The following is a 119,981-nucleotide window of genomic DNA, read 5'->3' on the forward strand; positions in this document are numbered from 1 at the left end:
TGACACCTTTATGAAATGGTTATTCTTTAGATTCTCCTTTGTTATTCAGTATCCTTTTTATTCCATCATAGTCATTACGAAAGGTCTCAATTTTTGCTCCCTTGATATTTCAGAGTCTTCATAATTTTCTTTCTATTGATGGAGTAAAATGCTTTTGGCAAGCTATAAACACCATTTTTATATCTATCTGTTATTTATGCATATTTCCACTATTCAATTATGTGAATTGCATTGTGAATTTATTTTGCATGAAGTCAAATTGGTATTCTCCTTCAATAAGGTTTGCTGTCTTAACCATGAGTATCTGTATTTTAGTTGTCATTATTTTGACAACTACATTTAGAAGCGTAATTCATTTGTAGTTTTAGCACTGTAATTGATCTCTTTCATTGTATATTGTAACAATTTGTTCATTTTCCCTTTCTTCCGCCGTATTCTCCTCTTTCCATATTTTTCTTCTTAGAAATTCATATAAATATTCATGCAGTTCATCCCTACTATACTTTATCAGTTAAATATGTATTCAATCTTTTCCTGATGTTGACCTTTCATTATCCTTTCTAATTACCAGCTTTTTGTTGGTTTCTCTGTTAATTCCAACTCATTTTGTTTTCCTTATCTGTTTTTCTTCAAAATGATTTAGTGTTATTGTCCCTATTTCACATTGTTTCTTCGCTGCTTTCAGTAGACATTTTCTCATATTCCTATTCTCCAACCACGTTCTAATTTTCTACTTGTTGCTTTAAATTCATATCCTGTACTTGCTCCGCGTAATCTTGTCTTTTGTTTTCAATTCATAACGTTTCCGTATTTCATTTTGTTCGTCCTCTTATTTTTACACACATTATTTTATTTATTTAGTTTAATCGTTGCCATTACCATAAAGAAATAGGAACTAGCATTATACGTTCACACATCTCTTATGGCTGATTGTTTTCGCTTCTTTATTTGTGTAGTCGACTTAAGTAGAACTTTTATGATTCGGTTAAGTCCAAAATAACTTGTTAACTTTCGGGTTTGGAAATTTCGTGCTACTTATGATTATGTTCATTATTGCTGCGATGCTGCATAAACGTTGTAATTCTTATCATGGATTGTGTGTCCACCTGCTACTTGTCTTATGTAATCTTTTCTCCAAATTTGTACATTAAAATATCCCACCAACAGTATTATATCAACTATTGTGTCGATTTCATTTATATCTTCCTTTTATGCTCCTTCGGTTGCTACTTACACGTTCACTACTGTTCAGTTCATTTGTTATGGCTAAATGGTTAATTATAATATTCACTCATTTATTGATTTCAATTGTGTAGTTTGTACTTTAATTAACTTCTTACCATAATTCCTTCTCCAAACAATCCTTGTTTTTTTAGTTTCAAAGTAGTAGAAACTCAATTCTTTCTTTTCAATTGTACCTTGTTGTTTCCAATATATTTCTTGCAGTCCCACTACGTCTACATTATATTTTTCAATTTATTCTATTTTTATAAACTTTTCATTTTTCCTCTTTCATTCAAGTTTTTAATGTTGTTTCTCTATATATTGTATATTATATAATTTATATTATAATTGTTATTTTTTGGATCACTATAGGTATTTATTCTGCTTTATTTCCAGTCCTTTTCTGCCTCAGGAGATCAGGATTTCTTGTTCAAAATGGTATTATATATGTTACCGTCTATAATTATCTTGTTTTACTCGAGAACAGCTCTATTTATCTGTGTCATTAGTCCTCTGTTCATCTTCATGCAACATGACGTCTGTATCTTTTAAATTCTTCGCCATTTTCTATGGTCCATCATTTTTTCTGCTGGTATAATTTGCTGGGTATTAGGCTTGTTATATTGCTATTGATTGAGGACCAGCAGAGACTAGAGATCCATGAATTTTATTGCCATCGCTCTTGTGTGTTGACATACATATACAAGACCCATATTGCCAGATTGTTCAAAAAAAGTAGGAAACAGGAAGAATCCAAACCAACAAAAGTGCGTAATCTGCGATCATTTACTGCGTGCGATTTTAGAGAAGACTACTTCTTGCGCACCGAAAAATGTCGTAATTTAAGAGATTTATTTAAAGAGTGTACCGACTTTATTGCAGCCTGCTATAACGTCAAATCCGTAGACAATATGTTGGCTGCAAGACTGTCTGTTTGGGCTAAAAAAGTTGGACATGCCCCACTAAAAGCACCCTCATTTGCTTCTTTGCAGCCGACGACCAAATCTTTTTGCGAAAATGTGAAAAGGGTGCATCTTCAGGTGTACTTCTGGATGTCTGTCCAAAACCTTGTCCTTCCTAAAATTGACGTTACGCAATATGGATGGAAGAAAGATGACGAAAACAAAATTTTAAATCCAATTTCTGTTCCCAAAAATACTAAATTGGCACCAGATTTTATTCTAGAGCTTGCAAAATACTCTTGCAAAGCTAATGATCCCTGCGGCTCAAACAAATGTTGTTGTCTATCAAATGAGTTGTCATGTAGCCTGATGTGCAAATGCATGATGGATAAAATGGACGAAATAAAATGTAAAAATCCACTAATAAAATTTATGGAAATTGCGCAAAATGAATCAGAAAGCGAAGAATCGGACGACGAGTAAATTTATGTTTATCTGCAATATTTTTTTTGTTTGCTTGTTATTTTTTTGTTTGAAAATGTATTATATATGTAAGTAAAGTATTTGAGTTTGAGTGAATATTTTTATTTTTTATTCGTTTTTTATTTTATTCAGTAGCTCCAGGTTCCCCCCCTCAAGCAGCTCCCCCCCCCCAAAAAATAATTAAGAAAATAGGAATTTCGGTTTTAGCACCTATTTTGATCTGAAATTCGAGATTCTTATTCATAAAAATATATAAATCGATATACGACTCGTTATTATTGAAAAAATATAAAAACCAGACCCCTAAAACACTCCCCACTCAACCAAAACGCTAATAAAAATATTTTTAACTGCAAATTTAACTGCTATATGTCCATATCTTTTAAAACTATTATTTTTGTATTTTTTGTTGACTTTTTTGGCTGCCATCTCGGATTTCTCAAAATGCTCAAGGGTGTCAAGGAGGCATCAAGCGGATTTTCAATGTAGACATCCCTACGAACTAAAAACCGTCAAAAAACTTTCGCCGTACTTCACTTCCAGGTTAAGCTAAAAATCCCAGTTTGACATCCAGACTACCATTATCCCGCTTATGTTTATAGTTATTCACACTCCTTTTAGTAAAGGCACAACATTTTCTCTTCTCTATCTCTTTCCTCTTCTTTATCTTTAACTCCATGTATTATGAAGTTATTTTTTATTAATTCCCGTTCTAGTGCTTCAATTCTTCAATTTTCTTGCTCGTTTATCTTATGTACCATTAGTTTTCTTTTTATATTTTTTAATTCTATCCTATATGCATCTAACTTTCTATTGATGCTAATTTCACTTTTATAAATTGTAACATTTCTCTAATTTTTTTTATATCTTCTATTTTTTCACTATGATCATTTCAAGTAGGTTACTTGCGTACTCTTCTCTTATAATTCTTCTATTTTATTTTATCCGTGTTTTCCTAGGCCTGTCCTTAATTTGTATGTTGATTATTCAATGGTGTGCTATTTTTTTCAATTATTGTCTCCATTTTTAACTTTTAAGTATTTTTCCAATGATTTTCCAATATTACTTGATGTAATAATGAATTGCTATTGAATTTATAATTTAACGTGATATTAGTCAATTTCCACTTTTTTCACAGTACGTGCGGACGTCAAGAAGACGCAAAATCCACAGAAAATTAGTATGAATTTTAATAAGCCTTGTCTTTTCCGTTTCCTTTCCATTATTCAAGTTTATATGTAAGCACAAAATCATTTTTGATAAATTTTTTTCATACCTCATACGAGTATTTGAGTAATTTTATACTCATATGAAATTCGGAATTTCTCATTTTATGTCAACATATAGAAAAGTTTGCATGAGAAACCAAATATTTCATGATTCTAAATTTACTTAACATTTTAATTAAGAAAATATTAGTTTGCAATCCGGTATATCGAAATACATACATGAATTCTGAGAACATCCCATACTCTTCTCACTACCTCCCACCATATGAATGTGGAAAAAGAAGATTCCCGGATACAATTCAAGCCACCTGGTTATAAGTATGACGAAGATTTAGTGACGTCACGGTTACTACTCTCACCAACGCGGGATTACCTCTTTCGAAAGTCGGTCACTATGCTCACAACAAATTCGATGTCAGTGATTATTAGTTGACTAGTAACTACCTAACAGTCGAATACCGCGCGCGGTAATTTTGCTTGACGGTTTTATTTTATTTTTTTTTATATACAAGCTAGTGTTCCAAGTGATAATCCGGATTATTGTTTTGACAATTTTCAAGGAATTCTGTAAGTTATTCATTTACCTTTTGGACGCATTTTCAAAAATGAAAATTCGAGCAAACAAAATTTACTATAAGTTTTAATAGCATAGGTTTTTTTACTTAATATATGTGAAGTGGATTCAGCAGGAATATGTATAATCAAATTGCCGAATTAAATAAAATAGGAAAGAAGTAGAATAATAACAATCAATTTTACTCATATCTACTTACCTCAATAGAATTGAAAATAGCATTTTACACAGCGGATATTTGAGGTATATTCAATAATTTAATACATCTACCGGGTTATAATTCATAAATATAAAACAAATGATCTCAAAAACTTGAAACAGGACATTTAGATATTACAGAAGATACTGTAATGGAATCAAATTAAATATTAATTCAAGGATATGGAAGTTTCTTATTATCATGTTTCTATATTAGTGTTGATGGTACTTCAAAGAAAATTGTTCGAATAATGGTATTTTAAATATATTGCTTATAAAATTCTGAACCATTAGTTTGGACAGTTAGAGACTAATTAATCATAAATCCCCATCAATTAGACTTTCTACCATAATAATAATAATTACTTTATTTCATGAAACCAAATAATTTTTATTATTAGGTTGTCTCATACCTTGAAGATGGTTTTGGGATCATGATTTATTTTTTGATTCCTATCTACTTCTATCTCATGATTTTCTCTTTTCTATTGTTAATATTCCAAATTGCCATGTTGGAATACATGTTAGATGTTGGAATCTTCTCTGTTTTTTTTTAATTGTAATTATTCCATAAACATCTAATTATTTCAGCAATAATCTGTGACGAAAATCCAATTTAGTCTATTTTTCTCTTCGATCCTGGTTGCAGTTAATATATCATTTTATGTAATGTTATTATGTATTAAAATCGTTATTTTTATTTTGAATTCTGTCCCGTAGGAAAATTTTTATTTCATTCTTACAAAAAATCTGCTATAAACTAAAAATTTCTTCTTTGATTTATGATGACAAAATTATATTTTGCCTGGCGAGTAGCTATTTAATATAAATTGTTTATATCATTTCAAATTAACGTTAAATTTCAAAGAGATGTAGGAGCCATGTTACGTGTTCACTTATCCGTTACTTGTCACGGTCCATGAAATGTTAACTACAAAATATGCGGATATTATAGATCACTCAACCGATTGAATCTAAATCTCATTAGTTCATTTCGTGGATTATCTTTTATTTGTTGGAAATGGTGATTCAAAGAGTAGTTGTGCTGTTATATTGATCTGTTTTTTCAAATATTTATTTTGAAGATCAATTCACATTGTTAGTTATGCGTTTGTATTCAATACTCAATATTCCAACCACTTGATGTATTGATTTCAGTGACGTTTATTTTCTATCGAACCAAATTTCTACCATATGTTTAGTAATTGTCTACTATTGAGAATACACAAATGTACACTCATACCGACTTTATTTCTTAAAGCAGGGTCCACACTATGCCGCGGTAGGCCGGGCGGGTACGTTCGGGCCGGCACGACGTCCACACCGAAAACGAAGCCGACCGGGTTATTTCTACCTACATTATAGTTTCAACACCAAGACTGGTGACTTCGTTAAAGAGTACTTTTTAGAAGTTTTTTTAAAGTGTCCTTAAAGTGTTAGTGTTTTCAAAATGATTACCGACTATGACGTCGCTATGTCAGCCATGGCTGTGGTGATACTCGCTTTAAATCAGCCCCAAAAAAGACGTCAAAGAAGATTTTGGATTCGCCCGAGCCTTAGGAGAGGACGGCAGCTGTACAGGGCTATCAAATTAATGAAAGATTTAATTTTGGATGAAGAAGACTTCGTCATTCCACTCCATCTCTTAAAATGAACAATAAAAAACCCTACTTAAACAAACTGAGTCGAAAATAAAATAATTCGTCTAGTTCGGTTGGATGTTTAATTGTAACTGAAGCCACTCGGGACCGCTCGGCACGTCTCCACTCTATATTTTTGTTCGGCTCGGCTTCCTTTGATCTGTAGGTACCTACTTTATGAGGGTTGGGATCGACACGGCCCGGGCAGGCATTTTCTAACTCGGCAAAGTCGCTTGGGGTGTCTACATCAACGCGGTTTAGGCCGCCCGGGTCAGCCCGCCCGGGCTACCCCGGCATGGTGTGGACCCTGCTTTATATTCAATAAATTTTTCTATTACTTTTTATAAATTTCTAATTTTTGGATCAGTAAGCCGTTCTGCACTAATTAGATAACATTTCCGGGAGATAGATTTCTAGCTCAAGAAGGGATAGTTCCAAACAGTAACTATCCTTAAAGTTGTGAGCTGTAAACAGAACGTCATTTCATGCGATGTTTTCATGAATGACAAATATAGATTCATGTAATACTAACGAGAATATTACGATCATTAATAGTAGTATTACTGCAATAGTTACAATAAAAAATCTTGATTAGGTCACTTGATATTCCAAACTCCAATTCAAAGTGATGAGATCTAATCCAGTCTAGTTCAAATAAAAAGATATATCTGGCTTGACCTACAGTCTTCATTGAATTGCAGTATAACCGTTATTAAACTGAAAGTAACGACTAAATGAGGTCGTATAAAGGCGTCTTAAATTATTTGTGTCAATATGGAACTTTGATTTCAACTTAATATCAAACTGTCGGTTATATCATGGTAACTTTGCACTAAAAATTTTTCTTTAAAAAAATTTCTTTTTCATAATATAACGTAAATTTGTGATACTGAAGAAAGTATTGTCCAAGTTTGTGAAATAGCTGAAATAAAAGTATGCACATAAATAAAAAATATTATCCTTACTTATATCACAAGGAGGAAACCGCCCTCTTTTCAAATTATAAACAGTTATATTGGAATCTATGAAATAGGATTATTAATTTTACTCAAATTGTTTGAGTCTTTTTAAGCATTGATATGTTTCTCGTTTCTATGTATGTAAACCTCATATAAAAATTCTCTTTCAATTTTGTTGGAGATTATTAAATTACAACCTGTACTTCTGCTCATAGTGAAGAGAAGTGCCTAGTTTCATAGATCTTTCACATACCTGGAAGTATATCAACAGATGTATAACATATACATTACTTCTACATAGATTACATGTTTGATAATAACACTTGTTTGTACAATTTGTTCCCTTCTTTATACCGAAACACTAAAAAAATAATTCATACTAACCACCTAAATTTAGTGACTAAATGAACGTCTTTTAGGTATATTGTAGTTTCATAGCTCGTCGCAATTTCTGATGAAACAGGTACAAACCGAGTGAATGAAGATTAATTATATACTAAAAGCTACAGTCAAGTTTACATAATTGCGAAATAATAACGTTTCAATAGAAATTATCAAAATTAATTCATATTTCTTGACAATAGTAGGAATAAGCTTCCTTCGAACAACAAACTAGAATTCTTCCAAAATATCCACTTGATATAAAATTGATTTTAATTTGAACAGGCTTATAGTTGATTGATTAGTGTGCGAGAATAATTGATGATCGACCATACACTACAAAGTACGAAAGCGATGCGATGAGAAAAATGCGATTATTCAACGTTGGTATATTTATAATTTGTTATTTCATCGATCTATAATGGTAAACAGTGTATAATCATGAGAAATATAAAACATTATTTCTGTTTATATATAAAAATGTGTGAACAATGTTGCATTCAATAAATAAGATATTATCTCATAGCATTATTGAAGAATTGAAAACATGTAATGCCATTATTCTATTTTTATCACACCGAGTCCAATCAATTTTATAAAAACAAATTAAAAATATAGAAATATACTGAATAACTTTTTATATTCAAAATACATACGCGCTTCTGCATACATAGGGTATTTCCAATATTCCAGTTTAAAACTGAATTTTTTCCTGCCTTTTTATATTTTCTATTCTTCAATGTAACAATTGTTACTTTGTTCCCTTAATGATTTGGACAGGGATTTAAGAGCAATTTGTGTTAGCTATCTCACCTTTCAGTCTTGTGGAAACCTACCATTTTTCAATACATTAGAGTATGTGAGTTATGAATTTTATTTAAAAAAACACACTTGACGTTTTAAGATTATGCTATTTATGATGTTACCAAATTTAATTGGATTTATTTCATACATTGGTTGAGATCTATTATATCTATTGTCCTACGAGTAACATTATCGTGAAAATATAATCAAGAGTGTGTATTTAGATGTAATAAAAAAAACTCATGAATTGTCAAAATAAGCTCTTGTCCAGTGGAGAGTAATATTAATTCCAAGCATGCGACAATTCTATATTGGAAACTGGTGGATAATGAGCTAGATTCTAACTAAAGCTTTTTTCATCTGACGAAAAAGGGTCAACTCCCCCTAAAGCTATTAATTTTTCTTTATACTTTTCAACTGTCACTGGGTTATCACTTAGCAACCTTAAAATTATAATAATCCCATAGTTTAGCACAGAACAAACAGAACAAACGTTTTAAATTTTGTGTTATAATGTTTTTCTTATTTATCTATACTGTTTTAATCGGTGTGGTGAAATTATAAACACTATCTCTTACTTATTTAATGTATTTAAACACTTAAAACTTAACTAACTTATATAATTTATTAAAATTCTTCGGTTACTTTCCTATTTCTCTACGTTCAAGAAGACTATTCATTATGAATAAAACGAACGCTGCTAAACATACTCGTTTATATATCCAAAACAAATTTCCCAATAAAATCCGGAATATACACAAAACAAATAAATAAAAAGATCTTCCTATGAACTTTTCCATAAAAAACAATGAAAACAAATGATGAAGACATAACCGAATTGTTACTATGGATGAGACTTGTTTAAATTTCTACAATCCAGAAACAAAGCAACAATCGATGGAATGGCAACACTCTGGTTCTCCAAGACCTAGGAAGTTTCGTGTCCAAAAATCTGCTGGAAAAGTTCTTGCTGGAAATTACTATTCGACATTACTGACCACTCTACGGGAAAAAATTGAAGAAAAACGACGCGGAAAGCTATCCAAAGGTGTTTTGTTTTTGCAGGATAACGCCCCTACATACATCCCTTTATTCACCAGATTTAGCTGCATCCGACTATCATCTCTTTCCTCAACTGAAAAAAAGTTCGTAAAAGGTAGTAAATTTTCTTCCAACGAGGAGGTAATAGAAGCTATGAAGGTCTGGTTTGCAGAGCAAGAAGAAACATTTTTTTGCAAGGTTTAGAGACGTTGCAGGTTCGCTGTAATAAATGTATCCAATTAAGAGGAGAGTATGTTGAGTAATAAAATATTTTGACATTGAAATTTTGTTTGGTTCTATAGCCCGCTAAGATTTTTTCAAGATATCCTCGTATATTTCTTACAACTCTACAACATAAATGGATTGATATAAATAGAAATTGCAAATTTAATAAAGAAATTCCATCAAAATCAACAACATTCATTCTTAAAAATATATATATTTTTTCAACTAAAAATTACTAATAAATCTTTGGAACACTAATGAGCTCTTCAACATCCCCTATATAAACAGATTACATGATGGATTATATTTTAGACTAACCTATGAAATTTGATGTCATTCATAATCGAACCAATAAAAATGATTAATTCCTATAGTAACAAGAATAAATACGCATTATATTTATATCAAGTGTCAATTAGATTATTGGATTTTGAAATTGATTAATCGAATACTTTTAAACATATATTACCAAATTCTATTCACCACAATTCTCAACTAATTGATGTAATTAATTTTTATTACTGTTATACATGTTTTTATATTGTACTCGTACATAATTTCACTCCCAGACGATAATTATATTGAAGTTAGTACCCTTTAGTGTTTTTTTTGCCAAAATCCCACCACCAAAACGCTTTTATATACATATAATTTTGTTGATAAATTATCTTGATTTTCGGTGAAAATTTGATTTTGATAAAGACTGAAAGTAGTCGAAACGTCAATATTATATGCTTTTAAACGGAAGTTTGATTAGTAGAGACCTATAATCAACATAATTTATTAGAAAATCTTTTAAAAAGAGGTCGAATTTTTAAAGGTTAGGTAAAGTTATTTGGTTACGAATGACATTGAATTTTTCATAGAATTCAAAATATAAAAGATATGCATAGATATCACAATAATGTTATTTAAATCAGTTTTTTAATTCATACAATGATAATTTTGAGCAATATATGTCGTTTCTAAAACAGGTGCGTTTTTTTGGAGTTACTTTTTCTTGACACCAAATTTATTAGAAACGAAGACATTGAAATTTCAATTGATTGGTATAAGAAACCAATAAGTTCTAAAAAATGTCAATTATCATGTCTATCATCCCAGTAACTAAGAACAATATAGTCTTTGAAATATTTAAACCATTATGTCTTAAAAAGAATCTACAAATAATGTACAAACTATTTATATAATATTTATATAATATATAATATTTCTTCAATCGAGTTCTACATGATATATCTGACAGTGAAGTGACTCCCACCTCAACTAGTCTTACCATCTAACACTAATTATAATAATACTATAAAATATTAGTCAATTTTAATTACATATTTTTACGTATTGGGTACTGAGCAGAAAGCGCGAATGGGAGGAACACATAAGTAGAATGAGCGAGGAAAGAGTAAGAATAGCACGAGACAACTCAACACTGGGGAGAAGAAGTATGGGAAGGCCACGAAAAAGATTGAGTGATAATCTTGCCATCAATTGAGGCAATAGGCATGCTGCGAAGAATGACCAGGCAATGTGCCTAAAATGGAGTAGGAAGAGGAAGAAGAAGATGGTTTGATTTTTTTCACTTATCTCTGCACTTATATTGTAGTTTCCTGACCGCGGAATCCTTTCCGAACGCATATATATATATATATATATATATATATATATATATATATATATATATATATATATAATGAGCTTTTTCTTATTGTGAATGTGGCAATGAAACACCAAAGTAAACTAACTTCAATATATATTCCGAACTTTCGAATATTTCGAGTATTCATGGTCTGAGGAATAATTAATGAAGAGCTGTGGCGATTTTTGTTCATTCTTATAAAAACATTAAATTCATGGGTTTGAAAATTCATCATTTAAAATGACTTTGATACTATGATGTCTCAAGTTTTATTAATATACATTAAACCACGGCAATTCAACAGGAAATGGTGAATAATTCGTATACTGACTTACTACTATATCCAGCGGAGTGAAAGCAGTGGCTAATGACTTCTAACATCTTGGAAACAGATTGATTGCTGTTTAATATTGAAACATCATTCTCCAAACAAATTTTTATAAGTATTATTCGAGAATAGAATTTAGAAACTTCGAAAGTTCATTGGTCGATAATGGATTTATTATGTTTAGTAATTATAATTATTTAAAGAACAATTTACAGTACAGATAACTAGTATCAATTAGAATTATTGATAAATATTGATCAATATATGAAAATTATTTCATTGATAGCCTGAGAGAACAGTTAACTCGAAATTGTTAAAGTTATAGATAGAATATGATGGATCGATAATCACACACTAAGAATACTCACAGGAAACTTGAGATATAGGTAATTTTGTTGTCTATATAATATCGTAACATTTATTGTTAGGAATTCGCAAAATTATTGTAAACAGCAATATCATACGAGAACTATTCAGAAATTATGAAACGTTTTGGAATTAGAAAGAGAACATGTCCAAAAACTGATTTATTATTTATAACTTTAAGAGCGACAGAAATTGTACTTTTCTTTATCTATCGAAAATATTGAGGCATTTATATTGTCGTCCCCGGAATTCCTGGTTAGTTTTGTTGGTTCCGATTGTGGTTCGGAAACTAAACGAGTTAATCCTATCGAAGTCATATGATAGCATCCTTTCTACCCTGAAAGATCAGTGGCTGAATGCGATCAGCTGAGAGGTTTTTTAATTTGTCTATTGTTTTTTGGGAACTTTAAAAATTATTAATTTCCCTTAACTGGCTACCTATTATCCATTCTTATGAGCAGTGTAATTGATAGGCTTCTAAGGTTCGCGGTTTTTATACCTTTCGGCATTTCAACCGAAAAATAGTTTATTGGTATCAAACTTTGGTGCAAAATTCTTGTGAGTGGGCAAGTTGTTAAGAACTGGTCAGTAACAATTATTAAACATCTAGAATCTACTATAAATCAAAATAAATAGCATGGAAAAATTAACGCACAAAAAGTAATAAAAATCAAAACTTCTCTAGATTGTAAATTTCCACCAAAAATGGAATGCGAAGTTCCGAAACTATGATCAAAATGTGGTTCTGGATTGAAAACAAGTGGAAATCTCTTATTTGATTGAATTAAGGAGGTGTAAATGTGAGAGAAGTGATAGTTTTTTCTGTAGCCAACTTACTTTTAACGTGATGCTAAAGGGAGACTTGAAAGGGAAGGTCACGATACAATGGACTTCAGCAGCGACGAAGGTATTCGAAATGATAAAACAGGACCTAGCGAAAGCCACGTTACTCGTACACCCGAAATCCGGAGCGGAACTTGCACTCGTCTGCGACTCCTCGAACTTTTCAGTATGCGCAACTTCACAATAACAAATTGACGACACCTGGCCTTTTTCTTGAAGAAGTTCAGCCCAGCCGAGTGCATTTGTAAGATGCAGTTTACCTCGTCACTAAACATTTTCGATACATGCTGGAAGCTTGAACATTTACGATCTATATGGATCACAAACCTTCAAATTTCGCTTTCCAACAGATAATAAAAAAAGCTTCTCCTTGGCTTCGTACCCAGGTGTAAAAGCCACTGCGAAGCTCGCTTCTAAGAGGTTTGTCTGACCATAGATCAAGCTTGAAGTATTCCGATCTCTTAACTGTTTGACGGGAGCTAACCATCTGCTCACGCCAGCATATCATCCATTAGCCAACGGGATGGTTGGGAGTTTCCACAAAAGGTTCAAAGCAGTGATACAATACCACCAAAATGAACTATGGACAAAGTTTGTGCTGTCGGTTGTCAGGGGCATTCGTGCAACGGAATGCGATGATATAGGCGTTTCACCGTACGAAATTATATTCGGGCATCCCACGTGGAAAAGAAAAAAACTGTAACGATCAACCGAATGGAACTGGCGCGACTATACATCTACGAAGTCAGCAGGTACCAGCAGCAGCTCAAAATCCTGCACCTGCATCAGACTTACGATAACCCTCTGCAAAATACGACGTACGTTTATCGTTATCAAACTGGGTTTTCATGAACAAACATACTCATTCGCACGTACACATATATACACACAAACGCACATATATACAAACACAATTTCGTGTCTTCATCAATGGAAGAGGGTAATGTGGCGACCATGCGATGTACTCTCGAATTTAAAAATACATAATATAAGTATACAATTCCCGAAACATCTTTCTCAATAAATCAATCATCTTTCCACCTCTAACTGGCCAGGGAATTGCAAGTTACCTTCTCTTGGAAATTTCAAGCCTCCTTTATTCACATTGTTCTTGATGTTCTAATAGCACAAGTAAATCAATCCTCTCCGACATACCAGGTACTCGTTTTAGGAAACACCAACACATTTACACGAACCCAAGAGAGACGTTTTCAATCGAAGAGAAGCTTACTCTGTCTCGGGTAGCGAGACGATCAGAATGCGAATGGAGATACGTAGCTCCTAGCGATTCGGCACGCTGTACTTAGTTTACTTTTTTGTTTTGTATATAATTTTGTGGTTATTGTTTTGTTTGGTGGTATTGTATACATTTTAAATTTAAGTAGTTATCCAACTATAATTATTGTGATACCTCTTCACAATCCTCGATCCTAAGACTAACACCCATAACCTTATTAGCCAATAATACGATTTTTATTCTTGACAGAGATGGTTATTTTGATTCCCTACTTACAATAGTGGAGTTGAAAAAGGTATAATTGCACCGAGGAACATTTAAAATACACTTATGGGTCATGACAATTTCCATTATTTCATTTAATGTTAAAAAAAGTGGACCCTAACAACATAAAAACAGAAGAATTAATTCTAAATCCAATCTTAGAAACTACGGTTAACTAAGTATTAAGTCGTTATATCATTTTACAGTTGTTTCCCATAATTTTTCGTTTCATCATCAAAGAATAATTTTGTCTTGCATGTAGTGTTTAAGGCAAATTCTCATTGGTCAGAATTATTAGACCGTTAGGTTCCGCGTTAGGAACAACCAATATTAAGTTAATAAGTATATTTACCGGTATATTTTATAAGTTATTAAAAGTAAACTTGCAATCATAAAAATTGGGTACCAAATGGACTTTTCCTCCAAATCAAAGTGTCTCAAACCAAAAAGTTGAATGTAATATGGAAATAAATAAATCGATATTCTTCAACAAAATATAAAAAGCATGGAGAGATTTCTATATTTATATCTATCTCTTATTTTGGTGATTCTACTTACTTTTTCATAAATAATTTTTCTACGAAGAAACTGTTTCCACTAATCGCACTTCATTTTAATGGGGAATATATACCAGATGCGTGTATGCGATATTTTTTGTTGTGTGTTTGTGATTTTCCACTTTATTCATTTCTCATTTTATCAAGTTTTGATTAAGATTTTCGTAATGTGTGGAACAAATAATGTAAATTCAATTTATATAGCATGAAAATTATTATGCAATAATACGAAATAAAATAGTTCATGTTAAGTATAATCAATCAGATGAAAGAAATTATTACATTAACGATTTTCGATTTTCATTACTTCTATATATTGCTCTGTCATTGAATTAAGTTCAATAAGCAATTCTTAAAGGGGGTTGTTTCTGTGTATAATTCTATTTTTGATGCTTTATGTGCAATATATTCAATCAATATTAACGACTTTTATATGTTTTATGTATTTTTACAGATGACTTCATGATGATTATTAGGTGGAAGCTCATATTTGGCTTTATTTTGGCATTAGGAGGAGGATGGAATGCCGAAGCCAAGAAAGGTAATGTATCCAAAAATATTCTTAATTATTTTTTAATTACAGGAATGACCTTTGTTAACACTCAAAGTTACTGAAATCAATATTTATTCGATTAAGAACATTTTCCTATTTCATTTAATGATTCTGTATTATTCGAGATACTTTGGTTTTGCTTCTTAATCTCTATTTTTTGTCTAGGAATCTGTATGAATATGAAAAACTTGTCAGAAACTGAGAGTGAAATGAGTATCGAAAAACGTAGATTATCTTTTTCCCACGCCACTTCTTGCTTATACATCAGATTTCAACTTAACTTGTATTTCCGGAACAATAATTACGATATTTTTTAAATCAGTTCAAATGGTATCAAAGATTATAATAAAATAAAACTCAATACTTTTGATATTTAGATACGTTAAATTACTGAACTTTCTTCTTCAAAACTTTGAGGGATATTTGGTAATAAGTTGAATATATTACAAATGTATTTTTTTAAAAGCACTGAAAAATTATATTACTTGAAAGATTTCTCCGAATAATGCAAAAAAATTTAATATATGTACATTTACTCATCCGCAAGACTTAATATCCTTTTCGTTCATACGTCTCGATACAAATTCAACTTACTATGTGTTTTTTCTTTCTTACATAACATACTCTTCAAATTGAATAATTGATATGAAACTTAGAAAGCGTAACGGAGTGCAAGGAAACATATTCATCAATTTTTCTTTAAGTCTTCTAATTATAATTGAAGCCTGCAATCATTATTTATTATTTGGTACCGATCTCTTGAAATCATATAGGTTATTCTCGTAATTCAGCTCTGTTTATGTACAAAATATGATTAAGTATCCTAAGAGTATATGCAATAGAATATTGATGATATTGAATACTATACCTAATTTAAGCGAATAGATACTTTGTTATACACCTATCCCCCGATTTACACGGTACTTGTTTTACACGTTTTCGCTTTTAAACGGTTTTCCAAATAAGTTTTTTTTTGTTTTTATCGCACTCTACTAAATGCTACTGTGATTGAACATGTGCGCTGTGTACACATCTCATGGGGAATCCCGAGCTTATGTGCTGACTTGCTGCACACAAAATAAAGTTTTATCTACGGAAAATTGTATTTGAGTGAAATTTTTCCAGTTTCAGAAAGATTTAATTTTTCATATTCGTAAATTACAAGTGAGTGCATAATTTAGATTATTATAAATTAACGGCTGTGATTAAAGTAAAATTCAGAAGGAAAAATGCGGGAAATTTTGGAGAGAAATGATGGCAATTTATAGGTTTAATTAAAATAAAAAAATTTTAATTTGAATAAAAGTTCTAGTTATGGTGAATTAAAACAACTGGTTCTTTTATTAAAGGTATAATTTTGTTCTTATTTGGCACTTAGTACTTGTAAATTAATGAAAAAAACAATTATTATAATATATAATTTATTGATTTTCTTTAGTTAACCAATAAACATTAGGTAGAATTCTCTTACGCTTTGATAAAGTTTTAATGAAAATATAATAAAGAATTAAATATTAATAAAAAATAAAAGTTTTTAATTTTCCCTCCAAAATTTCCCGCATTTTTTCTCTCTGAATTTTACTTTAAACATGGCCAAATTAACATAAATTAAAACAAATTATAGGCTTATAATGAAAAAAGAAGTTAAAAGAAAAGTTATGTCTTTAGAAACCAAAATCGAAATATTGGATCGCTTACAAAAGGGAGATGTTGCAAAATCATATAGCATGAACGAGGCTACAATAAAAACTATTAGAACAAATGAAAAAACAATTAGAGAGAGTGTTGCAGCTGGCAATACCACGAGTATGAGCACAACATATACACCAGAAATATCGCAATGGAAAAAGCGTTGAAAGCGTTAATGCTTTGGATAGAAGATCAAACACAAAAAAGAGTACTCATTGATACAAGCGCAATAACAAATAAAGCATTACGAATTTACCAAAAAATTGTAGAGCAATTACCATCTTTTTCTTTAACTGAAAAGAAGCCAAATTTTTTGACAAGTCATGGCTGGTTTGAAAAATTTAAAATAAGAAATTCTTTACACAGCTTAAAATTAAAAGGTGAACTTGCTTCTGGCGACGTAAATGCAGCCTAAGAATATTCAGCAAATTTTGCAGAAATTATTAACGACAATTCATACACCCCTGATCAGGTTTTCAATGCTGATGAGTCAGGGTTATTCTGTAACATTCTCTGCTAAAGTCATCCGCGAAGGTCTCCCATTAGGAGGAAAGCTGGGTAATCATTTTATACAAAATGACACAAACGTTGAAAGGGCTATACGATTCCAACGTGACATAAATCGCTGCTTGGCTCAATATGAAGAAGTTTACAAAGATCTTACAAAAAATTCGAAGCAATTGTTAATAACTGATTTTATTAATGAATGAGTAATTTCTGACAGTGATGAAGGATAATAAAACACCTTTAGTTTTATTTTTTGTTTTTCTGATAATGTATTGTAATTAAATAAAAAAAACAGTGTTTCCGTAATATATTACATATTTTAACTTGTCAATGCATTTTATTTTTATTTCCGTGTACATCTAAAAATATTGAAAAAAATCACTGTTAAATAGCAAAATTATGCATTTTCTGCAAGCTTGTCGATTTACAAGGTTTTGACTTGAAAATTTTTATTTAACTTAGTCGGGCTCATAAAGACTTGTTTTTGATAAGCAAATTCGTTTATTTCTTAAGTTTGGACTAAATACCATAACAATTTATTTTTACATATATTATTTTGATTAAGTTTAAGTTGATAATTTAGAAAAAATAATAATATTTTCTCTCAGTTCATATTATGTTTTTGTGTCAGTATTTGTCAATGGACTGAATCGCAAATTTAATCAGCCATTGAACTAAGCCTCTTTTGACCCTAAATATTTATCTGACGGTTAATCACTCATATTTTTCAATTGAAATGGTATATTAGATATAGAAACTTCCTGCCAATCCGACTATAATTAAAAAATGTATATACTAGAGATAACATTCATCATGCGAGAATGATATAATTATTCTCATATCCATTATGTGGTATTGATTCGAATTAATTGATTTGGACTGACGATCAAAATTTACGACCTGAAAAGATTTATTGTTCTCCCCCTTTGTTAGAGCTGGGGATACATGCTACAGGTCAAGACAGGCACAGAATGTAAATGTATGTTTTTGTTAGAGATGACTTCTTATGGGAGAACAATTATTATCTATTTTCGATGTCAGTTGACTGGAATACTCGAAAACGGATGCCAGCTGTCACATTTAGAAATTATGTACACATTCAGATGTTTTACCCGTTTCTCCATAAAATCAGCACCTACATTATTCATTTTTATTGCAATAATGTATAAGTTATTTCTAATTAGATTGATATATTTATTGTATCTCTTGCTATTATAGTCTCCAAGGAATAGTCTCGGATGTCTAATACCGGATATAGATTCCCATTCGACTGGTTTGCTGAAATTTTATATTTTCTTCACTTTTGCTTTCCCATAATTATTTTGTTTTGTTCGCTTACGTAATTAAATGTCTCTTTACATTCCATAACCAACTTTCAGTTTATTTCTACATTGATCGCTCTTAGGTTTGCTTGAGGTCAGATAAAATTGCTGTATATATTTTTCGATGAATCTTATCGAAATTGGAGGGTGGGTATACTTTAAAATTGCTTGGAGGTACTGGAATTGGTTCCTATTGATTCAATGTATGTCTTTCTGGGCCTATATAAACATATCCTTCTTCCTAGTGAGTTTTTGGCAGCAACAGTATACCATGTCGTAGTATGTCTTCTGTTCGAATGTATTGTTCCTCCAATTGTTTTTGTCACATAGCAACACAAAAATTTTTTCAAAGTTACCTGTTTACCTTCGTAAATTTCACTCTTCAAAATCGACATTAGAGACTCCTGCATAATAAAATCAATTTCAAAAACAGCAAGTATACTAACGCTTCTTTTCAACTGTAGAAGTTATCGAAATCACAATATTAATTACATGAACCAATGGAAATGAAATTAGTTCGAGCATATCTTTCATCCCAATCAAAGTTTAATGAATTGTGAATTTTGTAATAGTAATCGTGACATTTTTTGAGTATACTACAGTAATCGGCTCAGTGAATGAATCTTCCATTACATCAAATGCTTGTCCACAAAATGTTTTAATTCACTTCAAGACATTCCAACGAACCCATCTGAAATCACCGATACTTGAAAACTTGCTGTATTAAGCTATACAGATTCAGGAGTGGACACAGCACGATTGTTACAAATATAAAAAAATCCTTTATTATGGTTACAACAAATTAATTATTTAAAATTTCCTGAACATTCAATACAAAGCATATTCCAAGGCTCAGTTGCGTTCATTTTCTATTGGAATGTTTTTAGATTTTTTCCTCCAATCTCTAGGAGAGTTTTATTTTAAAACTATATACTCACAAATAAAGATAAGCTAATCTATGATTTGGAAAGAATAAATTATATAAAAAATTCAATATCATTCATAACCAAGTAATCATACCTAACTTATTGAATACAACTTCATTAGTAACTACCTAACCTTATCTAACTTATAAAAATTTAATGTTATTCTTAATTTAACCAACGAAAAAACTTCATTCGTAATTACCCGACCTAATTAAAACTAAAAAAGTAATGGCTCCTATAATCTAACTAATAAATATTCAACTTAATTCATAACGACCTAACCATATCCATTATATATAAATTTAATGTCATTCATAAACTAACCAATATTCAATTTATCCATACCGACTTCACATAATCTCAAACCCAAAAAAATTCGATAGTCATAATTGAAACCATGGAAAAATTAAATTTTTGTGTTAAAACAGATTTCTATTTTGATTTTATTTTCATTTTGGTATTAATGATGTAGGTGATCTATTATTTAATATGAATATGCCAATTGTCAGTATCAACAACAATATTTTGATAAAGACTGCAACAGGTCGAAACGTCAAAACATATATGTATATAAATTTCTTTAATTTCTTATTCCTTGGATCTTTTGATATATAAATTTTTGAAAAATTGACGTTTCGACTAGAAATAGATTAATTTTAGAAGAGACCTAAAATCAAGATCATTTAGATGCATATATATATATATATATATATATATATATATATATATATATATATATATATATATATATATATATATATATATATATAGCCGCCATGAGACCTTGAGGGTTTAGGGTGTCTGTTTCTTCTCGTATTTTTTGTTTTATCTCAGATATGAAGTATTGGATTTTCTTTTCTTCTATTTTCCATCCTTTAATAATTTTTTCAGGAGCTATTTTTTGTGTTTCTAAAGACGGTATCTCAAAAAAGATGTAATTGTGATCAGACAATGTTTCTTGGTCCAGTACTTGCCAACTCCCAAACATTTTGTTTATATCATTTGAGACAAAGGTGACATCTATATGTGATGAACTGTTTCCTCGGGAAAAAGTAGGAGTATTTCCATGATTTAGTGAAACCAAATCTAGGCCTGCGGCCCATTCAGACAACATATCACCCCTTTTGTCATTTTCAATCGACCCTCATATTGCCGCCTTCGCGTTAAAATCTCCAGCTATTAAGCATTTCTTATTGCGCGTTCCAATGGCGTCTTTGAGTTGGTTCAGAATTATTCCGAATACTTCTAATTCTGTGTATTCAATCCACACTAAGCCCTTGCCTCGTCCGCTATTTAGGACACGAATATCGTTATTGGTAATGCCTATAGCTGCATCAAAATTTTCATCAACGTACCATTTTGAGTCTTTTATGAGTATTTTATTCGGTTCACTCACTATTGAAATGTCTATATTGTTCACTATTATTGTTTGCTTTAGCAGATCGTGTGCAGGTCGCCTGCGACCTAGATTTATTTGTACAAATTTAGCCATTTCTTAGCCTGTTCCCACTATATCGCCTTTTGTGATATCTCTTCGGTATCTTGGGCAACGCATGGTGTGTGGTCTGTGACCAGATTCACTACACATTAAACAGTAAGATTTCTCAGTGCATTTATTCTTTTGGTGTCCCTCCTTTCCGCAGTTTTTGCAGCATTTGGATCGATCAGGTCCGCTACATTGCCACGTCGTATGTCCAATGCCCCAGCATTTGTAACATGTTAGCACATTAACTCTCTGCCTAACGGTGCAGCTTACAAAACCTATTCTTATATTTCCCTTATCCGAAAGTTTTTTACCAGTTTTTTTGTCAACTAGAACGGTTGCGATCTGAGTCTCTCAGAAACCAGGACGAAGATTACTGACTGAAACATAATCTGTTTCGCTTCCGGCCATAAGTGACTTCACCGCTGTTTCAATCTCTTCTTTACTTGTGACCGTGTCGATATTTCTGACGTGTAAGACCGCTCGTGGTTCCTATCCCCCAAGTTTTCTTATCTTCCCTTCTTATCTTCTTCCCGTTTATATCTTTTAATGCGTTAGCTATGTCGTCTGCTCCTCCGCTATTTCGCTCCATTGTAAGTAGCAAATCTCCGGCCTTTGTCATTTGGGCTGCCTTTACTTTATTGTTCAAGTTTCTATTATGTACTTCTTCTTTAACTGCTTTCAAAAGCTCCGCATAAGAACGATTTCCTCTCTCGATATATAAAGCTTCGTCCCTTGACTCTCTTCGTTTATTTTATTTTTTTAGTGTCATGCCGTCTGAGACAAAAATTTCTACATTTAGTTCAAACTGCATCAGAGCAATTTCTACTGCTTTACGTATTTCAGATAAATTCAGTTCCTTCTGAAATATTACCGTAAGTTTCTTTATATCTTTTTTCTGCGCAAGTTCGGCTATTTTTGCCGTTAAGCAATATATTTCAAAAAGCACTTCCATTGTTTCTTTGGATTCGTCTATTCCGGCTACAAATATACTCTTCGCAATTTCTTGTAGTTCATCGGTTTCATCAAAGTGTACCTTACTAGTAGACTCAATATAAGCTACTTGTTGTGGTTCTGGTTTGTTCATTAAACCCAGTCTTTTAATTTCAGGCACGGCTTCTGCAACTTTACGAATGGCCATTGATTTTCCTGCCGTTTTTGGGTCTAGATACACTACAAGGTTATTTGAAACCGCTATCTTCTCTAGGTTATCTTGGATAACGCTTGCATGGACAAAACACTTTTCGTCCCAGGGTACCTCAACAATGCTTTGCAAAGAGTCTTTATGCCAGGAGCAGATATCTCTTGTATCTCTTGTACCGTCATTTGTTTTTCTTGGACATCCATATTATTAGTCTGCGCTTCCTTGTTCTGCTTCATTATACTAACAGTCTGTACTCCTATATATGTGCTACTTCTAGCAGCTGGTTCTATTTTAGCCTCTTCGTTGGCGTTTCTTTTGTCTGCTTTTTATACAAGAGGCTTCTTAGGGCTTCCTGAATTTCATATCCTCCGAATTGCTCCGTTAGGCGTAGTATTTTCGCAGATATTTCCCTGATTTCCTTCTTAGTATTAGAACTTTCATGGACAGTGCGATTTAGAGCTTTTGCTTCGCTATGTTCAAAATTTGTGCTCCGACGTCTTGAGTAGTTTTCTTTGCTTGTTTGGTTTTAGACAAAAGGCCCAGAGTGCTCTCTTCCCTTTTTCTCTTATATTTTTGTTCTATAATCAGCGATCGATCTCCCAGTAATCCCGGTGGGATGAGATCAGGTAAGGATAGAGTTCTCACCTTCGATGGGGGTGTCCTGTCGATCATAGAACTTTTCTCGAATGGGTTTTTCTCAGCTCTTCCAGTATCAGTATCCAGCAGCCCAGCCTGGTCGCCCTCTTGGGTTGCATAGCGGTAGTTGGCTGACGGTCGGTAAGAGCCCGCTCTCTCACTCTCTACACCGACCGGTACTAGGGTGTCCCTCCCTTGCACCGTAAACTTTGTTTCATTGGGTTGACTCATATATCATATTTTCTTTTTCTTCTTTCTTCTTTTTTTGGGAAGGATAGAAAGAGGAAGCCCCTAGCCCTCGTAAACCTAATAGCATCGGGGAGGATGAGAAAAGGGAAATTTGAAGGTTTTTGGGAAAGATCATAACATGGGAGTGAGATGTGAGCCTAGCTAGAGTACCTCGGGCTTGCCACGCCCGTATTCGCAGTGCGACCCCCTGGCGGCTATTAAAAAGGCTTGTCAACGCACATTTCAGCCCCCATACAACTATAGTGGAAAGAGAAAACCAGTATACTGGTGGTCATCACAGATCAGTGAGGCCAGAAAAGAATGCCTTTGTAAAAAGAGATACATGACACGTGTAAACAGAATATCCGGAAGCACAGTCGAAGAAAGAGAGAAAGCAAGAGCCGAATATAAAGAAAAAAGAAATTACTTGAAAAAAATGATAAAAGACGCGAAGAAACACTCCTGGAAAACTGTTATAGAGGAAGTTCAAAACGATGTTTGGGGAAAAGGCTACCAAATAGTGACAAAAAGATTTCTACTAAGACCGAAAACAGAAATCTCACAGGATATCATACTTAAGGAAGCAAGTGGACTATTTCCAAAATATGAAATAACCACCTGGCCACATATTGACATTGTGAGGACGGATATAATACCATGGACACAGGAAAAACTTGTAACGGCTGCAAATAAAATAAAACCAAAGAAGGCGGCTGGACCAGATAAGCTATCACCAGAGATAACTAAGTGTGTAGTGAAATACCTGCCAGAAAAGTGCCTCGATGTGATGAACAGACAACTGTATGCGGGGGAATTTCCCAAAATATGGAAAGTGGCGAAACTAGTGCTAATAGAAAAGCCCAAAAAACGGACGATTTAAAAACGTCATACAGGCCACTATGTCTCCTGGACTGCATGGGAAAAATTCTTGAACACCTCGTCAAAAATAGATTACTTGCAGAAATAGAAGCAAGAGGAGGTTTTAGCAACTCTCAGTTTGGGTTTCAGAAAGGTATTTCCACTGTGGATGCACTAGCTAGAGTTCTAGAAATCGCAAAAGAAGCAAAACATGTGGCATGGGCAAACCGTAAGATATGCTTACTTGTAACGTTAGATGTAAGAAATGCATTCAACTCCGCACCATGGAGAGGAGTAGCTGACAGCTTGAAAAAGCGAAACATATCGCCATATCTAATGCGCATGATCACAAGTTATCTAACGGACCAGACACTACTTGTAGGTAATACCATTATGGAAGTAACCTGCGGTGTCCCACAGGGCTCGGTACTTGGCCCTCTCCTTTGGAACTTATATTATGACGACTTGTTGCAACTGGATATGCCAAGTAGCGTAAAATTGGTGGCCTACGCTGACGATCTTGCAGTAGTAGTAACAGGAAATATAAAGACACAGGTAGTAGTAGAAGCTAACATCGCTATACACAGAATAGCTGAATGGATGCATTTGAAAAAACTTGATCTTGCACCTGAAAAAACAGAGGCGGTACTTTTAGGTGATCGAAAGGAAGCAAGAAGACTCACCATCGAAGTCTTGAATAACGAAATCACTACAAAACCGCAAATTAAATATTTGGGTGTAACCCTAGACACAGGTGCTACAATGAAAAAACATATTGAAATCGTCTGCAAGAAAGCAGAAGCATCTGCTTTGTCTCTAAGTAGAATAATGCCGCAAAAAAATGGGCCTACAGCAAGTAAACGAAAAATATTATGTGCAGTAACTCACTCGATTTTGTTATATGCGTCTCCCGTATGGTATGAAACGCTTAAATATACCAAATACAGGGATATTTGCCAAAAAGTGCAAAGAAAGTTAGCTTTGAGAGTATGTAGTGCTTTCCGCACAGTCTCCACAAACGCGCTGTTAGTGATTTCAGAAATAATACCTATAGAACTGCAGGCTGAGGAACGATAAAAAACAAAAGGCAAACAAAAGAATGAGAAGATAGAGATACGTACTGAAACATTAAATCGGTGGCAGGACAAATGGGAACAAGCAGTAACTGGACAATGGACTAGAAGACTGATTCCAAATATTAGAACGTGGGTAAACAGAAAACATGGAGAGGTGAACTACTATCTTAGTCGAATGTTAACAGGACATGGCTGTTTTGAAGCATACTTCCACAGGTTTAAAATCGGTAATACAACGGAATGCACGTACTGTAGCCAAATGGATGACGCGGAACACACATTTTTCGTATGTGCAAAATGGAACCCACAGCGAATTGAAGTTGAACAATGTGTAGGAGAAACACTTGCTCCAGATTATATTTTACACCATACGTTACAGGATGAAAAAAAATGGAACATAGTATCGGTTATGATCCAGAAAATAATAGAGACAAAAGAAGAAGATAGAAGTAAGCACAGATTAAATTAAGTGTAAGGCAACGCTCGGAATGCTGAAGTAATACTTAACGGTAGTTCCAGCACTCTTCTCAGCAGGTGAATCCACGTATGAGGGGGAAGGGTTTAGTCGGTCAGCAGTACAACAGCCAATAGCCAACCCGACACTATCTAGGCACAATATTGATCAGCCTAGATGTCTGAGAGCAGATTCCTAATCCCCTCCCCAAATATATATATATATATATATATATATAGTTATGTTTCTTATGATTCTAAATCTTCTTGATTCATATAAATAATATAAATATTTAAATTGTCAGTTTCGATATCATATTTTGATAAAGAGTGAAGTTAAGTTAAAAATTTTTTTATCAATCTTTTCAAAATTATTAAAAAAACTATATATATATATATATATATATATATATATATATATATATATATATATGATGGTAAATGAGGTGGGTAAAATGTATCAAAATAAATAGTACTATCCTCATCTACAATAAGTTCGAAATATTTCGAAAATGTATCCTTTAAAAGAGAAAACAACTAGTTTCCTGGCTAATACCTCGAGAAGTTTTAATTACTGACTAATTTCTATGTTAATACATCTCATTAGAGTTTAACAACCCTTGTTCGAGCTTGAGACTCGAACTAAAAACAACGTCAAAGAGAGTCGCTATTCATGAATATTCAGAGTAGATAGTGCTAATTTTGGACACTCATAATAAAACTTTGCTTAATATTATATTCAGTTTGTAAGCTATTTAATTACATTTATACCAAATATCTAATCATCGGTTTTTCTGATAGCCAAAATGAATAATTCTCGTATTCTATTGTTTATTTTGCCGTATTAATAGAATATCACATTAAATAATCGAAATCATGGCCTACCCTTTGCTAATGTTGAAATAGTTGAGTGATATTGTTTTAACTGATATTGAAATCTTTCAATATGGTTGGAGTCAGATATAGGAAAACCGATTTTATCCGAATTAGCTCAAGAATAAGTAACGGAAACTGTAATAGAATAAAAGAGGTTGATTTAAATTGTGCATGTTGGCGAAAAAGTTTAGAACACCATCTCGAAAAATCAATGAATTGAACATATAGAGCCTGCGGACAAGGTTAATGTGAACAAATTCAGGTCAATAGCTTAGTTATTAATGGTGATACCGCTAATCAATACAGATTACGATTTTCTTGAAATTTTGGAAATAGTCAGGAAAACTCGAAATTACTTATGAGGTTCTGTATAAAATAACAAAGTTGACGTCTCCTTATGGTATAACTGGAAGTGCTACATTCAGGACAACATTATCTTAGAAGTCTGCGATATTCAAGACTTACAATTTCCTAATTTCATATTTTTAACATAACTGTGCCAACATTACTTTCAATCAAAACTGACCGCTCTGCACCCCGTATTGTTGAATTATTCATAATTTTTTTTCTCAGAATGAAATATTTTGATTTTTGTTTCAGATTCAAAACTTGAATTGAGTTCAAAATGCCCAATGCTCACTGAATGCCCCTTTAGAGCTGAAACTTGTTCTGATGATGACGATTGCTCCCTTGATGCCGTTTGCTGTAAAAGTCCTTGCGGAAAAGTTTGCACCAAACAATTATTCACAGGTAATTTTTATTTAAAATGTTCGTAGATAATCAAACATTTTTTGGCAAGAAAGTAACATACGAGAATTGATATAAATCAAACTTTGATTTAGAAAACTCTTAAAGAATCCAAATTATTACAACTACCATTCCAATTTTTAACTAATAATCAAATCATGGGAATTATTGACCCATTTTATATCAAGATAATTCTCGGTACCAAGTCACAGAAGACAAATTGTATAGTTTGAATTTACTGATCGTAGTTGATACATGAATAAACCAATTTCGGATGTTTCCGATCTACGATCTTTCGAAAATTAGTAGTGGTAGAGCTCCTCAAGTAGGATATCAGTGTCAATGCCCTTCATTATTAATTTAAGGGTGATTTGTGAAATTGACCATAAATTTTAATTGGCTATACTGTTTACGCAGCTCATTAGATGTTTCATTTGTTTCAAACTTAGAAATTACAGGAACGGTTTTGGAAAAATCTATTCAAGGATTCGTATTGAATGTTGCACACTATATAATTTTTTTTAAATGCTAGAAGTGATTTTTAAACAACATTAATAACTAATGAAAAGACAATGTTGTGGAACTTCTATTCAATTTTTAGTGAACGATCAAATTTCACCAAAAATAGGAAAACCATAATGACCTATAACAAAATAAGGTATTAGTTTGAAAAAAAATCATAAATATCTAATATATATGTATGAATTCAACTTCATCACTGCTGTCTTTCTATATTATCTCCAAGGGCAGATTCTATTGTTTTTAAATTTTGATGAATAATAAATTAAATTGATTAAAAAAACAAACATCATGTGAATTTTAAAGTGTGTTGATTGTAATTCAGTGAAATTTTATGTAAGATAATAATATATTGTATAACCTGTACTATATAAAAATAATTCTAAAAATCAAGATTGGCGTTGATCATTTGACTTTTCTTGATCTTTTATACCCATTTTCATTATCAACCGTTATTTATGTGTACAAGAGTACATATTTTTTCTATGTGTATCAACGTTACGTATACAGGCTGTCCCACGATGTGTTAAAACTATTTGTATATATATATATATATATATATATATATATATCTGATATAAATATGTATTGTAAAATCATGAAAATTCCTACGTTTGGATTTTCAGATATGATTATTATAACTAAAATATTTTCAAAGATGACCGACTTGCTATTGTAAATAGCAAGAAATAAAGTACATGTTTTTGTAACAATTTTGTCACATTCACCATGTATTAAAAGCAAATTTACATAATCTTCGTTATTAAATGACTAATGACAGTTAAATTAGTGTCATTTATTACAAAGCCTACTAAAAATATATATAAAAAATTAAGAATTGCTAAAAATACAATAATAATGTAAAACTCAAATATCTCGGAAACGACTAAAAGTAGGAATAGGATTAGTAAATAAAATTTGATTTGATTTTTTTTACAGACCTTGACAATATAAAGAAAAATACTTTTCAATTTCTTAGTGCTTGTATCAATGGGTCAAAATAAAATTTAGACCACACGTGCATCACTAAAAATTTAAAGAAAACATTTAATATTTGGATAACGGTAAGACTTAGATATAGGAAAGTTGTTGAGAATTGATCAATTGACAGCTGACCCGAACCCAACCCAACCTTGACCCTATCCAACCTCACACTATACTTTTGTTTTATATAGAGTCAAAGTTGGTAATTATGTATTCTAATGTATTCTGATTTTATAAAATTAGTAGGCGATAAGCACCTTTTGACAGTTTCATGTAATAGTGACACAAGCGAAAAGAAAGGCGAAAGAAAAACGTGCTCCGAAATTGTTATTCCGTTATTATTGTTATTTGAACGCACTTTGAAATCCTGTTCAATAAATCGAACATTGATCAAGATTGGACTCAATTTATTTGCAACTACAAACCCAAAACCCACTGTAAATTAGCAACAGGTTATGGGCCCAGGGCAGCTGTAAAAGGGTTTTGTTGTAAATAAAGCCAGGAAAGCGACGGCGAAGTCCAGAAAGCAGTTCAAAACGTCAGAACCGGCACGCAGTCAGGCGACCACATCCGGCTCGCACAGCAAGTCAACGTTGAACAACGCACACGCAAGTCGCTTTAAATCAGAAAATTGTCACGAAAGATTGTAAATTCATTTTGTTTATTTAAAAAAAAATTGTCAGAAGTCAGTCAAATTGTAGAATTTAAATGCAAAATAGATACTGTAAAATCTCAGTTGGAGATGTTAAGTGAAGATAGTCAGGGGAATTTTATTTCTTGGCGATTTAAATTAAACCTAGCACTTAAGAATAAAGACCTGTTTGCGATTGTATCAGGCACGAAAGTCAGACCAGCAGGTGCTGCGTCAGATGCAACTGTTTCAGCTTGGACAAAGAAAGATGTCGAAGCTCAAACACTGATAGGTTTAAATGTAAACAGTAAGATAGCTAACAAAATTGCTAATTGTAAAACTTCCAAAGACATGATAGACAAATTAGTTAGTTTATATGGTACAAAGACTGATTTAGAAACGTCCCGAATCAAATTCTTTACCTTTGAGTATGATGAGAGCAAGTCAGCAATAGAGAACTGTATGGAGATCATGGACTTGGCAGAGGAATTGTCAACTGAAAATGATCCAATGAAGGAAAGTTGGGTCATGACGAGGATTTTGAGTGTCTTACTGCCAAAACTGGCACATTTCAGAACTGCGTGAAACAACGTAACGGGACATGCAAAGAACTTGGACACACTCATCGAACGTCTGAGACTTGAGGACGAGCAGCTTAGAGAGCCGACGACAAACGCAGAGTGCAGTACCAGCAACGCTCTCATGAGAAAACGTGGAAAACAAGGGCAGTCGTGGAGCAAGCAGGACAAGTCACAGTTCACATGTTACAAATGCGGGAAGCCAGGTCACGTGATCAAGGAGTGCAGAGGAAAGGCATGTCAGAAGTACATTGAGTATTGCAAGAAGAAATACTCATGTAACAATTGTAAGCAGGAAGGCCACTTCGCAAAGGATTGTCCATCCCGAGAAGGAAATAAGTCAGCATATGGAAAACCCAAGAAGGCATTTTTGACCACAGCTTTCTCGACAGTGGACAACGACATCTCGCAGGACAGGGCAACTTCATGGTATCAAGACAGTGGAGCCAGTCAACACATGACGTCTCATCGAGAATGGTTTGTACAGCTTGTCGAGCTGGACGAGGCCAATCCCAATTGTGATCGGAGATTCAACTAGGCTAGATGGCGTTGCAGTCGGGAACATTGAGATGGAGGCTTTTGATGGTCAAAAGTGGTATCCAGTGGTACTTGAAGATGTGATCTATGTACCAAATCTCAACTTTCATCTTTTCTCAGTCAGTCAGATGTTAGACAAGGGACATGCACAGAAGGCAGATGAAAACGAGTCGACATTCTATTGTAAGAAAAGCAACGAGGTTGTGGCAGTAGCAAGGCACAAAGGAAATTTATACAAAATGATGCTCAGAAGAGAAGGACAGGAAGAAGAGGCAAGTTTGATGGTTCAGTCGATCAAAGTATGGCATGAAAGACTCGTCCATCAAAACGTGAAGTATGTGAGGGACATACTGAAAAGGAAAGGGATCAAGTATGTTGATGACTGGAATAATTATGTGTGCACAGGGTGCGCATATGGCAAGCAACATCGATCCGCACATCCGAACAATCCCAAGACAGCCCAGCAGCCGTTAGATCTTGTTCATGTCGACATTGGAGAGATGAACATCCCATCTCTGGGAGGAGCAAAGTATTGGCTCATGTTGAAGGACGACTTCACTCACTACCGAAGCTGTTATTTCATGAAGACGAAAAGTGAGGCCCCTGAGAAGATTGCAAGCTACCTGAGACTTGTAGAAAATAAACTAGGAAGGAGAGTGAAGAGCCTGAGATCGGACAACGGCACGGAACTGAAGAATGCAAAAACGAAAGAGCTCATGGACAAGTTGGGAATCTTTCACACCTTTACGAATGTACACACGCCACAGCAAAATGGAAGGGTTGAAAGAGAAATGAGAACTATTGTCGAAGCAGCCAGGGCAGCGATACATGAAGATGGATTGAACGAGAAACTATGGGCAGAGGCAATGAACCACGTGGTCTTCACGATCAACCAGACAGGAACCAGCAACGTACCAGGAAAGAGTCCAGCAGAATTGTGGTTTGGAAGGAAAATGAAGATTGAGAAACTGCGACCTTTTGGCTGTGAATGTTATGTGCTGACCCAAGCACAACAGAGAGGCAAAATAAATAGAAAATCAGAAAAGGGAAATCTGGTTGGCTATGACATTGATTCGCCCTGTTTACATGGAATGTACATGAAAGAGAAAAGAGAGGTAGGTCATTACTTCAGACAATGTAATCTTTGACGAGGAGAGGATACGACAGAGGCAAGGCACTGAAGTTGAGACATCGGCAACAGAGGGTACACTTGAGAAGAAAGCAGCAGTGAGTCAGACGAAGAAGAAGACAACTGGACGACTGGAGAAAGTGCTGAAGAGGAAAGTGAGAACGAAAGTGGGACACAATCGCCAGAAGAAGAGCCAGGAAGGAGAAGTTTGCGAGATCGTCGAACTTTGCAACCACCACCGAGACTGAAAGACTATGTACTTAATAACAGACATGGAGGAATGAGCGCAAAAGTAGCCATGATTGGTGAAGCTGAAGACATTCCGGTGAGTCAGGCACTTAAAGATGAAAAGTGGAGAAAAGCAATGCAGGAGGAGTACGACTCTCTAATGGAAATGAAAACTTGGGAACTGGTGGACTGCCCTGAAGGAGTGAAACCTATCACATGTCGGTGGGTACTTCGAGAGAAAGCAGATGGAAGATACAAGGCCAGACTCGTAGCCAGAGGATTTGAATAGAAGGAAGGAGTGGACTACAAGGAAACATTCAGCCCAGTAGCCCGCCATGCAACGATTCGACTACTACTAAGTCACGCAGCGTCAGAGAAAATGAAGTTGGTATCGTTCGATGTGAAAACGGCATTCTTGTATGGAAATCTGGAACAAGTCATCTACATGAATCAGCCTGAAGGATTCGACGATGGATCAGGTAAAGTTTGCAGGTTGGATAAGAGTCTTTACGGACTCAAGCAAGCCCCAAAGATGTGGAACGAGAGAGTCACTACATACTTTGTAAAGAAAGTTGGCCTGATCAACGCAGATGACGACCCGTGTATTTACTACACCAAGGACAAGAGCATTATGTTCTCACTCTTCGTGGATGATGGACTGATAATTGGGAAAGATGAAAAGAGAATATACAGCCTTTTAAAGAGATAAGCAAGGAGTTTCAGATCACTTACAGTGAGAAAGTTCAGGACAAGTTGACGTACTTGGGCATGGAAATCAAGGTCGACAAAGATGGAATCTTCGTGAATCAGCCTCGGTACACGGAGAAGATCTTGAGGAGGATGAAACTCGAACAGTGCAACCCAGCATCCACACCGATTGAGCAAGGAATGATCACCAAGAAAGATTTCAAGAACGACGAGGCACTACCGGCGAAGAACAACTATCGCGAGGCGATAGGGAGTTTGTTGTACCTCGCTACAATATCTCGACCAGACATCAGTTTCGCCGTGAACTACCTCAGTCGATTCTGCAACAATCCCATGAAAAGCCATCAGGCGATGGTGAAACGTGTTTTCCAGTACTTGAGAGGGACAGTGATAGCAGGAATCTACTTCGGAAGAAGAACTCGTAGCATACACCGATTCAGACTTCGGAGGAGACCCTGAGACAGGAAAGTCGACAAGTGGAGTATTGGTGATGAGAGGAGGACCAGTAGTCTGGTACTCACAGAAGCAGCGTTTGGTAGCGACTTCAACCGCAGAAGCCGAATACCGAGCCGCAGTGTCTGTGATTGGAGATGTGTGCTGGATCAAGAGACTCGCACTGGAACTTGGTATCCTGGAAAGTGATCAGCCGATCACTCTGAAAATCGACAACATGTCAGCGATTCACAAGTTACAGAATGCACACGAAGGAAAGACAACCAGAGGCAAGAGACACATTGAGATACCACGAAAACACATTCAGTAACACGTCGGCAACACTGTGACACTGCAACACGTCGAGAGCAGCAAACAGATTGCAGACATTTTCACAAAAGCACTCAATACAAAAGTTTTTGAGACACTTCGCTGTAAATTGATCAAGGAGGAGTGTTGAGAATTGATCAATTGACAGCTGACCCGAACCCAACCCAACCTTGACCCTATCCAACTTCACACTATACTTTTGTTTTATATAGAGTCAAAGTTGGTAAATATGTATTCTAATGTATTCTGATTTTATAAAATTAGTAGGCGATAAGCACCTTTTGACAGTTTCATGTAATAGTGACACAAGCGAAAAGAAAGGCGAAAGAAAAACGTGCTCCGAAATTGTTATTCCGTTATTATTGTTATTTGAACGCACTTTGAAATCCTGTTCAATAAATCGAACATTGATCAAGATTGGACTCAATTTATTTGCAACTACAAACCCAAAACGTTACAGTTACAGTCGACTTCCGGTAGAACTAGAAATTATCATGATTTTACTTATAAGTATTTTGCCATATACAGATAGTTATAACTCGTTGTGGGACACTCTGTATACTATTAGCTTTGATTTTCTTACTTCCGTTCAAAATCAGTTTTCGACCAAAGAATATGCCAACATGATTTTTGTTTATGGGCTCTGTGATAGATAATGGCAACTGTCGTGAAGGTCCTATTTTATGGCCATCAAGTTCCTTTGATTTCAATCCCGTTAATTACCATTTTTGTGGAAAATTTAAGCAACTAATTTACACAAGAAATATTATTGAGTGACAACAATTAAAAATTCGGCAACAAAAATGTGTAGAGATTGCTGGGTTCGATTTCGAAAATCTACTTTAAATTATTTTCATTTAATTGTAATTATCATATTTTTTCAGTTCTTATTTATGCGTATTAACTACATAATTTTAATCATTGTTATAAAATTGTTGTTCGTTATTGTTATTAGTTACTTTTTTTGTTGTTTGTCGTTAATGCAATTCGAAACAGTACATTATTTTAGTTGAAGTACTCGAAATTTATAAAATGTCATTAGTTTTTTATGTAGTTTGAAAATCACTTATTGCATTTAAAGTAAATATTACACAGAGTGAAGTATTAAATACGGATAAGTTAATTAATTTTTTATACCGGTCCTAGAATTCCTGAGTTCAACTAATACCAGTGGAATGCTTGATAGAGTAGTGTACTGCATTAAGGAATTATTTTGAAAACCACATGAGTTATGTAAATACTTGTTAATAGTCAGTATTCAATTAACATTTATGGTCAATTTCACAAATCACCCTGTAAATTAGTGAAGAAGAGCAGATGGGCACTTTTTAGTGTCCTCCCTGAAGGACTCTACTTGTGGCAGAAGTATGTAAAGATCGTCATACTCACCCTGTATAAAAGTTTGAAGAAATTTAATTTTTTTCTGACAGAAAAATATGATTTTATGTGTTGGCGGAGAAAGTTCGATTATCTTGCGATATCAAGAAAATCAAATATAAGAACATAAAAAGTTCTCGTCAAGCATCTGTGAAAGCATTATCGAGGGATTTATTTTTTGCATTGAACTTCGTAACATAGAAACTTCACTTTACTTATTTGGCTGTAGAATTTTATGATGAATTGGCTTACCTATCTTAATTATGTCTTTGAATTTATTTTCCAATTTCCAATATTAAACTAGTGGATTTGGTAATGTATAGTTGCAAAATTTTAAAAATAAACCTAGACAATGAAATTATCAAATAGTAACACAATCTACAAACAAATTAAATACGACCCTTCCAATACATATTAAAAACAAAATAATAATCTCTTTTGATCTTCGGAAGACCAACTTTTTCCTTTTTTCATCAGATGGAAACAAATTTGAAACTCATATTACCATACACTTAAAATCCACTAAAACTTCACAAACCTGACATGTCTCTTCGCCACATATTACAAATGTGCTGGGTAATATTCATTTTATGAAAAAGTTTACCACGCAAGAATTTGAAAATTAGAACTCATACATAACTATCCGGATGCAAACTACAGATAGTTGATGAACTTTTGGATTGCTATAAATCGGCCGAAGGTTTTATTTTTTCAACGAAAATCAGGGTGAAATACTCCACCAACATATCAGAATAAATAAATTCGACACCAAAGGATCCAGCTACAAAAGGTGATTACTGCTAGTTTTTGAACAGGGAATATATGTACCCTCAATAAATATTTTTTAATTGTTATTGGTTTGTTTGATATCAATTATTAAAATATGGTCGATAAGCAACTTTTAAACCTTTTAAAAAATATATTATAAATATATTACTATAAGACTTAATACATTATCGATATATTTCACTTAATTGAAATCTAAAACACAAAAACAAAAAAAGTAATATTATATATCAAGTACCTTGTAATGATTGTAATGCTGTTTACATAGAACACACATCTTAATATTTACAAAATAGACTAAAGTCATTAATACGATACGAAAATGAGTGGTTTCAAGTGAAAATTTGAAATAAAGTTTGTATTTGTTTCATAAGATTATCTTATTGTGATTGTCTTTACTTAATGGGCAAATGAAATTAAAAAGCGTAACAAATGCAAGAATCGATTAAAAATAATACGTAAACATTCACATTGCAACTAATTGATATACTTTCATTTTTACTTGTATTTCGTTAGAATAACTAACTGTTTATTATTCCATCCAACTAAGTACTGGTCAATTTCTTATTTTCAATAAAATCAGATTTCACTTGAAATAACCTTGATTATAACATATAAATGTATAATTAACACATGATAATAAGGTTTATATCAAATAATTCCATATATTGGTATTATCAGGTGCTGGAAAGTTTTCGACTGCGAAAAATGAACGAATTAATAGGTACGCTAGGAATGAACCAACAAAAATGGGTAATGACAAACTGCCAAGAGAATACGGAATGGAATCAGTGTTTTTTAGATACTCCGAAAAACAGGGCATGATTGCATATTTTAAAAAATAATGTCAGAATTACGAAAATTACAAAGTTATACGAGAATCGCCTACAAATATTGAGAGAGATTAAAATATTGATAGAAGGATCAATTTTATTCATCCATTGAAGATATTACTAAAAATAAAAGTCTTACATCATTAATTTTTCCAGAACTTGCATTCAATTTAGTCTAAAGTATCGCCTTTTGGATACCTTGAAACAATGTTGATCATCAATATATTTTCTGTTTTTGTTTTGAAGAGCTTTACTATTTTAAATAAACCAAGTTCTGTATGATCCATTTTCTATCGCGTAACAGTTTTCAGTACAGGTTACCCTTCATATTCTGTTATCCTAATTTAATCTCTGGATCAAAAATAATTTGTGTCCTTTTAACACTTTTCAGGTTGCCAAACTCTGAGAATGGCAGCATCCAGGAGAGCAAAAGCACTTGGTGTTGAGCCCAAATCTGTAAGGATGCCAAGATGCAATAAAATGGGAGGATTCGAACAAATTCAATGTGATAATGAGATAGTAAGTTCTTGTTGGTGTGTAGATGAAGCTGGATTTGAACTGGCAGGGACCCGAGCTCCCGCAGCTGCACTCGTCAATTGTACTGGTGAGTAAATAGAGCTAAATCTGTTGGCAGGATAAATTCTGAATGAATGATTTTAATCATTCATTCAAATAGTAAAATAGGGAGAATTAGAATTTACTCGTATTGCAGTGCTGCTTTATGTTATTATAAATTTGGCGATTGCAATTTGCGAACTACTTGGAAATGTTTTTCATCTTTATGTACTAATTGTATCATATAAAAAAATTGAACTAAATATTTGTTTCTTTCTCTCTCTTCCTTTCTTTCTTCTATTTCAAGTTTCAACACTTATGCTAGACTTAACTAACTGATATAATGATTAATTTATCACTAATACTTAACGAACTCATATAATTTATTTAAATTCACCGGTTACTTTTCTATGTCGTTCCGTTCATTATGACTTTTAATTATAAACTAACTTACTCTGCTAAACCAACTCGTTTATATACCCAAAACGAATTTCTCAAACTTACTAGAAAATTAACAAAAAAAAACAAATAAATAAAATGACCTTTCTAGAAATTATTTCTAAAAATACAATGTAAATAAATCGCCGCTGTGATAAAAAGAATCATCAGAGGCGCCGTGAATTCACAAAATTTTAGAATTCCATTATAACCGGACAAGACCGAATTCAGGACCTATGTCGTGGACGAGTTTGTAATACCACTTTATATTGTAGTGTTACTAGAAATTTGATTTTAAAAGACGAAAATATAAATTTACACCTATAGTTTGAAGTTTTTCTTCACTTATTTTTTAGTAGCCGATTTATCAGTTCGTTTTTAATTATTTTCTAGACAGTAGAATTGTGACGATTTTTTAAGACTTATTGATTTGTTAATGTGTGCTGGGTATCGATAGGCTGCCCCATTATAATGTCTGCTTTCAGTTTTGCGATTACCTTATGTGCCGTTACTATACGTCTGGCTTGTGTGTATAATTATACAATTAATCTCTGGACTACAGATGTAGCATCGCCGTGTCTTAATATGTTTGAAAGTGGTAGATTTAGCACTTTCATCCCAGCTCTGGGAGTCATATGACTCCTGTAACACATAAGCAAGCTGTGTTAATTAATATCTTCATAGTACCCATTTGCAATATATTTTTCCCCTACGCCACTGACCCAAAAATTATCATTGGTCCATGTACAACCATAGTGTCAATTGAGTCCATCTATTCAGTGGTAATTCCATGTGAGCCTCTCATCGAAATATACCCTAAGGCAGGGGTGCTCAAACGGTCGATCGCGATCGACCAGTCGATCGCGAGTGCTTTTTGAGTAGATCTCGAGAAGAAAAAAAATTATAATAAGTAGGTAGGTAACTAAACTACAAAAATGTATTATGTAATAAAATAACACTGCTTGCGGCAAAAGGCGGCTTTATCAAAGGAACGCGCGGCACTTGTCAAAGAAAAGCCGCGTTGTTTCTAGACTAGACTGTACTGTCTAGTTTCGGGCGGCGCATATGACGGGAACATTCGAGACTTTCTTTCACGCCGATATAAATGTTGCGCCTGCATGAATTGGAGTCATTCTGAATTGTAACTTGATAGCGATACTACGTCGATACAAAGTTTATTATTAAATAGTGGAAAATGAGTGCTGTGAAGAAATCTAAAACGTATCATTTTAATAAGGATTGGGAGGAAGAATTTTTCTTTTGTATGGTGAAGGATAAGTGCATTTGTGTTATTTGTCGTGCGTCAGTTGCAATACCTAAGCGTGGTAACTTAGAGAGGCATCATAAAACGGTTCATAAAAACTATCAAAAGGATTTTCCGCCACAGAGTGAATTAAGAAAACGAAAAGTAAGTGATTTTATATCTTGTTTGAAAAAAGAACAAACCATGTTCACAAGACCAGCCAAATAATCAAAAGCTGCTACGATCGCGTCATTTAAAATATCTCATATATTGGCGAAATACAAGAAACCATGCGAAGATGGATCGGTGGTGAAAGAAGCATTTATTGAAGCGGGTGAGACTTTATTTGGAGATTTTAAAAATAAAACAGAAATCATGTCTGCTATTAGAGAACTTCAGTTATCTCGTCCGACTGTCACAAGGCGTATTGAAGTCATGAGTCAGGACATCGCAGATAAACTAAAACATGATATCATGGAATGTACTTACTTTTCTTTACAGTTCGACGAATCCACCGATATGACAGACACTGCCCAGCTGTGTATTTTTATTCGGATGGTATTCAATGACATGTCGGCTAAGGAAGAATTTTTGACAATCATTCCTCTGAAGGGGCAGACCCGTGGCGAAGATATATATGAAGTTTTCTTTAATTTTGTAAAAAACTACGAGCTACCAATATATAAATTAGTCTGCATTACAACCGATGGAGCACCAGCAATGACTGGAAACAAAAACGGTTTTGTGGCATTGTGTCGAGCTAATGAAGAATTCCCTTCATTTTTTTCATTCCATTGCATTATACATCAACAAGTTTTGTGTTCCAAAGTTTTAAACACGGATGAAATTATGGGCATTGCAACAAAAATTGTGAATTCCATCCGTGCACGTAGCTTGCAACGGCGGCTCTTTCAGTTGGAGTTGGAAGATAGGGAGTCAGCTGAACACACTGATTTAGTTCTTCACACAGACGTCAGGTGGTTGAATCGCGGAAAGTTCCTACAGAGGTTTCAAGAATTATTGCCCGAAATAACAGCTTTTCTAGACGAAAGAGGTGATGACACTCAGATTTTGAAAAACGAAAAATGGCTAACTGATTTGGCATTTTTGACTGACATCACAATGCACTTAAACATCGTTAACTTGGAGCTTCAAGGTAAAGGAAAAACTATTATTGAGATGATTAGCGCAGTAAACGCATTCAAAAGTAAATTGCAACTTATGATAGATCAACTGAAAAGAAAGGATCTGAAACATTTTCCGTCTTTGAAAGCAAGGATTCCTCAGTTTAATTATGATACGTATGAGGCTGAATTATCAAATATTTTGGGACAATTCGAAATGCGTTTTTATGATTGCTGTAAATTGGAAAATATAGCATTATTTATGAGTTATCCTTTTTCATGTAAAAACATTGAGGAATTAGCTACTGAAATAGCAAGTCACTTTAATATGAACTCATGTTCTATTGAAAATGAGTTGGTGCATATTATATCAGATATATATCTCAAAGCTACGGCATCTGATACAAATTTCTGGTGTTTTATATCTGAAGATAAATATCCGAATCTAAGGCAAATCGCCCTTCAACTGACGGCATTGTTTGGGTCAACTTACTTGTGCGAGTCTGCATTTTCTGAAATGAAGATAATTAAGTCAAAATATCGCAATCGACTAACTGACGATCATATGTCATCATGCTTGCGATTAGCACTCAGTGGTTACGTACCATCTTATGAAAAGTATGCTGAGGACATGCAGTGCCACGCTTTAACATCCAAAGCCACTCTTTAGTTAGGTTTAACACCATATGTAACTCTTTTGTTTTCTAACAACCAATAAACTCGCAATTTTGAATAACTATGAGTTTTTTCATTGATTTGTAGAGAAGAACCTAACTGAACCTAACCCAAACCTTGACTAAAATTTTGTACCTATATTGTGCAGAAAGCTAATATGTATATATGCTACGGTACACCCTACCTAGGTAGGTAGGGTGTATCGTGTATGTACGACAACCCTGCATCACACATACTTGCAGCCTTTTAGAGTCGATCGTAAGTAGTCTAAAAATATTGAAGTAGATCGCCAGCAGTTCAAGTTTGAGCACCCCTGCCCTAAGGTATTTGATTTATTTGCTACATGCGTTCTTCGTTTGCCGTTGACTCTAAGATAAGTCTATTTATATCGTTTATCGAAATCTGTAGAACTGTTTGATTTGGGAGCATTTTGGTGAGCCCAAAAAGTAGGTGTTTAGTAATTTCTCCAAACTTTTCTCTCCAGTTTATTTATAAGTGACGTCGGTTCTCTTAACGACATCATTATTTTACCAGGATTTTGTGGATTCAAGAGCATACGGGAATATTCGAAATTTCAAAGCAGAATTCAAATCAAACCTTGTGCGTCTTTGATCCAACCCTACTAGTTGGTTCATCAAACACAAACTAATTTGTTATTTTATCACTAATTTTGATTCTGGGAGTTGAGTCTATATGCAATAGTGGTAAGGTGATTGGTATATAGTAGTAACAAAAGCAGTGAAAAGTTGATAATTATATAAGTTGGTTGAGTCCAGTGTAAGTGTTCAAATGGATGAAGTAAAAGACAGTGTTTATGAATTTAACTCATCTTTAGAAACCGTTAAAATAAATTAGGAAATAAAAAAATAGTTCACATAACAAGTCCCGAAAGTGGTTTTATACTGGACGAGTGGGCAAATTGCAGAAATTGCAGGGCGAGCCACAGATAAAAAGAAGATTGAACAAAATCATAGAATCCACAAACACAACTTAAGACAGAAGACATTGGCAGAATTAACAGAGTGAAGGCCCCAACGTTTGACGTAAGATGTCTTGGACCAATTACGTTAAACAATTTGAGACAGCCGCCAAAGTAAATGATTGGACATGCGATATGGTCACGAACATCGATAGCAATGGCAGCTGAAAAACTGAAAACAGAAGCGCGACGAAACTCTGCAAGAGTTCGAGGTAGACATTGACTGACTTGCCCGATTCGCTTATCCATCGGCACCAGAGAACTGGATGGAATGATTGGGCATCCAGCATTAATTGATGGCCTGCGCGATCATGATATGCAGAGGACACTTCCAATAATACATACGTAAACCTTGAATATGAAACAGCCACAATGGATTCATATAACAAGGTCAGAACCATACACGAAGAAGGTGACGAAAGCAAACTCGATCAGATCGTCAACATAATAAAATATATGGTTGGGAGGAAGCCAAAGAAGATAAGATGCTGGAATTATGGAGAGCTAGTACGGAGTTCTTGTAGCTTTTCGGAATTTACAGAAGGAGAATCTAAGGAAGCTGTAGTTTCCAGAACTACAGTGGACAACGAGTAATGGTCAAAGGATCAAAGAAGATCAGGGGAGGAAGAAAATTCGCTCTGCCGTTAAAATATTTGCTAGCCTGCAACATCCCCGCCTGTATTTATAACGCATGAGGGTTGGCAACCGTTTTATGGAAGATGTTTAGAAAAACAAAATTTGTTTTAATAATGGAATTTCTGTTTTTACTTCTAGTCTTAATGAACTAATAGAGAAGTTCAAACAATGATGAACTGGCTGAGAATATATTTCTTGAAACTACTACAATTTCACTTAGTGGCAGATATTAAGTGGATATGCCGAGCATAGCAAACCATAGCAAAAAGGTAGAATACTTTCCCCCATAGCAAAGAAATTTGAAAAAAGTACTTAATTTTTTTAAGCTTATAGAGAAGTTTTGGTTGATTATCTATCTTTTGTGACAGTGATACCACTGTCTTTGTTTCACAATCTATCGAAAAACCCAATTATTTCGTTCCCCACATCAATAAACTTACCGCGATGTGTGTGAAACGCTTCAAAACCTCCGCGATCATGTGCAAACGTGAAGAAACTGGCTATGGCCAAGATAGAGAGTAACCAGTTGGATTGGTGAGTCATCAGGAATATGGTAAAGGTGAAATTCCAAGATATCGGAGTTCACATAATAATTTGCAGCTTCCCACTTGTCATCAGTACCTAATAAAGTCGGTGTTATTTTCATTTTACCGGAAAGTGCAGGAATGGGTCCAGTTGCCGATTCAAACACGCAGCCCCGGCTATCCACGAGTTCTAGAAGGACCTATCTTCTAAGGAGAGGTAATGTTACAAATTTGTCCACTACATGGATCGTGAGGCTTGTCCTGTTCTTTTATAATGGAAGTCTATATTTTGGCTATTACACCGAATGCGGCGGCATCTTTGATGTAACCTTAATCACATGCTTTTATCACAGCAGCGAGTTGTTTATATTTTTTTAGAGTTAATTCATAGGATGGTCTTAGTTATTTGTTTATTTCCTAGAATTTCTTAGAAATTATTTCTCGGGATATGGACTGGTTTTTTAGGAGCTGGAGTTTAGTTTATAATTAAAAGTCATAGTGAACGGAACGAAATAGAAAAGTAAGCGGTGAATTGAATAGATTAGAAAAGTAGTGATAAGTTAATTATTATATAAGTTAGTTAAGTCTAGTGTTAAGTGTTCCAATGAATGGAGTAAGTGAAAGACAATGTGGATAAATTTAGAGCGCTTGCAGACGTCCGTTTTTTCACCGGACAACGGACCGTCAATAAACGGCTATCCTTGTAAAGGGTCCTTCACGACGAGCTGAATCGATATGGAATCTACGCAAAATTTCAATATAACCTCATATATGCATCGTATGCCTAAAGTCCACCATTTTTTAATTATTTCACATTTTCGAAATTTTGCCCGCCACTAAAAAAATTATATTTCTAAGTCTAAGTGAGTCAGGTCTAATATTTTTGGGATTTGGACAAATAACACTAATAGCTTTCAAAATCTGTGAAAACCTTGACAAAAATTTATATAGGGTGTTCAGAAAATGGTGTGGAATTTGGCTATCTAAAAACTTCGAAAACTTAATTTTTTCAATTGGCATTTTTCTCTGGATTCTATGCTTTAAGTTAAGGGGACTTTGTTAGTAAATTCATATATCTCAAATTAACGGTTTTTGTTGAAACTTTCATGTAGAAAAAACTGAAATCTTCATTTATGGTTTTTAATTGTCGGTTGTCTGGAGACACCAAAAAAAGCTAACGTATCAACATAAAAACAAACAATGAAATAGGGATGAAATGGTATAGGATTTATTAATGAAGATTATTTCAATTTGCTGATAATATACGGAGAATGAGACAGGGTTATTAAACGAGCCTATATACATGTCGATTCAGCTCGTCGTGAAGGACCCTGTATGCATATATTTTTTTATGGATGTTACTTGGGACTACGCTAGAGATTACGCACGTGTGAAATGAATAAGGAAAAACAAACTCGTATTGGCCTACTATTTGTACAAGAAGAAACTGTGTTTCTCTAACTTTCTCGCCAAATCTGTAAAAGCTAGCATTCATTACTGTTTTTCGGCTTCTACATTATACAACCATTTTCTCATCTATTAGCCTTACAGATTTCTGAAGTTTGCAGCCTTAATTTCTTCGTGTTTCATACGGTTCATATCTTCCAAAAATTTGAATCTTTCAATACATAGCCTTTCATCTTCATGCTAGTTAACACCCACTCCTAAACCTATATTGGTACCATAGAGTTCATAAAGTTAACCTGAAGATTGAGATAACGGCATATAAGTGAAATTGTACTATTGGAAATTATGGCTGAAGAATTAATTTGATGTAATTCAGCTCTAATAAATCTGAAAAGTAATTTTGTTTGTTCCAGAAATGCATTATTTCACAATCTGATTGAAAAACTGGAGTTAAGTCTATATAAATTCAGTTAAACAAACCTCATTTTTTGTAAAAAGGAATATGCTTTCAAAGTGGTAAACTTTTACATTTCGAGTACAAAAATGAAACAATGTTAACCTAATTTTCTTTCAAGGATTCTGAATTCGTTTGTAGTTTGATTTATCATGGAGAAACAATGGAAAGGGAAACGAACCGCTAAAATCTTTTTGTTCCACGTATATAGGAAACCTGATTATACGTTTTAAGGTTTAAAAGCGTGAAGGTATAAAGTTTATTTACATCGAATCACAACTCATAATGTTTAACACAAAGATAATAGAGAAATGAAAAGGAACCCCAACGTTGAATATTCTATATAATTTATTTTGTTGATGTATACGAGGATATATTGAAAAATTCTTATCCTACTATAGAACCAAACAAAATTTCAATGTCAAAATATTTTATTACTCAACATATTCTTCTCTTAATGGGATACATTTATTACAGCGAACCTGCAACGTCTCTGGATCTTTGAAAATAATATTTCTTCTTGCTCTGCAAACCAGATCTCCACAGATTTTATTACCTCCCCGTTGGAAAAAAATTCATGACCTTTTAAACTTTTTTTCAGTTGAGGAATGATATGATAGTCGAACGGAGCCAAATCTTGTGAATAAAGGGGGTTTGGCAGTAATTCAAACCCTAAATCACGAATTTTTTGCATGGCAACATGAGATTTGTGTGTAGGGGCGTTGTCCTGCAAAAGCCTTTGGATACCTTTCCGCGTCTTTTCTCTTTAATTTTTTCTCGTAGAGTGGTCAGTAATGTCGAATAGTAATCTCCAATTATTGTTCTACCCTTATCCGAAAAATCAATCATGATTACTTCGTGGCAATCCCAAAAAACTGAAGCATGAACTGTTTCAGCAGATTTCTGGACACGAAACTTCTTAGGTCTTGGAGAACCAGAGTGTCGCCATTCCATCGATTGTTGCTTCGTTTCTGGATAGTAGAAATGTACCCAAGTCTCATCCATAGTAACAATTCGGTTTAAGAAGTCTACATCGTTTTCAAGCATTCGAGCACAGATCGAACGGGATACTTCTACCTTTGCACGCTTTTGGACAACATTCAAACATTTGGGGATGCATTTTGCAGCAATTTTTTTCATGTCCAAATTGACGTGAACTATATGATGATACAGAAACTGGCCTTCCCGATCGGTCATCATCTTCAATGGAAAATTTGCCTCTTGAATTTTGCAGTCCAATTTTTCACGGTCGCATACGAAGGACATTGATTACCAAGGGTGTTAAGCATATATTCGTAAATCTGCTTACCTCTTAACCCTTTTAAGTACTTGATGATGGTTCGGTACTCCAATTTTTCTATTTTCACAATTTCGGTGGACATCTTATTTCTTTTAATTTGTTACGTAAGTCTGGTTTACTTTTTTAACGTTAAACTTTACACTGACACTTCTAATAAGTTATTGTTGGATGCTATGGTAATGCAATATTTTTTTATGCATGGAACTGGTCTAGGCTAACTAGATATCTATACATCCTCGTACTCTATTGCCGAAATGTGCCCTGTTAGTTAGTCATAATAAAACTTCTCGGCATTCTTTTCGAAGTATATCGACATCATATGTAATCTGTTTATTTGAATTTCTATCCTTTTTCTACTTTACATTCTGTTTTGATTCTTTGTATTATCGTGTCTAAAAATAATTTGCGGTCTTTTCATTTCTCCATAAAATCTTCTTATGAACCTCGATATTTCTACGCATTAGGTACTCTTCATTTTGGTTTTCACATCACGGCATGGATCAATAACTCATCCATTGTTACTAATATTATAAAAAAACGTCTTTTCTACTTGTTTCTGCAGTGCTAAAAAATGATTGCAAATTTCTTTTCGAGATTACTTGTACGTAACTGTTAATGTTGGTGATACCCATGGTGCAGACAATTATTTCATGTTCAATTCCGAAAAAAGCTTAATATGTAACAAATGATATGAATAACCAATATATTCAGCCTTTCGTCTTATAATCACATGTTGATCATCAATGTTCAATAATATAAGTAAGTATTTAATCACTAAGGCAAGATTTCACGCTTCTACTGTAGACACGCTTCAACAAGTTCAGACAGATGTAAGCCTGAACAAGTTCATAATGTGACGACTAAGTTCCGGCGCTTGAAAATTATTTTCTCATTGATTCTGGTTTTCAGGATTGATCGTTGTATGAAAAATATAAGATAATGTATCACATGTAATATGTAAATAGCATTTCGGTTGACTTAAAAAGAAACATAATTATGAGGAATCTTCATATGATTTTATAAAATTTTTGATCTGTCTCATCATTTAGTAAATTAGCATTTTGCCATACATTTCTTCAAGAAAAGTTTCAAATAAGTTACATGGATGTATTTTATTTGCTTTTCCTTCCAGTTTATATTTTTGAAAAAAATATTTTTGCATTTTAAAAAATAAATAAGTCGAATAAGCAAAATTTAAATGTAATAAAAATGTAATGAATTTTGCGAAAAGAAAGAACGATAAAATATAACTCATTTTGTGGAACAAGCTCATTTTGCATGTTGTGGAATGCAAGTTGGACTAAACAAGTGCCGGTCCCCGCACAAAATTTGCAAAACTAGTGTTATGTCACTTTAGAATCAAAGAGTGCGCAAAAAGCTTTCATTTACTAAACCTATAACATGATAAAAGAAAAATCACATGGAAGATTTATATTTTTGACTTGATGAAATAGAAGATGAACTGATGAACCAAACATTTTTGGGTGTACCTAAATATACTATCCGTAAAGCGACTAAAATGCACAGGCAAACTATACCAATATCTGTGTTCACTTCTTTTACACAATTCTTGTAAGAGTTTTGAAATGCTGAATTTTCAAAATACTAATACTGAAAGTATTTCCTAAGAACCCAGCGCTACATAAAAAAGTTTTTCTCGGACTGAGATTAACGATTTATTTCTAGATTCATATCTATCAAAGTAATTAACGGAGCTTCTTACATTCAAACTGTAAGAAAAATATTAGCTAAGTGTCTCCATTTCAATTTATATAACAAAATAGCATGATATCTTTCCATATTATATTATTATCGTCTACTGCACCTATACCCTAACATTTAAAGTTAATGGATCTTCCTACATACATCCAAAATAGTGGCCACAAAAATATAGATTTCCTTTTAAACATAAGTAATGTATATAAGTGAGTTGATGTTGCATGAGTCTATGAGCGATGTTGCATCCCTAATCCCGGAACACTCTGTATAAAGAACAATAGTGTTTTCGTAAGCATGCGATTTAAAATAACAATATTGATATACGAGTATGAAGTAAATCTCTACTATCTCTTTCTTATACTCCCAAAAAACATTTATAAAAAATTTATTTTTTTGTTGCTTAGAAGGTTTTGTCCTACTTTATGCAACATATAGTCTACATATTTATCGAAATCTCGTATTATTATTTAATTGGTGATAAGTTCAAATTGTCTTTTATGTATAAACTTAGAAAGCGAACTTGACATTCATACCTAGATTTGAAATAAAAATCAAGAAAACTAGGTGGCCATGTACGTATAATTAGTATTTACAACTTAATGATTTCCAAACAAATTTACATTCAGCTTAAATACATGTAAAATCTTTATTTTATCACACTATTGAATTAAAGGGATTTCATATTTTAAGGAATTTATAAAACACTAACTGACCCAGCAGACTTCGTACTGCTTCAATTGATAAATAAAAGACCTAAACTTTTGTATAAAATAAACTTAAAACAAAAGGAAGGATTCCTATTATTAAAATTAATAAAAAAAATTCTCGGTATGAATGAAGTTTTATTATTATTTTATATCAATTACACTCTATATTGCATTTATATTTCAGTTTTCCTGAAATACTGGCTATTTATAAGGTTTTAATTTGATATTGACAGACACACACGGTTGTGATACAGTCTGTTATTCAATTTAAAGCTTAAAGCTAAAACTACTCGTTTATTTTTTGTTTTGTTTTGAGGTGTGTAAATAAACAAATATGACGCTTTTCCGACGCGTGAGCACGTGACGTATAATTGTCCATGCGCGAAACTCCAAGTTGATTCCGCAAACTTCCAACGACTTGCCTTGCGATTTATTTATGGTCATCGCAAAGGCCAGACGTACCGGAAATTAAAAACGTTTAAAATCGAATGGTGAATCCGTCGGAATTATCGGTATATGCGCGATCAAGACATCCTCTAATTTGTATTTTCCCTTTATGATTGATGCCTCAATGACGTTATTCATCACCTTTTTCACAGCCAGTCTTGTTCCATTGCACAGTCGAGGTTGATTAATGTTACACAGCATGATGATAACTTGTCCTACTTTTAACTGCAAATTTTGAGGTGGTGATCCAGGCAATACCAGTGAACTAAAAAACTCCGTTGATAGTTGACTACGTCATCCTAGTTCATAACGGTGTCGATTGATTTGAAGGAAACCAACAGTCCTGAAAAAAAAATCCGGAATGATCGCATTGAGATCCTCGACATCCTTATTTTTCGCCACCAAAATTGCTAATTCACCCAGCCAATTATTGTTATGAACTGTTGCGCTATATCTGGGAAAAAACGCTAAATACGCTTCTCTTTCAAATCTGTTATGTGACAGAAATCTAAGGGTAATGTGATGAATCCGGTCGAGGTGTCTAATGTCTAGCAACTACTTAGCAAACACATTTGCAGTTTCATATTGTTGCAAAAATACTCGCCTCTTAGTAATAAAGTTTCATTATTAAAGAAGATCAACAAGAAAACAAAGATAATATATAATATATATATATATATATATATATATATATATATATATATATATATATATATATATATATATATAACTGAATTTGTGTTTTTTTGATATTTTATGGTTCGTCAATGCAGTTCTATTTTTTTTTATCTTATTGATGACCTAATGAAAATTTTTATCAAAAAATTATTACAATACCTAACGTCATTCATATAAAAGATAAAATTTTATCCTTCTTCCAAACATTATTAAAAAGACAAGTTTTAAAACAAGCGGTTTCCAAGCTATCGAAATACTTAATCATCGTCTGGGAAATAATTAATTGAGATTGTCGGTGGTATTGAATTGTATTAGTTTTTGTAAAAATTTGAAATTCATAAGTTTCAAAATTCAAAATTTAAATTAAAATGATGATGATAACTTCTCTTGTTTTAGCACCAAAGCCATGCGCAGATCACACATGTAGAATGTTCTGCCCACATGGTTTTTCTTTATCTGCTGATGGTTGTCCATTATGTCGATGCAGGGATCCTTGCGATGGCATAAAATGTCCCAATGCTCTTGAATGTCATCTTGAAGAACTTGCTTGTGCAGACCCTCCATGTCCTCCGGTTCCCACATGTAAGTATTTGGTACTGAAAATGCCTTTATTCTTCCAAATTAATATGAGAATATAAATAGGAACGAATGAATTTTTCTAGTGATGATCTTGAGAGTTCATCATCCTATTTCATTCCAAACTGTGAAACCATTATTATCTGCATATCCGATCAGTTTTTGAAATATTAGTAGCAGAAAATGTGAAGGAAGCTGAGGTCAACATACGCTAACATATTTGAGACATTTAGATGATGAGCCGTCAATATACTGAACCGCAATAATTCTAAAAATTAAGAAGCAACAATATAATTATTAAGAAGTAAAAGTAAATGTTGTTGACACAACTGAAGATTTACTCTATATCTTTTTTTCACAATATAAATTTGAATACGGAATGTTCTTGATTTCTTTCCATTGTACATTATAACAATACTTATAAATAGTTGAGACTTCACATTTTCATGTATTAGGAAACATCAGGATGGGCTCTATCTACATAATTCTATCGTAACAACTTATTGAATTATTTTAATGTCAAGGTATGCACTATAAAACATGGTACCATCCCATCTATTGAAATTAACGCAAGTGTTGCGCTTCTCTCACGATCACATTTGCAAAATAATAATAAAATTCTCCGGCATTCAACGATTTAGTTAATTCACATAAGTTACGAAACACGATCGCTATAATTGAGACCATGAACTTTATACCATCAGGTAAATTAACTGAAAGACATCAATACAATAAGATTTCAGTTTCTCAATTTACAATTCAGTTGTGATGGCGTGATTTGAACACACCTACATCACTTATTGCCAAAAGATGGTTCGGAGCTTCTTTCAGGGTGGATACGAGTGAAATAAAATAGATAATACATTTGCTATAAGGATCACAATAACGATAATTATGGTACTAGATGTAATGTGTGTTATAATTGTTTATTATCTAAAATTTTGTATTTTGAAGATATGTTCTTATTATATTTAAATGTCTAACGTGGAAGTAGCTTGATTTCAATGATGTATGAAGGAACCTATGGTAAAAAAAGAAATAAAAAAGAATCAATAATGCCGTCGATGATTACAAATTCTTCTTCATCACTAACATCTATTTTTCCAATGATATTAATCATTTTTAAACTTTGTTTAATTGCTAAAAATAATTTTTGACTGACATTTCTAGAACTGCAGAGTTGCATTATCCAAAACATAGTAATCGTGATTGTGGCATTTATGTTTGTATTTATAAATTGTATTTATAAAATATATTTTTTCTACGTTCATGCAATAAGCGTAACTTTAATAAACTATATTTAATGGAAAATGTGGATCTTTATTGCACTAATACAATAAATATTCATTGCACTTATTTGTCATTATGGCACAGAGGTTTGTGATCAAGACATTCAAATGATCCAAATATTTAGTCCTTTTTCTGTGAGATATTAATACGTTTCAAAAAATTCCGGATTTTATAATCAATCATATTTACTATGTACTGGATTACGAAATTACTAGAAAATTCATTTGTTTCTAAAATGCCATATGATTTCAATTTATGAACACAAATGTAAATGCTTCAAACATACGTCTTGTCAAGCTCGGCCTAATGGCCTTGTTAGACAAATTCACGTTGCGTGCACTAAACACTTACTTTTTGCACTTACTGCATAAATAACTATTTTCTTATCAATTACAATGCAACTCTATTTTTTCTCGTAATCTTTTTTTCTAAATACTAAAATGTCTGGATTAAACAGTGTCACAATAATTACAAGGAACCCCATCAAAAATATTACTTTTTAAATTTTTATGGTATTTAGTGATTTATTTTGCCAATATCCTTTTGAACTTATTCTAATATAATATTTATCGAAATAGTTAGTTATTGAGAAAGTTATTGTACATATGGTAAGGAAAAGTGTTTTACATTTTCATGTTTGTGATCTATAACGTTTTGTAGAATTAATTATTTTCGCTTTTACAATAGCTTTGTATCTGAATTTTTGGATCTGATAGTTGGATAGCTCTATTAGTGAATCGACTGATAAACTGATGTTTTGAGATCGAATAACACGATGTGTGTATGTGTGTGTGTGTGTGTCTGTGGCAATGTATACAGTATGGTGCAAATGAAAGGAATAAATTCGTTATTTCGTACACGTGAGGATTCTTTTCCATTTTTGGTGAAATCTATGTAAGCGTGATGACGTCATCATTTTTAAATGGAAATATGGGTGTTGTAATATCAATATCAATATGTACAGTAATTGATTTGCGTAATGTCACGAATATTATTAATGAAATTTCAACATATTTCCTACTAAAATGTATTAAGTATTGCTATGATGTATTTATTACCACCCAAAAATAAATTTTGTGGTAATGAAATGTCATATCTACCTAATTTTTACCTTTCTTAAAAATCGTGTTTCCTTATGAACATCAACATTGAGTATATACGTTATTCAATAATAAATACTCCAACCTAGAACCAAATTCACAATCGACTGTAAACAAAATTGAGAAGAAATTCAGAGAAACGAATTATGTCAAGGACCTTCCTGAAGGTAGTTGAAAACCACTATCTGAAAACAAACTACTAGATGTTCTGTTAACTTTTCAAGATAAAACCCATGCTACTTCACGACAAGTAGCATTAGATATGATATGGACCATTTAACAATTCACAGAAAATGAATTTGATAGACCAATTGAACCTTATTAAATTATATTGGAACAAAATAATAATATGCGATGCTTTAAAAAAGGTTTTTTTCTCTGATGAAACTCCATTTCTACTAAACGGTCATGTCAATCGTACTTATATACGTATATTTCAGCTGAAGGTGAACAATTTGAGTACTTAATTTAGATTTTGTCATATTTAATGAATAATATAATTAATTGCAATGATAAAAATTAATTTCTAATTATATATATTGATATGGCTGAAGAGGTATTTAAATAACCTTTCAAATAATATTTCATTTGAAACTTTTAGCGATGATTACTCAGAGATGAAAATTAAGGGGTTTCAGTATTTTTCGCCAGCTTACGAAATAATAAATTTATTCCTTTCATTTGTACCATACTGTATATCGTTTAATAAACTAGCGATAATACTTTCCATTACTGCAGCGATAGTTTTGCAAAAAATATTTGCAGTAGCACAAATATTTCCTAAATCGATAAATTTAAACAAGTTTTTACGACGGAACGAAGAAAAAAAACGAAAATACCTACATACTTACAATTTGTCGAAAACAGAAAATAAAATGAAATAACTGAATTAATTTGGAACAAAATAATGATCTAGAACATGTAAAAAGTATACTTGCTCTACGTAACAACAAAGCAAATTTTGTATTGTATACTGCTTTCCAGTATACTGCGAATACACGATAAATTACTACGGGGAAGTTAGGATACTAAAAAATGAATTTATTGAACGAAAATCTTTAATATTGATCAGACACACCACCCAAGTAATCAGTAAACTATACGTTTAACTGGGCGTCTATTTTGCAACCTTAAATTCCCGGCAGGAGACTTCCTCAGTTAAATTAATATTGAATTGGACACCACCAGCTTTTTATGGAACGACGTTAAAAATTAATAAAAAAGGTGTAAAAACTGGAAACACTTTATGAATTAAATTGAAAAAATATTAAACAATCCAAAACTATTCCCGGACATAATTATCCAAAATAATAATTATTGCTAAAAACAATAGCAACAAATAAATTGAAAAAATAGTAAATTCGCATTAACTGCGTAAAAAAACTCAGACTGAATTCCCAGTTGTTGGAGTGCGTTGCATTTGTAATCTGGTGTTGTATCCTTGTTATGGAAATTCCCAACCTGGCAGCTGTAGAACAGCGAATATAAAGATTAAAATCACCACAAATGTATTAAAATTCACTTTTACTTGTAGTGTAGATAGGCAGAGGAAGAATTCGAATCAATTTCGAGGTTTTATTGAATTTCTCGAATGGAGTGGGAGGTCGATAATAAATTAATTTTTTTAAAAACTCGAAAGCTAGAATAAATGAATCCGTGTGACTACTGTGACAACTATACCACAATACGTGAACAAAGGAGTATTTAAAATGATTGAAGAAAAAAGTAACTAGCCGAATGGTATGTTACAACTTAATTTTGAAATTATTGGTGTAACCATCCATTGCTAGTTTATTTTCATATATAAAAGCTGGGTTGGAACTCATCTCTGGATTGCAGTACCAGGTATAAATTTCAGTGGTTACATTCAGCCACCGTGCAAAAGCAAATGGCCTCATTAACTCAGTGCTCCAGACAATCAACCTGATTATCTCTATACATACCTCACAATGAGTCGGAATGATCGCTATCACTAGCGCTTGGTATGAAACCACTGTGCAAATTCTCATTGAGTTAATAGCAATCACGTCGTTAAAATTTTTATTGACCATTCCTGTGACCACAAGCATCAGATATTGAAGATACCAAACATTTTAGTTATATTTTATGGACCATCATATTTAATAATAAATGTACTGTTACTGTGCTTGAATCGTCGTAACACCAAATCACTCGCATTTAAAGTATCACTTCCAGCTGCAACTTTATGGGCGACTATTAAATGTGTTTGGTGATGATTCGCTAATTCATAAAAAGTAAAACAGAGGAGGGACATTGTTTGTCGCACAACTTACACGAGTCCTATTCTCTAAGTCCGTCGGTTGTAATTCTACGTTCTCGATCACATTATTATGGGTGATGAAAGTTTTTTCAGTACGATCCCGAAACAAGGCGCCAGAGTTAGCGTAAGATATTTCCAGAAGATCCAGAACTTAACAAAGCTCGCTTGAGTAAAAGCGAAAGGTCATCAGCTTTTTTTATAACCATAATGAGTTCATTCCACCTGGATCGAGTGCGAATTCTTTAGCGAAGAACTTATGATGAATGTGTTTTTAGCTTCCGTAAACATTTCTGTGTTATTACAACCCTGCATTTTCTTGCTATCTTCTAAAATCAAAGGAACGCACTTTGTATCGATCCAGGACAACAACTGTGATGAGGGTGGTGACGGAGGTTCCAGTTAAAGAATTGCAGAATTGCTACAACGCCTGGAAAAATCACTGGTGTAGGTGTATTGATCCAAAATGGAAATACTTTTATTTATAAAGGATATAATTATAATTAGGTTTATTTTCACAGCTTCAGTTCAATTACTCAAATGTCAGACCTTGTATGCACTTTAGGCTTCACCACATTTTTGATAAGATAAAAATATAGAATTGCCATAATCACTATTACCAAAAGCACAATATAAACAAGCCTGGACATAGTTTGTTACAAACCCCTCATCCTGAACAACCAATAAGTTTATTAAACCAAAAACATCACGATGCTTTTCCACTACCTAATAAAAAAATTTCATATAAGTATTTATCCGCTGTGTCAGTTGTTTGCATTTATCAATAATTGCTCTTTTTCATCTTACAATTCCACTTTCAAAAACTAATACCTCGCATTCAATGTTGCCTAGCAAACGTTAATACGATTCCAACTAAGTATATTCAGTATACTCCTCTCTTTCACCCATATTCAAATAAAAGAGTAAGTAATAAATAAATCAATACTCTTTATATTAGTGTTCTCTTGGTATTAGTATAGTTTGCTATTCATGTCATTGATTGTGAAACTAACGCAAACGACTATTCACTTTCTCCATTTAATTTATGACGCATCGAAATACCAACTTGAGAAGGTCATGTGAGTATATCGGTCAAGACATCTTCAATTTTCTTTAACGGATTGCATTGTTAGATGTAATATGAAATGAAATACCTTCTGGAAATTCATTGATGGTCATCGGAAATTGCCTGTAAAATCGTAATAGGAACATATAATTAATTATATATTCAATTCTTGAATAAATGCTAGTTGGTTTGAGCCTATTATAATAAATAATGTATCATTTTTCCAATAGTTATAGTAATTTCGACCGAATTTTTATCTTGCGAATGTTTCCCTTTCAGATGGGTTAGCAGAAAATATAGGATACAAGTTTTTTCATATAATTCAGGCCATCTGCATAAGTCTATTAGAAGGGTGCACCTTTACATTATGTCTTTAAATACAAATACAATCACCAATACCGCATAAGTCTACATATTATAGTTCGAGGGCTATAGTCGTTTCAAATTAAAATTCCCAATAAATTGTTTTTCCAAAAAAACAATAGGTTTTTCCATTATTACTGTGTTTGAATATTATGAATTATTCATATCCATGTAATATAGGCATCACTGTTATTAGACCATTCTGTCGTGATTGAATTTTTAGTGAAATTTAGAAGAAAATTATTCGGAAATTTTGTGTAATACCAGATGCCAACCAGTCGTGCTTTGGTTAAAGAGTATACTTTCTACAAACGATGTATTGGAGAAATCGAATTATCATTTTCAGGTATCTTTTCTTCACACAAAATCGTTGAAATGAATTCTCTATCTATATATTATATATTCATTTGAAAAATACTATGCAATTAATTTTTAGCTCGATTCATAATTTTCAGCCCAATCGATTTCCAATAAATATGAATTGTTATATTAAATTATAAGGTATTATAAGAATAATATATTTTTTCTCAAACATCATTTAACTTCTGTATTCTGTATATTTTTACATTAATATCCCATAGACGTGGAACATATAATAATAGAGATACATTTTACAGAAAATTTAAATAAAATTCAAGTATCCTGAATTTTGTGAAGATAAAAATGGATCATGACGTATTTTTATACGAGGATATCGATTTTGGAGTTATTTTCTCAAATTTTCCAAAAATTCTTCTAGTAATGTATTAGAAAAAGAATTTTTCGCAGGAAGTCGATCATCATATAAGAATTCTCATTACCCAATAGCATCAAATCAAAATTTTATCGAAATCTTGAGAAGTTTACTATTTTTCAGATGACGAAAATCGGAATGTTTGGGATTTTTATTTTTTTAACCCTGTCATTGGAGTCCAATGGTAAAACTAATATTGTCGTTGAATTCCTTGTCCTCAAATACCTTTTGTCCCAGATTTTCAGTCTAATCGCAAAACAAATTTAACGACCCCTTCTCAGCCAGTCCTGATGCAATTTTCATACCCAATTTTGCCCACTTAAACCTGGTTTAGCAAAATTTCTACTATCGGAACCGATCTCCTTGATCTATTTTATCTTGAAAATTTACCCTTCAAAACCGGAATTCCCATATCATGTATATATGTATGTGTGAATTTAGGGTCTCGAATACACTGCGACCCAAACGTTCTATTGTGTCCCCTCTTCATGCTGGGATACTGGAGGTTTCGAACTCTGTGCAACAAAATCTGCACGCCCCATTATCTGCTAAGTCTAGCGTCTTCATGTGTTTATTGAGACGACAGTGCCCCGATAAAAATCTTGTTAGTATTTGTAGATTGTTCTTACTTAGGTTTATACATTCCGCACATCTACTCTGAAGAAGAAGAATCTTTGCCTGTCTCAGCCCTTGTAGTTTATCCTAACAAATGTTTTTTCTCCTATCTACTTTCTTTTCCATTGCTCTGTAGCTGTCCCATGAAGAGCTTGTCTGCCCCCTCTTTAGCGAGCTTATCAGCTATTTTATCTCCCTTCGCTCCGGTGTGTCCCGGAATCCATTGTAAGGTAATTTTATGTATCTTGCCCATCTCGTTTAATTTTTCTAGGTAATCCCAAACTAGTTTGGATTTTATGATATTGGAGCTTAGAGCTCTAATGGCTGCTTGGCTACTGGACAGGAAGCTGTTGCGATCGTTTGCCCTTTAAAGCCGGAATTCTCATATCATGAAAGCCCCATGTACGAAATTTAGTCAAAATCGGCGACATAAGATTTTATTCCCATATTCATATCCAAGGCACCTTGTTCCAAAAGCTCAAATTCAATCATAACTATCCTTCTATGATCACAAAAAAGCAAGACCTATGTTCTTCTTTCGATTTTTCTATATTACAAGATCCCATTTCGAAACTGTAGATAATATAAATTTTTATGTGGTTATTTTTGGGAAAAAAATTTGTCTCATCTTTCATCCTACTATGAAAAATTCATTGATAAACCATGAAATCACAAACAACATATATTTCATTATAAAGATTTCTTCGTATAGTTAAAACAGATTGTATATACGTATCATCCCATATTTAGTAGGCGATCTTTTGATCCATACAGTTATCAGATTTGTCAATGACAAGTTGTATTAGGTCGAAACGTTAAAGATATCTACTATTGGAATATATTGGTAGATTGAAATTTATTGAAAAAGTTAAATAAAGTGATCCTTTTGTTGATATTTCCAATGTAGGAATAGTGATTTTGAAATGATTTTCGACTAATATATTTATTTACATTTCAAAGAATATTAACATAGCTATTTCAAATTTTTCGGGGCACAATCAAAACACTGGATCTATGAGAAGGGTACGCTACAGTACCGTATACTGCGTATTGGAACGCGCACCTGCATTTTTACCAGGAACGTGTTGTGCTCCCCCCTTCCATTTCTTTGAGTGAGAGGGATGCAGATGAAGAACTGGTAATTTATTCTGCATTCTACCCCATAGAAACTCTGCTCTCCTCTCTCATGTAATTTTTACTATCGCCTATAGAGATGCGCGGATGAGAACCCCAAAGGATTCTTACTAACCGACTTCATGTGCTTACTTTTGTAATCGATGCCAACCTGTGACTGATTTCACTATTTGTTCAATAATCGTTAATCTGATCTACTCGTGGAGGATATCATTGGATGTATCTATATCGAACTACTGAACATTCTCTTCAAGCCCAACAAAGACATGGATCATGAAACGCTAGTTTTCAAGAATCCGAGGATAACTAATTGAAAACTCTTTTGAGAGGAGCTTACTAGTCGCCTTAGGACTTAGCCTCGATGCTGAAATTGGGATGGATGTTATAAAACTAAAAAACGCGATCAACTAGACATTGCCTGGTATACACTAGTGGCCTGGCGGCCACATTAGAATTTCTGTTAGCTAGTGCTTTTGCAGTTTATTTACACCCCCAGGCTAATTTGAACGTGCATGCAATAGTCTTCAGTACCTTCAAGGTTGCTTGGCTAGCGAAGAAAATGCGAATAAGTTTTTAAGAAAGGTTTCTAATCAGAAACTCTTGAGCATATTTGTTTGCTGCAATTTTACCTAAAAATAGTCGGTGATTATTCTAGTGGTATGAAGAGCTTCCATTTTGGTCTAAAGACCTATATTGACTGATTATTGGCTGTCATTGATGGTCACTTCGAAAATTACTATCACTACCAGATCATCTTGGTAGCCTAGAACTGTGATTCCAGCGCTGATAAGTCTAATAAGAATTTTGTCTACTACCAATGACAACAAGTGATAGGGCTTCGCCTTGCAGTCTGCCTTTCACTGTGGTAATAGTGGAAGTGTTTCCGTAGTTACTATACCTTGTTTTAGCATTGCCTCATTCCATTTAAAAATACGAATTTCCACCTCCTTATGTGAGGTGCTGTCAAAAGGCCTTCTATTTCAACGAAGGATACTAGAGCGATATTTTCGCTGTCAATAACCTTTTCTATGACTTTATGTGCATTTAGTGGACTTATTTTTTGATAAACGAGTTTTTTTGTGTGGAGCTGCTTTCATGCGAGAGTCATGCTTCTGATATATTTTTCTATAGCTTTCTCTATTGATCTTCTGGTCTCTCGTCCGTTTTTGGTATGAACACTACTTTTGCCTCTTTCCATATTTTGGGTATATATCCCATAATTAGGTTGGATTCAAGGGACTTGCAAATTCTGAGCTGAAAAAGTGAGTCGTTAGAAGTACCTCTGAACTTTCTCACTCATTGCTGCAATATACTGTTTGGCTTTTGAAATTGTCCGATTCTGTTTAATTTGGCTAAGACTTTTTGGAGACGTTGTGCTGGGGCTAACTCATGTATTCCCTCGCACTCTCTAAGTTCTTCTTTTAGAATTTCTGAATTACTTGGCATAATTTGCTAGAACTGTTCTATAGTTTGCCGAATTTCTAGTATTCGTTGCATTGTTGAACTACATATATTAAGCGGCCCACTTCTCTATACCTGTAAAGCATATTTCTATGGGTTACCCCTTATTTTACTAGGCAGTTGTTTTTATATGCCACTTTGATTAAGTAGGGCAAGTTGTTGGAGGCCCCTTCTATGTTATAGAGAGAATACTCCAAATTCAGTTGGAAGCTGTTGGGGAGTTTTGGAGCTCGTATTTCCCTTAGACAAGTTGCTATTGTCTCTAGATCGAATCTTATACTTAAATGATCAAACACGGATGGTTCATCTATCACATGCCAGTTTGTTACTATGCGTGATATGGGGATAAAAAATATCACCTTTTTTATTCTAAACCTATAAAAAAAACAAATGATCCTCAAAATTCGAAATGAAATTCATGGCATATCTAAAGCAGAAATGGAAATTACCAATCTCTTTTGTCTCTTTTGAGGCCACAATTCGTTGCAAAAGTATCTAAGCCTTAAAAATCATCACTGTGCATGGTCCTATGTATATCTTTTGTTCTCAATTGATACTCGTATATCTTGCAAAAAAGATAGAAACTTGCATCAATATTTTGAACTTCTAATACTTCTTTTAGCTGTAATATATTCAGCACGTGATTATATTCCAGTGTAACTAACATTTACGAATAAAATATCATCATCTAGCGCTACTTTTAAAATCAATTTCTGCCCTACTCCATCATTTTACTTGAATTTCAATGTTGCCGTATATTTTATACACTTAAAAATAACTTTCAGCAATATCTCTTGTCACTTTCATAACAATAATTTAAATATAAAGTTTTTATACAAAGCCTTTCTTTATTTGTTTTGTGAGATATATCTTCTTGATTCCAAAACTATTCTTATAAATAACTTATTTTTTTGCTCTAATTAGAAAAACTTTGTCTATTAGCACAGGATTTTCTGATCGATTTGATATATAGTTTATTCATCACCACTTATTGGAGGTTTAAAGCTACTGTATGCTCAATAATTAACCATATTTCTAGCATACATATTTTGTTCTAAATGCTCAACCTGACACCGAAGCCTTTATCGATCAAACCTTGCTATTGTTGCACTCATCTTTGCATGGTTGCCTTTCTAGGTAAAACGCCTTTACATATTGATTTCTATTGACATGTCAAAACCGTTGATTATTTCACTACCTTAACCTATTAATTAACAAAAACAGGAAGCACAATGTGAATAATTATGTAAGAATGGAATTTCAATTTCACGCTTCTTATCTGATAATCAACTACAAACTTTTCACAGAAAAATTTTGATTAAGCAGTATAAATTTTTAGTCATTTTAACAAAACTTGGGTATTGTAGATTAGTTGTCTTCACGAAAATTATTTCTTAATAGGTAATTCATTAGAACATAATTTGGCTTATTTAAACCACAATCGGAAGTTGATCAATTCTTGGAAACTAACTGACCTTACTTCAACGTTTATCATATGCATAAAAAGCATTGTTCTTCTCACTTCTGAAGTGAATCATTTTTTCTCAAATCGTTTTATGTTCGCTTAGCAGTGTGTTGATTGAATTTTAGAGTGTAATAATGGATCCTTATTTCAACCAAAGTCCTATATAAAAACAAAAATACTATCGGCTCTTTCTAAGTCGCTCTTATTGAAAACATATTATAAAATGTCTCACGCACCATAAAGTTAATTCATTTATTATTGTTATTCTATAATCAATCATATTTTGTATCATGGATAATTGAATGTACGATTACGTTTAAATTTTGAAATGAAATGAAAAATTATTAATTTTGCTTGTACAAATTTCTAAAAATACTGTTGCTTTCAAAAAGTAGTCCTGAATTATGCAATTCTTTTTCATCTAAACTATAATTTATCATCTTTTTAGGATTGTTTCCATCAAATGAGAATATTTTGTAAGAGGCTCGTTTTCAATCATATCATAAATATATAGTATATTTTTTTATATATATATTAAGGCGCCTATTATTGTTCCCAATATCATTGTAGCAGTATTTATTGTTGCATGTCATACAGTCACAATCAACTCTCTCATCAATTATCTGCGGTTGTCTTGTGTCGACATCTTAGGTCATGCATAGAAATGGGGATCTGAAGTAAAAAGAAAGATATCGAGAAGATTTGGCTTCAAATACTTTTGGAAAAATATTTGTCGACATATTAAGTAAACATAATCCGGATATGTTAACATATACAGCTTCACATAATATAACGATTATTTACGTACAGCATTCGAGGAAAGACCTAGAACTGGAAATATAACTGTATCGTCAGTTTCTTCTGCTTCTAAAACTGAGTTCTTGAGTATGAACAATATCACTGTTCATGGAAATAGTTATGTTTGGAAAACATAATTAAGGAAAAATACATTTAGGCAGTGAAGAACCTTTGTTGTTTGATTCAGATCCTGTTTCTCAGATGGTAAATAAAGGAGTGGTGTGACGATCTAGAGTCAGATATTGTTGACTAGTGTCTGACATTTGAAGCTCATATATCAAAAACACAAAGAAAGAAGCAACATGACTTAATGCGTATCATCAATTTTCGTGTCTGAAATATTGGCATTGCCTTGATAGTGATTTGATTTGAAAAACTACTCAAGAACGTCAACCAGTCATGATAGATTGATATCATTAGACCTGCTCCATATTCACACATTTGATTGATAGAGTAAACAAGCTTTCATTACTTATATTTTTTTTTAAATCAAGTTCGTTTTAATCAATGAATTATTATGACAAAATTTGAAAATTGAACATCCGTTTAATTTGAATAATTCATTATACATATAAGTAATATGTTGTATGAAATGTATATGTAAGGGAATAATGAGAATTGAATTATTTACACTAATTTTAATAGATTGTTGACCTACTAATTTATAATTTATATATCCAAATTAAAAACAGTTTCTCTCATTATTACAATTTTTAAATGGATTTCATTAGACAAAAAATTAGAATAAAATAGAATCAACCAATTAAGTAATAAATTACAATCAAATTTTGATCACTTTCTGACAAATCTTTTTGGAAAGAGAGTAAAAACGTTTATAAGAATGTGTAAGTTTATATAAGTGTAACATTAACATTGTGAGTAACATTGATCCTCCTCTACCTTAGAGTAATGAAACATTTCTATATTTCTTTAAAATGATAATTATATCATTATACCAAAACATGTTGAGATGAATACCAAGTTTATTGATTATCGTTGCTATTCAAATTGTTGTGAATTTTCATTGGTTAGATTATGAATGTCATCAAATTTTTACATGTTAGACCAGGTTAGGTCATTACAATGAAGTTCAATTTTCCATAGTTTAGGTAGCTGCTAATGACGTAGAATTTGTTTTCTCAAAATTTAAAAGATATGTATAGATAACACTGAGTTTATTTAAATCAGTTTTTTATTACCACACTGATCATTTTGTTCAATATAATGAAAATTTAGTCCAAAATAACACTCATTATTGCCTTGAGGTATTTTCTAAAACCTCTATAACTTATGTGTTTAACCTCAATAATGATTGTTAATATTGTATATTTAATGAAATTTGCAGGTAAACGTGGAAGAAGCTTGGATAATATTTGTCCAGTAGGCGACCCTCTTCGTATCAGTGAAACTGTACGACCCTTTTTATGCGGGAATGATCTAGGAAAACCACAATGCCCTCCGCTTTATCAATGTTTAGTTCAAACAGGTATGTACTCATTTATAAAGATGATTTTTGTGGGGTTATGGCAATAAAATACCAAAGTGCACCTATATATATATATATATATATATATATATATATATATATATATATATATATATATATATATATATATAATATATTCCTATGTCTCAATCAGCTAATCAGCTTACCTCTTGGAATTTCACTAGAGAAAAGATTTGAAGTAGAGAAATGCTTTATGACTGTCATTATAGGTAACGATTATGGCGTTTGTTGTCCAGCGTCACTGAAAATCCAGAAAACCGGAATGTGCCCAAATGAGATGCAAGGGAACCTGCCCTGTGGTAAAATATGTAGTCATGATTTGGAATGTCCATCCGTTCAAAAGTGTTGTGGTACCGAAAAATGCGGACTTTCATGCATTCATCCAGAGAATATTACAGGTAATGCCTAATGCTACTGAAAGGATCATTTCAAATTTCAATTCATCTTATAATACACTGCATGAAAATCATTATATCAGCCGACTTGCTGAATATAATATAGACTGATATAGCTTAATTTCTAAGTTCCAAATATTTCTAAATTTTAAATGAATATGTTTTAGAAACTGATGCATCTGTTTTTATATCTGACTCTCATAGAACTTACACGGTTCTTACCGAGTAGTATTGAACATAACTTTTTCAAGTTAGATTTATTAATCAAATTTTAATTGGTAAATCTCGATACCGTTTTTGAAATGTTTTTATTTGAAAATTTTATTAATAATCGAGAGTTGTATGATTAAGTTGATAGTAATTATCATATATTATATGAATTAAAATTTTGTCTAAATTTGTAATGGTAAACTCTTATTTATTAATAGTTGTGACGATGAGTCGAAAATAATTACATTTTTGAAACCTTGTTATTTGTAATATTAGATATTGTTAATCAACTCTAGTGTTGAATACACTTGGAGGCTTTGAACGATATTGTCGAGAAACTGGAAATGTTCGACCAAGATAATGAATTCCGGTAGGCCAAGAACAACAAGAAACATTTATTAAGAAAATATAATTTTAAATTTAGTTGATCAAGATCGAACAATTACCATAAGGAGTATGACAAAAGGTACTTAAAGAGCAGCAGCTATTATTACAAACAAGTATAAAAGCTCTTGCCAGACAATCTTTGAGTTAGAGTGTATACATTTTTTTATCGTTAATACGTTACGAAAAATTTTTTACTAAGCAAACCCAAATAATTTCCAGTTTTCTACATATCTTAGAGACGAGGTTATCTGTTTTTAAAGATTCTGCATATGCCTGCAATAATTATTTTTTGTAAGAATGTGATATAAAATGTTTAAACATAAATTTCAACGATATTTCAAGAAACTCCAAAATAATGATAAAGTATATAATTTCTTTAATTTCTTATTTCTTAGACCTTTTGATATTGACACTGACAATTTGCGTATTTATATTAATTAATTTTTCTTATTACAACAAAGTTCTATTTTGATTTTATTCTTATTTTGATGTTCATGATGAAGGTAATCTATTGGACATTCACTAATCACATCTTCTAAAAATGTGCAAAATGTAAAAAGTAGAAACTTCGAAATGCATACTACTAATTTCATGTTTCCTTATATGTCCCTCCGCTGCTAGACAAAAATTGAGGAAATCTGTTAAACTGCAGAGTTCCAAATTCTGTGCACTATCCTGGATTTCTTGGTATTTGTTTCTTCGTCAGGTTCTCCTTGCTTGAATAATGCTCAAATTTTGGTGACTTTATTGATTCTGAATATCTAAGGTTCATTGAATATTATTAAATTTTAACTCGTTTGAATGTAATTTAATTGGATCCATATAAAAATCAGATAATTTTCGATAAAATGTTCAGTTTGGAAAGTTAATTATTATAAGTTCAGTTTGATGATTTTCGAATTGTTTAATATGAATTTCGTCAATGTGTACTTCACACTCAGAATCAAATTCTAAAATATAAATTACCTGAATTGGAAAACTACCCTTATTAGATAGATATAGTTTTGTGGAGTAATAATAAGTACATATAGAAATAATTTTGAATTTTCTTTTCTTCTGTAGCTATATTTAGAATAGTATGCTTTTCTGTCACCTTTTCGTATGAGCAAATATTTTCTATTTTTTGGTTTATTTAATTCATCTATCTCATTTACAATCATTATTTCACTTTTAAGTTCAATAATGGAATTATGATTTGTATTTAATTTTGCAAAAGTGAATGAGTCCCAGATTGCATCAAACCGTAAATACAGACCCGTGTCACAAATTTTGTTTGTTGAAGCGATGTGCAATCCTACTATCTGTGACAATTAACATTTTAATCTACTAAAATTACTTTTTAATAATAAATTTTACTTATTCTAAAACTAAAAATGAAAATCTCACAGCTTGAAAGCTATATAAAATCTTCATAATGATCTCACAATGTTGGAGTGGAAAATAACTCCGGAAAAGCGATTCAGCATTCTATCGGTGTCTTATTTCTTTGTTGTTACCAGTGTAACTCGTCTTACAAAACTCGTACTTAGCGGAAACAAGATACTATATTTACAAATAGCGTCTTTCTCTTACCGGAAAGCATTAACCGTGGAGAGTAGGTTTCCAGCTAAGAGTAGTTACTACTTTTTTTGTAACTACTTAATGTTTTTGGTAAAATTGTAAATTTTTGGAAGCTTTCGGCAACTTTCAAGCAGTTTCTTTTTTTTATTTGATTGCATACGTACTTAATTCAAAGCTTCACCAATATCAATTTCCGTACATCTAATCTAGACTGTCCGTGATCATCTACGCCAACTTCCTCATAAGATGTGAATCAGTTTTCTGCATAGATTACTAAGATCGTAGTCGGACTATAATCTTGCGAACGGGGACTGAACTTTATCATTTTCATTATTGGGTTGTTGTTCTTGGCGTATTACTGGTCTGAACCGGAAACCCATCAATCCCATGAAATAAAACTCATATTACAGGTGAAAATAATAAGTAAATCATGTATCAAAAAAGAAGAACTCACTTATTAACAAAGATGTTTAATATCTTGACCCAAATATTTATTCGTAAATAGTAGATATAAAAATTTGTTGCATTCATTTGGAAATAATAATATTAGGTTGGAATTTTTAGAACACTCACAATTACATTGTCATACGCGCGTTTCGATAATCAAGTTGTCTTCTTTAGAGACTAATAAGGCTGCCCTGGAGTGGCTTTGTAGAAATGTTTTTTTATCATCTTTTGTAGAAGATATGAAATGCCTATTTGTAATACAGGTTTAAATTTAGTTACTTTATCGGATATTGGAATCTATTTTCTCTCAATAAAGATAAAAATATTAGAAGTTGCTGTAAAAGGTAGGTAAATGTAGGTAAAAACTATATATACATCTGCAGCACTTTTTTACAAAAAAACGTATATATACAGTTTCTTAAATTATTGCTCAGGAAAATAACTGAATATCTGCTATGGTCATATTTTATACCCACCACTCACTTATTTATCCGCAATCTCTTGTACCATAGGGATGGATGTGATTTTTTTGTATTAACCAATAATCATAAAACTTTGTTCTAGAATGTCTTCATCAGCGTGCTTTATCGGAATTATTTGCAATAAGCGAAAGAGGGGGAAGAGGTTATGTACCTCAATGTACTAACGATGGACAATTCGAGGCAAAGCAATGTAGCCGCAATGGATTGGTTTGTTGGTGCGTCGATCGATTAGGTAGAAAACTTAAAGGGTCAATGGGTCCAGCTGAAAACATTAATTGTTCTGTAATAGATGGTGAGTATTTTTATTATTCCCATTCATGGAATGGTGGAAAGACGTGAAATAATATAAATTCAGGAACATGAGTATATATTGTTACCTTATTTAGCTCGATATGAAGTTATGGGCAGAAGTCTGAATAAAAACGGAAAAGAATGTGATCAACTTGATTGTGCCCAAGTGTGCGAATATGGGTTTAAACTGGATGAAGACGGTTGTCATACTTGCAAATGTGATGATCCATGTGATGGATTCATGTGTCCAGAAGATGAAGAATGTGTAAATGTCAAAGAATCATCTTGTAGTGATTTCTTCTGTTCATCAGTACCTGTATGTAAGTCTATTTTTGTCTCATTGCCGTTACGTTCAGTAAATACCCAACCCAAACTTATTCTTGCAAGACTAACTCAATAAAAACATAATCTTCTAACACACATGAATTTCCAATTTTTAACTTTTTACCAAGACAATAATTGAATCTATACTTTCAATTCAAAAATGAATTTACACTTTAGATTAATAACTACACGTGGCCTTGTAGATCTTGTACATAGAATGAGTATTTAAATCCCCTTCCTTTGAGAATTTCATTCGTCACTTTTTTGTCTACAATTTCTCAAAATCTCTCCTCTAATAATGTTTGTCTACATTTTTTCCATCAACATGAATGTATACATGAAGATTCATTTTGAAAACGATTAATCATTTATTTTATGAAGGTCGACCAAAAGCAGTGTACGCTAATCCTTGTGAAACTGGAACTCCATTGACAGACGATCTCAGGGGTGCTCCTGTAGCGTGTGCATTACGGTCAGAAAATGGAATAGTATGTCCATCTTCTTACGAATGTACAGCAGTTCCTGGTTCAACGCAAGCAGTTTGTTGTCCAGTCTTAGAAGAAGAACTAGAATCTGAAATATCTGATAGAAACCAAATAGACAATCGTCCTCAAACAAGTAAGGAATCAATTAATTATAAATATTATCATCTTTGTCTATTTTTAGCATTGTGAATGCTTCGCAAAGGTCAAAACAGAAAAAGTATTCTTAATGAAAAATACTTTCCATCTTGAAATAAACCCAAAATATATATTAATTATTTTACATCAATCAATCAATCAACAGATCTTTAGTTTTCACACCACAAACAAAGAGCAACCCTCAATTCAATTCTATTAGATACATTGACATTAATAAAATACAATTATAAACTCCACTCAAATTGCTTAGGTCGTTTTTATCATTGGTAGCTCAATTATTTGTATGAGAACCAGCGAACTACAAATTCTGTTTTTCTTGTATTTTGGTGAAACGTGCAAAAGTTTGCCATATATTTCCTCTTCCTTCAAATTATATATTTACGCCTACAATTATCATCCAAGAATGGTTTTGCTTAAACGAAGTAACTACATCTATCGATCCTCTCCTAAATTTTCAAACTTGATACTCTATCTTATCAAAAATCAATTAGGTACTTACTAACTTCCAAGAGCTCCACATCATGTCTAATCTCTCTGTCTCTCCATCTTTAGGTCATTTATCGACATATAACATATAATTAAGCAAACAGGGAAAATTACTTTCGCGTCCCCAATAGGTTAACAATAAAAAGAAATATCCTCTCTCCACTAAATTTTAGTTAAGTGATAAGTGTTTTTCGAAAATTATTTCACAAGGTCAATTTTCTATTAAATGAAATCCTTTAATTTTCACTTCGGTTTCTTGCTTAAATTTTCTAATCAAATATTCTTGGATTGGAATAATTTCAATTTATTATTTTCATATAACAATTATCGTATCTTGTGTTTCCTACTAGTAATATATTTTCTGCTCAAATTCAATTCTCATTACCTTGTAAATGAACAGGACACTGAAAAATGTTGCTGTGGATGTAAATGTCAAGTTCTCTCCAATTATTTTCTTCTTTACAAACTACGTCTATGATTGCTTCAAAATCTAGAATATTGTTTTATTTTAATCCGAAACGAAATTCTCTTTGATAGAAGAGATACATTTTTGCAACTCGGTGAATAAATCGTGAATTTTATAGTACTCGGATTAAGACTGTTGAGTTTACAAAAGCTAAGTAAAGTCATAAAGTCTAGAATTTCACTGAACGAACAGTTCATTTAGTTGGATATTTTTTGCATTTGCTCGAAAATATAAAATATATTCCATCTCAAATATATTTGTGATTAAAATTATTAAATTATTATAAATTTACTGAATTATTTTATGAAAACTATTAATAATTTAGATGCTTGGTTAGTTGATTCTGGAACCCATTCAATTTAGACGAGTGAAGTTCACAACAGTAATTTACGATACCTTAAAATACCAATTGTGATATTTATGCATTATTTCATAATAGGGTGTCACTTTGCCCGAATTCAGACACCAATTTCTTCATTACTTTAAATAGAACACTATTTTAACTTCATTTAATAGTACAGTTTTTTTCCATTATGCATAGGTATACCTATTTCTAACCGTTCTAAAACTATCATCACTTCATTAAAAATAATGTATTGTCACAAATAGTTGTGTTCCATCAAGGCACCTTATGTTAATTCTGGTCTTAAAGTATAATTGAATTACTAATTGATCAAGATAATCAGTGTCATATATCCCAGTTGTATTCAACTTCTATCAGATAATAATAATGAATAATAAAAAAAAATATGATAGTTGCTCAAATTGAGTAGGTATTATTTTCTATATTGAGTGTAACCCTACCAAATGATAGTCTAATATTTCTTGAATTGTCAGGTATAACTACATCAAACACGTTCCTAATTCAAACTCTCATATCATCGGAAGTATTCGGTAGAGTCTGGGAATCTGATCGGCCAACTACAAGACCCCTTCCTATCTATCCATTTGAACATTTTCTATTTAGGTAATTTCTTACAGGTTATTGAAAATTCTGCAGCTACATATATGCTCTTATATTTAAAGGAATATGATTCATGAGATTCGAAAACTCCGTTTTCAAAAATCTTTTCATCTATTTCAGTAACTATTGAGAAAATAGAGACTTGTAATGATTCTCCCAATTAAACACATAATAATCTTATTTGAAAAAGTCTTTCTCCTCTGCGGGTCTATAAACAAAAGCTGTGGTAAAAGAAGTTGCCGTTTAAATACTGATGCAACTGAATATTGAACAAATAGCAGATACTTGTGCTTTCTAAGAATCTTAAAAATACAGGATTTAATACATATGTGCTATAAAAAATTTTCATGCTATATCTACGTTTTAATTTTAGTGTGTGAATATCTCCATGAATTTTCTGAAAGTATGGAAGGAACGCGAGAAGGTATGGCTTTAGCATTACCAACTCCAGAATGCGATTCAAATGGTAACTATAATCCGTTGCAATGTGCAAATGATTATTGCTGGTGTGTAGACAATTTTGGAACTGAAATTCCAAAAACACGGCAAACTGGTACGTTGTAAAACTTTTATTACATTTTTTTTATAAATTATGAAATCAGCAGTAAAATTTCCGCGCAATCTTCACGAATATGGAGAAACATTTTTTTTAATAATTCTAGTTTAATAGAAATTAGTGTTCAATTGTTATCAATATTCAATCAAATTTTACAATGGGCTTTCAATACAAAATATGCCATTTTCATGAAATTTCGTAACAATGAAGTTTAGAGAAATTGATGTATTCTTGAGAACTAAATTATATAAAATAAAATTGGAGACTGCTTATAGAATAAAAAACCAGTGACAGACTCAAATCGGCATTTTTTCTTTATAGAAAAATAGGAGATATAACACTGGATAGAATATTGAATATATCCATGCGATATCAGTCACAAAATTTTGAAATTTTGAGTTTGTCAATATAAATAATAATATATCACCAATGTGTTGTAGGCTACGTTAAATACATTGGCCGGTGAAAAATTATTTTTTTTAAACTTTTTACTCCTAAGACCATTTTATGTTTTTAAAATTTTCACTTGTTATTTTAAATTGATTTTTTATCAAAACTGACCTAAAATCCATAAATCATCACGAAAAGAGAATTGTTAGCTTCATTAAATTTCATTTAAGACGGCTTGAATACAGTCATTCCAGAGCACAAGTGGTGAATGCAGTTTAAGTATTCAGAATAGTAACCAATTTTAATATTAAAATACCAAGACAAAGTAAGCCATCGCAAGTCAGACACAACTTGGATCCGACAATGAAGGTCTACCTACATGGAAAGTAAGCAAATTATCTGAAGAAGGTAACATCTTTTCAGACACAACTCACTTGATCGGATACAGTATATCAGTTTATAAAGCAATAAAATGTCAGGAATCTATAGTGTAGAATTTTTCCCGAACAAAACTTAGTGATGCAATTAATATAATCTCATAGGGATTCTGCACAAAATTAGTGAAAGTGTTTTTGTATTAAAACAGGGTATCACAGCATTTCTGTGTCAAACTTCTTTCATCTTAATACTTAATCAAAAACCGTGACTCTGTTATTGATATGAATCCCTGAAATAAAATCGGTATTACTCTTTCGTGAGTAGCTGATGATATTCAAGGATGAATATAAAATAAAGGAGAACCAGCAACTGTTTTCCAAGATTTACTCGAGCTTCAAAAGGAAAACTTTGTTACTACGAGACAGTACTCTTCTAACCGGTCATCAAAAACACTTCTTATCGACTCACCAAGATGTTTGGGGCACAAAAGAAAAAGAAATTGACGAGACAATGTGCAAAAATAAAACGTGCAGAAACTAGTTATGTGAATTGATGTCTTAAATGTGGAAAGTGATATTTCGAGTCCCAGTATCATTATTCTACATAATATTAAACTTCAGTTACTCAATCAAAGACACATCTAACACATACTACTAAATATACTTTAATGTAGAAAATTGATTGGTATTACATATTCATGTCTTTGCCTATATAAAAAAAAAAGTTAAAAACAAATGTGAATTATTATATTCAGTGAGAATATTCTTTTTCTTTAAATAAGTTATCTCATTTTTTCATTAAAAACGCAAGACAATGACCAATCGTTGAGTCCAAGAAAATCCCCTTTTCAAATAATCTCTCGCTCGTTAACTGTTTCAACCTTTCTACTACCTCAAAAAAAAATATTATCATAATAATAAATGAAAGTATATAAATTGAGGTACTTGATTCGAGTTTCCAATGAATTCAAGAAATATTCAAATAAATTACAAGCACGCATCAAAATAACCGAATAATTGCTTTGATCAACATATTTTTTACGAATTTCAATCATTTGTTTTCGTACGAAAACACAATATTGCAATTGTGACAGAAATCTATCTTATTAACAAATTATGCCTAATTTTAAAATGCCCTCCAAATATAATCGCTGTATTTTTTTCTTTTTATATAGGTAAAGCATCTAAAAATTGTACGGAGCTCAGAGAAACATTGGATTGTTTGGATTTGACGTGCAGAATGGGTTGTGAATATGGATTTATACTGGATGAAGATACTGGTTGTCCTGAATGTCAGTGTAGAGATCCTTGTACAGGAATCACTTGCAATGATGATGAACAATGTCAGTTAGTTGAAGTCAGCTGCAAGGATCATTACTGCCCTCCTGTACCAGCATGTAAGTATTGAAATTTTTCAAAAATTATGATACATAATATCATTTTGATATTTTATGACACATATTACAAATAAATATTTGAAAAATAATTTTGATAGAGGTATATCCTCGTCATATACAGATGTTAATGAATTCGAAACTTAAAAAACTACGTTATATAATACCCCTCAGAGGAAAATGAAGTCAGCTCAAGTATGTTGTCCATTTATTTCCAAATAATCATGTATATTACAGATCTCCTAAGGACGTTCAAAAATGCTTCAGCTGTTAGACTAATTACGATATCTCCTTATACAGCAGGGGTAATGAAACACGTGAAAATGATAACCTTTGAGTATCACCCGAGTACGCGTATAAATTTGTTTCACCATGTAAATATTTTAAATGATGTGTTAAGTAGGGGGGTGAATAGATACTGCCGAGGAAGAATAATGGGATTAAAGATCAGTAGTGAATGCTTTAATCTGCCATAAATTCTGAGCAACCCAATTTCATCTAACTTTGGCTCACTAGATTTAAAAACTTTGTTGCAAGTTCCAAACAATGTATTTAATTTTGAACTAAAGATCATAAAGCAAACTCGGTTTGTCTAACTCTTATATAGTAGTACACTTTGATATCTCTTATTTCTGATGCAGTTTTCGAAAATTTTGATTCTTCCAAAATCTTAGAAGATACTCGATTACTCTGATTAGCTTAGCGTAGATAGAAAGTAAATCTTAAATATAGTTATTAATCTTGATTAGAACTATGTGTTAATGTAATAACTTCTTTACGGACTTAAGAAATAGGATCAATATTTGTGATGATTGTATTAGGCCACTCTCACCTCACCTCCCTCCGTGACTCAATATATCTCTAGAATCTTGAACGGTTGGTTGCCTCCACTTATAGTTTTCGGTTAGTAGCTGTATTCTATCTATCCTATTACTCACGAAAACCTTCCATTTACGTGGCTCCCTTTCCCGTCAAACCCGATCGATGGTTGAATCCGTCCAATAAGTGATGTTCGAGATCAAGACTCTTAGCTTAAGAATTGTCAAAGAGGATTTGAGTGGAACTAACCTGCTTTTTACAGAAATGAGATTAGATTGTATCTGACCTTGTGTATCAATAAACGCAAGATAAACAATAGCTCCATAAGCAGCTTAGTCAGCAGCAGCTTAGAGTTGTCACAAAAACCGTTCAGCTGAATGTTATTTGAAGAGCTTGAAGACATTATACATCTAGGTACCGTCAAGAAATTGATAACTGCAATTTGATTTGACAATTCTAACCAATATGTTTCAATATTTGCTAGTAAGCTTTCATTCTAATCCAGCTTATATTCCATAATACTTTTTAAAATAAGCTTAGCCCTAGGATTTATTGATGCCAGAGAGTCAAACAATCAAGTTACACCTGCTAGGACTGAACGTTTTGTAAAAAGTAACCGTAATCTGGAATAAATAACTTAATGAGTCATCTTTGGGTGTCCAGAAAATACCTAGACTCTTTTATCGCATTTTTCCCTTCTATTGAAAAAGGGTTCTGAAAAATCGTCATTTGACATTCTTTTACGCATCGCGAAGGAGGGGGGGTAGAAGAAGTAAATTTTCCCAACTGGTACTCAAAAAATTCCCAACTAGCATGTTACTTTCATAAAGATAATTAAATTCTCGATTTTCCGTTTTCTCTTTCAGTGTCAATTTCATTCGGAGTTCATTACAACTAAGTCTTTAACTAAAAAGTGAATAGTACATTTGAATAAATGATTGACGGAATGGATTTCAGTTGAAAATAATTTATTGTTATTCATGGGAGCTTGATTAATATCTTTTATTGTCATATTGATAGGCTGAAATTTAATCTTCAATTTGTTGAAAATTTTCGTAGTGCACAGATTATTCATACTGCCGGAATCTAGCATTGCTCAACATCTAATAGGCTGTCCGTTTCTGTCAAGAAGTTCGACAATAGCTGTTGCAAACAATGGCTGGTAATACACTTACTGACAATGAAAACCACTGCGCTGTTTGACTACTCCGCACAGGCACTATTGCCTGGTACTGCTCTTCTGTCCCAATATGTATTTCGGGATTTCGTGATTTTCTTCTGTCAATTTGGAGGTGTTGCTAGAGCTAGTGTTTATTTGTGTCCATACTTTTTGATTTTCATGAAGAGTGGTTGTTCACGCCAGAATTAATTCAAAACTCATGAAAACTGGCAACGCTGTCCGACCAACCGACTACTGAGCGAATGGAAGAAATGAGATAATATAATAAGTTCTGTTGTCAAAGCTATGTAAAATTTTCTTACAAATAAATGTTAATGTGAACGTGTTAATAATAACTATAATACAAAAAATGGTCCTTACGAGCGGATTATAAACAAAACCAGTGAAAATTCGCAATAAACAATATATTATTAACAACTATAACCCAAAAACAATTTACCACGTGCTGCAAGCAACTATCAACGAGTGCAAAGTGATCGACCAAACAAGTAGTCGATACAATATCACGGCGACCAGACATCAACTCAACTGGCCGACTAGTTCAATTGCAAGAATCAGGCAGTTCGACCGAAATCAGAGTGAGTTTGTTCCAAATTATTTATTTCCGAATTTTTCTTTCCATTTGCGATTTCAAAGCTTCTCTGTTTGTGCTTGAACAATTTGACAATATAAAATGGCAGAACTTGGCAAACTAATAAAGAAAAGAGGTGTAATTAAAGCTCAGTTAACTATTTTCACAAAAGCGGTAAATGAATTTGCAACTATATCTAATTTAAGCCAAACAGAAGTTACAAAATTAAAAGATAGGTTACGTGATGCCGAAAATTATCTTGACGAATTCAAATCATATCAATTAGAAATAGAGTTACAGGATGATATAAATTTAGATGAGCAATTAATCGAACGAGAGAGATTTGAAAATTCATATTATGATGCAATCGCTGTTGCTAAAAACATTTTACAAAGCTACAATAATCACGATAATGATACAAATCTTAGCGTGATTTCAGACAAAGCTTGTTGTAAAAACGAGGGTATAAAGCTTCCGGATATATCACTTCCTAAATTCAGTGGAAACTTTGAAGATTGGTTAGAATTCAGGGACACATATAAAAGCCTTATTCATGATAGTAAGAAATTAGATAATATTCAAAAATTTTATTACTTGCGAAGTGCACTAGGAGGAACAGCAGCGGCGTCCATTTCCAAAATCAAATATACGGCCGACAATTATGAAGTGGCATGGGCCACAATTTCAAAAAGATTTGACAATACTAAAAAATTAATATATGAACATATTAGAGCTATTTTTTCATTAGAAAATATACAAAAACCGACAGCTGAAAAACTACAAAATTTAGCTGACGATATTCACAAACATTTGGGATCTATTGAACAATTGGGGCAAAATATAACTAATTGGGATCCTCTACTAATTTTTTGGATTACTAATAAATTAGATACTAGCTCAAACCTTGAATGGGAAAGGGAAAATAGAGATCAGGAAGAATTGCCAAAGTTAGATAAATTCCTACAATTTTTACAAAAACGTTCCAATTTTCTTAATATGTTAGAATCAAAGAACAGTCTCAGTTTAAATAAATCAGATTCAAAATTTAGTAATGAGGAAAATAAATTCAATAAACAAAGTAGAGTAAGGTCATTGACCTCAAGTACATATACATGCTCCTATTGCAAGAAAGAGCATTCAATATATCGTTGTGCAGAGTTTCTCGGATTAACAATAACACAAAAAAAAGATTTTGTCAAAAAATCAAATCTTTGCCATAACTGTTTGCGTTCGGGTCACTCTGTCAAACAGTGTAAATTAGGGCCTTGCAAAGTGTGTAAAGCTTGGCACAATACAATTTTGCATGAAAAACTCGAGATAGCGGACAACGCGAGCTCAAGTTCCGCGGCACTAAGCAGTGGCGTAGTGGTACCAGCGGCGGGGCAGGTGCTATTATCTACCGCCTGTTTACTCATTTCAGACAATTTCAATAATTTTCACAAAGCAAGAGCGTTATTAGATTGTGGTTCTCAAACTTCCTTTATAACGGAGGATTTGCAAAAGCGTTTGAATATTGCGACACATAAAACAGATCTTTCAATTTTCGGAATTTCAAACAATATTTCAAAGGTCAGTAAAAGGTGTAAGGTTTCATTTAAATCTATACATACCAATTTTAAAGCGCATGGCAATTGTTATATTCTAAAAGAGATTACAAGTGTGATGCCGTGTTGTCGAATCAACACGCAATCTTGGGCGATTCCAGGTGATCTAAAGCTAGCTGATCCACAATTCAATATTCCCGGACCAGTAGACATGCTCATTGGCGCGGACCTATTTTGGACAATTTTAAGCAATAACAAAATTTCGTTAGGAAAAAATATGCCGCTATTAATTGATACAGTGCTAGGTTGGGTTGTATCTGGGCAAATAAGTACTAACAACGTTGAAAAGGCTTCTTGTAATTTAAGTATAAACCAGGAATTATTAAATTCAATAGCCAAATTTTGGGAAATCGAGGAAATATCTAGCACGCGACAACTTTCTCCAGATGAACAATTTTGCGAGGACAATTTCATCAAAACTACTACCAGAGACGCGAACGGACGTTTTACAGTCACTATACCTTTGAAGCAACAACCTTCTAGTTTAGGTGAGTCGAAAGCTCAAGCCGAAAAACGTTTCTATGCATTAGAACGAAAATTCAGGAGAGATCCAATGCTGCACAGCAGATATATACAATTTATGAACGAGTATAAAGAGCTAGGCCATATGACAATTTGTAACGGCAATGATTCAAGCTTCGAATATTTCATGCCGCATCACGGAGTTTTGAGAGAAGAGAGTTTGACCACAAAACTACGGGTAGTTTTCGATGCATCAGCGCCCTCTAGCAACGGTCTATCCTTCAACAATATTCAAGTCATTGGACCCGTTTTACAAGACGATTTACTATCAATAGTCTTAAGGTTTAGGAAATATAACTATGTAGTTTCGGCAGACATAGTTAAAATGTACCGGCAAATTTCAATAACGCCCGAGCAAAGGCATTTGCAAAAAATTGTATGGCGCGAAAATCCGAGTGATAACCTGGAAGTCTACCAGCTAAATACCGTTACATACGGGCAAGCCTCTGCCAGTTATCTTGCAATACGCTGTTTAGCTAAACTCGCTGAGGATATTCAAGAAATGAACCCGGAAATAGCCGAAATCATTAAGCACGACTTTTATGTAGATGACCTGTTAACAGGTGCACCTACACTTGAGCATGCGCAATACATATGTAAAGCGATAAGTGACACTCTTAAATCGGGATGTTTCGCACTCCGAAAATGGTGCTCTAACGACACCAACGCGCTCAAAAATATAAGTTCAAATGATTTAAAATCCGATATACTAGAATTTGCGCATGATGGCAAAACAAAAACATTAGGCTTGATATGGGTTTGCAATAACGATAAGCTTCAATATAAAATTCATACCAATCCTATAGGTACAAAGGTCACAAAACGCACAATTTTATCTACTATATCAAAAATATTCGACATCCTTGGTTTACTAAGCCCATGTACTATTATCGCAAAAATGATAATGCAAAAATTATGGGAAAATAAATTAGCTTGGGATGACGCTATTCCAAAAGCTATATCTGAAAATTGGGTAAGGTTGGAGAAGGAGCTTCTTATTTTGAACGATCTTGAGTTAAACAGACAAGCTATTTGCAAGAATGCTGTTGAATTACAACTGCATGGTTTCGCTGACGCTTCGGAAAAGGCTTACGGAGCCTGTGTTTATTTGAGAAGTATTGATTCCGATCAAAAGGTTCATGTATCCCTGTTATGCGCCAAAGCAAAGGTGGTACCTATAAAAACAATACCAATCCCGCGGTTGGAATTATGCGCAGCATTGCTTCTAGCCCGCCTAACAGATAAAGCTAAAACTGCTTTGAAAATTCAATTCAAATCTTTCACACTTTGGTCGGACTCAACTATAACTCTAGCTTGGGTACGCACAAGCCCGAATCTGCTAAAAACATTCACGGCCCATAGAGTGACAGAAATTCAGTCTCTCACTAAACACGCCGATTGGAGGCACATCCCCACCCACGATAATCCAGCAGATATTGCTTCAAGGGGAATATATCCTAGTCAAATTTTAAACTCTGATTTGTGGTGGCGCGGCCCTACTTGGCTAGCTAAGGACCCAAGTTTTTGGCCCAATGACAAGCTGGAGGTGGTTCATGATTTACCTGAACTTAAATCCAGTCTTCTGACCAATGTTGCGCCCCCTACTCTGAGTTTTCCCTTTGAACGTTTTTCAAATTTCTCAAGAATGCAACGAACAATGGCATACATTTTACGATTTAAGGATAATTGTCTTCAGAGAAATCGCAGAAGAGGCGGTTCTCTTACAGTACAGGAGTTAAGTGATTCTCTAAAATGTCTCATTCGAATTTGTCAATCTCAATCGTATTCTACCGAAATTGAAACATTGAAAAATAACAAGCCTTTGAGCTCCCATAGTAATCTATTAAGTCTTAGTCCCTTTCTAGAACCCGATGGTTTGCTACGCGTAGGAGGGCGACTAAAACATTCAAATTACTCCTTTGACAAAAGGCATCCAATTTTGATCAATTCAAAGCATCATTTTTCAAAGCTACTATTTTTACAAGAACATGAACGCCTATTGCATGGCGGCCCTCAGCTGCTCTTAAGCACTATAAGAGAAAATTACTGGGTTATATCCGGTAGAAATCTTGCACGAAAGACTGTTAAGAATTGTGTGAAATGCTTCAAATTCAATGCTAAAACCATACAGCCAATTATGGCCAACTTACCGCGCGATAGAACTAATCCTTCTAGTGCATTTTCAATAGTGGGAGTTGATTACGCGGGGCCATTTATGATTAACGATAAGAAAGGTAGAGGTTGTCGTTTAAGTAAATGTTACATTGGCGTATTTATTTGTTTATCAACTAAAGCAGTCCATTTGGAATTGATTTCTAGCCTTTCTTCAGAATCATTTATTCAAGCGCTATATCGTTTTGTCTCTAGACGAGGCAAACCATCAAAAATATTGTCCGACAATGGAACAAGCTTCGTCGGGGCACAGCGAGAGCTAAAGGATTTTCTAAAACATGGCAGCAACACTATAATCGAGAAATGTAGCTCTCAGAATATAGAGTGGAGTTTTATACCACCCTACTCTCCTCATTTCGGAGGTTTGTGGGAAGCAGCTGTCAAAAGCGTAAAGCATCATTTAAGGCGCGTTTTGACCCAAGTTCATTTATCATTTGAAGAATTTGCCACAGTTCTCGCACAAATCGAGGCGATTTTGAATTCGCGTCCTTTATGCCCACTGAGCTCTGATCCCAACGATTTTGGACCTCTTACCCCAGCTCACTTCTTGATTGGAAGACCAATAATTGCAGCACCTGATCAAGATGTCACCGACATAAAAATGAATCGACTTTCCAGATTTCAGCTCGTACAACAATTAGCACAGCACTTCTGGAACAGATGGAAATCTGAGTACATTGCGGAGCTCCAAAGACGCACCAAATGGAAGTCCAACCAAGGCCATCTAGTAGAAGATTCTCTCGTTTTAGTGAAAGGCGAGAACACTATGCCCACTCAGTGGTTATTAGGTAGAATCAGCAAGCTCCATAGAGGCCCTGACGGTATCGCTAGGGTCGCTTCTATAAGAACTCCCTCTGGAGAAATCATCAAAAGAAGCTTTCAAAAAATCTGCCCCCTTCCAGTTGACCTTTGAAAGCCATCCTTATGCTTTCAACGCGGGGAGTATGTTCACGCCAGAATTAATTCAAAACTCATGAAAACTGGCAACGCTGTCCGACCAACCGACTACTGAGCGAATGGAAGAAATGAGATAATATAATAAGTTCTGTTGTCAAAGCTATGTAAAATTTTCTTACAAATAAATGTTAATGTGAACGTGTTAATAATAACTATAATACAGTGGTGCTATAACGCTTAGAACAAAATTTACAACTTCTGCCTAAACATGAACCAAATGAGTTATGCGTATGCAAGCGATTCACACAAATTCCTAATTTTTGTAATCCCAAGTAACAATCACTTAATGATAATGTAAGAATTTAAAACACTTATAAGTTGCATGAGTATTTATTAAACAAAAGTGCAAGTAACTTTTGAAAATTCTCTTTGCGATTTTTGTTTATTGTCTAAGCCCACATGTGTGGATGATTTTGGTGTTGGCTGAGATGGATATTTTGAAACTTTTTGTGTATATAAATATAAATGCATGAACGTTGATGAGAAGAACTCAATTTCAAGAAATACTTACTGATTTTGTCAAATTTATTACAGGTTTACCTAAAAAAGTAGGGCAGTGTCCTTATTTAGTTCCTGCAACGACTACGTCCTGTGATTTTGAATGCAATTCTGATATGGCATGCAACGGTACTACTAGATGCTGCTCAAATGGCTGTGGAACTCAATGTATCGAACCTTTGCTTTTAACAGGTATATTTTGATATCTTATGTTAACATTCACTTTAAAGAAAAAATTAATAAAGTGTACATAGAAGAAAAGAAACATACCAAAGACATTTTTTAACATTTCTAGTTTGTTGTCGTCAGGTATGGATTTTAGGAATTAGTTATTAGCGTGATTTCATTTGGATAATAAATCATTTTTACATGTTTGGCACTAAAAACATTCTATCATAAAATAAATGGAACTTGTTGCAACTTGCGTCATCTTCACACATATAGAATGTAATGTCAATATGATTGCATAAACCGAGATGTTTCATCTTCGATTTTCCAAAATCTATAATATCAATATCATATATTATTATGTACCAAATATATTTCAGGATGTCAACATCAGAAAGCACTGGCCCAACACCAAGCACACGAATCTGGTATGCCTGCAGGAAGAGTATATATACCAGCATGTAAAGAAGATGGATCCTATATGCCTAAGCAATGCAATCCTGGTACTGGAGAATGCTGGTGTGTCGATGAGTTTGGTTTTGAATTATCACAAACTCGCTTCAAGTCTTCAAAAAACTTTTCTTGTGATACTCCACTGGAATCTAAATGTCCATTATATAAATGCGAGGAGAACTGTGAGCATGGTGAGCTGTACTGCAAGCTGTTTTTGAATATTATGTATTTATAGACTCTATTTACAATGCAAGGAGCTATTCTCTCCTCGCTTATTGTTATTTGGTAGTACATTGAATTATTTTCGAAAAAGTCGTATTGATGCCAATAATAAATATTAATTAGCTCATTCTACAAAAACAGAAACTCGTTGATTTTTTGATAGGGCATGATGTTTATTGTTTTTCAAAACAATTGAAATTGGAAATAAATCCCGAAAGTAGTACTAATTTACGGGAAATTGGTAAATTATCCATCCATACGTATTACATTGGCAGTTTTGAAATTGATGCACTTTCGTCAACAAATATTGCATACATCAAAATGTTTTCATAAGAATCAATAACAGTATCCACCAAACATTAGTGAATTGTTATAAATCTGTTCATTATGTCTAATGGTATTTTATTCTAATAATTAAACAATAATTTAAAATGGTATTGATCAACAAATTGTCTAATGTGAGAAACCAAATCATTCATCACACCTTCACTTTTTTCCCATTCATACAATAGTAGTTTTGGGGTTGATTCTCCATTCTCCATTCGATCTAATAAAAAAAATTCTGTAGCACTGTAAGTAAATTGAATAACAAGTTATCGTAAGAGTTGTGCAAACATAACGACATAAAAAATTTTGAATAATTTTTAACCGATATCTAACCCACTGTATTTACACAATATTAAGTAAAAATTAATTCCTTAGGATATGAAATAGACGAAAAAGGTTGCAGAACATGTGAGTGTGTCGATCCGTGTTCAAAAATAACGTGCAGAGGAGAAGGGGAAACATGTAGATTGGTCTCAGTGGAATGCATCAGTTGGCCTTGTCCATCAGTACCTATGTGTCTTCCTAAAAAAGAAAACCCCTGTCAAAATGGAGAACCTTTAAAATTAGGAAGAACCGATGAATTGGTTATGTGTGGTCCCGATTATGAAAGCTGTCCATCATCTCATAAGTGTCAATTGAGTCCAGTTGGAGAATACGCCCTATGTTGCCCTAAGCCAAGTAAGTTGGAGATGCAATAGATTTTACAGCACGATCTTATCGTTTATTTTCAGGAGATGTGTGTTTTGAGCCCTTGGATCCAGGAACTTGTGCAGATGAATCAGAAATAAGAAATTTAACCAGATTTTTCTTCAATTCGAAAACTAATAAGTGTGAGCAATTCATTTTCAACGGATGTCAAGGAAACCACAACAATTTTCATACAGAAAATATGTGCAATATTGTTTGTCCAGGTAAATACGAAATAAAAAAATATTCAATAGCTTATAAAAACAAGAGGCGAAATAAGATTATTACAAATCATCAAAATAAAATTTGCATTTTCAGTTCATAACAAACTCATTTCGAATCAAATCAATTCCGTATTAAAACTAATTAACCGAATAATTTATTTTTAAGTACTCAGTCAGTGTGAAAGGCTTCGAGAAAAGAACCAGAAAGCAGCGGATCTCTACAGAAAACCAACGTTTACACCTAGATGTGAACAAACAACTGGAAGTTGGCAAGCTGTACAATGCTTGGAACACGTTGGCGTTTGCTGGTGTGTAACACCTCAAGGAGAACCACTGAAAGGTACCCTAACAAGAGGTGCAGAACCAGAATGCAATTTCAGACAAGCTCGACGCTGGTCATCGAACAGATCTGACTCTTCTGCAGATGGGGACATTGGTAAATTATCTACTAATGTTAATTGATGTTCTTATAAAAACAAATTTGTATATATTTTGGGAATGAATACTGAATTGGTTTTTATTGATGATTCGAATTATAAATCCAAATATAAAAAAAACATATCTCTCAATTTATATCGGTATCGCGCAATATCATCATTTAATCTGAGAAACACTCTCTTACATCTAAATTGAGCTAAATTAAATGACAATAAATGTAAAGATTTCAATATGCTTGAAAATTTGTGTTTTTCCATTCATTATTAGACTCTGTCAAGAAATAAATCCAAGTCTACTTCTAAACGTGGGTTTTCTCCTTTAAAATAGATCAAACTCACTAAGTCCTTTCATAATGATGGATGATGTTCTTTTTCTACATCAAGTATATAGATAATCAAAAATACTTGACAAGACAAAATGGGGCTGTACAAAAAGACAAATATACACGCGTGTAGAAGGTATAGTAGAAAATAGACTCCAAAGCATGGCATTAGAATAACAAACAGGAAAGAGAGTGTTAGGAATATAGAATGACACCTTTCAAAAAAAACTGAAACATAATGGTTGTAGCCTATTCTGTATTTTCGCAAAATTGACAAAATTTCTATAATAACAGAAAATATAGACGTGATGTAAGATAATATTGTTTCTTCCAAAGATTTCGACTTCTGCGATATTTTGCAATTTCATTCCATTCGTTGTACCCATACAAATGCGAAACTCTGCGAAAATTTACAACTGGGTGTTTTTTAACCATTCTAAATGAAACCAATTGTTATTATACAATGTTGGACCTGAAATTCTGTATTATATGGTATATTTTTATAGTTTTAGAAGAATTAATGATGCAAATTGGAACCCTTGAGGATGTTGATGAACCAGAAGATATTAAATTAGAGGATAACCTGCTAAAATGGGAGATACCTATTGTCGGTAGGTGTGAATCTCTAGGTGGTCAATGTGATAGTGATGGAAAGTTTCAACCAATTCAATGTGAAGAAGAAACGTGTTGGTGTGTGGATGAAGCGGGAAATCAATTACCAAATACCCACACTTTTAGAAAAGGGGAAAAAGTGTGTAGTGAGTATTTAACGTTAAATAAATTTGTCACTAAAGCCTTTTCAAGTACGTATTTCAAAACATTTTCATCTTAGCTAATCTGCATTATAAGATAGACTTTATCACCACGTTCTCTCACACTTCTTCTCTAAATACTCTTACTTAATACTATTTGGGGTTTGTTTTATAGAGAAGTGTAAGTTATACTGATAAATGATTCATTTATTTGTCACGAATATTTGATAGCAGAACAGAATGGTTAGCTTAGAAACTACTCCGCTGTATATGTTGATTTGAGTAAAAAAATTCATTTTTGTTCCAGTTGTCACACCAATAGAAAAAGCAGATATGACTCTAGTGTTCAGAGGAGAATTTGATGATATATCAGCAGTGCCTGTAGTTAATCAAATAAAAAAAATTATTAAGAGTCTTCATGGAAACGTAAATAATGATGGCATAAAAGCGTCAACTACATCGGATGCTCTGTACATTAAATTTTCTTTAATTGGTGATAACAAAGTGGATGTTGCATATAAATTGGAGCAAATGGTACCTACTTTCCTATCAATGAGAAATTATTGTTTAAATAATAAAATAATCTAAACGTTACAGATTTAAAGAAAATTTGTAGTAAAGTAAATATGGTATCATTTTGGTTATTCACTAAATTATGTATTCATTGATTATAAATTAGTTTATAACTTATTTTGAAAAAAAATTCTATAAAATTATAAAATATAAAATTCAAAGTAACAACCTATTACAACCAACCATATTTCTGAAAGCTGGGATTTAGTTTTTCCTTCAGAAGATTCCTACTTTATGCCATAGAGTCTATATAGGTAATATGTCAAGGCTAAGAATTCAACATTTAATTTTAGGATTAAATCTCTCATTTCTTTCACGGGAGAGAATTATGTTCTCCTGTCTGTATTAGCGACTTTTCGTTGTATTACAGAGTTTTGGAGTCTCTGATTTGTTCTTATTTTGAAATTTCATCACATTACCCACACCGTACCTTGATATCTCCAACAACTTTCCAATTTCAGAATAAGAATTCCTTTCATTCAATGGTTTTATAATAATTGATCTTTTTTGCAAACTCTCTACCTCTCAATTGAAACTGGCGATTACTAAAAAGAGATGAATATGAAGGTGTGAAAAATCATTAGAAGATATCACTCAACTTTGGGAAATTGCATCTACCGTCACTAGGAAGTATAGATATAAGGAGTCTGAACGTAGTGTTAAACGAATGTTCTCAATATAGGGGACATATTTTTTTGCCGGTAGAGTGCGCCATTTTGCAAGAAGTACTCGTTTAAATTCTTACGCTGCAAGTCCCGTTGCTATTGACACCTCTCCTCTGGAAAAAAAAATTCTAAGAAACTAAATATTTAAATTATTTTTAAAAATGACCAAATGTTGCCTATGCTTTTCAGTATTACGATAAACATAATTGATAAAAAAAATAATTAAAAAATTATTGTCAAACATGTTATTTATTAAAACAGTATAAGATACAAACAAAACATGTTAAATATTCAAAAACCCAATTAGATATTTATATAAAAGTGATGAATAATTTTTATTATTAATATAATTTAGATTTTTTACATTTAATTTTTCTTTCTGTAGCACTTTTATTGAAACATTTGACAAGAAAATGTCCTGGCATCATTAAGAAATTATTAATGATCTTTTTCGTTAATTTTTTCTTATGCTTATCACAGCCAACAAAAAACGAGACATTTCCTCTTGAAACAGTATCTAATATGTCAAACATTGTGTCAATCTGTACTTATCGTATCGCCGTTTATATCAGAGATAGTTGAAGCATCATTATTTGATAGCAAGCTACAATTGTTTTCATTGTCGTCATGAGTAACATGTGATTTTGGCTCAGCATTCTTCCGCAAATGAACTTTTTCATATTCATACACATATACACTGTCATCTTTCAAAATCTCAGTTTTAATTACATCCTCTGAATTAAAGTGTAATTCACAAATAAAACTGGTAGTTTTTAATTCTTGTCCCAGAGCAAAGGTCCATCTACTACGCAATTCAACGTCCTTAAAAAAATTGTATTTTTATATTCCACCAGATAAATAAAAATATATTTTTTAAATATTGAAAAACTACATAAATTTTAAAATTATTTGTTAATCGTTAATAAGATAAAGAATATTACTTCGAGGTTATACTCACTTTTGGTACTTTAAATAATGCCACTTTTCCTACATTATCACTTGTCTTTCGGCCACTAAGACAACTGTGAACAGCACAACACCTTCCTATTGTTTTCTTAAAATTAATTTTAAATAAATTAATTAATATTTCATGTTCAATTTAATACATTCGCGAGCTAGTGCATATTTACATGTATAATAAAATAATAATAACAACGGTACGTCCTGAATACTTGCGCAGCTAGTGGCAGAAAAGAGAACTATGATTTGGGCTTATTTTTGTGTGCACGAATACTAAGAAAAACCCCATACCGTTCAGACTCCTTTTGTCTATACTTCGTTACGATGAATAATATCTTATGTCATAAATGGCATTTAAAACCATTACCTATAAAAGCGTGAGCAAAAGCAAAAGTGATTGATTGCTGAAAATGCCCGTTATGATCTAGATTTAGCATAATTGAAGATGGAGTTATGTGACATTACACAACTGCTTATTCAAAGACAGAAATTTGAAGTAGACGTCATAAAAGTAGCATAAGAAAACAGATTATTCAAAGAGTAGCTTTACAAAATTACCTGATAGAAGCCATTCAAATAGTTGCTGCTAAAGACTAGGAGAAACGTATCAATTCTGTTCTTAAGGTGAATACAAATTGTGGGACAACATAAACGGATTGTAAAAACTATTGAACCACGCATTATAAATAATACTGATGACGACAAAGACAGTAATTACTGTCTTTGATCAGATGATTAAGTTAAGACGGTTCATTGTGAAGTTACAGTATATCCACTTAATTAAGCATCAGAATTCCTTATTTTCCGTGTATGATAAATGATATTTCTAATTCTAAAACTTTTGGGAACATACTGTTTGTAAAAAAGTTTAAACATACCGATACCTTGGTATTTGTCAGCCAGCTAAAGTTTATTAACCCTGTAACAAACTCTACACACGCACACAATACGCTCAACGTTATTTAAAATAGCAGTGATCTCTTATTTATGACTGACGGTATATTTGAACCTATTAACTTGACTCACTTGTTTTATAGTAAATTTTCCTAATAATACACCTCCCGTGAAAATTAATTCCAGTGGGAAAACCTCCTTAGCGGGAATCTTCACATATATTCCTTAACTACTAAACTATAGAGTAGACTATAAGGAATTGGTCTTTTGATTTGAGCTTTTCCTACATTTAGCAATTTCAATGCTCTTAAATCCATTCAAAAATTTATTATTGGATGCATTTTTTACCAATTTTACATTATTAACATTTATTTCATGATTATGACTGGCAGTGTGAGCAGCAATACTCATTTTTTTGGTCTGTTCATATTTTAAATTAGTTATGTGGTCTTTAAACCGGACATTAACGGATCTCTTAGTCTACTCAATATACTACCCGTCAAAATAATTAGATTATTTTATATCTACCACTCTTTTCCATATTTGGTATTTTATCTTTAGGATTAGGAACGCAACAATTGTTTTAATTTATTATTGGATTTATATATTCTCATTTTGATTTTTGAAGAAGGTCGTTTCACAAGGAGATTTCTTAAACCTATTACGGTTAAATAACCTATTTACAATTCTCATCATAACCGTTAAGTACAGCTATAACCTCAACAAAAATCTTTTCCGTCTTGTATCTTTCGATGTTAAGTGGATAGATGTACCATAATAGGAGACAGACCATCTTATGTTAGATACAATGGAAAGAATCAGCCGGGATGTACCTGCATGTAGCGGTGTTTGTCCTAAATACATCAAATTTTAACCTAATACTATTGTTAATTTCTAAAATATCTAAAGCCAAGGTCTGTGGGATCGGCACGCTGGGATATATGGAATTTATCCACAAAGTGAAAAGTACAGACATTTAAGATGGGGAAATTTTAATCTTCTCTGATGTAAGTTCATTATTTCTCAGACCTTGACGTACCTTGAGGATGTAATGGAAAGATATTAACAGTTAATAAAAATATATGAACAAAACTATTTCCAGTACAACAACGAATTTGAAAAAAAAAGACAAAGGAATAGCAATAGGCGATTGCCTATCACCGTTGGTGGCTGACCGTTATAGAAAAAACACCGGTTCGTGCAGGTACATCCCGGCTGATTATTTCCATGGTATCCAACATAATATGGCCAGTCTCCATTTCCAGGTACATCGTTTGATTAACTTTCTACTCAACATCAAGATATACAATAAGGAAAGGACCTTTATGGGGGAGGTAGCTGTACTCAACGGTTATGATAAGAGAATTACAAATAAGTTAATTATGCGTCATAGGTTTAAGAAATCTCTTTCTGTAACGACCTTCTGCCAAAATCAAAATGAGAATATATAAATCCAATAATACATTAAAACAATTGTAGGATTCCTAATTCTAAGGATAAAATACCAAACTTGAAAAAGAATGGTAGATATGAAATTAGCTGTAGTGATTGTGACGTACTAAGATCCGTTAATGTCCGGTTTAAATAGAGTCAAAGGGCCAATTCCTTACATCCCACTCTATAGTTTAGTAGTTAAGGAATAAATGTGAAGATCCCCGCCAAGGAGGTTTTTCCGCTAGAACCAATTTTCGCGGGAGAAGGTTTATTGTTGTAAAAATTTAGTATAAAACAGGAAAGTCAAGTTAATAGGTTTATTTTTTCTCCCATGAAAAAAATCTACAGTTTGATTTTTTGTATAAAAAGTGCCCTTCTGATGTGAAATGAAATATATTCTATTAAAAATGATGTAATAATAAAGCAGTTGGATACTGCTACTTACACATTGATAAATGAGAAAAAAATGTTTGTATGTTAAATGAAATTTCAATGCAAGCAATATATATATATATATATATATATATATATATATATATATATATATATATATATATATATATACAGTGCATTATTACTCTCTTGTAAGCGATTTTTTCAATGCCAGTTCTTATCATTTTTGTCGCATTTTATAATGACTTAGTTCAATTTCTTTTTCATAGAATAGAGAAAGAGTTTTGCAATTCGATATTTGTCACTTCATTTTCCAAAAATTATGTTCAAACCAACTTAACTATGTTTATTATATTTGATATTGGATGTGTTAGGGATCATTAAGCTTCAATAAAAATTTAAAGTACTATGATGTTTGATCTTGAAAATTTACATATTTTCTTTGTATACATTACTATTTTATGAAATAATAAACACATTATTGGTAAATAATATTTATCATGCTGCTCAAAATTTTAGGTTATGCTACAAAGATCACCAAGTTTGAAAGCTGATATAAGTCGATCACGGGTTATCCACAAGTTATATACTAATGAACACATCAATTCGGAAAAAGTAATAGCTTTGGAACAACGAGAAATAGTTTCACAATCCCCTGTATCCGTTGTAGTTCCTTATCACACAGCTTTGATTGTTACCGCAGCTGCTTCTGCCTTCGTTATAAGTGTTTTGACATTATTGGTTCTACTGTACAGAAGAAAAGTAAGTGAAATTATCTCAAAATAGTAGAAGCAGCAGATGAAGGTAAACGAACTAAAAGAAAATGAATCCAAACACAGTCCAATTTAACTACAAATGAATGACTATAAATAACATTTTTGAAGCTGAGAAACCTTAAGAAAAATTTTTCAAATCATTATCTAACTGATTAGCCGATTTTAACGACTTAAATTATCATATTTCATGATAAAAATTGCTCCCCCTTAAATTTCTTTTAAGTCGACTGAAATAAATTTTTTGTATTTTAGGTGACGAATTCATTGAATCCACACAAAATTTCTCAAGATGACAGATTTATAACTAATATGAATCAACCGATATACATAGAGTTGCCGAATGAAAAGGGGGTTTTAGAAACAAAATCTAGCATAAACAAAACATAAATCTTAATGAATATCAATATATTTAATAATAATAACTATCTGTAATAATTTCTTTTATGTTATCAATATGCCATTTGATCGGAACTTTTTGTGATTAGAAGTTAAATATAAGACTTAGTAGTGAGTATATGTTTGTACAGATTAATTATACTACTGTCAATAAGTTATTTATGAAATAAATTTTGTATATAAGTTAAAAGTCTTCATTTTTTTGGTGCGGATAGATTATCAAAAACAGATACATACAGATTATTTCGAACCACAATGACGATTTTGAATATGCATGCAGTTCAAATGCATTCATGAGGAATGTTTGGTTGTAGAATTTTGGGTAGTTGGTTAAAATATTATAATTATTGTTAGAAGCGTTGGAAAAGTCAAGCCTCCGGAGACATTCCATTGAAAATACTGCCCAATTCTTTTAATATTTCATTTATTTAAACATTTTGACCATAAAACAAGTGTGGGATTGCGCACATACACATACATATGTACACACAGTGTATCCTCGTAAGTTATTTATACACTATATAGTTATAGATTTACTAATACTAATTTAATCAAATACACCGTTTAGTTTACTTGTCACTATCCCGATATGTTAAATACAACATCTTATTGATCACTCCTATAGCTGTTAGATAGTCTCATCACATTCTTCGATTAATGAAATCCTCGGTATCTTGCAACATCACCTCTACCATGTACCTGACGACTCGCCATTCCAACTGGTTACTCGCTATCTAATATCTATTACTTGGTCATAGTTGCCTCACGTGGGCTTCCAACACATGATCGCGGAGGTTTTGAAGCGTTTCCCACACATCGCGGTAGATTGATTGATCTTGAAATTCATTTTTAATTACCAGGTAAAAGATGTACCGCGAATCGTGTTTGAATCTAGCGTCTTGCCGGGAGCTGGGATCTGCTCTTCAAGTATCTCTAAACCTAACCAAACTTTATACGAAAGACGGTTTCTCATTTTCCAGCAAAGTGAACAAGTCTTGTTGTAATTCTTTAGTGACTCAATATCAATTACCGATACCTCGCATCCATGGAATCTACGAAGGTAGGATTAAGCTCGTTTCGCAACTGATTCACTCCTTCCAGAAAGTCGTGGTTTCCGTGGGCATTTGGGACTGCCATTGGGAATCTTGCGTATGCGATAGATGAAATCATTAATCCTTTTCTTGATTAAGTATGTGGCTTTAGTATTACAAAGTTTTTTCATTCTGTCGCTGGCAACTTGAAGATTCGAGTGAACCAATTCGTCATGTATTCGTCCATTCTTCTTCTCATTTGGATCACATAATCTTCTCCCGCTAGGTCTTTTACAGGTCGACAGCCAAATTATATGTCACAAGAAAGCCTCATTTTACGTCCAAACAGAATTTTCGCAGGTGTTTCACCGGAGCACTCACTAATAGCAGATCGATAAGCCAATCACAATCTCTTTGGTGGCTGAAAACTACTTTAACAGATATCTGCCAATGATTCTGTTCATTTTCTCGACCATCCCATCTGATTGTTAATTTAATGCGGTCGGCCTAGTTTTTCATCATACACAGATTTCCTGGAACACATGGGTCTTGAAACTTCTTCCTTGAACGCTGTGTACTTCCAAGAGCACATCATATAGGTTGACAAATTCCTTCACCAATACTTCCGCGACAGTTGTGGCCTCTTGATTCGGGATCGCATAAATTTCCATTCACTTTGTAAAATAATCCATCACAACTAGTCAATATTGGCTGAAATATCATTTTTCATTTCAAAAATTGACGAGATTAAAATGGAAGACTCGTCTATGAATAGATAAGTTTAAAAAATATACTAATTCGCTCTTCTCATCGTACATTTCCAACTATCGATTTTCCATTTTAGTTTTCAGTTTCTTCACTTTCAGGTCCCTTATGCTATGTTTATCTCACTATTTATTCACAATACCCCACGCCTGACACCAATATAATGTTTTTTTATATTATTTACACTCTTTCTATTCGAGAGGTGAATAATTATTAAACACTGTCTCTTACGTTCTTAATTTATTTAAACATAAAACTTAAATAATTAGTATAATTCACTTATCACTATCACTACTACCTTAAATAATTCATTTAAATTGTTCAATTACTTCTATTTCGTTTTGTTCACTACGACTGTTTATTATAAACTAAACTAAGCTAAACTGCGCTACACAAACTCCTTATATATTTTATCTCTATATTCTAAAGCTTCTAGAAAAGTAAAAATAAACATCAAAGGCCAATTTTATAAATGCGTGATAGCCAGACAGGGCCGGCTTAAGGACTGACTTTGCGAACTTTTTAGTAACACTATCATCCCTACTTCAAAAATGTTCAATCTACCAGTTAATTTATATTTCATAGGTCTAGATAACTTGAAATTTCCAAAAATGATTCATAAATCCACATAAAAAAATAAAATTAAAAGTGGAAACCTATATAAAAAAATTGCGCATATACATATATTCTGGTTATGATATATCAGAATCTCTAACAATAGCAAAAAAACAAATAAAAAAAAGAAACTACAAGTAAACGTTTCCTCCAAGAACTATTCTCAGTGTGCATACTTCGTGGCGACCATTTTACAAGTAGTTTGCTACACTGTTGTGACGTGTTTTTTAATTAATATCCTTTGTGTTTTTCATCTGATTGAACAGTTTATATTGTATTTGTGTTTCTTTGGTCAATTGATCTTTTGATTAATAAGAATTGTATATATTTTGAGGCACTATCTTCATTTATTTGTCATGGCTTCTAAAAGAGAATTTGTTTGCCTATGTCGTTGATGCTCTCGATGGACCAAGGATAAGTTTTCAATATTCCTAAGGAATATATTAGGTGTCTATATTTTATATGAACTAGGTAAAACAAATCAAATTATATATTTACTTGTCGAACCCATGTGCAATGAACTGTTACTTTCTAGAGATGAATTGATGTCTGAAGAAACTTATTGATCTCGCTTCTTTAGCCAACGAAGCCTTCAAATTATTACTTCTCTATCAATCTAGAAATTCTGAGATTTAGTAAACTTAGTTCAATTGTCGTTAGCAAACTGTTTGAACTTTTTACTTCATTGCATGAGCACCAGAACCGGATGATATAAAATTTTCTAAAATTTTGTGTAGCGTTGTTTGAAATCATTAATAAATATATTTGTTCAAATTTTCTTGAAGATTTCTTACAAAATCATCCTTTTAGGGACGTTCTTAATTGAATTTGTGTCAATAGTAATATATTTGCTGCACTAAAAATACTTTGACAGGATATGGTAACTAATAAAAATATCTACGTCCACGGCTAGCTAATAGTGGCCACATCAAGCATATGACATCAGGGTAAATGTCAATTGGAGTGAACGGATCATAAACCAGAACATGTCAAACAATTTGTCAAATAAATTTTATGTATAAAACATTCAGACATAAATAACATACATCAAAATAAAAATGATTATCCATCATAAGTAAATTTCTACATTTGATTATTCAGAGAGGCATGATCATTATCATAAAACTTTATTGCAGATTTGTAAACTAAAATTATTCAAGACAAAATTCAAAACTGATACATTTTTTCAGTTGATATAACTAGGAGCGTATATATAAAGGTGAGTTTTAAAATGTTTTAAAACACTTCTCCTCATATTTGTATTTATCGTCGTCAAGAAAAGGTAGAAACTCCTTCTCAAATTAGATACCTCCTTCATTGATATCAATAGTTTACCTTGTAATGTATTATCAAATGCTTCTTTGTTTATTTGAAGTTCTCCAAAACTTTCTAGCTCAGACTGAGTGGTTTCCAACTTCAATGAATCCTAGGCTGAATTTCCGAATACCGTCTACTTACGTTTTTCAGAGCACTGATTACGCATCTGTCGGTCCCGATGACTGCGAATCGCCATGAAGTCAGTTATTCAGTCATTATGACGTCATAAAAACATATATTCTTACTTACGTTACAAATTTGTATTTTTCATATTTTCAAGGTGAATATGAAACTATGTATGGCTACTGAATTGCTTCATTATAATAAACCCCTAATTCATGTGAGATGTAATGTATAATAATTTGAACTATTTAATGTTGAAATATACAAAGAAAATATTTTGAATGCAAAATTAACTTCTGGATAGAGATAGTTGATATCCTGTAAAAGCTAGATAAAGGGATAAATGTTTGATTTATCATATCTGCGGCGACACACACACTCGCACAAGTGATCGGCAAGATGTTTTTTTTGCAACAGAATCTGGATCAACAAAATTTTCCGAGTGATTTACCGTAAAATGCCTGCATCCGGAATCTTACAGATTCCAGTACACTTACCAAAAATCGGTATGGATGATTGAAAATGGAGTTTGTAGATCCCGTTTGTTATCAGGGCAAATTTGGAATCTATATTCTTTCCTCAGAAAATCATCTCAAGGATTCAGGATCCTTCAGCTACATGCCCTCGTTCGTACTTTTTACATTCATCGATTTCGATAATGATATCATCTCCAATTTGCCCTTTATCAAAATAACATATGCATATACAAATTCTTTCCTTGAAATATGGTAAACTTGTTTATCAAAAAGTTATCTGATATTAGTATATTGAGAAAATTGTTGTTTAGGACAAACATAATGTGGTTTAATTGATGTAGATGTAAGAATAAACTTAATCAGAGACTGAACACAGTCGTAAAACTGGAAAATACATATACGAGGATATATTGAAAAATTTTTAGCCTATGAAATAAAAATTTCAATGTCAAAATATTCTATTACTCAACATATTCTCTTCTTAATTGAAAAAATTTATTACAGCGAACCTGCAACGTCTCTAGACCTTTCCAAAAAAAAATGTTTCTTGCTCTGTAAACCAGGCCTCCACAGCTTTTATTACCTCGTCGTTGGAAAATAATTTACGACCTTTTGAACTTTTTTTTAGTTGAGGAGAAAAATGATAATCGGACGGAGCCAAAGTGAATAAAGGCAATCCCAAAAAACTGAAGCAAGATTTTTTCCAGCATATTTTTTTCCACGAAACATCTTAGGCCTTGGAGAACAAGAGTGTCGCCATTCCATCTATTGTTGTTTTGTTTCTGGATAGTAGAAATGTACCCAAGTCTCATTCATAGTAACAATTCGGTTTAAGTAGTCTACATCGTTTTCAAATCGAGCACAGATCGAACGCGATGCTTCTACCCTTGTACGCTTTTGGTCAACATTTAAACATTTGGGGATCCATTTTGCAGCAACTTTTAAAATGTCCAAATTGACGTGAACTATATGATGAACGCGTTTGTATGAAATATTCAGTGCTTCAGATATCCGTTTAAGCCCAATTCGACTGACACAGAAACTGGCCTTCCCGATCGGTCATCATCTTCAATGAAAAATTTACCTCTTTTGAAGCTTGCAGTTCAATTTTTCACGGTCGCATACGAAGGACATTGATCACCAAGGGTATTAAGCATATCTTCGTAAATCTGTCTACCTCTTAACCCTTTTAAGTACTTGATGATGGCTCGATACTCCATTTTTAGATTTTCACATTTTCGGTGGAAATCTTTTTTCTTTTAATTTATCGCGTAACTCTGGTTTACTTTTTTAACGTAAAACTTTACACAGACTTCTAAAAAGTTATTGTTCGTTGCTATGGTAACTCAATAATTTGTTTATGCATGGAACTGGTCTAGGCTAACTAGATATAAATACATCCTCGTATGTTAAAAAAGAACTAAGAAAACAGCATTTTTCTTGTTCAAAACCCTGAAAATATTACATCTTTCTCACTCAATCATATATTCACAAGTTCGGGTCCAGTAATAACTGATATCGTTTTCAAATAAATTTTGGAGCATTTCTATTTTTTTAACGAAACGATTTAAATTCAAAATATTTGGCGAGCAAGTTACAGACAATTCCTGATTTCCCAGTAGTCAATTTTGAGAAGAATGAAACAAATGATAGTCGCACTGCGTTATAATAGTTCAGTTGGTTAGTAAGAGTTTATAATAAAGAATTTTTTTAAAATTGGGTCGTGAAATTGTATGTTGGAGGAAGTGAGGTGAACGTAGGCTTACTATCCAGGAGCGTTTTAATAATGGTTCCTTCCCCGTTACGCAACGTGTGTTTCATGTCTATTTTAATATTGTTCATTGTAGTCAAGTTCCAGGTCAGTAATCATTTTTTATAGGGTACGTGAACATCAACGTGGCAATGCAGTTGTTCTGTTCTTCGATTCTCTTGACGTTTTGCTCTGCAACTTGTTGGTACTGCTGTTGGTTTTCTTGTAATTCTGAATACGTATATATGCTCAGAAAAAGGAAACGAAACTACAGAACATAAATCTCACAAGTTGTACTTAGTAAATACTTGCATCACTATAATAGTCTGAAAGTCGTATGATCTATTCCAAGTAAAAAAATAAAAATTATGAAAATATTATTTCAGAAAGAAAATTCTAATCCTTATCATATTCACCTGAAATACGGACCACCTCCAATTTTAACTTGAAGTATGAAAACATTGGAAGCGACTCATATGGAATTCATGCAGATTAAGCTGGTAATTTAATAATATATAAGATATACAATAAATTGTAAGACGATGAAGTACTTGTCTCATAATCCAGTCAGTCCATCTATGATTATTTTCTAAAGTAGCAGTTAAAGTACTTGAAAATAATAATGAAAGATAAAGGTGGATTAGTATTTTTAGAAAATGGGATGTGAGGGAATGGTAGTTGAACATAATTATAATTTTAATGGGTGAATAATATAGTTATCAGTCTAAAGTTGATAATGATCTATATAAATACTAAACAAACTGTAGACTACTAGCACTACATCAGCACAGAATGCCTGACGTTTTCAAAGACCATTTGGATATTCTTATTATTTTAGTCTCTAATGTATTTATCTGTAACTGTAAGCCATACTTTTTCATTTTATCATGCCATTTTTTTATTCTATTTTGCAATGTTTCCTTTATATTAACGACTATTAGCAGATCGTCCGAATACAATAATTCGAAATCCGAACTTCATTCTTAGTTTCCTCTTATGAATTGTAATACTTCAAGCTCATGAAACTATCAAATTAAAGGAGAAGCAGATATAACATATTTGTTAACATTGTTACATCAAAATTTTGAAAACGATCATACGTTTATTAATATCGAAATTAAGTTGGAGTACTTACATTATTTTCAAAAACTTACGCATGTTTTCCGGAAGCAATATCGAGATATTATGAGCTAGAAGACAGAGAATTGATGACATTATTGAAATATACGTGATGTGAAAAGGTCCATGTTTTTTTAACACGATTTCTATTAATATTTATGTTGAGTTCTCAATATTTCACCCATTTTTATACTAAATAAATAGATAGTCCTATTTATTTTCAGTGAAAATATATACTATTCCTAATTCCAAAATTCTTGAAATAAATTTTATTAACTATTCCAGTTTCGTCATTCATAACCATTCTTATTTCAAAGTTCATAATAAGTCCTAACATTTGTTGATTTTAATTTGAAAAAAATCTTAGAAGCGGTTGACGTCGTCATCAAATAATTGGCGCAGTCAGAAGTTTGGACATCGAACACAAAAAACAATGTATTGTTTGTCGCAGTGTGGGTCTTGCCGCTTTTCCATTATTGGTGGAATTAATTTACAATGATTAATGAGGTATCGACCTTTGGAACCAAAATAGTTCAAATTTTCATAATGAAATTCACAGTATTCACAGAAATACTGCTATTACTGATCCAATTGAATAATTAGCTAGGTGAATCATTTGAGTTTTTACGCATTGAATTGCCTAATTCTGACTTTATAAATTTCGGAAATAATACTGAAACTTCATATAATAGCATTACTCAAAATCAAATTAGGTTCAAGAATAATTTAGATAGAGATAGCAAGCTTGGAACCTAAATATGTGCATCCTAAATGATACAGATTTTTAGAGATCAGTGAGAACCTTGTTGTTACTTTCTTCTATAGAGAGGAACCTTATAATAATAAGAATGAAGGAATCAACATTAATTTTTAAAATAACATATCGATATATAACCTATAAATCATTGTTGAATATTACTTACATTGCCAATACTGTAACCTTATAATTATATAAAAAATGAAATGAAAAAAGAAGAAAATACGAGAGTGTACTCTAAGTGTAGGACAACAAACAGACATAAATTGCAGGAAAAAACGTTGGAGTTAGTTACGGGAAAGAAACAAAAAATTCGGAAGTATAAGTCGTAAACAAAAACTCGAAAGAGTTAGTTAAGATAGGAGAAGAGGAAAAATTGGAAAGTATAAGTGGTGTAGTAGTGTATATAGTGATTGAAGGTTTAGAGTACACATAAATTTAGAGTAACGTAGTTAAATTAAAGAAAATAATAATAACCAAGAAAATTGCACAAGATCCAAAGTTAACGTTCCAATACGAATCATCATCAAAGACAAACAGATTCTGGTGTGTATATAGTGAAAGACATATTGGAGTGAACTATAAATTGTGAATATAAACTCTAAAACTATAAACTCTAGATCGTCATAATAGCTAGAATATTGTAGACATTCTTAATATCCTCCGGATAAATTACATCTTGTAAAACATTATATTCCTCATATCCAATTTCTTTCATGGGTTTGATGAGATTCCACAAGTAAGTATACTTTGGTTGATGTAGGCTTTTAGAATACTCTAGAATACTAGAATACTAGAATATTTTCAAATCTCAACCCATTGAGATGATCAGTTTATAATAGTATCATATTCGTTTTACCACTTGCGGTAGGTCCAATTATTAAACCTTGTTTCGGATTACTACAAAATTATTTTATGTACACAAGAAAGATCGTGTTAGAGAGACATAGGTATCACTCTGCATTGTTACACAGGGTTGTGGTATACAGGGTGGCCCATTAGTGTGTGGAAGTGCAATAACTTACTTACATATATACATAAAAATTTCAAATAAAAGTTGTTATAATTGCAAAAATACACATTTCTAAGCGTGACAACATGAAGTAAAGTTTTTTTAAATAGACACCCCGTATATTTGTTTATCATCGAATTTAGCGCAAAATTCTGCATCTAGCTTTATCTTTTCTTTTCCCATAAATTGTGACGTTGCCAAGTAGGAACGAAAAATATGAAGATTTTACGAAAATTGGTGCACTATAAATGCTGCCTAGTGAACATTATTAGTGAGAAGCATCTAAACTTATTTCGTAAGTACGAAGATAAAGGATGGCTAAAATGTCTGAACAGAATAGAAGTTGCGTTTGGGGTTCAGGGTGTTTTTTAGATAAGCATTAATTCAGGATATTTCAATTAGCAGAAACTTCATTCTTTAAATGGATAATCCAGTATATTATTTCACCATCTTATAAAACTATAAAACTATTTTATCCCTTCATATTATGTCTAATAATGTACACTCTAAAATTCACTGTTTTTAAGAAAATTGCATTTTTAGTTTATGATTTAAAAATATTCACTTTTTTAACAAGTAAATACTGAATGTGACGTTTAAAATACTTCTATAGTATTGTCATAAAAATACTTTTTATGACAAAATCAAACCAGTAATTTTATACCGTTAAAAACTGTAATAAAATAAATAAGGTATCTACAAAACTAAATTAAGTAAACATCACCTTACCAACAAATGAAATGAATATATCCATAGTTTTATCAAGTAACCTGTGAATTTGACATTTTCACAGTTCAAGTCAGAGTGATTAGTTGTTATCTAGACGTATTACAAAGAACGAGGAAGCAGTTAAGATTATGAAGATTCTGATACAAGAATTGACAGATATGATTTTTGTAGTGGGTGCCAGTGATAAGAACTGTTTACTTGCACAACGGATTTATCAACAGAAACTTCCAGATAGAAGACAGCCAATAAAAGAGACATTGGAAAATTTACTTCAACGATTTACCAGAACTGGTAGTGTAGCTTACGAAAAAAGCGAAAAGTTGAAGAATGCAATGTAACAGGACAACGAGATGACCGTAATGTTAAAAGTTACGGAAGATCTTCATATCTCGACACGGGAAATATCAAAACAACCCGAAATAAGTCGTACTGTTATCCAAAAAATTCTATCTAAGAACAAAATCCATCATTACCGTATACATCGAATGCAGGAACTATTGGATGATGATTATGAAAAGCGGTTAACCTTCTATGAGTGGGCTCAAGAGCAAATTCAGCAAAACAGAGATTTTTTCAATTTTGTATTATTTGCCGATGAAGCAACATTTCATAAAACTGGGTTTGTTAATAGACACAATTTTCATCATTATGCAACAGATCAACTATGGACAGATGGACTATCAGTCAGACAAATTGGTCATTAAATGTATGTGGTGAAATAATTTGGAATCATGTCATAGGCCCATATTTCTTTCTACAGAAACTGTTAATGGGCAAGTTTATTTAATTTCTTGCAGAACGAATTGCCCCAACTACTTCAGCAATTACCTGCTCATGATAGGCGGCGAATATGCTACCTACATGACTGCGCACCAGTTCACCATACCCAACTGATCAATACACATTTAAATAATGAATTTCCCGGACGACGGATAGGTAGAGGAGGACCCCACAAATGGCCACCTCGTTCACCGTACCCTACAAAAATGGATTTTTTTGGTGGGGTTACATCAAAGAACAAGTGTACAAAACACCCCGATGTAGGTTTTGTTTCGACAATAAAAAACTACCTGTGTATGAAAATGAAAGTATTCTCATGAGAAACGCCGGATGATTCCCAAAAATAAAGAGTGAAAGGGTTTTGGTTGACGCACATGGCAATTTAAATTTTTTTATACCATTACGATTTTTATCCGATTTTAAAGAAATTATCATGAATATGGAACAGGATCTGATATTAATCCGTACGAGTGATGATACTGATGCATTAATAAGTTCCGATGAAACTGAGAAGCCAGAAGTCGAAATAAGTAAATTATATTGGAATGTACCACACGTCAGTCAAAAACTACGTCCGAATTAGATAATAAGTAATAAATGTTTGCCGCTCAAATTACGCTCCTGACAAATTGTGGGATATTCTTCACTAAACAATTCTACAAGATATACTTGGGCTGTTAAAACGAGTACGAATATTTGAACTCCAAGGCATGTTATCGCAGCATTTCAAAAGAAGAGGATAAATTATAAAGGACTTAAGTAATTTTGATCATTGCAAACTGACAAATTTCTCAATTCAGATAGAATCCATATCACTATCTGAACTTATATTTCAATATAAATAGATTTGCCTTCTTGTATGAGATGTTTTCCGAATTTCAAGAGTTCCATTACAATCTTCAAATCAACCAACCTATTTTCACTTCACAAGAATTTGAAGATAATGCTTCTTTGGTACACATTGATTGTTCAAGACAAAAAGAAGTTATCCAATCTGTTGGCATTGTTTTAAGAATAGAATTTGAAATTGATGAAGCAACAACGAATGACGTTTCAGTTTACTATCTCATATTATATAGAAAAGAATTCTCTTATAACCCTCTCTCGAAGACTGTAAAACAGTATATTCAGACTGTGTAAACCATTACAATCAACTAAATAGTTATTGGCCTAACAAGATCGAGAGTTATAGAAAAAAAGGGCACCGAATTCAGTTTATTCGCTTCTCTTTGACAACACATAATCTCTGACATTTTTACAGCAGCTGGTTTAACCAAATCTTTACCAAGAGTGTATGGTTGCTATTCAATCTTTGTCTTAAACAGATATTTCTAAATTTGCAAAGTATTCTCGCGGTTTGGAAGACAGGTGTGAATGCAAATTATCTAAATGTTTCTTTCATATATACAACACACTGGTTTCATTGTACTATTGTCTTTTATTCGTGGAAAACTGTAATTAATGAATTCGTCTTGGTATGTTCTTTTTCTATTTGCTGCCATTTGAAGGGGGACAGAAAATAATAGTTGTAAAATACTACTTAAATTTTCAAATTGCGGCTTACCTTGATCGATATATCGATTATTAATAATAAATAGTGGTCTTGTCAGCAACTAACTAGGTCTGTGCTTTACTGCGCAAATATATAACTCGAGGACACTCTAGCTAGTGGTGGGGAGTGGCCATTTGCGTGGCCTGCAAATGTCGCTAAATTGTTAAAAGTTAAAGTAAAGTTAAAAAAAATACTAACAAGTTTATAAAATAGCAAATTAAATATATATACTTTTAACTCACAAAAGTTTCATTTTTACCCCCAAAAATTTCCTTTTTATCCTATTTGGGGTAATTTACCCCGGTTCCCCGACCGCTGAGCTACTGATATCATTTGTTCGAATCGGTCATTGGAATTGTCGGTTGTCGTCGTTTGGTATGCATGATCCAACCCTGGTTTCCATTTTTGTTTCTAATCAGGTAATCTGTTTCTGTTTCTAAAATCCAATTGGAAAGCATAAAGATTCATTACGTCCATACCCATAAATACAACTTCAATGTTAGCTAAGATTACCTCATGTAAAAACTTTTCTGCACCAATTGCCGATTGGATTTGTGTTTCTCCGTGAACGTTGACACTTCTACCTTTGGTGATCCATAGTCGAATCCTGGTTGATAGAAGCTTTTTCTTGGAGCTTATAAGATCAGGTTTTATGATGGTTCTAGTTGCTCCAGTTTCTACAAGTCACTTCTCCATCCACATATACACTGTAGCTATCAGTATGAGAGGATCTTTGGGAATATCCTGGGTTAGTGCTGCCCTCTCGTAGCCCATACGTTCTAGTTTTTGTGTTCCTGTTCTGGGACACTAGCATCAACTCTGTACCTTCTCTATCTCTCCACATTTCTAGTATTGAATCTTCCTTGGCTTTTTCTCAACCATACTTTTTATCAAGTTGATGGTTTGGTATAGTTGGCTCTCGTCACTCTATTAATTTATGGTTCTGACCTTCTTATATAAAGCCATCGTAGCTGCTTCATATAACAGCAGTTAGGTTAACTACTAAGGTTTTCGGATGAGTTCATCGAAGTGTTCCTCTACATATTATGGTCAGGCAGACCATCAATGAATGATTAAATGCCTAAACATTCCATTATGTTCTCTGGTGCTGATGGATAAGCGAATTGGACAACTCAAGCAATGTCTACTTCATACTCTTGAAGAATTTCGTCACGATTTTGCGTTCGGTTCTTCAGCTGCGATTGGTACAGATGTTCGTGACCATTTCGCTTGTCCAACCAGTTCTTCAGCTGTTCGAATTCATCAGTTTCTTCGAGAGGTATCGTCTGGAGTACATCCAAGGTGTCTCCTCGCAGTGAATTGGTCAAGTTCACTACTTTTTCTTCACGGGACCAATTACTCACTCTAGCAGCTACCTCGACTGTTCAACGTAATTGGTACAAGACATCTTACGTCGAACGGTGGGACTTTCACTCGAGTAAATCTGCCATTGTCTTCGGGCTTGTAGTAGTGCTTGTGGATTGCAGGATTTCATTTGTTTGATCTTCTTTTCTTCTACTGGAATATCTTCTGTTCGCGAAATTGCAATATTTCTTTCGAAATCCTTGATTTTAACGCAGATTTGATTTTTCCTCGTTGTCATTTCATTCTCGATATCTGATTTTAGAGATGACATATTGGTAGAAATCTTCTCATTGATATTGGCAGAGATATCGTCTTCCAAAGTTGAAATATCGTCCTTTATAGTAGAAGGTCAAGGTGGAAGCCTCGTCTTTGAATAAAAATGTTATAGTTATAACAAGTTATAGCATTTTCAATAAGGACGTTTGGTATAAGTAAATATAATTGATTCTTGGAGCTAACTATTAAAAAAATCTTGGAATCAGCACACGAAGAACTAATTATTATAATTTAAATTCTACCAAATAAAAATTCAGGAAAAATAGCTCAACTGTGCACACGATTCAAGATCTATTATGTCGGGTGAGTGGGTTACTCATACAATTATTTATCACTCGTTGGTTTTCATTTGTGGTCGGTAAAAATTGAGTCAAAGGGATCCTTATTATTCGTACACTTGTCTATACTGGCGCTCTGACGGAATGCATAAATAATTGGCATTTACTGCAGCTATTGACAGTTTTCGAGACCTAGCAGAATCATACAGACGTTTTGTTTGTGCAAAAATTGAAATAAAGTGGACAAATGGTATTTGATATTTATTTTCATAAAAATGATTCGGTTAAACATGATGGCAATCAAAATAGTAATGCAATTAATGATGCATGGAAGAGATTACAAAATAACATTGTACTATATATGAACCAAAGAAAAAAATCGCTAATCGCCACATTTAGGTTTCCCAAGTTAAGGCTACCGAAACTGGATCCGGCTCCGTAAAAGTTTGCAGGCCTATATGATTGAACTCATCACAACAAAAGCTGCGGAAGCAGCAACGAGATGTTCCAGATGACCGCTATACATATTGACTACCACACCTTGGATTCATTTGTTGAGATTTTAAGCCAAATGTACGCGTTGGTGTACTTGTAAATTGTACACCTCGTGTGCGCCCTGCTTATTATCGCAATTCGCAAAGCTCGTGTACTTGCCAAGTACGCAAGTAATTGTGTATTTGCCAAGTACTCGAGTCGTTTGCACCCAGTTCAAGGCTATGACTATTCATTACCAAAATTTTTTCAAGGTTATTTTTTATTATTCAATGTATGTTTTTTGTGCAGTTTTACTTTTTTATCGCCTTTATTGTTTGTGACTTTTTAATCTATTTCTCAATTATTGATTCACAGTTTGTTGATTGCTGTTTAAAAAATCTTAGTACATATGACAGGGAAAGATATTTTACACTTAGATATTACGATCTGTTTTTTTTGTTAATTGGTTGTATTTGTTCATCCCTTTTTCAAATATGTTATTCGTTATTTCAAGGGATAATTATTTTCTATTAGTAAAATTTTTACTCTTTCAATAGTATAGATCTGAATTTAGAATTTAATTGTTTGAGAGATAGGATTACATAAGATGAATAAAGTTTGAATGTATTGGGAGCCAAAGTAGTTCTGTATACCATTATAATTTATTGAATTAAATATAAATCTCATATTTTCATGACATTCCAATATGGAATATCACTTGATATTAAATAAACTCAAAAAATTATGTCAAATACTAGATGATAGAAATGTGAAGAAAGAGAAATTTTCAATTTTTATCAGAAATTGAACAGATAAAAATAATAGAAAAGTTGCAAGCAGTCGGTTATGCCAATGTTCTGTTTTTCGTTAATTTTGCAAATATTTTCAGGTATCAATGGAAAATGACTACAACGCATAATTACACTCCCAGGTGTGCAGGTATTCCAAAAAATTTGGTTGCTTGGATGTGTTCACTACGGTGCTCAAGTCATTACGCTAAAAAATCGTCGTGTGAAAATCAATCAATGAACATGAATGTGGAAGGAGAATGTAAACTAGGTAGTTGCTTTGAAAACAACCAAAAAAGTTATTCAGAGGTATATAATAAACCAAAGAAAAAGATTAAATGTAAAAATAAAGGAAAGAGTCGAAACAAAATTGACAATGTAATTTGTATGCCATGTCAAGAAAATGAAAGATTGCTACAAGAACCATATGAAGCTGATAACCGTATTACAGATCATGATGAAATTGACGATTTGGAACAAATACTCTACTATCCAGAAGGAAATTCTTCAGTTCAGAAATGTAAAAACAGACGAATAACTTTTCATACATGTCCTAAATACAACAAAACCAAAGATACCTCAAGTGATCATAACTATGATGTCATCGGACAAAATCAAGAAATTACTAATCTTGAGGACAAGGAGCAATATGAAGAAACAGAGTATGACGAAAATGAAGTAGAAGATGATAGTAGCGATGGAGAAGAAGAGAAAAATCCAAATTTAAATTTTGAAAATGACACAAATAAAACACAATATTATACTTCAACTCCCTCATATGATTCCAAATCCAAAGAAAATAATGTTTATGAAAATATGAAGAACAAGGATTACAAAACTGCAAATATTCCAAATGTATGTAGCAATTGTGGAAAAATTAAAAGTAATTTCTGCACTAAAGAAAATTGTGAGACTATAAATGATGACAATAACGAAGGAAATGAGAGTTATTCTGATAGCAATAAAACCGATCAAAAATGTTATAGATGTGGAATTAAAGAAAGAGTACGAAATGAGATTCGTACAAAAACTCAATATAATAGACCAGTTTCTGGATATTACGACAAAAGAGATGGACAAAAAAAGAATACTACACGAACGATTTGCTGTTATTGTTCGAATATCAAGCAACCTAAGGATGATAATATGTCAACTCAACGAAAAAATTATTGCAGAAAATGTTTATACAAAGATCTAACTCAGGAAAATCGAGAAGGAGTGGGAAGAAGCACTGGAATTGATCAAAGATTTATTGAGTATCATGAGAAGGGACAACCACATGTCTACAAAAACACAGATAGCCAAATTGATAGAAATAGAATCAGTTCCACCTCGTGCTCGTGCCAACAAACATATGTAAAAAATCAAAATTATCATATCTGTGATTATTGCAATATTGAAGAGAGCAAACAGAGTCATTATGAACCGCTTCCTTGTCCAAAACTTTTTGAAAATTTCGTGGTTAATGAAAATCGACCAAGCCCGTACGGAAAAAGAAATAAAAATAATGACCATAAGTGTATGTGTCAAGAGACGTGTGTCAATTTGGAGCAATTTGATACCGAGAATAATGAATGTTTGAGAAAATCCTCCCCTGAATCCTATAAACGACCAAGTCGAAAAAATGGAAATTTTATTTGTAATGTCAATAATGTTAGAAACAGTAAATCGAACAAAAATAAGATGGAACCTAAAAAACAAGTATGTTCAAGCTACCAGAGAACAAATAAAGTAGGAAATGACCACCAACCTCATTATTATAGGGGTAACTATCTATTTTTTAACAACGAAAGAGATACTGATTCTCGAAAAAAAAATGTTGCATCTTCATGTGAATGTATAATTTGCAAGCAACAGTCAATTCTTCTGACTACTTTCGATCCAAATAATAAAAAATGGTGCTCAAAAACATTTACGAGTCATGTATCAGATGCCGCCAACGATAATGTAGATAAGGATGAATCTGAAATTTGTGGATGTTTGTACTTAAAAAATATAAATAGTTACAAAAGACAAAATGCAAATAAGATTCCAATAAAATTATGTTTCTGTCAAGAAAATAGAGATGAAGCTGACTATATGAATGAAGGTTATGAACAAATTGATAATGTTAATGTGGATATAAATCATAAAGATGGACTTAAAATTGAGTCAGAATTAGGTTCTTACGATTATGTTACTTCGGTTGAGTATAGTTGTACACCTGAAGAAAATGAAAGTGAACTACCTCCCCAACAAAATAATATTACAATTTCGAAACAGTCCGTAAATCAAAATAAATCGAAGTCTTCGACAAAAGATAATATTTCTGATCCCCAACAAAAAGAGAGTGCAGCAAGTAAGAAACAAACCTGTAATTGTTCTAATATGAATTTCAATGTATGTTTGGATAGTAATTTTATTTCCAAGAAAAATATAGATGAACCTCAACAAATAGATAGTACCCAACTACCCAGTGAGTATTTTAATGCAAATATGGATGATAACGCTGAAGATAATATTTCACGGAAGAGTGTTGCCTCTAGGAAAACTAGCATATATGAACCCCAACAAATAGAGAGTACCATAAGCCAAAAACGCACCAGTGATGATTTCAATGCAAATGTGGATGATGAAGCTGAAGATAATATTTCACGGAAGAGTGTTGCCTCTAGGAAAACTAGCATATATGAACCTCAACAAATAGAGAGTACCATAAGCCAAAAGAGAACCAGTGATTATTTCAAAGCAAATATGGATGATAACGCTGAAGGTAATATTTCACGGAAGAGTACAGCCTCGAAGAGAACTAGTATATATGAACCTCAACAAATAAAGAGTAGCATAAGCCAAAAGCGAACTAGTGGTTATTTCAATGCAAATATGGATAATAATGCTGAAGATAATATTTCACGGAAGAATGTTGCCTCTAGGAAAACTAGCATATATGAACCTCAACAAATAGAGAGTACCATAAGCCAAAAGCGAACAAGTGGTTATTTCAATGAAAATATGGATAATAATGCTGAAGATAATATTTCACGGAAGAGTGTTGCCTCTAGGAAAACTAGCATATATGAACCTCAACCAATAGAGAGTACCATAAGCCAAAAGAGAACCAGTGATTATTTCAAAGCAAATATGGATGATAACGCTGAAGGTAATATTTCACGGAAGAGTACAGCCTCGAAGAGAACTAGTATATATGAACCTCAACAAATAAAGAGTAGCATAAGCCAAAAGCGAACTAGTGGTTATTTCAATGCAAATATGGATAATAATGCTGAAGATAATATTTCACGGAAGAATGTTGCCTCTAGGAAAACTAGCATATATGAACCTCAACAAATAGAGAGCACCATAAGCCAAAAGCGAACCAGTGGTTATTTCAATGCAAATATGGATAACAATGCTGAAAATAATGTTTCACGGAAGAGTGTAACCTCGAAGAAAGATAGTATATATGAACCTCAACCAAGGAGCAGTACAATACCGAAGCAACAAACTAGTGAGTATATGAATACATATGTAGATAGTTCTATTGACGATAAAATTTTGCACACAGTATCTGCAAAGAGAAACTCGGCATGGGATGAAAATATTGCCACTGATTATAATAACGTGAGCAGAACTTCTAATCTAGATAATAACTTGACACCGTTTGTGATAAGTGAATTCCCAGATGATAATACAGATTTGATGAAAAATATTTCCAAATCAAATCTAAATCAAATTGTTGATACAACAACAAACGTCAACGATACTGATTGTACATGCCCCTACATCGAAAAAATTACGGTCAAACTAACAAATGACGAAAATAATTTACCTAGTATTCCCAAACCCGTTCCTCAATCTAATGAGAATAATTCGACTGTAAACGAGGCAGTTCAGGAAAAGGAACGTGAAGCTTCAATTATTTCCAAAAATTTCAGCTTGTATCGAAGTGGCTCTAATATAGTACCAAATAAATCAAACCCTAGTCAAAATTCACAAACACAAGGTAATGTAAGCAAAAATGGAAATTTTGAACAATTGTCACCTCAAAGTGAAAATGAACTAATGCTTGATACACATGAGGAGCAATCAGTTCAAAATCAGAGCAATCTCTCTAATAAAAGTAAAGCTCAATCAGTTCCTAATTCTCGTGAGGATCAATCAAGTCGTAGTCACCCATTAAAACAACCTAAGCGCCAATCAAAACAAAGTATATTTGAATCATCAGCTGATAAAAATCAAAAGTTAGTGAATGACAATTTCAATACCAATGTAGCTATTAAAAAGACCAGTAACTCCAAATTGTCAAAATGTAGAATTAAGAGGATACCAAAATCAAATAAAAGTCAAATAGGTAAAATCCAACAGGGATCTTCTCATTTAATATGTAAATGTATAGGTAATCAACAATCAAATAAACGAAACATTAAAGAGTTCACAAGCTATAAAGAAGAGGATTATTGCTCATGCACGCCCAATGCAACAAGGAGGAAAAGTAGTAAAAACTCCAATCCCATAGAAACTAGAATATGTGAATGCTCAGATACTTCTACACAGTTAAAGAAAAATAAAGTTCCCAGAACCAGTAGAAAATATTCATACAATAAACCAAGTTCTGAAAAAAAGATCATTGCAGAAAAGGCTCAAATTCCTTTATTAAGTGATAACCCAATGGAAATTACCGAATCTTGGCCAGAAGATAGTGCGGTTTTTTATAGTAAACAAGATCTGAACGAAATAGACAATAAAAATAATGAATTTGATACTTCTATAATTCTTAATGTACCTATCGTTAATGCAGAAAAGAAAAATGAAGAAAACATGAAAAATTATGCAAGAGGCCAAAGTTATGACGGAAGTCAAAGATCAAGAAGATCAGTAGAATTCGTATGCCCTCCATCACATGTAAAAAGTGACCAAGATTGCGACATAAATGAATTAACAGAGCTGGGAAGCAAACTAAAACAAAGACGACCAACAGGTTATGCTCCACATGAAATGATTGAAAACACTTATAGTATTCTAGAACTAAAAAAAGATGACAGCCAAAGTAAAGCTCAAGTTCTTACAAGAATAGAAGAAAAAGAAGACAAAGAGAATGGTTCTAATCCCGTTGGTGTGAATAAAATTGAAGATCAAATGAGCACTAACAAATGTTCCTGTCGAGATAAATTCCAAACAAAGGAATGTTATGACTACGGTAATCTGAAAGGAAAAAAACAAGAGCTACCAATTAAAGAATATATTTGCAAGAATATGTGTAGAGATGATTACGAAAATGAAGTTATAAATGGAGTTATCGATGAAGATCGTCCTTGTCCTATTAGTGAGTACAATATCTATGAAAGTATGATTAAAAATGCATCAAATGTAGATCAAACTCAAAAGTTATGTGACTACGGTAATTTGAAAACTACTAAAATTGAATATGAAGTTCAGCAATATATATGTAAAGATATGTGTAAAGAGAATGAAAACGGAGATGATGAGATTCATGTAGGTGATGTACCTTGTCGCATAAGCGAATGTAACTTACATGAAAATTTAAGTGAAAAAATTAGTGGAAAATGCTTGTGTCAAAATAAACTTGTCGAAATAGAATGTTACGACTATGGTAATCTAAAAGAAAAACTACATAAATCGCAAGTTGAACCATACGTTTGTGATGATATATCCCAACAAAAGGGAGAAGAAAAACATATTGCGGATTCTGGAGGTAATGATCCACGTTATAATAGTGAATTTAATACCTATGAGAGTATGAATAAAAGTGAATCTGATCGAAATAAACTACAAAAGGATTACTCTCACGATTACGGTGATGCTGAATATTGCTCTTGTCGAATAGAAAACACTGAATTTAATGACAAAGCATTAAATCAACCTTATGAATACAAGAATATAGCAGAAAATCTACAAGTCAAGAATGATTTTACCATAGTTAGCAAATCTTCAGCTCATGAACAAATAGAAGAAGTTGGAAATATTAAATGTCTCGAAAAAAGTAATGACTGTCCTTGTAAAAATATTGAAGAATTTAATAGTGCTAATAATCAGAATAGCAATCCCAACAACTATCAATCCAATTATGATGCGAACACGTCAGATAACGAAGAAAAAGATACCAATAATGAAACAACTGAAAGTGAAATGAAAAATTTGAGCAATATTTTTCAAAACAACCTTGAAGTCATCGACAGAGTTGAGTTCAAAAATCTTGAAAAAACTAGAACCACTGTAGCGAATGATGTAGAGCAGAAAAATGAAAAATCTGTACTGGATGTCTGCCTTTGTAATGATATTTTTAGAAAAAATGTGAATATATTTGGTGATAATGCTGAAAAACAATTCTATAACAACGATGACTGGGTCGCTTTGGAAAAGGCACATAACCAAAATGATTCATTTTATCGTGAAGAAGCACAATCTAAAGAAAAGGCCGCTTTGGAAAAAGAAAGCAGGCCAGTTAATAAAGATGCTATCGAATTAAGTTTGTTGGAAAATATGGAAACTGTCTCATCTAAAAGTGATATTTTATTTCCAAATTGAAACCAGAATTACGCGACATTCTCGTTCAATATAAATTACAACTACTTGATATAAGGTGCAAAATGTTTTAAGTTCATGATTTAAATGATTAAATGCTCTATTTCTTAATAGTGTTTACAATATACCCTTTCCTTATCTCTCTTAACCTTAGCTTCTCTCTTTTTTACTAAACAGTTATCAACCAGCCTGCGAGGTGAATTGCTAGACGTAAGCAACCCTTCTCAGTCCCATACCACTTGGATCCAGTTTCCTTGATACCTCTTCAGGTCATCTGACCAATAGGAGGTATCACAGCTGCATCTGAGAGTATCCTGTCTTAGTAACTATTCCTATATTCATTTGGTCTATCCATCGTCCGTTCATTTGGCTATGGCCATTTCTCAACAAATATACAATAACCGTTATTCTAGTATTCAGTCTTATGTGGATACCTCACATTCATCTATCGATGGCATATGGGTCCTCTGCTCCATACGTAAGTACTGGTCTACATGATGTAACAACTACACCTTTCTCTTTAAATACATTGGTGATTTTGAAACCTCTTGCAATTTGTAGAATGCTGCCCATGTTCATATCTTTTTCTGGATCTCATGCTTCTCATTGTCAATTATTACTTACTATACCCACTACTTGAAACTCTACCTAAAAAGAGAATTTGCAAAAATAGTAATAAAAGTAAAAGTAAACATCCCTACTATCGAAAATACCGCCGATACCAATACTCTCCAACTTACTCATTTTCGTATGTTTCCTCTCTTCGGTAGGATTGCAAGGATTGTACAGATAACAATATCAGGGAATAACAGTGATTAAATAGTTTATCATAAATGTGACTCAAGTTTTCACTGTCTTGTTTATCTTTTGAGTTTAGATTTGTTGTCTGATTGCAAATTTTCAAAAAATATGCTTTTTCCCAGTCTACAATATCATGTACTATATCAATAGATTTTATATCTATGTCACATGTCAATTTGAATATTGATTATTGAAGCTTAAGAATTTGATTATTTCATTAAAAGAAAATAAATTTCATCACGCTGTAATCTCAATCAATTAATGTAAGTAATTTCAATATTGTCATACTTATATACATATTGTACTTTCATAATAATTTCAGTATTTGATAATAAATACAAAAGTATTCGAAAGCTTGGAATATATTTTTTTGTAACGGAGGAAAAATCTTCTAAATAAGATATCTGTTTATTGTTTCTTCCTATCTACTAAAAAGTTCTACTTATACTTTCGACGTCTCTTCGTTCGGTGCTCTACTTATAACATTTGAATATGGTATGTTCCCATCGTAACATTTGAAACAATAATGCAAGATGAATCCATCCTGATTTCAAAGTGATGAAAATATTGCTCAAAACATCCGTGGCCCGTCATAAGCTGTATCATAAGTTATGTCATGTCATTGTATGTGTGAGTCCTTTTATTCTGCTTCATTTTCAGGGATGTCTTCCTCTCTGTAGCCTTTATTTGTTCTATGTATTCTACTTCTATCGTCTACTTGAGTGTCTATCGGAACAATATTGGCTATTACTAACAAGGCCTCTGTGAAGACCGTTGTGAAGGAGCAAGTTAATGGATTGCCAGTTTTCTCTGTTTTTTAAAAAGTATATAGTAATTTTTCTTCTGAAAATTTCACTCCAGACAGAAGCGGCATAAAGTATGATTGAATAGAACTCAAAATCTTTCTGGTGTTAGAGACTGGCCTTATTCTAGCTTGTAGCAAATTACATAGAACTTTGATAGTTGTGTCTGCTTGTCGCGTTATTTTGGCGTCCTGATCAAAGAAAATGCAGAGATATTTCAGTTCTTTGAGGGTGCTAATTTCTGAATCCAAGATATCTATGGTGTTTTGTGTCTACCAACAAAATCGCCTCTGTTGTTTCTGGAGCCAGCTGGAGTTTTTAGCTTGCATCCATTCAGATATTCTTAATGTATCTACACTAGAACACTTTCACTTTTGGCTAGGTCATGATTACCAACGGCACCACACTCTTAGTGAGTCCGATGGTCCTAAGATTTGACGACGGATATAAAAAAAATACTACAAGTGAAGACTCACCGCGAAAAAGGAGCATAAATCATCATTGTATTTCAGAATTTCTGAGCAGATACCTCGTACCAAAATATTAATTTAAATGTAACATGTTAATTTTTAAATTATCAATTTATGTTTAAAATATTATATATTTAGGGGTTTATAGCATATAAATTGATAAAAAAATGAATAATGCGAAGTTCGTCTTCCTTTTTTAAAAGACGATAATACTGAAGATACAATGCCTTTATTATCGAATATAAGAAATCACGGTTCTTTTATTACACCATCGTCTGATGTAATTGTCGTTTACAAAACTTGCGAACAGATTATATGAAAATACCAATCAAACTATTTGAAAGTATTCATATATACACTTATTTAAAAAAGTATGAATTAAATTTAAAAAAAAGTGATTTCAACTCACGACCTCCTTATTCCTGAGCTACAAAACCTAAACAAAATTTAATACCTACATGTAATAAATAAATTTTAAGCTACGAAAAAAAGGTGGCTTACTCTTCTCCACTTACCATTACAGACGTGACGATTGCGCACAACGCTCCAAGTAAAGACGAGTACACATCTCGCATAAATTCTGGGTGTTGCTTATCATTCGGCAAAATTTTTTGCGATGTGATGCACTCATTTCCTACACAAATATTTTTATCACACACGACGCACGTTACACGGCAGTTGTCGGTTTTTCAACGAACATCAAAGGATTTGCACAATTTATCTAACCTTGGCTATGGTTCTTTTAAGATTAATAAGGTTCTCTTGTGTTTTATGACTACGATACAAATTAAGTGCTATTTTTTGTTGTTTTATAGCACTTTCACAGCTGGAGTTCCACCAAGGGACAGTTTTTTGTTTGTGAGAGATATTATTTTTCCCAATGTGCAGATTGGCAGCCAAAAGTATAGCATCTGTAATACTCAGTATGTTATTGTTTATATCATCCGTGAGAGATAATTCCGATAGGTTGGACTCCGTTTGAGATGTATAACTAGTCCAGTCGGAAGAGTTGCCAATACCTTCTGGAAAAAGTATCATTTTGATTAAGGATACTGGAGGATATGTTAATAGGATAATGATTGCTATCATAAAATCATTAGCAGTATGCCAATTTAATAAAGGGGCAAGTTTGGAGTTACTAAAGCTAAGATCAATACATGAGAAGGTGCCGAATGTGAAATTCAGGTATGTATTTCATCCAGTATTTAGCAAGCACGAGCCGGTACAATTGATCACGTTTTCGATAGTTTTTCGTTTACCCATGGTAATATTGGATCCCCACATTGTATTATGGGCGTTGAAGTCGCCTAAAAGAATGTATGGTTGGGGGAGTTGATAAATTAGGTTGAGAAGTTCTATTTATTTTAAAGGATAATTAGGAGGAATATATAAGTTGCAAATAGTAAGATTATTTGGGCACCAGGTGGAAACTGCAATAGCCTCAAGATCTGTAGCGATTTGGAGAGGGGAGGAAAATAGTTCACTAGAAATGAAAATAGAGGTGCTCTCGCGCAGTTGGTGCGAACATAATGATATCCTTCATAGTTTTTTAATTTAGAGAGTTTATCTATTGAGTTGGTTTCTTGTAAACACAGGATTTCAGGACGCTTATCTGATATTAATTGTTGGATTCTTTCTAGGCGAGGAAAAAATCTATCACAATTCCATTGAATAATATTGAATGGATAATAGTTTAGGGCATTTTGAGTGAGGAAAATTAAGTTCATCATCGGTTTGATTATCGGAAGAAACGCTTTTGTTATCAGAGAGATTCTCAGGATTAAGTTGTCTCTTACGTTTTTTCTGGAGTCTAGTGAGACGGTTTTTCATGGATCGCTCTTTTGTTTCAGCTTAAAGAAGTGATAGATGCCGTGAACTGGGTTTCAGAGAGCGTGAGATTGGACGGATTGTTCTTATAGAGGTTCTGAATAGATATTTGAGATTTGGGAGTAAGTTTAGGATTTTCGGTGGCTAGGATTTTAGGTTTTCTCTTACAGAGCTTAGTTGTATTGTGTGATGTTTTATATAACGGGGGGGGAGGCATTTGGTTGTCTGTTGGTAATGGGGATTCTGTGGGGGATAATTGACTGGGGGTATCAACATTACTGTCAGAGGAAATAGCTCTTTTTTGGTCATGGGATGAAAGAGGAAGTATAGGGTTAGATGGTGGTTCAGCATTAGTTTGGTCAACTGTTGATAAATTATTCGAAAGGGATTCAGAAGATAACAGGGGGAAAGAACAGGCACCGCTGAGTGAAGTAGAAGGTGGTAATTGTGATAGTGAAGAAAAGTGAGAGGATATTTCATTTTGAGGTTCAGACAGTGTAGGATTGGTGCAAGAGTTGGCAGTATGTCCACTTTGTTTACAGAGAAAACACACCAATTTGTCAGTAGAAACAAATATACTGTACGGAGGGCTTTCGTGAGTAATCAGAATGGAGGTTTCTATGCTAAAGTTATCATTTTCAGGGATGGCGTAAGTAATTCTACGGAAACTCCTGATATGAGCGTATTCATCTCCTTACGCGCCACATTTCACAAATGAAACAGGAGAAGCTGTTTTCAGTCCGTTGTCTTTGGGATCTTTTTCGATAACAGGGTGCGGGATAGTGGGGATCCATTCGATATTAAAATGCGTTAGTTGGTGAAATTAGTCTTCGAATAGGAATTATTGTAGAGTTGATGCAAATGTTCTGGTGAGTTTTAAGAAGATCATCTAAAATGGCTGTTAAGGAGAGATATATGCAAATACGCTTGTTAGAAATTCTTGATACGAATGTAATGTTTTTTGGGGAAACGATATCTCGTATAGATTTCATGTATTCGAATAAAACGGTGTTGGGGATAGAGTGCATTATAATTGCTTGCTCGCGTTTAGGAAAAGTAAGAAAAGGAGGCTTTGTTAACGTTGCATCAACACATGATTTTGTACCATGAGATGAGTTTTGATGAGATAAAGATGATTGGGTTATTTTATTCACTGTAGTCATTTTTGCGATAGCCCTGGATACCAAAGCTACAAGTTTCAGGTTCAGAAAGGAACAGGTGTCCCAGAAGGACCCCGTGGGATAAATAGTAGGAAAATAACAGTTACCTTTTGCACTCCTACGAAACTGGTGGATTTCTTGAATTATTTACAGATGATAGTTTCACAAAAGTAAATAAACAGTCGCAAATTGAATTTTACACGTTGTTATTTGGTTTTTAGAGATTTCAGTAGAATAAAAACGTTTATATGAAATTAGCACGAAGATAATAATATTTATCCAGATAGAACAATATACGTGTGCACTCGTCGGCTACCTGAAGGATATTTTTATTAATTATAAGAAAATTATAGTATCTTATTAAATGTAAAGTTGTAATTCTCCTATATGCCACATTACAATCATGGATGACAAAAAAGCCCAACCTCCTTCTTCTTCATTATCTACATCGCGTCTCAATAGAGACAAATAAAGAGCATAGAACACACCAAAGAATCGGATTTCCATAAACAAAACATTGGCCCATGAAGTGCGACTGCCAATTACTACTTATTTCTCGTTCTTTTTAAGGTGGGTCCACATCTGACATAAATTCTTTTGTAGTATGTCACAACGATGCGGCACAAAAATGTGTGCCAGAAAATGAATAATTAAACAACGTAAATTATTGCGTCCTGCGTCGTGCATTGATGTCTGTACGTCGTATTTCTAATTGATGACGTTACATACTTTGTTTCCATATTTTGAAAACGTATTGCAAACTGGTATACGAATCTCGACTTGCCAAAAAGCGTGAAGTGACAGCTAATTTTTGTTTCACGGTTGTGCACTCTCGGAAGTATGTGTCTTGTTTCGCAGTTTTTGGTTCAATCAAATTTGTTAGAACCTCAAAGTCTGCAAGAAATATGCGTAAGAAATTTCGAAAATAACCAGTACTGTCATCTAGGGACAATATATTTAGTAAATTATATAAATTTCTTTTTACCTATAGATTCTTCATCCAATGTCTTGTTTTTGGAAATGGGATGATGCATAATGATGAAAACGTCACATTTTTCTTTAATTCTAATTCAGCCATTAAGTAGTACTGAAAATACAAAAAGAAGTATAAAACAAAGCAAGAAAGACCAAACCTGGAAATCTCATCCGACAAAAATAATAAATTTTTTCAAGAATTTGCGTGACGGCAGTTAGTAAGTCTACATATACATTAACTATGTGCCGCAAATCCTTCAACGTTCGTTGAAAAACCGACAACTGTCATATACCGCGTGGTGTGTGACAAAAATATTTTATTATAATATTATAAAAACCCTTACCGACAATTTTGATTGATCTATCATAGGCGTAGATACCTCATTCTATAAATTTATTATTTTTATAAATACTTTTAAAACTATGTATATCTTATACGAGAAAGTATTCGTTAAAAGGCAATCGAATGATTATAAATTGGACGGCATTATACGCATTATTTAGACAGGTCCACTTAATTGTAGTCCTACTTGGAACTTAGGAAAAAATCGTCGCAGGGGACATTCAATGAAACCACGCCTTCTAATCCATCTTCTAGAAAACACATTATTAAGGTATTGCCTCACCACACACATATAGTGAGGTAAGGTACCATCTTGCGATAGCCATATATTGACGTTTGGGATATTGATATTATTTGAAAATTTCTAATAATGAATTTTTTTTAAATGTAAATGAAAATCTAAATACGCCAGACCATTTAAGTTACCCTCAATGAAAAAGGGATCAATTATTTTGTCGCCTATTATTCCAGCCCATACATTCATTTTTTCGTGATATTAGGTGTGGAAGTCACGCATCTAACGAGGATTGTTACGTGACCAGTATCTAGAATTATGCCAATTTACATTTCCATTAATACAAAAACTCAAAAAATTTTGTTTCGATTGTAACATTTTCCCATAATTAGGTCTCTTCACTCTTCACGTCTATCAAAATTTTCATCTGACAACTCTTGAACCAACGTCACTTTGTATGGATGGAATTTATTATCACGTAAAATTTTCATTACGGATGTTTGCGAAATATCAAGTTCCCTGGATATT

At 32.9% G+C, this 119,981-nt stretch overlaps 2 protein-coding genes across 3 annotated transcripts; both read left to right on the top strand.

Moving 5' to 3' along the window:
• Positions 1-4,234: 4,234 nt before the first annotated feature.
• Positions 4,235-91,300, top strand: LOC130444254 (uncharacterized). 2 transcript variants are annotated; one of them, XM_056779317.1, is made up of 21 exons: positions 4,235-4,405; positions 15,346-15,432; positions 27,243-27,392; positions 36,853-37,065; positions 49,744-49,929; positions 63,572-63,712; positions 63,943-64,131; positions 67,297-67,506; positions 67,601-67,825; positions 68,211-68,447; positions 70,760-70,939; positions 72,885-73,106; positions 81,463-81,618; positions 81,975-82,238; positions 82,972-83,274; positions 83,328-83,507; positions 83,674-83,943; positions 84,774-85,025; positions 85,327-85,553; positions 90,458-90,700; positions 90,967-91,300. In XM_056779317.1, exons 2-21 carry the CDS (start codon positions 15,354-15,356, stop codon positions 91,099-91,101), a joined length of 4,062 nt encoding a protein of 1,353 aa, XP_056635295.1. In that variant the 5' UTR covers positions 4,235-4,405; positions 15,346-15,353; the 3' UTR covers positions 91,102-91,300. The 2 variants fall into 2 exon arrangements, with proteins under 2 accessions (XP_056635295.1, XP_056635296.1); XM_056779318.1 differs by lacking the exons at positions 4,235-4,405; positions 15,346-15,432; positions 27,243-27,392; positions 36,853-37,065; positions 49,744-49,929 and adding an exon at positions 55,548-55,670.
• A 14,002-nt stretch (positions 91,301-105,302) lies between these two features.
• On the top strand, positions 105,303-112,842 carry LOC130444671 (putative uncharacterized protein DDB_G0282133). Its single transcript, XM_056779947.1, has 3 exons — positions 105,303-105,493; positions 106,419-107,008; positions 107,114-112,842. Exons 1-3 carry the CDS (start codon positions 105,303-105,305, stop codon positions 112,840-112,842), a joined length of 6,510 nt encoding a protein of 2,169 aa, XP_056635925.1.
• Positions 112,843-119,981: the final 7,139 nt, after the last annotated feature.

The sequence above is a fragment of the Diorhabda sublineata genome, chromosome 5, assembly GCF_026230105.1.
Source record: "Diorhabda sublineata isolate icDioSubl1.1 chromosome 5, icDioSubl1.1, whole genome shotgun sequence".
NCBI classification, from domain to species: domain Eukaryota; kingdom Metazoa; phylum Arthropoda; class Insecta; order Coleoptera; family Chrysomelidae; genus Diorhabda; species Diorhabda sublineata.

Excerpts from the sequence above, each read along its gene's own strand:
- LOC130444671 (XM_056779947.1), top strand. The coding sequence starts at position 105,303 with ATGGTATTTGATATTTATTTTCATAAAAATGATTCGGTTAAACATGAT. Across the intron at positions 105,494-106,418 it reads CCGAAACTGGATCCGGCTCC|GTATCAATGGAAAATGACTA; the intron begins GTAAAAGTTTGC and ends AAATATTTTCAG. Across the intron at positions 107,009-107,113 it reads AAATGAAGTAGAAGATGATA|AAAATAATGTTTATGAAAAT; the intron begins GTAGCGATGGAG and ends CCAAATCCAAAG.
- LOC130444254 (XM_056779317.1), top strand. The coding sequence starts at position 15,354 with ATGATGATTATTAGGTGGAAGCTCATATTTGGCTTTATTTTGGCATTA. Across the intron at positions 15,433-27,242 it reads GAATGCCGAAGCCAAGAAAG|ATTCAAAACTTGAATTGAGT; the intron begins GTAATGTATCCA and ends TTTTTGTTTCAG. Across the intron at positions 67,826-68,210 it reads CTGTTCATCAGTACCTGTAT|GTCGACCAAAAGCAGTGTAC; the intron begins GTAAGTCTATTT and ends TATTTTATGAAG.